The 115,117-nt window shown below is 41.9% G+C and overlaps 1 protein-coding gene across 2 annotated transcripts; it reads right to left on the reverse strand.

The window, feature by feature from the left end:
- Window positions 1–14,673: 14,673 nt before the first annotated feature.
- Window positions 14,674–68,976, reverse strand: LOC120055923 (extended synaptotagmin-2-like). Of its 2 annotated transcripts, none has more exons than XM_039003972.1 (23): window positions 68,825–68,976; window positions 68,117–68,549; window positions 51,114–51,155; window positions 49,947–50,081; window positions 49,457–49,533; window positions 49,292–49,364; window positions 48,334–48,423; window positions 42,200–42,255; window positions 32,985–33,105; window positions 32,561–32,737; window positions 32,254–32,339; window positions 32,055–32,103; window positions 31,866–31,955; window positions 31,003–31,098; window positions 27,792–27,866; window positions 27,589–27,675; window positions 23,719–23,868; window positions 19,593–19,969; window positions 17,659–17,754; window positions 16,374–16,505; window positions 16,156–16,261; window positions 15,959–16,008; window positions 14,674–15,755 (listed from the first exon to the last, which is right to left on the reverse strand). In XM_039003972.1, exons 2-23 carry the CDS (start codon window positions 68,540–68,542, stop codon window positions 15,707–15,709), a joined length of 2,640 nt encoding a protein of 879 aa, XP_038859900.1. In that variant the 5' UTR covers window positions 68,543–68,549; window positions 68,825–68,976; the 3' UTR covers window positions 14,674–15,706. The 2 variants fall into 2 exon arrangements, with proteins under 2 accessions (XP_038859900.1, XP_038859901.1); XM_039003973.1 differs by having other exon boundaries at window positions 68,725–68,839.
- Between the last annotated feature and the right edge of the window lie 46,141 nt (window positions 68,977–115,117).

Genomic DNA, 115,117 nt, shown 5'->3' on the forward strand with positions numbered 1-115,117 from the left:
ATTATCTGTATTGTCTACTTGTTGAATGTTTGTGAAGTTTCGATTGTGGTTATTTGTAATGTCTTGTTAATTGGTGTTGGACCCCAGGAAGATTAGCTAGCGTTATGGCGTTAGCTAATGGGGATCCATTAATTACAAAATTACACCACTGAACAACACCCTACCCTTCTCCATATTTGTCACTAGACATTTAGTTTGAGTCATTCATGTCCACCCCTTATTGTAAAGTGAATGAATAATAGTGGCCATCCTTTTCCCTAAGGTGTGCCCTTGTTAACAAACCATGTTCCTCCAACATTTTCTCTTGTGTTCAACATGGCCCTATTTTGGCTCTTAAGATGTACAGTAAGATGTTACTGTACAATATTTCAGAGACAGTCATACTCTACTGTATACCGTGTTACTATAGTTTCATCCTATTTTTGAGTCATTTTGAAATCACCAGCTGAATGGGTTTTAATCTGCTGAATGGTATTTTGAACCTGATCTGTCATTTGTGTCCTTCTGAGCCTTACTCTGTGGGTTTCATGGCCATTATGAATGCAGAGTCTGAAATAGGTTGTGGGTGGCACATGAGACAAATACGAACTGGACATGGGAATGGATTTTTCAATCAACTCCACCCTGTGTGCAAAGAGCACTGTCGTTACCCTGGATTTAGTGCTGCCAAGCAGCATAACAATTTCAATCTGTTATCTCTCTAACAAACAAGAGTCCAAGTCCACTTCCCAGTGGGCCCTGGTCAAAAGTAGTGCACTATATCATTGGGAATAGGGTGCCATTTGGGACACAAGCCATATCCCACGCTACAATCTGCATGTTCTGACCAGATACCTGATGTTACTGAAGGACAGAGCTCAGGGATGTATTCATTACGGCACCGGTACACCGTAGCAAAACGGTTTGCAACAGAAAACTAAAACGAGACATGTTCAGAGGTTACTTTATGAAAAGTCTTACCTTCGTGTCATGCCTGTTGGAAAGATTCCAATGATGGCTGCAGCCATGCTTTTTGAATGACAGTAGCCTACATTCAACTTGGTCACACAACACATTGCTCTCAGTAACAGTTAGTTAGACATTCTTCAGTTCTTAACTTGATGGAAATTGAGTCAGTCACCCCAAATAACTTTTAGACTTCAACAAGCCTCAAAAAGCCAGTCAGTCAGTCATCTCCCAGTAGGTTTATAGTTTGGTTGAGGGTCAGTATCTCTCTGCTCTGTAAGACAGCGGCCTGACTAGAAACACTTACTAAACACGAAAACGAAATCAAATATTGCAATCACTAGCCCGCCCGGCACTCGGAAAAGGTCATCTCACACATGCCTGTGCGCCGGTTTCCATAGCAACAGGTATTAACATCTTTAATTCATGCTGATTGTTCAGTTGCATTGGGGCATGACTGACGATCGAGGCTGACATCACCTGGCTGCAGTGTATACAGGGAAACTACATGGACAGGAGGATATAGCCTGACATGACCCCGTCACAACATGTCAACAGCCTCTCCTCATGAAATACCGAAGCTGCAGAACAATCTGAGCAATATGAAAATGCCCTTACCTATTGCAATAGACCTGCTAGAGTAGTGGTGTATAGCAAGAGCAGTGAACATTGAATACAGGCTTTGGCTGAGACTTCAGAGAATTGAGTGAAGCTTTGCGTATCGTGTCCGTGCTTCAGTCTCGTGGATCAATGCTGGAGCTTTGAGTCAGGCAGTCAGTCTCAGGAAGTGAGAGGAGGGGATGAGAGTAACATGGTGTTACAGGGGGCAGTTAGTCATGCAGCACAAACACAGAGAGATTACTATCAATTTAAGGAGCTTTGTGTGAGCACACCTGATTGAAACTGTTATTTCCAGGGTAGTTCTGGCGCCGTCCACAAACAATGAAGCAAATATTGGGACTGCAATTCCAAACCACTATCTGTGCTCTCCTCTAAATTGACACTTTGAAAGTTACACACTGTCAACTTTATTGTTTTTCACCTCCCAGTTTAATCCTGTAAATTAACAGACAAGTTCAATCTCTATAGGCTGTTTGTTCCCAGTCACTATGGACACAGTGGGGATGATAACACTGCCTCCTCTTTCTCCCTGCTGTCGTTGGGGAATTGATCCAAGTATGCTTTCAACTTGAGCAACCAACCCAGGAAAAAACGAATTACTTAAAAAAGCAACACGACAACTTAAGTGCAATGTGGCTCTTTAGTTCGCCACTAGGCCTCTTCATCTGATTGTGAATCAGCAGCCGCACATATGTGACACTACAGCCAATGAAGAAATGCTTTTGATCAACTGACACAGGAAGTAAAAGTGACTCAGATAGTCGAGGCCAGGCATCCAAAAATAAACACAAGAGCTTGTAAATAACCCGTCGTTCTTTCCTCTCTGATCCCATAGCTAGCTGCCTTCAAATTGAGTCGTCTGTCTGGCCTCAGAGGAAGTGAACACAACACAGTGAGATAACATTGTGTGTAGCAGCACAGCAAGAACAAGGTGACTGTGTTCTTACAGCAAGGTCGTGTTCACTTGGCATGAAACTGAAGAAAACAGGGCAGAAACAGAGGGATACTATCTGAAGCCTACACTGAAGTTCATGTGAACTAAAAGATGGCACACAGGTGACACAGGTGATTGGGGTTGCAGTCAGTGAATGAAGCTTCACCAGCTGTTAGTGACAGCAGTCACTCAACCACATGATACAAAATCTGACACAGGCAACGTGGGCTCTAGTATATAGTCATACTAGGGCTCAGTTGCAGCAAAAACAAGAGCGTAACAGATTTTACTGTTGTCAAATGATACTAGCTAGCAGCTACAGGGGAATCAAAGCTAATGCCCTATCCATATCCATATCCTTCTCTACCTGAATGATGGAGTTATCGCAAATGCAATTAGAAAAAGTTATGAGGCTACAACATCACATTGAACAGCAAACAACTGAAAACTGAAGTAAACGGAACTCATCATCACACAGAGGCCTTAGATTACCTTTTCCACATCACTATCAAATATGCTAACAGAATAATAATTAGATACTGTTTGAAATGAAAAATATGGTTTCCATGGGATGAGTATTTTATTACATAGCGTTTAATATAGGTAAAGCATTTAATATACATAAAGCATTTAATATAAATAACAATTAATCTATACCCATATATAATACTAAAAGGAGGAAGTTTTTTACAATGTGATTGATTTTCATCTCTCTTCTTAAAATGCTTATCTTTATAATAATAGATATAGCTACAAACAAATAGGTTTTGGAAGGTTTAGAAAGTAATAATGTTTTGGTTTTCCTCCCAATGAGCAGCATAGCTACCATTTTCCTGGTCACCTTAGCAGGCAGGTTGCCGCCGCCACTTATCAAGGTTACATAATAAAGTGGCCCGCTCTCTTCGAGGTAAAATTTGTTTCGTACTGGAAATACGGTTCTCTCTTGTCAATAGCTAAGCATGCATGAACTAAGCATGCATGAACATGAAGATGGTATATTCTGAATCATAGGTGGATGGAGAACAATCCACACCTAATAAAATATTTCAATCTTCAATAACTCTTACACAAAGCGTGACATGACATTGAAAATTATATATTCTGAGTCGGGGGAGGATGGAGAAAAATCCACGGCTTTTCATTTTTTTTTTTTTTTTTTTTTACTTCAACAACAAAAACGTGTATTTTTCTCCGTCCTCCCCTGATTCAGAATATATCATTTTCATAGTCACAGCACACTTCGTGTAAGAGCTATTGAAGATTGAAAGCCGGAAGAAATAAAATGTATATTGAAATTTCAATTAACAAAAAAAAAGTGTTTTTTCTTCATTCTCCCCTGATTCAGAATATACATTTTCATAGTCATGCGCACTTTGTGTAAAAGCTGTTGACGATTGTAATCCAAAATCTTTTACAAATAAATAATAAAGTGTGGATTGTTCTCCATCCACCCCTGATTCAGAATATAGCATCTTCAAAGTCATGGAATGCTTGATTCAATAGCTATTGACAAGAGAAAACCGAATTTCCACCTTATATAAAATATAAAGCGAATTTTACCTCGGTCCCGCACCCAACATTGAAAAAGGTTTTTCCCTGACCCTCACCATCTTAGTGATAGAACGACATCAAACAGCAAACGCATCCAGATGGCCTACAGTGATTCCCTGCGATTTCTTCCTGCAAAAAAGGTTAAACTGTATCCTAAATAATGGCATTTATTCCAATAAGAAAACTGTTAGGCTACCCAGTGGCTATTAAAATAGTAATCATTTAAGAGTAGTAAACACTTTAGGTGTGCTGGCCTGCACATGTTAAAAACGTATGTGTAAACAACAGGTGTAAACAATAATATAGGCCTAACATTATAGCCTATATTTCTTGCACATTTTTCTTGTCATTAGGCTATATTACACCGAATTGCCCCCCATTATAGATATAGCCGTTATATCTTCCTACAAACAAGAGCTGCAGTCGTAGGCTATTCAGTGCCTTTCCAGACTGCCTAATAAAATATTGACAGAGACCCAAAATAACCATATGTGCGTCTCCTCGCAGCTGTGGGAACATTATGATCCTTCATAATCACAGATAAATAGATGTAGGCTACTCACCGAATTTCCTGTCTGCAGAGGCTAGAAAATAAGTTTGGGAAACAAGTAGGACGAGAAAAATGTAAATTGAATCCATGCTTCACATGCAGGATAGAGAGAGAGATGGAGATTGGAAGGTAGGGGAGGCTGCAGGACGTTTCAGGCAGTAGCTCCTTGGGTCTCGGCTCCTGCAGTCAACCTCACTACGATGATCAGCACTAAGAACACAACAGAAACCGCTTTGGCCCCTCCTAGCTGACGTCAAGGAGAAGCGCACGTGCAGAGAGCGCAGCCAGCGCAACATTGAGCGCACACAATAATACACACTGAGTATACTAAACATTAAGAACACCGCTCTTTCCATGACATACAGTGCATTCGGAAAGTATTCAGACCTCTTGACTTTTCCTACATTTTGTTACGTTACAGCCTTATTCTAAAATGTATGAAATTAATGTTTCCACATCAATCTACACACAATACCTCATAATGAAGAAGCAAAAACAGGTTTTTAGATGTTTTGCAAATTTATAAAAAATATTTACATAAGTATTCAGACCCTTTGCTATGAGACTCAACATTGAGCTCAGGTGCATCCTGTTTCCATTGATCATCCTTGAGATGTTTCTACAACTTGATTGGGGTCCACCTGTGGAAGAAGTTTGGAAGCACGAAGACGCTTCCTAGAGCTGGCCACCCGGCCAAACTGAGCAATCGGGGAGAAGGGTTTTGGTCAGAGAGGTGACCAAGAACCCAATGGTCACTCTGGCAGAGCTCCAGAGTTCCTCTGTGGAGATGGGAGAACCTTCCAGAAGGACAACCATCTATGCAGCACTCCACCAAACAGGCCTTTATGGTAGAGTGGCCAGACGGAAACCCCTCAGTAAAAGGCACATGACAGCCCGATTGGAGTTTGGCAAAAGGCACCTAAAGGACTCAGACCATGAGAAACAAGATTCTTGGGTCTGATGAAACCACAATTGAACTCTTTGGCCTGAATGCCTGGAGGAAACCTGGTATGGTGGTAGCAGCCTCATGCTGTTGGGATGTGTAGCGTCATACCCAAGAAGACTCGAGGCTGTAATCGCTGCCAAAGGTGCGTCAACAAAGTACTGATAAAGGATCTGGATACTTACGTAAATATGATATTTCAGTTTTTTATTTTTAATACATTTGCTAAAACTTCTAAATCCAGTTTTTGCTTTGTCATTATGGGATTTGTATGTAGATTGATGAGGGGGAAACACTATTTAATCAATTTTATAAAATGGCTTTAACTTAACAAAATGTGGAAAAAGTCAAGGGGTCTGAAAACTATAATTCCTTATTGATGTCACTTGTTAAATCCACTTCAATCCGTGTAAATGAAGGGGAGGAGACAGGTTAAAGGAGGATTTTTAAGCCTTGAAAAGCAATGAACAGCAGAACGAATGTGCCAAATGAAATGCCAATATATGCCTTCTGTTATCATTTAGGAAGTAATAACAGTAGGCCTACTGCATGTATACTATGAGGACATTTAAAGAAAATCCCAACTGACAGCATTTGTTCCAGGAAATCCCGGACATTAGATCTACCTTTCTAGCATGAATCACTCTCTCATTCCATCTCTCTCTCTTTCATTCCATCTCTCTCTCTCATTCCATCTCTCATTCCATCTCTCTCTCTCTCATTCCATCTCTCTCTCTCATTCCATCTCTCTCTCTCTCTCATTCCATCTCTCTCTCTCATTCCATCTCTCTCTCTCTCTCTCTCTCATTCCATCTCTCTCATATTCCATCTCTCTCATATTCCATCGCTCTCTCTCGCTCTCTCCACATCATTCTGTGGCACAGGTTCTCTCTCTCATGCAATAATACATAATCATATCTGTTATTGCAGCATCCTGCTTTGGTGTTATCATCTTCAGATGGAGAACCTTTAATATGTAGAAGACCTAATGTACAGACTTTGAAGAAACAGCTGAGAAAGGTGGCAATTGAGAACGGTAAGGTGGTTTGAATTGACTGACATCTCTCTCTCTCTGAAACTAATGACCAGATAAATAAAAGTAAACCAAGGTAATACAAATGGTAAAACAATCTCAGATCAGGTGAGTCAATCATCATGATCACACTGACACATACACCATTTACAAACAAGTTGCCCATTATTTTATCTCCCAAGAAGAAGAAGAGACCTCAGTGACATTAAAAGAGGGGCCTCAAAGGAGTATAGGGGGTTTAAAGGGCATGTGAAGGGGCAGATTGGCCATCTGGCAATTCTGGCAAATGCCAGACGGGTTGAACCATCTTTTAGTTGGGTGGGCTGGTCGAAATTATAGATACAGTTGAAGTCGGAAGTTTACATACACTTAGGTTTGAGTCATTAAAACTCGCTTTTTTTTTTAGTTAATATTTTTGCTGTATATCGTATGAAATAGTAGGCTATTACCACTTAAATCAGGGAAGGGGGGATTCGAGGAACACATGACAGGTACTAACTTGCCATAGCCTAAAAAGTCCTTAGATTGGCTTTTAGTACACATAAGCCAATAGCTATCTATTATACATTTATACAGTGCTTTTTTAAATACAAGTCATCATGTATTAAAATGAAACACTGAGGTTCCTTAATATTTTGGCTCTATATGTAGCCCAACATTTAAACATTTAGCTAAGTGGGCGAGGGGGGGACGACACACGCACATGTGACAGGCACTAATTTGTAATATAAGTAGTTAGGCTGTTATAAGGTATTATAAGCCAATGCTAATATAAGGCATTTATTCAGTGATTTTCTTATTTGTCTAATATATGTGTTTATTCATTCATAACTAGGATGTTGCTGGGCTCAGCACAGACAGTGTGGTCTCAGTGATGCTAGGCTTAGGTATCGAGAAATCAAATCAAATCTAATTTTATTTGTCACTTGCGCCAAATACAACAGGTGCAGTCTTAAAAACAATTGGGGGCCTTCCTCTGACACCGCCTAGTATATAGGTCCTGGATGGCAGGAAGCTTGGCCCCAGTGATGTACTGGGCCGTACGCACTACCCTCTGTAGTGCCTTACGGTCAGATGCCGAGCAGTTGCTATACCAGGCAGTGATGCAACCGGTCAGGATGCTCTCGATGGTGCAGCTGTAGAACCTTTTCAGGATCATGGGACCCATGCCAAATCTTTTCAGTCTCCTGAGGGGGAAAAGGTGTTGTTGTGCCCTCTTCACGACTGTTTTGGTGTGTTTGGACCATGATAGTGTGTTGGTGATGTGGACACCAAGGAACTTGAAACTCTCGACCCACTCCACTTCAGCCCCGTCGATGTTAATGGGAGCCTGTTCGGCCCTCCTTTTCCTATAGTCCATGATCAGCTCCTTTGTCTTGCTCACAATGAGGGAGAGGTTGTTGTCCTGGCACTCTGACCTCCTCCCTATAGGCTGTCTCATTGTTGTCGGTGATCAGGCCTACCACCGTTGTGTCGTCAGCGAACTTAATGATGGTGTTGGAGTCATGCTTGGCCACGCAGTCGTGGGTGAACAGGGAGTACAGGAGAGGACTAAGCATGCACCCCTGAGGGGCCCCTGTGTTGAGGATCAGCGCGGCAGATGTGTTGTTGCCTACCCTTAACACCTGGGGGCGGCCCATCAGGAAGTCCAGGATCCAGTTGCAGACGGAAGTGTTAAGTCCCAGGGTTCTTAGCTTAGTGATGAGCTTTGTGGGTTCTGTGGTGTTGAACGCTGAGCTGTAGTCAATGAACAGCATTCTCACATTGGTGTTCGTTTTGTCCAGGTGGGAAAGGGCAATGTGGAGTGCGATTGAGATTGCGTCATCTGTGGATCTGTTGGGGCGGTATGCGAATTCAAATGAAATCAAACTTTATTTGTCACATGCGCCGAATACAACAAGTGTAGACCTTACCGTGAAATGTTTACTTACAAGCCCTTAACCAACAGCGCAGTTCAAGAACAGTTATGAAAATATTTACTAAATAAACTCAAGTAAAAAATAATAAAAAGTAACAATAACATTGGAGTGGGTCTAGGGTTTCCAGCATGATGCTGTTGATGTGAGCCATGACCAGCCTTTCAACGCCTTTCATGGCTACTGATGTGAGTGCTACTGGGCGGTAATCATTTAGGCAAGTTACCTTCACTTTTTTGTGCATAGGGACAATGTCTGTTTGAAACATGTAGGTATTACAGACTCGGTCAGGGAGAGGTTGAAAATGTCAGTGAAAACACTTGCCAGGTGGTCCGCACATGCTTTGAGTACACATTCTGATAACCCGGGGGGAGGGAGAGTGGGGGGAGAGGCCCGAAACAGAACAATATAGGTAAACTTTTCAAATGTCGACAAAACAAAATACGATAGACAAGGTGGGATCTTTTTGTGGTGGTAAAATTAATTATGCCAGAAATGTCAGTGGAAATGCTTTAATGAGCACATATGGATATAATAACCATCAATTGGAAGTAAACTTGGAGTCACGCGATGACATGTTGTGTGGTCCTCCCACGATGACTAGTCAGGAAAAGCATATAGTTTATTAGTCTCCAGATTAAATAAATGATGATGAACTTCATAGGGTGGTGAAAGTGCAAGGTGATGAGCTTAACATCAACGTGAAATGTTTTTAGTCATTTTTACGAATGAATAAAAAAATAAAAGCTGTAATATCTTGAGTCAATACGTTTTCAAGCTTAAATAAGTTTGGGAGTAAAAAGTGCTTAATAAATCACATAAGTTACATGGACTCACTGTGTGCAATTACAGTGTTTAACATGATTTTTAATGACTACCTCATCTCTGTACCACACACATACAGTTTGTATGGTCTCTCAGTCACGCAGCGAATTCTACACATAGATTCAACCACAAAGACCAGGGAGGTTTTCCAATGCCTCATAAAGAAGGGCACTTATTGGTAGATGGGTAAAAAAAAAAATCGACAGGGATCATCCTTTTGAGCATGGTTAAGTGGTCAATTACGCTTTGGATGGTGTATAAATACACCCAGTCACTACAAAGATACAGGTGTCCTTCCTAACTTAATGGCCGGAGAGGAAGGAAACCTCTCAGGGATTTCACCTTGACGCCAATGGTGACTTTAAACAGTTACAGAGTTTAATGATTGTGATAGGAGAACTGAGGACAACATTGTAGTTACTCCACAATACTAACCTAATTGACAGGGTGAAAAGGAAGCCTCTGCAGAATAACAATATTACAAAACATGCAACCTGTTTGCAACAAGGCACTAAAGTAATACTGCAAGAAATGTGGCAAAGCAATTACATTTTTGTCTTCAATAGAAAGTGTTATGTTTGGGGCAAATCCAATACAACACATTACTGAATACCCTCTCCATATTTTAAAGCATAGTGGTGGCTACATCATGTTATGGGTATGCTTGTAATAATTAAGGACTGGAGAGTTTATCAGGATAAATAGAAATGGAGCTAAGCACAGGCAAAATCCTAGAGGAAAACCTGGTACAGAATTCACCTTTCAGCAGGACAATAACCTAAAACACAAGGCCAAATCTACATTGGAGTTGAGTGGTTGAGTTAGTTTTGCCATAAATCTACTTCAAAATCTATGGCTAGACCTGAAAATGGTTGTCTAGCAATGATCAACAACCAATTTGACAGAGCTTGAAGAATTTTGAAAAGAATAAATGGGCAAATGTTGCAAAATCCAGGTGTGGAAAGCTCTTAGAGACTTACACAGAAATTCTCACATCTGTAATCATTGCCAAAGGTGCTAAGTACTGATTCAGGGGTGTGAATATTTACGCGAATTAGATATTTCTGTATTTCATTTGATACATTTGCACACAAAAAAAGTAAGCATGTTTTCACTGTCATTATAGGGTATTGTGTGTAGATGGGTGTGAAGACAAGTGAATGTGTTATTTCTGTATTTAATTTTCAATAAATGTGCTTTTTTTTTTAGCATGCTTTCACTTTGTCATTACGGGGTATTGTGTGTAGATGGGTAAAAAATGAATAATAATACATTTTGAATTCAGGCTGTAACACAACAAAATGTGGAATACTGTAAATCAAGGGGTATGAATACTTTGAAGGCACTGTAATGCAATTTTTTGTGAGAAACCCATCAGTAGAGTTGAAAATGCGATGGAAACCCATTTCACTTGTAATTTATATTTCGGTACATGGGAATTTAACAGCAAAAATGTATTCTATCTGCAACAAGTCAATATGATGGAAATATCTCTGGTGGGAAAATGCTCATTGTTTTTATGCGGATTTTTAAATATTTGCATGAAAATCCATCGCCAATTGGATGGAAACATAGCTATATACACACCGATGTACTGCCAGTTTCTTAATAGTTAGGCTCTATATTATGTATATACACTGAGTGTACAAAATATTAGGAACTCTTTCCATGACAGACTGACCATGTGAATCCAAGTGAAAGCTATGATCCCCTATTGATGTCAGTTATTAAATCCAAATCAATCAGTGTAGCTCAGTCACGTGTAGCCCAGTTGGTAGAGCATGGTGCTAGTGCCAGGGTTGTAGTAGCAGTGCCAGTATTAAAATGTATGCACTCACTACTGTAAGTCGCTCGGGATAGGAGTGTCTGCTACATGACTAAAATGTAAATGTAGATGAAGGGGAGAAGGATTTTTAAGCCTTGAAAGAATTGAGATATGGATTGTGTGCCATTCAGAGGATGATTGGGCAAGATAAAATACTTACAGTTGAAGTCATTAAAACTTGTTTTTCAACCACTCCGCAAATTTCTTGTTAACAAATTATAGTTTTGCCAAGTCGGTTAGAACATCTACTTTGTGCATGACAAGTAATCTTTCCAACAACTGTTTACAGACAGATTATTTCACTTATAATTCACTGTATCACAATTCCAGTGGGTCAGACGTTTACATACACTAAGTTGACTGTGCCTTTAAACAGCTTGGAAAATTCCAGAAAATTATGTCATGGCTTTAGAAGCTTCTGATAGGCTAATTGACATCATTTGAGTCAATTGGAGGTGTACCTGCGGATGTATTTCGAGGCCTACCTTCAAACTCAGTGCATCTTTGCTTGACATCATGGGAAAATCAAAAGAAATCAGTCAAGACTTCAGAAAAAAGTTGTAGACCTCCACAAGTCTGGTTTATCCATGGGAGCTATTTCCAAACCGCCTGAAGGTACCACGTTCATCTGTACAAACAATAGCACGCAAGTATAAACACCATGGGACCACGCAGCCGTCATACCGCTCAGGAAGGAGACGCGTTCTGTCTCCTAGAGATGAACCTACTTTGGTGCAAAAAGTGCAAATCAATCCCAGAACAGCAGCAAAGGGCCTTGTGAAGATGCTGGAGGAAACAGGTACAAAAGTATCTATATCCACAGTAAAACGAGTCCTATATCGACATAACCTGAAAGGCCGCTCAGTAAGGAAGAAGCCACTGCTCCAAAAACACCATAAAAAAGCCAGACTACAGCTTGCAACTGCACATGGGGACAAAGATCATACTTTTTGGAGAAATGTCCTCTGGTCTGATGACACATAAATATAATTTTTTGGCAATAATGATCGTCGTTATGTTTGGAGGAAAAAGGGGGAGGCTTGCAAGCCGAAGAACACCATCCCAACCGTGAAGCACGGGGGTGGCAGCATCATGTTATGGGGGTGCTTTGCTGCAGGAGGGACTGGTGCACTACACAAAATAGATGGCATCATGAGGAAGGAAAATTGTGGATATATTGAAGCAACATCTCAAGACATCAGTCAGGAAGTTGAAGCTTGGTCGCAAATGGGTCTTCCAAATGGACAATGACCCCAAGCATACTTCCAAAGTTGTGGCAAAATGGCTTAAGGACAACAAAGTCAAGGTATTGGAGTGGCCATCACAAAGCCCTGACCTCTATCCTATAGAAAATTTGTGGGCAGAACTGAAAAAGTATGGTGCAAACAAGGAGGCCTACAAACCTGACTCAGTTACACCAGCTCTGTCAGCAGGAATGGGCCAAAATTCACCCAACTTATTGTGGGAAGCTTGTGGAAGGCCACCCGAAACATTTGACCCAAGTTAAACAATTTAAAAGCAATGCTACCAAATACTAATTGAGTGGATGTAAACTTCTAAACCACCGGGAATGTGATGAAAGAAATAAAAGCTGAAATAAATAATTCGCTCTACTATTATTCTGTCATTTCACATTAAAATAAAGTTGTGATCCTAGCTGACCTAAGACAGGGAGTTTTTACTTGGATTAAATGTCAGGAATTGTGAAAACTGAGTTTAAATGTATTTGGATAAGGTGTATGTAAACTTCCGACATCAACTGTAAGTGCCTTTGAGCAAGGTATGATAGCAGGTGCCTGGCGCACGGGTTTGTGTCAAAAAATGCAGCACTGCTGGGTTTTCAAGCACAACAGTTTCCCGTATGTATCAATAACTGTCCACCACCCAAAGGACATCAAACCAGCTTGACATGACTGTGGGAAGCATTGGAGTCAACAACGGCCAGAATCCCTACCGAACGCTTAACACCTTAACAGTCCATGCCCCGACGAATTGAGGCTGTGCTGAGGGCAAAAGCGAAGGGGTGGGGGGGCGGGGGGAGTGCAACTCAATATTAGGAAGGTGCTCTTAATGTTAGATAGGGCCCTGTGTTTTGGTTCATCATGTCACATGACCTGGATTTTTTATTTTTACCCTTTTTCTCCCCAATTTCGTTGTATCCAATTGGCAACTGCCTTACGGACACTGCTTCTTGACACAATGCCCGCTTAACCCGGAAGCCAGCCGCACCAAAGTGACGGAGGAAACACCATACACCTGGCGACCGTGTCAGCGTGCATTGCGACCGGCCCGTCACAGGAGTCGCTAGTGCGCGATGGGACAAAAACATCCCTGACGGCAAAACCCTCCCCTAACCCGGAAGACGCTGGGCCAATTGTTCGCCGCCACATGGGTCTCCCGGTCACGACCGGCTGCGACAGAGCCTGGTGGCACAGTTAGCTCTGCAATGCAGTGCCTTAGACCACTGCACCACTTGGGAGGCCATGACCTGGATTTTAACCTTTATTTAAAGCGTATTAATAATTTCAGATGGTCCAGCACCATCTTCAGACAATTGCTTTAATTTATGTTTTAATTATCAATAATTATTAATTAATTATCAATAATTATCATTATTCTGGAAAAGGCTTAAAATAAAGGTTAAAATCCAAGTAATGTTGCATGTTCTGCCAAAACACAGGGCCCTAGGTATTATGAGTCAATGGTCATCTATTAGACATTTATTCAGCAATTGTCTTCGCCTGACAAATGTGTTTTTATTCATCCACAACTAGGATGTTGCTGGGCTCAGCACAGGCAGTGTGGCCGCCTGGTCTTCTGGTCCCAGTGATGCTAGCCTTAGCAGCAGCAGAGTCAAGTGCAATAGAGCTAGGAGAAATAAAAACAGAGAGCGACACGCTGACACAGGGATGTAGGATGGTGTGGCTAAAATGCCTGGGCTGAATTTACTTCCCAGTCCACCCCTGTGTGTGTGTGCGCGCGCGTCTCTCACTCACCAGATCTAAACCCAAGTGTACACTTATGGGTGATTCTGAGTGTTCTCCACCACCATCAACAACACACCAAATTATGGAATTCTCCCATGGAAGAATGGTGTCGCATCCCTCCAAGGTGCATTGAAGCTGTTCTGGGTCGTGGTGCCCAACGCCTGATTAAGACACTTTATGTTGGCGTTTTCTTTATTTTGGCAGTTACCTGTAGGTACGCATACAACTACTTTGAATTAAGGACAGCGGTTGCAGAAATATGAGAACACATCAGAACTGATACATTAGGCAACAAGCCACTATGTTACAGCTTAAACATGGTACAATCTAAAATGCTTTCCATTATGATGCATCATTACTATGGTAACCAGATCAATAAAGTCATAACTGTGTGTTTACATGTGTTACAGATATCCAGGTACAGGTGACATAATCAATAACCAATAAAGGTGAATACCCATAACGTAAACCAAAACATCATCATGTGTTTTTTGCAAGCGATTGCAGTAAAGAGAAATATTGAATAAGATGTGCATGCTGAAATGTGTTCGTAGAACAAAAACATTAAGACTGGTGCATTTATTGACAACAACCATGATACATATATTTCATCTGTCGTGATTTCAGAGTTGGGAAATCAATTATCATGAGCCACAATTATTTGAAGAAGGCTGGAATATGACTGTGAGGTTAACTAAGCCAAGTTCTGTTATTATTACTGTTAACCCTATGCTGATGCTTTGAAAGGTTTTAAACATGCATTAACGAATAGTGTGCAAACATATTTGGTTTAGTTAAAACCCCACAGACAACTTTTTCCTTTTATTGTCTCTTTGGTGGTGAAGTACTATACATGGTGTACTATTTCCCTTAGAGGATAGACGGCCGTAGTTCAACTTAGCTCTGATATAGTTTGCATGTAGTTTGTTGAATTATAAAATAAAATTGTCATTGTGACCAAGCAAAACCCTCCACTACTAACATTATAATAAACCTTCGCTTTAGTCATTGTCATTGTACATATTTACATATTCATATGTTGTACATTCCCCACATAAAACAAGGCAGCAAAACCTGATGTAACAGCCGTAGCAAGAAAATATATATTTTGTTACAGGTCCTCAATCGTTTTATTTTAAAATATGGATTTTAAAAATGTAGAATTTGTTTGAACACATACTCCCTTTCTTACTATTGCACAAGATCATTTCGAAGTGGGGAGAGATAATGATGCAACTGATGTGAATAAATGAACATCAAAATATATATATTTTTTTACAATTGCAGGTCATGTAAATAAACCATAATTTAAAAAAGGGAAAACCCCCCAAAAGTTGTCCATGGGTTTAAAAGCAATTGTATGAAAAAGGGGCCGTATATGCCAAGCGTCTCTGAGTAGGAGTGCTGATCTAGGATAATTTCACACCTAACTATGTAATTGTTATCCAAAAAGCTAAACTTATCCTAAAACAGCACTACTCTATAGACTATGCTTGACACATACAGTAGTGCCCTGGTGGCAATGCCACGTTGGTGAAGACTTGGTTAGGTCCTCCTCTACCTCTCACAGTGTAGTCTATAGCTGCTGGAGAGTTTTTTTCAGACCATCCTCACTCAACTCATACCTAGTAGCAACGACAGGAGACACATTGTAAAAAACAAAATACAAATCTGGAATAACAAACACTCAGTCTTATTCTATGCTCGATTCCTTGATATTTAGATCTTATGATGAAAGTTCTTATAAAATTCTTCTAAGTCCCCAAATGTGTGTGTAAACAAGTGAACACGACTGGACTAAAAAAAAGGAATAAAGTATTTCACTGACCATTGTGTCCATCCCTTGACGATATCCTCGTGAGTCAAATCCACCAGCACCTGTCAAGATGACACGATATGAAGGAGGAAAAGTGAGCTTAGGACAGGTAATAATGTGCATTCACATTTACTGTATGTCATCTAATAACAGAAGGGGCATGCATGGATAGACACAGTTCTGCAGTAGGAGGAGAGGTCCAGTCTCACCTTCCCCAGCAGCCCTTTGTGTTTGGAGAAGATATTTCCCCCGTTCTTTACCGCCACATCCAAAGTCCTCTTGTGCAACTCCACGACCGACACACTGAACTCAAATCTGACAACACATGCACACAAACAATTCAACTATACAATGACTACCAGTAGACTACCAGTAAATCCACTGATGTTTGATGGTAAGAGGAACAAAGAGGAATGTTGAAACTTACATCTCATCGTAAAAAGGGTTCAGGTCCTTCTTGTGCGTGTGGGTTTTCCTCCTCCCAGACCTTCGCTTGTCAGGTAGAAGATAGAGCCGCACATACGGATCCGACCCATGATCTGTGAACGCAATCAGGTTTCTGTGGAGAGTGGGAGAGAGAAAGACAGAGAGTGGAGGTAGAGAGATAGATAAAAAAAAAAGAACACACTGTACCACATAATTTGGGGTAGCCCTTTACACTCGTACACAAGTTGAAAATGACAGATTTGGGCACTGATAAGCGCCTAAATTGGAACGCAGTGGCTGTACAGTAACATACTATAAATGATATCTGAGCTCAGGCTCTGCACTTCACAGCACTGCATGGCGTGAAATCCTGGGTTGTTCTTAACAGAATGAGCCTGTTTATCTATTGTCAAGAAAATTCAACGCGGCACACCTGAATGCACTTATGTCTCCTTTCTATGCACACAAAATAATTACAATATTTTTCTCTGAATTGCCTTGTGAAAGTCAAACACTGAAAGATCGTATTTTATAACTTAGCTAGTCATGTTGGCAATAGAACAAGCTTTCAAATCATGCCCACCTGACCCATATTGCAATTTATAATGGTCAATTTTTTGATTGTGTAAACAACAGTAATTGTGGGTTGGAGGGGATGCAGGGTTGTGTTCCAAACAAAAACAACTACAAGTGTCCTTGCTCTAGTTCCTCAATGGCAAAGCTAGGACAGCTAAAAAATAGCACCTTATAGTTGATGACTCTTCTTTGAGTCATAAAAGTGCATTGAAATTACTTAGGGAGGCTAGATATTCAGATTTCGTTATCAACACATGAGGTGAAAAGTACAATAAATGTAACATGCACATTACACGGTTGATTTTATGTTTGGATTCAGTTTTGTGTCAGGTGAACTGTTGGGTCCTCAACTTTGGTCTAATAATTTTCTCATCATCTCCAAACCGTTCCCTTTCAATTGCTACCATGCTTACGCTTTTCATATTGTCTGTAAAAAACATTTAAATTTAGCCCTATCCATACAGGCCAATTCCCACGAGTGTAACGGGTTAAAATAAAATGATTAAAAAATGATTATATTATTGCGCATCAAGTCTTTGGTCAAAGAAAAAGGCTTGTACATTGAATAAAAATGATGGATTAAGCTGATAACAGAATATGATACATTCTCCAATAGTTAGTGTATAGAATAACATGTGGAAGCTACAGTATGGATGCATCCTAAATGGCCTTTGGGACACGGGGCCTAAGTCTCCCGCCATGTCTCTTACCGGCAGGCATGCAAAACCACAATGAGCTTGTTCCTCTGAGGGCTGTGTCTGACAGTCAATTGCACCTCACCCAGGGGCAAATGACCAGCTGAGCCACTGTAGAGAGACACACACATTAGTCACATTGTTCTGTAACAAAACAATCATTCACATTAGGTCTGTAATATAATCTGCAGGTTAGTCAATGTCTTTGTATTTCTTTGTATTGTGTCACTTGTATTTTGTATTTTATTAGGGATCCCTATTAGCTGCTGCTACTCTCCCTGGGGTCCAAACACATTAAGACACTTACATTGCACATACAACTAAAGATAAAACAGTACATCATATAACACTGTCACACCACCACATACCCACAACACAAAATGTATAATACCACCATACAACAATATACGTGTGTGTAAAGTCCGTGTGCTAGCGCCCATGTGCGTATGCATGCATCTGTACCTGTGTGTGTGTGTCTCTTCACAGTCCCCACTGTTCCATAAGGTGTATTTTTATTCGTTTTTGTTTATCTGATTCTACTGCTTGCCTCAGTTACCTGATGTGGAATAGAGCTCCATGTAGTACTGTGCACCTCCTCTAGTCTGTTCTGGACTTGTGGATTGTGAAGAGACCTCTGGTGGCATGTCTTGTGGTGTTTGCCACAAGTCTCTTTTTGGGCACCTGACCACACTACTGAACAGCAGTCCAGGTGCAACAAAACTAGCTCCTGTAGGACCTGCCTTGTTGATAGTGTTGTTAAGACAGAGTAGTGCTTTATTATGGACAGACTTCTTCCCATCTTAGCTATTGTTGTATCAACATGTTTTGACCATAACAGTTTACAATCCAGGGTTACTCCAACTAAACCTCAACTTGCTCAATTTCCACATTATTCATTACAAGATTTTGTTGAGGTTTAGGGTTTATTGAGTGATTTGTCCCAAATACAATGCATTAGTTATCCAAATATGTAGGACTAACTTATTCCTTGCCACCCATTCTGAAACTAACTGCAGCTCTTTGTTAAGTGCTGCAGTCATTTCAGTGGGTCAAAGCCAGTGGCATATCATTAAGTAAAGATTGAAAAAAGTAAGGGGCCTAGGCAGCTGCCCTGGGGAATTCCTGATTCTACCTGGATTATGTTGGAGTGGCTTCCATTAAAGAACACCCTCTGTGTTCTGTTAGACAGGTAACTCTTTATCCACAATATAGCAGGGTGTGTAAAGCCATAACAAATTAGTTTTTCCAGCAGCAGACTATGATCGATAATGTCAAAAGTCACACTGAAATCTAACAAAACAGCCCCCACAATATTTTTATCATCAATTTCTCTCAGCCAATCAGTCATTTGTGTAAGTGCTGTGCTTGTTGAATGTCCTTCCCTATAAGCGTGCTGAAAGTCTGTTGTCAATTTGTTTACTGTAAAATGGTGTATATCAAATCAAATGCATTTGTCATGTGCTTCGTAAACAACAGGTATAGACTAACAGTGAATTGCTTACTTACGGGCCCTTGCCAACAATGCGGAGAGAATTAAAAAAAAATATTATAACACAAGGAATAAATACAATGAGTAATGATAACTTGACTATATACACGGGGTACCAGTACCGAGTCGATGTGCAGGGGTACGAGGTAATTGAGGTAATACAGCTGTACATATAGGTAGGGGTAAAGTGACTAGGTGTGACAGATTAGACAAAAAACAGTATCAGCAGCGTACTGTATATGATGAGTCAAAAGAGAGTCAATGCAGATGACCAAATAGCTACCCGGACTAACTATTTAGCAGTCTTATGGATTGGGGGTCGAAGCTGTTCAGGGTGCTGTTGGCTCCAGACTTGGTGCATCGGTACTGCTTGCCATGCGGTAGCAGAGAGAACAGTCTATGACTTGTACGTGCATGTATCAATGTGTTTGTGTGTGCGCTTGCGTTCATACGTGCTTACTTCTGCAACTCGCTCAGCCTCTGCTGGAGCTCCTGTGTGGCGTACAGGTTGGAGATGTCCGAGGCGATACTGACGGTTGACCCAAAGTGGGCCAGGTGTTTGTGAGAGCCAGAGATGGCCAGGTTGGAGGTGCTCCTGCCTGCGTCGGCCAGGCCAATGCCTCCCGGGCCCCCTGAGTAGGGCTCGCCATCCCCCCCTCTCCTGTGGAGCTCCTGGGTCGAGGCGGCCACAGAGCGTGAGAGGTCTGAGATAGGGACAGGTTTGGGGGGTTCGGAGACGGGCGGGTTCTTCATGGGGATGGGGTTACTAGTGCTGGTCTTACGAACCTGCACCGAGGACGTCTGGTCGGACCCTGTCAACTTCTCCTGACACAGAACCTGCACAAGCGGGATAAAGAGGTTGGAGAGGATACAACATTATTATATGAGACAGAGCACAAGAATACTTGAAGAATGTGCTTGAAGAATCTTAAGCAACATTTTTAGAATTGTATTCAGGTTAACAACCATTTTTATTTTAATATCAAATGTATTTCTGGGTAACAATTAAAGTACCTTACTGTAATAGATTTCCATAAAAATGCACATTTTGGACACAGAGGGGAAAAAGGTTGTACATATTTTCAAGACCTGCTCCATTTAATTGATTTATTACATTTAACATTACATTTTATGGAATTTCGTTTAGGCTTGGCCTATTTAGTAGGACATTTTACAGCATAAAGCTAAATTTGTCAGCATAAAGCTCACTCATTTAAGTGACTCACTCATTCGAGGCTTTGGTTCAAAATAAATAAGTCCCGACACATTCTTTCTGATTATTAAATCGCTTTAAAAGAGCCTTCTAATAACCTAATCAGAGAGAGCTTTGTATGCGTCTCTGTGTGTGGAGTAAAGGTGGTCCAGAGTCCCCCCCCCCCCTCTGGTTGCACATTTGACATGCTGATAAAAATTTGGTGAAACTGATTTAAGTTTCCCAGTTTCCCTGCATTAAAGTCCTCGGCTACTAGGAGCGCCGGCCCTCTGAGTGAGCGTTTTCTTGTTTGCTTATGGCGGAATACAGTTCATTCAATGCTGTCTTAGTTCCAGCATCAGTCTGTGGTCGTATGTAAACAGCTACGAAAAATACAGATGAAAACTCTCTAGGTAGATAGTGTGTTCTACAGCTTATCATGAGATACTCTACCTCAGGCGAGCAATAGATCGAGACTTCCTTAGATATCGTGCACCAGCTGTTATCTACAAAAATACATAGACCGCCGCCCCTTGTCTTACCAGACGCCGCTGTTCTATCCTGCCGGTACAGCGTATAACCAGCCAGCTGTATGTTGATAGTGTCGTTGTTCAGCCACGACTCCGTGAAGCATAAGATATTACAGTTTTGAATGTCCCGTTGGTAGTTTAATCTTCCGCGTAGGTCATCTATTTCATTCTCCAAAGATTGCACGTTTGCTAGCAGAATGGAAGGAAGTGGGGGTTTATTCGATCGCCTACAAATTCTCAGAAGGCAGCCCGCCCGCTGGCCCCTTTTCCTCTGCCACCTCTTCACGCAAATCACAGGGATCTGGGCCTGTTCCTGGGAAAGCAGTATATCATTCACGTCAAGCTCGTTAAAGGGAAAAAAGGATTCTGCCAGTCCGTGGTGAGTAATCGCTGTCCTGATGTCCAGAAGTTATTTTCGGTCAGAAGAGACGGTAGCCGCAACATTATGTACAAAATAAGTTTAAAAAATAAAAGTTACAAACAACGCAAATAAGCGAACAGAAAACACAATCGGTTGGGGACACGTAAAACGTCAGCCTTCTTCTCCGGCGGCATTGTTATTTTTTAATGAAAGCCTATAGCCGACATAAAACAAAATATTTACATTCAATACTGTTTAGATTCTTTAAGTTTCAATTAAACTATTTTATTAACAACTCCCTGAATCAAATACAAGCTCAACTCCGGGACCACCTGCCATCTGATTTTTTTGCCTGATGCAGGGCTCTAGTGCGAGAGGAAAGAGACACTCCTGCAAATCAAAAATGTGTTTATCTGTTCAGCTTTTTGGTCTCTGAATCTACCAATATTCTCAACTCAAGTCGTTTCATCTAACATGTCCAATCAGGAATGCATGATAAATATATTTTGACTAGCGGCACCCCATCCTTATGGACGGTAAATCATTGGAAATGTATAATTTGATTTAATGCAATTCCCCTCTTAGGATCTTAGCTTAGGATCTTTAGTGTATTATAATATAGAACATGGAGGGTAGGAAAAGCGAGGGTTACGTGCTTTACAGTATGCGTGTCAAACAGGTCCTGTTAGATTACAATCTTTTTCTAACCATTTGGAACAGTGTAAAAAACACAAATACAATAATAATTTACAAACAAATTATAATCAACCCCAGATAGCCTGTTCTAAAGAAAAAAGGTTTTAAAGTCCTTAGTCCAGTAAAGATTGGGGGCACAGGGCGGTACCATTCTGCTCATCTGATGAAGGTGCACATGGATCAGATTCAAACTGTGAAGACCGAGATCGAGCCATTGAAGGCAAACCAGCCGAAAGAAAGATAACATAAATTGTTTGAAATCTCGACGTTTTACTTCATATAGACTTAAATCAAGAACTTCTTACCGTGCTTCAATAGCCTGGCTAAAATCCGACTATACCAACTTTGAGGGAATAAATGTATGAACGCTTCCTCATATGCCATTAAAACCAGTATTTCTCTTCTGTTCTCTTGGTACAGTGTGACAAATAACAAATATAGCTTTATGCTACAAAATAGACTTGTAAATAGGCTATTTAACTTTGCCGTTGGTTTCTGAAGTGTTCAACTCATCCACTCAACCAGGCAAACAAAAACAGTATTACCGTTTTTCACACTTTACATTAGTGCGACACAGGATAAATACCGGTAATCAATTAGCCGCATTGGCCTTGATGGCCTTTACAAGTTCATCTTTGCTTGTAGGATTGGCAGAGCTACAGATAATTGTTTTCAGTTGTTACCAAACAAGTTTGATCGGGTTCAAATCAGTAGACCAACTTGTAGAGTTATTCGAGTCATTGAAGGCAGACCAGCAGAAAGAGAAACCTTCTCCGAGGGCAGAGATACGGGGTGACGGCTGATGCATTGGTCCATAGTCAGGTCGGATTGGCGGAGTCAGGGGAAAAAATGGCGCGTTGAAGAGGACGAGGGACGAGATGGAGTCCCAATCCATGCTATTGTCAAATCTAATTTTCCTGTAGTTTTTTGTCACACTGTACAGTAGCCTAATAAACATCTGCATTTTGAAACAGTCTTTTTTACAAATCGAATTAGATCATATATTTATACTACTGTAGAAGCTGTGTTTTTAGTTTTAGAATACAGCACTTGGCTTACAGTGATGGACATTGGTCAGTTCACACCTTGATGAGCCATTAAATTGGACAAATCCGAAAGTGGCGGATGTTGGTGATAATGGTTGTTGTTCTTCAGGAAGAAAATACATTCTTTAAAATAAAAATAAACTGAAAATAATATTAAATAAAGGCCAGGATATAATATCAACAAGAGAATGGCAAATTGAATGAGTCACATTTGAATTGAAATGACCCGATTGAATTAAAACGACCAAACATCCACCTTTAAACATCCAAATATTTCATACAATATTCTGCCCATATTTCTACGTTTGAAGGACTTGTATTAACGGATGTTTTAGGTGCAGTAGGCTATAGGCCTTCATAGGCGACTAAGATGCATTTTATTTTTTATATCATCTCAAACTGCAGCGGTCAAATGATGTGAGCAAAGAAGCAAACACTGATTGCATTAACAGATGTGTGCTTATAATTAAATATAGAGTTACATTTTAATCATCAAGTGAATTCATAATTGCATGCCATGATGATCTTTCCTCAGCTTCAAATGCCCGTCAATAAATGGAGTAGATGTGCTCAAAGCTGCCCTCTGGTGGTTCGAACGAGCATTAACGGCAAGCACAGTAACACACTGTACCACGCTATACCGCAGTATTACACAACTTTTAATTGAGGAACCACTGTACATAGTGAATAGGGTGCTATTTGGGACACAACCAAATGTGCATGACTATACGAGCCCTATTCAAACCCTCATGGACCCTTACCCTCAGTGCCATCTTCATCTTGATGGTGGAGCTAGTCCCAGAGCTCTTGAGATCGAAGCGCTGGTGCAGCATCATGTCCTCAGCCTCTAGGAGACGGGCTAGGGGCAGGCTCAGAGTCCCCAGGGAACAATCATGTTTCTCATCCTTTACCTGAAGGGGGAAAGGGGGCACGTGTTTTTTTTTATATGAAAGCGGAAGTTTACCACGTGTCAAGTTACTGTAAATTCTAGTGCACTTACAAATAGGCAGTGCACAGGTACTACAGTAGCTGGAATTTACAGACCCGAAATTCCCTCTCATGCTCCGTGCACCCCGAATTTCACAGATATGCTGAGTTTTGTAAACGAGCAGACAAAATCAGCTAAATCCCACACCATAATCACACTAAATCATCTGTAAGGCCATACTGTAGCCATAGTGTGCGTCACAAATACTCCCCATTTAGTGCAGTACTTTTGACAAGATCCCTATTGGCATAGAGTGCACTAAATATGGAATAAGGTGCAATTTGGGACACCCCCCCCAAAAATAAAAAAATACTAAATAATAATAATTGGCTCAGTCTCACACTAGAATCACACCGTAATACCACCTTTGCCAAAATCAACTGTAAGGCCACACCCGTCTTCCCAGTAGCCTACTTGGTGTGTGAACTGTTGACTGTTCATGCTTTTGCAGATAGCTGTTGACACATCAACCAGGATTAAGGAGCAGGGCAATTTGTGACTTGTTTTAGTAAGTGGCTGTATTGGAGGGGAAGTGGTTTCACCTCTCCTAGGCAATCATCAATTAGTACAGGGAGGTATGCTCTCCACCGCTGCTAGACAATTAGTGTTAGTACTTCAGTCTCCCCCTGGTTTCTCAGCGGCAGCTGTCAGACTGTCGCCGAAACAAAGTCTGTTCTGCCGAGTTCTTCGAAGAAGGAAAGAGGAAGGCTCCACACCACTCTCTCACTTGAATATTTTACCTAGTTATTTTCTGATGATCTCATTTAGCTCTTTTGTAGCTTTGGCAACTATGTGTGTTTTCTATACCTGTTCGCTCCTCTCCCTGTAGGCTTTACAGATGCTCCCCACCCCTTGGCTGCAACCCTTCTAATTTAGTGTACCTTGCGCGCACAACCCAAGTGGAATTCCGGGTCTCTGGCAGCATTTGGAACTGCCAATCTGCGGTCAAGAACGCAGAGTTCATCTCAGCCTCTGCTGCCCTTCAGTCCCTTGACTTTTTGGGCTTGACGGAGACATGGATCACCCCAGAGAACAATGTTACTCCTTTCATCATCTGACTACGGTGGTGGCACAGGGCTACTCATTTCTCCTAAGTGGAGATTTTCTCTTTTCTCCCTCTCACCTGTCCATCTCCTCATTTGAATTCCATGCCATCACTGTCACTTCTCCACTCAAGCTTAACATTGTCATCTATCACCCACCAGGTGCCCTTGGAAAGTTCCTCAATGAGCTTGACACTTTAAGCTAATTTCCTGACGATGGCTCACTGCTCTTCGTACTTGGCGACTTCAACCTCCCGACAGCTGCCTTCTATTAATTTCTTTCCAACTCTTTCTCCTCCTTGCCTCTTTTGACCTCACCCTTTCAACTCACAAGGCAGGCAACACGCTTGACTTCATCTTTACTAGAGGCTGCTCGCCTACTAACCTCACTGCAACATCCCCTCCAGGTCTCTTATCACTACTTTGTTTCCTTTTGTCTCCAACCCTAACTACTAAGCCCCTACCCATGCTCATGTGCCATCACAATCTTTGCTCTCTCTCCTATCATTTCTCCCTCATCCTAAATCCTTTTTCCTCCTGTCTCCTGATTTTGCCTCGTCGACCCTATTCTACTCCCTTTCCCCATCCTGGTTCGCATTCCTTCCGGCTGGCTCGGCCCTCCCTTCTTGCTGCGTGGCATTGTGAGCTTACAGAACAGGGCTGCGGGCAACGATTCTTCTGGAGGTCCTATCATCTTTTTACTCCTTCCTCTCTACCTTCTCTTCCTCTGTCTCCACTACTAAAGCCACTTTCTATCACTCTAAATGTCAAGCTTCTGCCTCGAACACTAAACTATTCCACCTTCTCCTCCTCCATCCCATCCCCCTCCTTAATTCTCCATCCCCTTCCCTCTGTCTTTGTGGACGACTTTGTCAACCACTTTAAAAAGGAAGGTTGACGACATCCGCTACTCATTCACTCAGCCTATTGAGTCCACTGGTCTCACTCACACAGAACTACCCTTGACCTCTTTCTCCCCAGATGAAATCCTGCGACTAGTGAGGTCTGGCTGCCCGACAACCTGCCCTCTCGACCTTATCCCCTCCTCCAGGCCATCTCTGGAGACCTTTTCCCATTCCTCACTTCACTCTTCAACTCATCCCTGACCACTGGCTGCGTCCCCTCTGACTTCAAAATGGCCTGAGTCGCTCCCCTCCTTAAGAAACCAACACGACTCATCTGACATCAAAAACTATAGACCTGTATCCCTTGTTTTCTTTCCAAAACAATTGAGCGTGCTGTCTCTGAACAATCTTCTTGACCCTAACTAGTCAGGCTTCAAAATGGGTCACTCAACAGAGAATAGCTCTTCTGTGACACGGAGGCTCTCCGCACTGCCAAAGCTGACTCTCTTTCCTCTGTTCTCATCCCCCTAGAGCTATCTGCTGCCTTCAACACCGTGAACCATCAGATCCTCCTTTCCACCCTCAGGGCTGAGCGTCTCAGTCTCTGTACACTCTTGGATTGCATCCACCCTGGCAGGCCGCTTCTATCAAGTGACATGAAGTTTATCTGTGTCTGCACCACGTACTCTCACTCCTGGTGTCCTCCAGGGCTCGGTTCTAGGCCCTCTTCTCTCTATACACCAAGTCACTCGGCTCAGTCATATCCTCACATGGTCTCTCCTATCATTGCTATGCAGCTGACACTCAACTACTTGGCACCTTCTGACACCCAGGTGGCAACACGCATCTCTGCGTGCCTGGCAGATATCTCAACTTGGATGTCAGGTCACCACCTCAAGCTCAACAAGATGGCCCTGCTCTTCCTCCCGGGGAAGGCCTGCCCGCTCAAAGACCTCTCCATCACGGTTGACAACTCCACAGTATCCCCCTCCCAGAGTGCAAATAACCTTGGCTTGACCCTGGACAGCACTCAGTTGTTCTCTGCAAACATCAAAGCAGTGACCCGCTCCTGCAGGTTCATGCTCTACAACATCCGTAGAGTATGACCCTACTTCACACAGGAAGCGGCGCAGGTCCTAATCCAGGCACTTGTCATCTTGTCTGGACTACTGAAACTCGCTTTTCTCATGTCACCCCGCTCTTCCGTACACTCTACTGGCTTCCAGTTGAAGATGCATCCACTACAAGACCATGATGCTTACCTATGGAACCCGCAAGAGGAACTGCCCCTCTCTACCTTTAGGCTATGCTCAAACCCTACACCCCAATCCGAGCACACATTCTGCCACCTCAGGTCTCTTGGCCCTCCCACCATATGGGAGGGCACCTTCCTCTCAGCCCAGTCCAAGCTCTTCTCTGTCCTGGCACCCCAATGGTGGAACCAGCTTCCCCCTGAAGCTAGGACAGCAGAGTCCCTATCCATCTTCCGAAAACCTCAAACCCTATCTTCAAAGTGTCTTAAATAATCCTCCTCTTCAACTCGACCCCCCCTCCCCCCACACACACAAAAAAAAAACTGAACCTGCACTCTCTATGCTTGTGATATTTTCCCACCTAGCCATCTTAAGATGAATGCACAAACTAAGTCGCTCTGGATAAGAGTGTCGGATAAATGACAAATGTTAAACGTTTAGCCATACCTCTATGGCAAACAATGAGGTCACTCAGTAGGAAACGCATGCCTACAACCCGTACCTCAATCTTCAGCTCTTGGCTTTTGGGGTTGTGGATGAGGAAAGGGAAGGCTTCCTCCCATACAGGCTCGTTGGTCTTATACCTCGTCTGGTTGGGGAAAAAGGACCATGTTAGAGGCAGTGAAAATGACCAGGAATATGCTATTCACATGGCATTGCAGTAGGTTGTCTATATAGAGTAGGAAACATGGCCTGTTGGCTTACCTTGCTGTCGTAAGTTTTGTGCCCGACTGTGAAATGGACAAAAGGATTCGGGATGCTGCCCACTTTTTTACCAGACTGAAATGGAAAGAACAGGTATAACAACACAGAATAACCTCTTGAACTGTGAGATGTTAACTTCATCGGTATTACTTTAAATCACCCTATCCTTGTCTAATTTAATTAATAGATTTAATATACACACGTTTTAATATTGGTTAAATTACGGAGCATCCCACATTTAGAATGGTTGCATTATAAATTGTTCTAAAATAAAGATTGTTAATATTTAAAGAAATGTGGCCTGGTCTAAGGTCCCATATTCATCCCTCATTGGCTAAATATAGAAGCATTCAAACTTGATCAGGAAGTAAGTAGTGTAGTTACATAATTGTTCTATAGAAAACCCCATAACAGCAGGAAATATAGTTGAAATTGGAAGAGAGAAAACACTTAAATAAAGATAATTAACACACCAAGAAAATCTCTCACACACAACACAGTTGTTACGTACATCATCAGAATACGGTACATGGAAGGCAGATTTAGTCCAAACAGTTTGGGGTTTGTTAATTAATAACACAAAACAAGGAACCCAAAACAACTTGCAAGGCATTTTGAATGCTCCAGCAGCAGTCCTGCAGGAATATATTGGTGGGAAACAACTTGTAAGCAATATTACTCACTGGGATATAAACAATCAATACAGTTTATGCTAATCTAATCAACTGAATTGCTTTCCACTTTTACAAATTGCTTATTACTTCATAATAATCAACAGATTGTTACTCAGGAAACTGATCAATACTAATCCATGTCCTAACAAATAACACACACAGCCTACAACATGGTACTGTATTTGGTTCCACTACGAAAGTGTTATTCTCTGGTCGCAGGGCCAACTGCAGTGTGTGTCTAGGCCCTGTTAGAATACCTTAAGAATGCATCTGTAAGTGAGTGGACAGATGAAAACATAGCTTCGACTCCATCGCTTTCACCAGTCTTACTGTGCTACGGGAATGGTGCTTTTTAAGATACTCAAACAGGGCCTCTAGTCCTCCTCACTGTCTGTCTGGCTGGCTCTGCATGCACTGTTGTTACATTACCTTGATGGCCTTACTGACTGAGGCCTCCATCAAACCGTCATGGTTGAATTCTAAAGGATTGCGCTTTTTCCCCCAGGCATGAGAGAATGAACACACTAGGTTAGTTATTAGGAGAGGACATGCAAGAGGAGGTTAAATCATGGAATGGAGCAACGATGAAGACCACACCAAAACCAAGACAACAGGTAGAGACAGACAGAGACAAGACAAACAACATGATCACAAGGTGAATATTAGTATTAGTATTGACAGTGACATAGCCAGGAGAATCATTATGGGAGATAAAGAGGAGCATACAATATGGAGGAAAAAGAAGGACGATTCCAACACTGACAAAGCAGTCCAGTGACAGGAGTGAGATGGTCTGGATATGGGGATATTTATGGTGTTTTGTATGTACACTGAACCAAAATATAAATACAACATAAAGTGTTAGTGTCATGTTTCATGAGCTGACAAACAAATGTGGTGCACAAATTGTTACACCCCTATATTGAGCATTTCTCCTTCTCTAAGATATTCCATCCACCTGACAGGTGTGGCATATCAAGAAGCTGATTAAACAGCATGATCATTACACAGCTGCCCATGTAAACTGTGGAGACGATCAAATGCTGCCCTCTAGTGAGAGTGTTTGTTGCTGAGGCAACAACTCACCAACAGGCTAGGAATGGCTGGGTGAGTTGGATGGAGGGAAAGCAATCCACAGAGAGGTCTCGCTAACAAGCCTCTTTCTTTTGTTTAGATATCTCATACAAGGCATGCCCATAATCATTACTTTGTTGGAATGGGCTAAACTTTGAACATTGAGATATTAAATAAATGATAGAGACGAAGCCTTGAATAGAAAGAATCTGTAAAAAGCCAGAAGGCTTTGGAATGTGTTTGATGGAGGAGAGGAGAGCAATGTGTTGATATAGGGAAGACAGATGGATATCTGTGGATTAGGAGGTGACGGGTGAGGTCAGTTCCCCTTTAAGGGAGTAATCAGGGTTAGTATCTGGTTACCTTCTTTCTCTTGGGCATAAACTAATGATTGGAGAGAGGGAGTGTCTTAAGTAGGATGTATATAAACTGTGAAGTCTGAAATCTTTAGCTGTCTGATTTCAGCTGTACAGAACATTTGGGAAGAATAAACTTGGTTAAAGGTTCTCTAGTGCCCGTGGGTTATTTACTCTGAAAAATAAGAACCTAACAACTGTCAAAATCTCTATCTTTTTATGCATAATGTAAAAATATACTTTTTTAATAAGAAATTAATTCATGCAGAAATCAGTCATATGATAATCAACATGCTTATTGGCCACAAGTAGTTACTTTGTTTCAATCGTCAGTACCAAAAAGATCCCACTGTGGCAAAATAAACCTAGGATGCAATCTGCCAGAGGACTCACATATAAGGTCCTATAGAGAGAGGCAGTATTCTCACTAAAGACTAGGCCCGGAGCTCTCCGCTCTTTTAAGTAGCCAGAACCCAAGTTCCCCTCGAACACACTCTTCAGAGGAGGAGGGAAACAGAGAGAAGAAAGCGAAGAAGAGGAGGAGTCTAAAAAGAGACATGTGAAGCAGGGTTTGCCTATGCTATGCATTTATGCAAATAGAGCGAAAACTAATGATGTTATTTCACAGGTGATATAGAAAGAAAACTTGAGGTACAATAATGTATCCCTTTGGCAGACTATTAGTATGAGTGACCAGGTGAGACTGAGGGAAGAGAGGTAGAGGATATTAACATTATCATGAGAGGAGAGAGGGGAAGGGAAGGAGATCAAGCAGGAGAGCAGTCATAGGAAGAGGAGGTAGGTGGGGTGAACTGGGTGGTTCATACCGTCTCATGACTGGCACAATAAAGTATCATGTTTTGTGGCCAGCAGAAAACTTGACATTGCCATCTCATAACTAACAGGTCAAATAAGTTGTGCGGAGATACAGTGAGGCAATGTAGTGTGTTTCCCCATCCGAGTCCTAATTATAACGGTCCCAATGCTTGATGTTTTTCTCTGCTACACATTAGCCCAAGCAGAACGGCTCAGCAATCTTAAGCATGCAGTAGCTCTTGTGCTTTTTCCTATTCTTCTAGTGACTTTACCACAGGTGGAGTGACTTACAGGGAGGCTCCTTGCTGAATCCAGGAAGACCACCAGCAGGGAAGACGACAGGTCGTCATTAGCCTGTCCTTTATCAACCTTGTTGCTGGTCAGCACCTGGGAGAGAGCGGGAGAGGACACGGACAAAGTAAATAGTCAGCACAGTAGTTACTGTAGTGTGAGGCAGCTTGATGTACTTGATGACAGAACACTAGTCCATTATATTAAGAGCAATCTGTACTGTTGGTCAAACATAGAATGATGTGTCTCATCAGCACTGATCTAATGGACTGCAGAAGCACAGTGTGTGTCCCAAATGGTACACGATTCCCTATTTGGTGCACTACTTTTGACTAAAGCCCTATAGGCCCTGGTCTGAAGTAATTCACTATATAGGGAACAGGGTACCATTTGGTGTTACAGGGATCTATGAATGGACATAATAATGTCTGGAACGGAGCAAATGGAAGGTACCAAACACTTGGACACCATGCGTTTGATGAATTTGAAGCCATTCCACCAATTCCGCTCCAGCTATTACCACGAGCCCATTCTCCCCAATTAGGGTGCCACCAACCTCCTGTGGAGTGGACTGATGGAACAGATGTTAAATAAGAACTACAGAGTTCAAACAGGGTGAGCACTCCCTCTTGGATTCCCCAATCTATCCCTTTAATCTACATGTTTAATCTACTCTCTCTCCAGTGGATGGAGGAATATGTAGACCTATTCATGTTAAGTGTCTTAAAGCTGAAGGCCTGAAAACTCATTTACATACAGACTGATCTATCTGTGTCCCAAATGGCACCCTACTCCCTATGGGTCCTGGTCAGAAGTATTGCACTATATAGGGAATGGGGTGCTAAGTAGATAAAAGGCGGTACCTGATCAAGCTTTTCACGAGTGGGAAGCAGAGACAGCCACTCCAGTTTTAAGTGCAGCTTTCCGGTATCCACTTCCTCCAAGACAAACCACTGGAACGGAACAGAAGGAATTCAGTGTGCTGGATGATCACATATATTTACAATTGAGTGTTTCTATTGAGAAAGGAGTCAAAACAAAAGACACATTGCCTCATCAACTTTCTGTTCCTTCTGAAGTTCAGTGATATCTATCAATAACCTGCAAGGGAAATATACACATGCTGTGAGTTCATTGGAGAGAGTGGTTGATACATGATAGCTTTATGTGCTACAGCAGAAATCATGCATGACGTTCAAGTGATTTTGATGGCTGTGGAAGGATCCTAAAGGATTAGGATCTATCACTTACCTTCCTAAGAAATCATCCTGGTCAGTGTCCTCATCAAACAGCTCTATCTCCAGGTTCTGTGGTCCTGAGTTTTCATACACCATAGCCTGAAGGTCACATTCACACAGGCGTGATTACAGTTAGACCTTCTCAGTTGCATACAGGACAACATATTGGTAATGTACTGGAATGTAGTTCATGTCAGACAACCCACCCACTCCATTCTCTCTCACACTGTCAGAGACCAAATAAATCTTTCCCAACATAACAATTATCTTAAGAAATCTTCCTGAACCACTTTGTGGATGTTTAAAAATGTTCTCTCTACCTCATAGACTTCGTTCCACTTGGGATTGATGGTCTTCTTGATCACCTTGCTCCGAAATAGCTGGTTGCCGATGTGAAGGACCCCGTACGGGTCTGACTTGCCCTTTATTATCCCTCCCAGGAACATATCCTTAGCTAACAGTTCCTGGGCCTCTAGGAAGTGAATCCTCAGGACGCCCTGGGAGGAGAGAGAGACCAACATCACTGAGTTCATACATATCTCATAGTGATTTCATGTATTACATTAACATTGGAATTCAATAATGCCATAAGGGATGGGTTGCATTTCAACATAGCAAAACAACAGTAGGAAATTTGTTGATTCGTTCATCAGGTTTGGCTTCATACAGTGGAATGTGTGTCTTGCTTTCAGACTCAGTGTAGTGTGTGTGATTAATAGGAATCGTCCGTCTGTCCCTCCCTACCTTAGGTATTGGGAAGCGAAGCTGAGAGAGCTCAGCCTCTCCCACCAGAGGAATGGTAATGCGGTTAGGCAGGACCAGGTAGCTGTAGATGATGTCCTGGATCAGGTTATCACACAGGCCACTAACGGGGGACAAAGAGACACAGGCTATAACACACACAGGCCAGGAGACACAGATAGAAAACATCTTCCATTTAGGCTGATTCTACCTCCATCCCGTTTCAAGCAACATGTTGAGTCTCAAATGGCACTCTATTCCCTATATAGTGCACTACTCAGTGTCTTGTAGCCCTGTAGCGCTGACACTTAACAGTGATCTGGTGACTTTCGAGACTGATAGCCAAGCAGAAGAGGTTACACAGCAGTGTACAAGCCATCACAGGGAAATGTCCTGTCAGCAGATTGGGGGGTGTTGGATGGTTTATGGGGTCTAGGCAAATACAATTCAATTCTGGCCTTCCATTGGCAGGTGGAGAGTAGGGGGAGGGGTCACTATGTCGGTATCCCTATAGTCCCTATAGTGCACTACTTTTGACCAGAGCCCTGTGGGGCTGGATCAAAATTAGTGCACTATATAGGAAAAAGGGTGCCATTGGGATTCAGTCCATGTGGGACAGCAGAAGCCAAGGGCACTGTCACTCTGAACTCTAGAGAGCAGCACAACCACAAGTTAATACATGTAGGCCTTGTTTTCAACTAGAGCCAAGACAAAGATTATTATAAAGGATGAATCCAAACCACATTCAATGTTCAGTTTCTCTAATGCCCACTAGATGGCAGCATTGTAGTGAATGGAGAATTCCCTCAGTGGGTGCGTGTTAGTCCCTCAGAGCTGGGTTGAATTGTTCCGCAGAGCCTCCCCCATCCCTTCCTCAAAACTCCTCTGAGGTTAAAATATTCTGTTACGTCTATAAAAGGTTGTTTTTGGTGAGAACGTGTGTATTAGAAATATGTAGAGGCCAGCCTTCACATTTCTGAGTTTATCTGCAGAAGGAATTCATTAATTTCTGGTGTTCAGCGGCTATACATTTTCAACAAAGCTAATTAGTATCAAATGTAAGTGACTATGCACTTTGTGCTCAGTCCTTTCTTTTTGTCTGTTTGTAGGAAAAGGTCAGCAAAACTACAATTCAACTTTTTACACTCCGAGCGTGTCTGTGTGTTGGGGGAGTGGGAGCACAACTTCCATTCCCAAAAAGTAAAACACACACTACACAAACACTCACGGGTGACCGGAGATGCCTGCTGTTTTAGAAGGAGATGCAAATCCCACCAGAGGAAACCTGAGCCCTGTACACAGAACCCCCTCTGTCTGTACACACCATACACACACACACACACACACACACACACACACACACACACAGGAAAAGCTCGGTGTAAGGCAGGGTTGGGCAGGTTTCAGGTTCAACACCCACACACTGGTGTTTCCTTCAAACCTGTAAAACAAGGAAGGCTACATTTCACAGGGCGGAGTCTCTCAAACCCACAATGTCTCATACCAAAACAAAATGACACACCAGACACTATACTCATTTATTTAGTTGTGGACCTTGATCAGAGCACAGCTTCTACATTACCTATCAAACCACCACAGCCATGTAAGCCTATACATGTCTCTTCATTGAATGAAGTTTTTTCAAATGGCCCCATTCAAATTTCTGGATGGCCCACTGCACTACAATGACAACCCTGTATGTGTGGTGTGTTGGTCACTTCTAACAGTATGTTCCAGGGAGAATAGCCTGGACAACTGTTTTTACGTTTGCCACTGGTCTTCGTTTTTATATGATACCAATTTTGTTTGGCATAAGTGAGCATTGGGGCGGCAGGTAGCCTAGTGATGAGAGCATCGAGCCAGTAACCGAAAGGTTGCAAGATCGAATCCCCGAGCTGACAACGTAAAAATATGTAGTTTTGCCCCTGAACAAGGCAGTTAACCCACTGTTCCTAGGCCGTCATTGAAAATAAGAATTTGTTCTTAACTGACTTGCCTAGTTAAATAAAAGGTTAAAAAAATTTAAAACTAAAAAATATCACTTGCAGATACATTTTATAGGTAGCCATTTACACTTGTACCTGTATACTGGTTGAAAATGGCATTGATACGCGCCTAAATTGGAACGCAGTGGCTGTACAGTAGCATTCTATGAATGATGTCAGAGTTCAGGGTCTCCGCTTCACAGTGCTGTATGGGTTTGACTGACAGCAGTTCTGAACTTGAGCACCGCACGGGTCAAGAAGTTGTTTTGAAAGATGGCAATTGTAATAAATACAGCTTTGATGTCATACAAGCCAAACACACGTGAATTAAAATCTGCATTTCACATTTCCATATCATAAAACTCATGTCATGTACAGTATTAATGTTTATGATCACTATGTTTAATGTACAGTTACAAGATGACATGGCGTCAAACCCTGGGTTGTTCTGAACAGAATGAGCCTGTTTGTCTGTTGTGAAGAGAATTCACCGCGGCACACCTGAATGCACTCATTTATAACTTAGCTAGTCATGTGGGCAATAGAACAAGCTTTCAAATCATGCCCACCTGACCCATATTGCAATTTATAAATGGGTCGTTTTAAGATTACAGCTACTAAATTTTCCAGGAATTTTCTTATCATGTTACTGAATGTATCCAGAGTATTTTCAGATTTCGTTATCAACAAATATGGTGAAAAGTACAGTAAATGGAAAATGCAATTAAATCAACAATATAATGTTTGGATTCAGTCTTGTGTCAGGTGAACTGTTGTGACCTCAACGTTGGTCTAATTATTTTCCCATAATCTCCAAACTGTTCCTTTTCAATTGCTACCATGCTTACGCTGTTCATATTTCTACTGTTGGAAACATTTCAATTTAGCCATATCCATACAGGTCAATTCCCACGAGTGTGGGTTAAAACACCACCAAATGAGAACACTATTGAACAGAACTAGAGTTATGAAATGTTGAAACAAGCTAGCTCTGGGGTATCGTAGTGGATGTACAGTACACTCCCCCCCCATATGCATTTGGACAGAGAATCTAAAATTGTATACAGTATTTGGCTCTACAGTCGTGGCCAAAAGTTTTGAGAATGACACAAATATTAATTTTCACAAAGTCTGCTGCTTTTATTGACAATGAAATGAAGTTGATGCAAAGAGTCAATATTTGCAGTGTTGACCTTCCTTTTTCAAGACCTCTGCAATCCGCCCTGGCATGCTGTCAATTAACTTCTGGGCCACATTCTGACTGATGGCAGCCCATTCTTGCATAATCAATGCTTGGAGTTCGTCAGAATTTGTGGGTTTTTGTTTGTCCACCCGCCTCGAGGATTGACCACAAGTTCTCAATGGGATTAAGGTCTGGGGAGTTTCCTGGCCATGGACCCAAAATATTGATGTTTTGTTCCCCGAGCCACTTTGTTACCACTTTTGCCTTATGGCACGGTGCTCCATCATGCTGGAAAAGGCATTGTTCGTCACCAAACTGTTCCTGGATAGTTGGGAGAAGTTGCTCTCGGAGGATGTGTTGGTACCATTCTTTATTCATGGCTGTGTTCTTAGGTAAAATTGTGAGTGAGCCCACTCCCTTGGCTGAGAAGCAACTCCACACATGAATTGTCTCAGGACGCTTTACTGTTGGCATGACACAGGACTGATGGTAGCGCTCACCTTGTCTTCTCCGGACAAGCTTTTTTCCGGATGTCCCAAACAATCGGAAAGGGGATCCATCAGAGAAAATGACTTTACCCCAGTCCTCAGCAGTCCAATCCCTGTACCTTTTGCAGAATATCAGTCTGTCCCTGATATTTTTCCTGGAGAGAAGTGACTTCATTGATGCCCTTCTTGCACCAGGCCAACCTCCAAAAGTCTTTGCCTCAATGTGCGTGCAGATGCACTCAAACCTGCCTGCTGCCATTCTTGAGCAAGCTCTGTACTGGTGGTGCCCCAATCCCGCAGCTGAATCAACTTTAGGAGACGATCCTGGCGCTTGCTGGACTTTCTTGGGCGCCCTGAAGCCTTCTTCACAACAATTGAACCGCTCTCCTTGAAGTTCTTGATGATCCGATAAATGGTTGATTTAGGTGCAATCTTACTGGCAGCAATATCCTTGCCTGTGAAGCCCTTTTTGTGCAAAGCAATGATGACGGCACGCGTTTCCTTGCAGGTAACTGTGGTTGACAGAGGAAGAACAATGATTCCAAGCACCACCCTCCTTTTGAAGCTTCCAGTCTGTTATTCAAACTCAATCAGCATGACAGAGTGATCTCCAGCCTTGTCCTCATCAACACTCACACCTGTGTTAACTACCCGCTATTCAAAGCGCTCTGAACAAATTAAGGGAATCGTTCACAAACATTGGCACATTCTAAAATCCGATGATAGTCTCGGTAATGTGTTTTCGGACCTTCCCTTGGTCGTATTCTTGCAGGGCAGAAGTCTCAGAGACCAATTGGTACACTCTGATTTACCACCCCAAGATATTCCTGAACAACGTCTATTTGCGCCCCTACTGGATGGAAATTACAAGTGTAATGGCTGTGCTCAATGCAATGGCACTTATAAATGTAGATCCTTCAAACACCCACAAACAGGGAAATCGATCCCAATCAAAGGTGTTATTACGTGCTCCACTAAGGCAGTTATTTATCTGATAACTTGTCCTTGTGGTAAAAATTATGTGGGTAAAACAAAGCGCGAATTATAAGTACGTATCTCAGAGCATCGTAGCACCATTAGGTGCAAAAACTTGACTTACCCAGTTGCGGCCCACTTTTTGGAGGCAGGCCACTCGATTTCGTCTCTACATTATATTGGCATCGAACATGTCACCCTCCCTAGGAGAGGGGGTGACCATGATAATTTATTGTTAAAACGAGAGGCTGCCTGGATCTTTAACTTAAAGACCCTTGCCCCCTCCGCCTCAACGTAGACTTTGATCTGAAGCTATTCTTGTGATTATTGTGACTTTGCCATTGTAATTGTTTGTAAGCTTGTGTAGTCTAAAATGAATCTATGATCATATGCTATCCATTTGTTTTTTGTATGCTGTTCTTTGTATGCCATTTTAATATTTGAGAATTAACCAATGATATTAGGCCACTCTTGGCCATGATTACAGACACCTGTGTGTCTTTTGACACTATATAAAACGAGTCATCCCGCAGTGTTTGTGATTATACCCTGATGAAGACAGCTTGGCTGTCGAAACGTTGGATATTACATTTTTGCATCTGAGCTCCTGTGCGGCTCTCCTTTATTTTCAAGTTTACTACTCCGCTAGCCAGCACCTCGCCTAAATAAGTGTGCTTTTAAAGTTTATTTTTCTTCTAGAACAAGAGAATCACTGACATGATGTCAGCTGGTCCTTTTGTGGCAGGGCTGAAATGCAGTGGAAATGTTTTTGGGGGATTCAGTTAATTTGCATGGCAAAGAGGGACTTTGCACTTAATTTCAATTCATCTGATCACTCTTCATAACATTCTGGAGTATATGCAAATTGCCATCATACAAGCTGAGGCAGCAGACTTTTGAAAATAATTTGTGTCAAACTTTTGGCCACGACTGTCTACTCCAGCATTTTAGATAGAATGTTTCATTTTAGGTGACAGTACAGGTTTCATTTGAGGGTAATGAGTATGTTCATACATATCGGTTTTACCGTTTAGAAATTAAAGCACTTTATGCATGCATCTAGTCCCACCATTTAAAAAACTCACAAGTATTTGGACAAAAGTGTAGTATTTGGTCCCATATCCCTTGCACACAATTAAACATGTTATCTTCACTGTCCAAATACATTTGGAGGGGAGTTTATGTGATAGCTACTTTTCCTCTAGTAGCACACCATCCACCACATGGCTGCCTTGCTTAGAGCTGCTAATGCATGACCTCATGGCGCTGTGACCTCAAAGTGGCGTACGACTACTTCTAACACACAGCAACAGGGGCTACATCCCAAATGGTACCCTATTCTCTACGGGTCCTGGTCAAAAGTAGTGCTCCACTGTATATAGGGAATAGGGTGTCATTTGGAACACACCCAGAGAGAGCCATGATGACCATTCCCCCTCCACATCTCCCACAGACTGCAGCTCGGTCTGAAAGAGTGGATCAGCCTGTGTTAGCCATTTATACCTACCATGGTTTATTACCACACACACACTTCCTCAAAATGGTGAGAGAGTGTTGACATTGCTACCTCACCAGCACCACCATCCCTCCCTCCCTCCCCTAAAAGCTTCCACCTGGCCATCTCTCCACAACAATTAGGCCTTCATGTTCATGTTCCCTCCTGTCTGTTTGTCTTGCCTTGTTTGTGTCCCAAATGCTACCCTATTCCAGGCCCCGGTTAAAAGTAGTGCAATATATAAGGATATAGGCTGTCATTTGAGACGCATCCCTGGTTGTCGTCACAGGAGGAACAGAGCTGTTTTCATGCCTGGCACAGGAGCCAGCCCAGTGCTGAATCTAAACAGCCTATTAAGCCGAATCAGCTTTTAGCCTTTCACTGGCACAACTACATGATACAGAAAGATATAGATACATTTCCCTCCTCCCTTCATCCCTGGTGAACACATTAAAAATGGTTGCCTCTAATCTATTAGCCTATTTGGACTGATAACAAGCTGTGTATCATATCCCTTCACTTATTCCACATTTTGTTGTGTTACAGCCGGACTTTTTTCTACCCATCTACACACAATACCCTATAATGACAAAGTGGAAACCTGTTTTTAGAATTTTGTGAAAGTTTATTGAAAATGAAATACAGAAATCTAATTTACATAAGTATTCACACCCCTGAGTCAATACATGTTAGAATCACCTTCGGCAGCGACTACAGAGGTGAGTCTTTCTAAGTAAGTATATAAGGCTGTGTGTCTAGACTTGAAAGTTCACGCAGCTTTTGTATTCTGATCATGGAATTCCGAACACGTCTACATTTACATTTATGTCCACATTGTGTTCGTTCCCACACTATATTCAAATGCCAGTATGCATTCCACAAAACGGTGGAATAGGCAAAATATGATAACAACCAAAAATTGTTTTTCTAAATATTAGCTAGCTGGCTAGCATTTGAGGCCAGCAAACAGGTGCCCACATACTAGGAATGTATTTACTCCAACGTTATAATGAAAAGGTGTCTCTCGGTCCAAAAACACATGTTTTCTGGAGACTTGTGGGAGGAGTGCTGTATGCGCGTTCGGTGGCCTGATTGTGTCCAAACTGAGGAGAAATCTGCACACAATGCATCCCTGACCACCTCCTGAAATGGTCAGCCAGATCTGAACACAATCAGACTACAAAGCGACTTTTGTGCATCTAGACCCGTCTTTTCAATGCGATCTTCGTATTCTGATAGCAGAAGTCACATGTATGTGTCAGGTGTAGACACAACCTAAGAGCTTTGCACACCTGGATTGTACAATATTTGTACAAAACTGTAACTAGGCTACTCAGGAACATTCAATGTTGTCTTGGTAAGCAACTCCAGTGTATTTAAAAAAAATGATGTAACCTTTATTTAACTAGGCAAGTCAGTTAAGAACATATTCATATTTACAATGGTGGCCTACCCCGGCCAAACCCGGACGACGCTGGGCCAATAGTGCGCCGACCTACGGGACTCCCAATCATAGCCGGATGTGATACAGCCTGGATTCGAACCAGGGACTGTAGTGATGCCTCTTGCACGGAGATGCAGTGCCTTAGACCACTGCGCCACTCGGGAGCAGTATTTTTGGCCTTGTGTTTTTTATTGTCCTACTGACAGGTAAATGTCTCCCACTGTCTGTTGGAAAGCAGACTGAACCAGGTTTCCCTCTAGAATTTAGCCTGTGCTTAGCTCTATTCTATTTCTTTTGATCCTAAAAAACTCCATAGTCCTTGGTGATGACAAGCATACCCAAAACATGATGCGGCAGGTAGCCTAGCGCTTAGAGCATTGGGACAGTAACCGAAAGGTTGCTTGTTAGAATCCTTGTGGCAGTAAGATGGGAAAATCTGCCGTTCTATCCTTGAGCAAGGCAGTTAAACCCTCCAAACAACTGCTCCCCGGGCATCGATGACGTGGACGTTGATTGAGGCAGCCCCCCACACCTCTCTGATTCAGAGGGGTTGGTTAAATGCGGAAGACAAATTTTGTGCAACTGACTAGATATGACCTTTCTCTTAACATGCTTAAAAATATGAAGAGTGGTACTCAGTGATGTGTTGTGTTTTCCGCAAACATAACTCTGTATTCAGGACATAAAGTTAATTTCTTTGCCACATTTTTGCAGTTTTACTTTAGCGCCTTGTTGCAAACAGGATGCATGTTTTGCAATAGTTTTATTCTCTTTAGGCTTCCTTCTTTTGACTCTGTCATTTAGTTTAGTAGTGTGGAGTAACTACAATGTTGTTGATCCATCCTCAGTTTTCTCCAATATCAGCCATTAAACTCTGTTTAAAGTCACCATTGGCCTCATGGTGAAATCTCTGAGCGGTTTCCAAAGTGTAATTAATAACTTCACCATGCTCAAAGGGATATTCAATGTCATCTTTTTTTATTTTAACCTAATCTACAAATAGGTGCCCTTCTTTGCGATGCATTGGAAAAACCTCCCTGGTCTTTGTAGTTTAATCTGTGTTTGAAATTCACTGCTCGACTGAGGGAACTTAGATGTATGTATGTGTGGGGTACAGAGATGAGGTAGTCATTCAAAAATCACGTATGCAACTTATGCGACTTGTTAGGCACATTTTTACTCCTGAAACGTATTTAGGCTTGCCATAACAAAAGGGTTGAATACTTATTGACTCAAGACATTTCAGCTTTTCATTTCCAGTGACACAACATTTTAAATTCAGACTAACAACAAAATGTGGAATAAGTCAAGGTGTGAATACTTTCTGAAGGCACTGTACGTAGTGACTTGTAGAGGTTGCCATTTGGGATGCGGGCCAAGGATACAATTAATATCAAATCAAATGTATTTATATAGCCCTTCTTACATCAGCTGATATCTCAAAGTGCTGTACAGAAACCCAGCCTAAAACCCCAAACAGCAAGCAATGCAGGTGTAGAAGCACGTCCTGTAAGTGTAGACCATGCCCTCTGAATAGACCAATACTAAGACTTGATTTCCCAAAGCACATTTATATTATAGGTCAGGCCAGTTCCACACCACAACAGTAATAAGAAGCAGGGTTTGCAGTCGTGCAGTTGTCACTTACTTCAAGCCTGGAATGTCCAGCATATTTGTGAGGCCTGTCCAGTTTATGTCCAGAAACTAAAAGGAAAAAGAAAACATGCCTTTGAGTAACAGAGAAAAAAAAACGAAGCAGAACTCCGAGGAACTCTAGGGCGTGATGAGCCCAAACAGAGTGGAACTACTACTGTGTGCACCACAAACACAGTCATTTCATTTAAACTCACCTCATTTAGGAAGTCAAGCAAAAAACAGCTCCTTGTCTTCTAAGCTTACGGAGAGCATTCTCACTAGGAGGGCATCAGCCTGCTCCATTGCACTGGTAAACAATACGACTAGCTATTTCTGTACACTAATGCAGAGAGGACATGCATATTGTGGGTAGGCTTTAGCTTTGTGTGTTTCCTGCCAACCCTAGTTAACTAAGCACTGAATAATAAGGCCACTGAAGCGCAAACAGCTTTACGTTTTAATCAAGTGTTCTCATCTAGCTAATATCCTCATTTAGCTATTCATTGCAATAAAATGAGTAGAAAATGACGACAGACACAATTAGTATAATATCAATAGTTCAAGTTGTTTTCTAAGAGTTTAACTAAGCATAAACACTTGCAAAAAGAAAATAATGACCAATTTGTATTTAAGATCAATGAGAGTTCTGTTTTAATAAGGAGTCTATAGAGAGAGTTGACAAACAGTGAATCTATCTCAGCGACTCAGATATTATCAGCAGAAGAGGAATTTCCAATGGCTAAAAAGCAGCAAATTGGAAGCTACTCAACAGCTAATAAAAGCTTGTCCATGAGGAGTACCGTTTCCTAGTAAAACACAGCAGCGCACTCATTCACAGCAGCATAAAAGAACTAGCCAAAAGACATTCATTTGAAATGGTTCTAACTGACATTTCCAGAGCAAGGCAATAATTGATACTTTACAATTAAAGATGTTATCCACTTTCATCATGTCATCTCTTTGAAGACAGCTCCAAATGACTGCTACAGTATCTGGTAAATGGTTATTACTTTGACCTGAACAGTGAACACGGACATTAACTTTAAAAGCGGTATCTAGAGCGTAAAGCAATGTCGAGGAAAATGAGCACTGTCGAAAAGATTGAAACACCGTATAGGGAGACAGATTGAATGCTTACAAGATTCTTACTACAGGGCAAACTATACCGTATCTACAGTAACTGTTTGTTCTGTACTGGTTTTATGGAAGTGAGGACCGTAGGCTGTACAGTATGTGGCAAGCATAGTCTGTGTGTCAAATGGCACCCCAGCCTGGTCTCAGAGAGCCAAACGTATTATATTTTACTAAAATCCGTGCCGAATCTCATCACGGACAACTTCAGCATTTCAGCTAAGTAGCACCTACTATATTTTTAGCTACTTAGCATGTTAGCTAACCCTTCCCCAAACCCTAACCTTAACCCTTCAACCTTACTCCTAACCCTAACCCCTAACCAAACGCAGCATATCATACTCAAGCAGTTGAACGTAGCATATCATACTAAAGTAGTCTAACGTAATACAGTATATCATACTAAACCGGTCAAATGCGACCAAGACGTAGGATACTATACGTCCTACAATTTGTATTATATTGTACGACCACTATTACAATGGTAGGCCTAACAAAAAGTAACATATCATACTAAATGGAGTAGCAAAGATTTTTTGCTATGAGACCGGATTGGGCACCCTATTCTCCATGCAGTACTTTGCACTACTTTTAACCAGGGCTTTTGACCAGGGAATAAAGTTCAATTTGGGACACATCCTTAGTGTGGATTGGATTCCAAACAAATACAAAGTTTTCAGGACAATGCCAGAATGTGTGCAGCAACGGTGCACTGTAGCATCACAATACTGCACGACTGCAAAACGACTTAGAACAACGACAAACATTTAGTAGGCTCAGGAATTAACGTAGGCCTAGACAGTGTTCCAGGGTCGTAGATGAAGGAATCAAACTTTCTGAGAATGATGTGTTGTGACAGTCTCTAGGGGAACATAGCCTTGTGACCTGGCTAGCTATGTTACTGGGTTAGTCTGACCGGTATGGTGAAATAGCCACGGGTGCATACCAAATTCCACCCTATTTCCTATATAGTGCATTACTTTTGTGCACTACATGGGTAATAGGGTGCCATTTGGGATGCAAGCCATGTCTTTCTCTGTTCCAGTACCCAAGCCAGAAGTTCTGCCCACTGAATCATAGAACACTGCCTGTATGCCACTCCTCAAAAGCAACAGAGAATGCTCTATGGAGGCTCCTCTCAGTTTATGAGTCATACATGCCATTAAGAAAACTCAGATGACAGCAAAGCAGTCAAGGCACATTACCTCTCCCATCAAATTCACTTTATTTTCAGACACTTACGGTTCAAGGGTTTCTAAAAACATTGACTGAAACAGTATTTGAAATAAGGAGAAGGGTAGGCCTAAATCAATTGTAGATACGAATCAAGCCTCTGCCCGAATCCTGGCATTATCATTTTCTCCAAGTAGTTTCCTACCACATTAGCACACTTCTTACCATAAAAGGACTGACATTAGTCTACCGGTTGTCATGGTTACCAAATAAAGTCACCCAAACATGGGGTGATATGGCATGTCTCATGTGCCAGTGGTCATCCACTAAGAGATTCATGTCATGTCTCATGTGCCAGTGGTCATCCACTAAGAGAGTCATGTCATGTCTCATGTGCCAGAAGTCATCCACTAAGAGAGTCATGTCTCATGTGCCAGAAGTCATCCACTAAGAGAGTCATGTCATGTCTCATGTGCCAGAAGTCATCCACTAAGAAAGCATGCTTGTGTCCCAAATGGCACCTTATTCCGTATATAGTGCACTACTGTAGACCAGAGCCCATATTAGTGCACTATAAGGAATAAGGTGCCATGTCTCTGAACTGTGGGTCTGCTACAGTGTGTGAAGGTCGAGGACCGGGAGCAAGGTGACTTTGTTCACATTTATACTGCTCATTTAACAATGTCTGCAAAGCTGAGAAACATGCTATTAAGCAGCTCAGAAAGTCAACATCTGGGTGATTTAAGACGAGGACTTGACTTGTAGCGTACATACAGTAAGCAGACATTAGTGCAAAGCATAAAGCTGTTACAGTGCAGCTTAAAACTCTGTCTAAATGTTTTGTCTACGGAACATTTCAGGCTAAATTCAAGCTTGTCAATCATTTATGTTTGGTCGATTGTCAAAAGAGACCAGAGGTGACATTTTAAAACAGGTAAAATGCCATCTATTCTCCCACATCCTAACAAGTAAAGTGCTGCAGGCACAAAGCTTTGACAGGATTCTGACCACAACACAGCAGCATTCTTTCCCATAACGAACAGCTCTAATGACCTAAAGGCCTACAAGGTAAACAACATGCTGTGCTCTTGTATGATCATGACAGTGTTCCTTCATTTTTCTTATTCAACCATAACGCCTTCCAGCAAAATTAGGAACTTCTGAATTCTGGCAACAGAATGCGCACATTTCTCACCTAACCCAATTCTCACCTGGATTTTAATATATTGTCAGGCAAGGAGTGGCACGTGATGCCTTACCCAAAATGCATAACAGAATACAGGACACAAGAAGGAACGTCTGTCAGTGATCAGGTGATGATGACGCTTTCAGCACTTGTCTAAGGCCTGGGCAGGGCGTTTATGATGATTTTCCTGTCTCTCCTGATGTTGACACAGATACGTTTCACAGCCTGCTCCACTGTTCTGACTGCAGTGGGGATATAAAGAAGATATACCTGCATCCCAAATTAAACCCTGTTCCCCAATCCCTACATAGGACTCTGATCATAAGTAGTGTACTATGGGCCCTGGTCAAAAGTAGTGCACTACATAGGGAATAGAGTGCCATTTGGATGCACCCATAAAGAGCAGCGACTGGTTGACTGGCAGGCAGGCTGCAGAGCAGTCCGAACCGCTGTCTGGCTTTTATCTAGCGAGGCAGGATGGCGGGCGGCATGCACCCACTTAGCCTTCACAAAGTGGATTGAACTTATTTAGGAAAACCGCCCTAATGTTGGAAACAAACATCATTATGTTGTAATCTATAGTGATATTTATTTATTTTCCAAGCAATAGGACACAATATTTCATATACAACAGGTTTTTAAAGGACCAAAGAGTTTGTCTGCTTCGTGTTATCATTTTTGCCATGAAAAAAAGTGATGCTGCTATCGTCATAGCCCTGCTAACTAAGTCATGACTCTAGACAGCAACCTATCAGTAAAATGCATTGATTATCCAAGGTTCATTTTTTTTTTTAAACAACAACAATAGGTGCTGTTTACAGATGAAGAGCACATGATAAGGATCTCAATGTAATGACATTGGGTTAAACAAATGCCCTCTGTTAGTCAGTAGAAAGAAAAAGTGGTTCCCTCTTTGGTTATGACCGCATGGCATGAGAATACTGCAACATCAAACAGTCCTGGTGAGGCCTTTTATCCTGGCTGGCTGCACTGCTCCACTCCGCTCTACATTCAAACACACAGTGGCTACACTACACAGCAACGGCACTCACATTTCCAATGCCTTCTTCAAGGGGCGGTAAATCCAATAGAAATGATAGACTGGTTAGAGGGGTAGACCTTTCACTCATTCTTTTAAAAGTCTCTATGACTGCACTACAGGTCAGAGGTGAACGTGTACAGGCACCATGGGCTCTATAGCAGTCTAGCCTGGTCCCAGATCTGTCAAAACAGAAGAGACAGATGTGGGACCAGGCTAAAGAGTCCAGCTCAAGAGAAATAGCAGAGCTCCAGAGGGTAAAATAAGGCTTAGACAGACGGCTGTTTGTCGCTCTTAAGGACTTCACTACAGCCCAGTCTTCATCCCAGGACTTAGACCAATGCCTCGGACCATATCAGGGGGAAAATAGCACTGGCAGATACTGTACTGGGGATCTGTGTCAGCCCTCTGGCCCATCTCTGTGGTCTGTGTTTGTAGGGCTAATGACAGCTCCTCGTCTCTGCTGCAATGTCTCTACTAACTCTATTTTATTAACGCTGTATCATTGCATCACAACTGATACTAAAAGTGGTTAGGATTACGTTTTACAATGAGCGTAGTTATAGACTGGCTAGGAAAATACATGTGTCATGCTATTGTAATCAGGACTGGACTGTAAAGGTTGGTTCTGTGTGACGATTGTCGAGCTTAACTGGCGAGAAATTATTCATCTCAGCCCTGGAACGATCTGCTCACAGCACTGGTCCAACACTAACTGGTTATAGTTGCTTTAGGGGTTAATATGTCTTAGGCCAAGAGGGGAGGGTTGTTGTATGAGATGGTATAGATTGGATGTCCAGCTGATTTACCATAGACCTTTAATGCGTAATAACAGGCGATAAGCAGCATAGTTCGTCTTAGAGGAAAATCAATATGAGGAGTAAGCAGAAATCCTACCCAATGAGAAAGACGCAGCCTCGACTGCATAACAGCACAGAGGAAACTTAAAATAAAGCTCATTTGCTCTCCCCACCCCGACACAGAGGCGATAAGACCCATATCTTACAGAAAAACACAGCAATGCCATTTCAGTCCCATAACGTCACACCACTAAAATTAGAATATGTATCGTCACAGAGACAAATGGCGAGTGACTACTGGTAATCAACATCACCTGAAACTGAGTCTGGTTAAAATAAGGCCAAGAGTATTATTGACTAGCTAGGAAATATATCCAAGCTATTGTACCTATTATCTCTTCAGTTGTGATGACTGAAGAAAATAAATCCAAAAGGAAGTAGTTCCAGTGCACTTCTTGTCCTTCTGATGGCATGTCTCATTCTCCTCAGGGATCCCCTATCAAACCCTCAATCTATAACAGATGCTGACACACATCAAGACCGCAGTCAAGGAGCAGGGGATGGACTAAGACTGCATCCCAAATGGCACCCTATTCCCTATATAGTGCACTACTTTGACCAGAGCCCATCAAACGTTGTGTACTATATAGGGAATTGGTATTCATTTGGAATGCAGTCTAGACTAGACTTGGGCTTTCTGAAACTGGAGCTCAACAAAATGTGCTTCACATCCAGTTGTCTGCAGACCACTCCCTCCTCAGAGGTTTAAAACCACTACAAGAGTTGTAGAATTAGTCAAAATGGCTGCCAATACTTACAGGCTTCTTCAGGAAAAAGACAGCTAGGGCTCCGATCAATGGCATGTCTCCGAGCAAGGGCTCCATGACGACCCTCAAGACACCTTGAAGCTGCAGAAAACAGGCCAAATCAGTGGCTTTTCAGAAGCAGAGCATGGGGTATCAGTCTTACAACATATGTAACAGTGGTATGATAAACATTCTTATTATCCACAGCTTCAATATCACCATATAGTTAATGGGCCTTGTTGTTAAAATATCACTTCCTTTTCAAGGAAAAGTCTGACCAGCTTTACACTGATTCCATTAGTATCCATCATGACTGAAATGACTCATCAGAAATGTTGACAATGTCTAGAGCTCCAAATGTGGTTGCAATTAAACAAAGTCATCCATTAACATGCAATGGAAATATTTGACCTTTATATTTAAATCAGTGATCACTAATTAAAGAGGACATTTTCGATAACCATACTCTATGTGGTCTTATTCTCACGTTCACAGATGATTACAGTGAAAAGCCAGCCACCTATTAGGAGCCAACAAAACCGTCTGAAATCTGAACTGATACCTAAACAGCCTATCAGAGTGGACGCATAGACCACCTGAGACTACAGTCTTTAATCTAGCCATAGACAACGGGTTTGCAATCTTTACTGTAGGCTACTCTGAATATAACTGGCTCACTCCGATCTCTGAACAGCAAATATGCTGGTGGTTTGTAAGGGCAACCTCTGCCAATATTGTATAATCCCCTTTTATCCTTATCTATATATGTGTCAACATATTGTGAGGAGAAAAAAAAAACTGCAGTTTACATAATGCATAGCCAAATATGGCGGTGGCTAATGGTTAGTCTAATGCACCAGACAGATCCTCTCCAAACTCAGGTCTGGTATATAAACTCTTCAATAGCGGGAGAAAGTCACAACATTTGTATGTAGTGTATGCATGTGTACGATATTAAAATCATGACTACCTGTATACTTTTTATACCAGCTCTGCAGTAGTATTTCTTGATGTCAACATCAATCTCTGTATTTCCAATAAAGCTGAAAAGATAAACAAAACCAATGTGTTATGATACACAATTACATGAAATCAGAAATCTCTTCAAATTGAACCACAGTGCATGTGACTATACCTAATGTCCAGGTCCATGATAATCTGTCGTTTGTCCACATTCTCAGTGTACACTTTGACCCCGTTCACCCTTAGTGGCTGCAGAAAGAAAGAGAGAGAGAGAGAGAGAGAGAGAGAGAGAGAGGGGAGATGATAGGATGACAAAGCAGGACCCACTGGTTGACAAGTGCCTCTGTGTGCTCAAACAAGGGAAAACTTCCCAACTGCGCTCGTCCAATCACACGTCAAGCAGGGTGATGTTCATAAATTCCCTGACAATGTTAACAAATTTGAAAATGTACATGCAGGAAACATAACTGGACATTGTTGATATATGGCTAATGACTGTAAACACCTATTAACTATATTATACAGACTAAACACCCATATAACAGGATATAGAACGCTTTCCATACTGCTTGCCATAATAGTGGGAACCTAACCAACAGTAACATTGACCACAGAACTCATCACTGGAAACATGCATGCCTCTTCAAATGCCTCAGTCTCACCTTGTCCCCCATGTCAATCTTGGTGAAGCAGAAGGAGCTGAGGTGAGCATTAGCCCCCTTCACAGCCGGCTCGATGGTCTCTCTGAACAGCTTGTCAACAAACTGACAGATGTACGGCCACATCTGTTTCACTGTCTGGGGAGGGACACAACGAGGAAGACTCGGGGTTAGACGGGTCATATTCTCAAAGCTCAATGTCTGTCCGACACACCACACAGGTAACGGCCCTGTTCTCTGTATGGTTTTATTTAATAGGACTAAATATTAAACTGTTCAATTGAAGATAAATACTTTAATCCTCAAAAGGAAAATTAGGAGCATTACTGCGTCATAGCTAACAGGTAGGAAATGGCCTCATATTTGCCTACCATTATCTCAACTGCCGCATTTTCTTTGTTTAGGTGTGGCCCTGCTACAGTTTATTGGCTCGTCTTTGTTTTAGTGATGCATGAGCTCCTTACCACATTTGAGTCTACCATAAAAACAATAGCTTCTAACACTGTGGCATAACCAATAGAGGTCAAGCAAACAAATGTTGCTCTTTTTATTATCTACTGTGTCTTAGAAACATGGACTAAATCCCTAGACGTCTGTTTTTTACAGTAACAACTCCCTCTCCAGTGAGTTCCGGAAATGAGAAGGGTCTCCAAGGAGGCTGGTACCAGAGCTGGGTTAGCAGAGCTCCAGATGCGGGACGATTTATATCAGGCTGCTGCCTGCCCGCCTCCCGGCCCTGCCTGCCTGCCTGCCCGCCTGCCTGCCCGCCTGCCAGCCCCCCTCCCAGCCCTGCCCGCCCCCCTCTCAGCCTTGCCTGCCTGCTCGCTTCCCAGCCCTAAGTGCTCGCCAGCCTGCTCGCCTGCCTGCCCACCTCCCAGTCCTGCCCGCCTGCAGCTGGAGAAGTGCTGCAGCTGGGGAAGTGTTGCAGCTGGGGAAGTTGGTATCAGACCTGGGTTCAAAAATTATTTAAATAATTTCAAATACTTTATCTGTTCTTGTTTGAGCTTGCCTGGGTTGAAAGACCAATAGGATAGTCCCAAAACTGCAAAACCCACCCATCTGGTAGGCAGGCTAGAGCAAACACTCAAAGTATTTGAAAGATCTCCAATAGAATTTGAATCCAGGTCTGGTCAGTATACTGTGGGACACTGCAGTGAAGATGTTCAGTACCTTGTTGAGCCATTCCACCCTCTCCACATCTGGATAATGAACCTGGAATGAAAGAGAATAACATTGATCAGTTCAGATTCCTGTCTGATCAGAGATACAGTGGGGTAGATGCAACATGTCATGTCTCATTCCTGGTTAGTCTAAAAAGTGTGTGAAATGATTACAGACTTTCAGTAAAGCAATAGACAGTAACCCAACTGACACGTTTGACAGAATACTGTAGTGTCTGTTGTATGATGCTGCTATTCTACTAATACACTAACACATACACACAGCACATCCCTTTTGTTAAGTAGTGTTTTATGCAGCTATCCAGGCCAAGCTCTATAGTCATGTCCCTGTACACTCCCTATATCTGTTCAAGACAAACCAGACACTGTTACAGTACACAGAACAGTCCAAACAATGATGGCTCCCTGACATCTGCAGTTCTATCAACAGTCCACACACACACAGAACAGATACAAAACAGCATTCACACTTCTTCTCCAAAACAATCCCTCAACATTTAATCCTCTTATTATAGAGCTTTGATATCTGTGGCTGTCTAGGAATGATGAGGAAGGAGAAGATGAAAATGATGACGATGTCGTTTAAAAGCACCACATGTAAAGCTAAGAGAGGAAGGAAGTGCTGATTCTGAGCATTCAGAGACAATGCTGCAGTATTGCTGTCTAAGGCTGACAGCGTGAGAACAGCAGCACCAAGCCACTTTCAGATTGCTGAGGCAGGGAGTCGACTATGACAGATATGCAGTTGGCCAGACAGAGCTTCTGCAGGCCGGCAGCATCCCAAATGGCACCCTATTTACTACATAGCGCACCACTTTTAAAGTAGTGCACTATATAGAGAATCGGGTGCCACTTGGAATGCACAACAGTCACACCTCATACACAACAGTCACGCCTCATACACAAGCTTGACTGTTCAGAGAGCAATCCTGGGCTCATATTGAAGCAGAGAGAGTAACTCAATTCTATAGGCACTGGGCAGGGTAATTGGGATGTCCTCGAATACAGATTAGATCAGTTCAATGATGAATGGAACTATGTCAAAGTCGTGGTGAAGTGTTAAAGTAATATTGCTCAATCAATGAAGTAAAGAAACTGGACAAGTATGGTTTCAATGGGTGTTGGGTGAAGATACCCCTAAAACACTGATCCTGGGTAAGTTAAATGGAAAACGCCAACTGGTGAAGGTTGGGATTGGGGGAGGAGAAGCTGACCCTAGATCTTTACTACATAGGGGAAACCTCACCCCGGAGCAGTTCCAATGCATAGGGATGTTATTTGACTGTAATACCATGAACTCAATCCCAAATAGCCAGGCATGAGTCTGCATAATATTTTACAATCAGATTTGTTTTCCTTGACAACTCTGATTCTGTGTCACAACCGAAGACAACCGAAGACAACCAATTCATTTCCCAGAAAAAGTTCCCCCTTCAATGACACATTACCAGGATGTTTCTCTCCTTTTTAGGGTCTGTAGTAGACAAACAAGAGTTTGACTAGTAGCATATTTCAGCCTGCCTTGAGAGTGAGAGATCCCACACAGTGGGAAATAAAAGCAAAAGTTTGTTGTAATTCCTCACAGGAGAAGTAATTTCCTAGTTTGACTGAACAGTCAGTCTGCTGGACAGTCTGGTTTCCAACCAACAGACTCAGAGTGCCCATTGAAGGGGGAACTCTTGTTTTTGGTGCCACGGAAAACACACAGAGGATCATGAATAAAATGGTTTGAAACTGACAAGTCACAATGCAATTGAAAATAATGTATACATTTCCGAAAATAAACATGGGTTATTTAGAAAGCTCCTTCAAGCCTTATTGTCATTTGTCTGTATGGCGATAGGCTTATAGTTCATGGAGTTATGGCTTATCTTAGTACAGTATGTAAATATAAACCAATGTAGAGGGCCTATCTCATGTGAGGTGGAGCATTGTGGTCATCTCACCTTATGACAGATCATGGGAGAGTCGTGAGGGAATACGCACCAAATGGCACCCTATTCCCTATATAATTTCAATGTCACATGCACAGTGAAAGGCCTTTCTTGCAGCTCTAAACTCAACAATGCATTAATCAATATCAACGTAGTACTAAAAATAACAGGGTAGAACAAAAACAAGATATAAAAATAAGAAGAACATGATCAAGTAAGCAAGCATACTATATACAGGGTCAGTTCCAGTACCATATTTACTATATGCAGGGATACTGGAGTGATAGAGGTAGATACACTACATCACCAAAAGTATATGGACACGCCTTCAAATTAGTGGATTTGGCTATTTCAGCCACACCCATTATTGACAGCCTTACTGAAGAGCTCAGTGACTTTCAACGTGGCAACATCATAGGATGCCACCTTTTCAACAAGTCAGTTCGTCAAATTTATGCCCTGCTAGAGCTGCCCCAATCAACTGTAAGTGCTGTTATTGTGAAGTGGAAACGTCTAGGAGAAACAACGGCTCAGCTGCGAAGTGGTAGGCGAGACAAGCTCACAGAACGGGACCGCCGTTTGCTGAAGCACGTAGCGCGTAAAAATCATCTGTTCTCGGTTGCAACACTCACTACCAAGTTCCAAACTGCCTCGGGAAGTAACGTCAGCACAAGAACTGTTCATCGGGAGCGTCATGAAAAGGGTTTCCATGGCCGAGCAGCCACACACAAGCCTAAGACCACCATGCGCAATGTCGACTGGAGTGGTTTAAAGCTTGCCGCCATTGGACGCTGGAGAGGTGGAAACACGTTCTCTGGAGTGATGAATCAAGCTACACCATCTGGCAGTCTGACATTTTGGTGGATGCCAGGAGATCGCTACCTGCCCCAATGCACAGTGTAAACTGTAAAGTTTGGTGGAGGAGGAATAATGGTCTGGGGCTGTTTTTCATGGTTCGGGCTAGGCCCATTAGTTCCAGTGAAGGGAAATATTAACGCTACAGCATACAATGACATTCTAGATGATTCTGTGCTTCCAACTTTGTGGCAACAGTATGGGGAAGGCCCTTTCCTGTTTCAGCATGACAATGCCCCCGTGCACAAAGCGAGGTACCTATAGAAATGGTTTGTCAAGATCGGTGTAGAAGAACTTGACTGGCCTGCACAGAGCCTTGACCGCAACACCATCAAACGTCGACAGCGAGCCTGGCCTAATCACCCAACATCAGCGCCCGACCTTACTAATGCACATGGCTGATTGGAAGCAAGTCCCCACAGCAATGTTCCAACATCTAGTGGAAATCCTTCCTAGAAGAGTGGAGGCTGATATAGCAGTAAAGCGGGGACCAACTCCATATTCTTGCCCATGATTTTGGAATGAGATGTTTGACGAGCAGGTGTCCACATACTTTTGGTCATGTAGTGTATGTACAGAATATAAGATAAACAGAGTAGCAGCAGCGTATATGATGATTGTATGCGAGTGGGTGTGTAGAGTCAGTATGAATGTATGTGAGCAAACTATGGAGTGAGTATGTGTGTTGTGTTTGTATGTGTGTTGGAGTATTAGTGTGTAGGGCCCTGTCAGTGCGCATAGAGACAGTGCAAAAATAAGAATAATATACAAAAGTAAACTCAGTCCTTATAGCCATTATATTAGATATACAGAACGAAAACATAAAACACAACATGAACATTTTTTACTGAGTTACAGTTCATATAAGGAAATCAGTCAATTGAAATAAATAAATTAGGCCCTAGTCTATGGAATTCACATGACTGGGCAGGGGCGCAGCCATAGGCCCACCCACTTGGGAGCCAGGCCCAGCCAACAAGAACTTTATTTTTCCCCGCAAAAGTGCTTAATTACAGACAGAAATACTCAGCTTCAACAGCTGTCTGGGTAGCTGGTCCCAGATGATCCCGCAGGTGAAGAAGCCAGATGTGGAGGTCCTGGGCTGGCATGGTCCGCGGTTGTGAGGCTGGTTGGATGTACTGCCAAATTCACTAAAACTATGTTGGAGGCAGCTTATGGTAAAAAAATGTACATTAAATTCTCTGGCAACTGTTCTGGCGGTCATTCCTGCAGTCAGCATGCTAATTGCATGCTCCCTCAAAAGTTGAGACATCTGTGAAGCTCAGCCACAGTGATGTACTGGGCTTTCCGCATTACCCTCTGTAGTGCCATGCGAACAAGGGCGGTGCTATTGCCATACAAAGCAGTGATGCAGCCAGTCCTGGTACAGCTGTAGAACATTGAGGATATGAGGGCCCATGCCAAACCTTTTCAAACACCTTCAAGTCAGCTGTTCTGAGCATGCTCTGAGAACACGCCCTGGAATACCATTTAAGACTTTACTCACGTCGGCCTCGGAGAGCAAGATCACCCAATCTTTTGGGTCGGTGGTGGCCCTCACACCTAGCACAAGATTTTGATTGTCAACGTGTGCATAAAATGCATTAAGTTTGTCTGGTGTAGAGGTATCGTTGGGCAGATGAAGGCTGGGTCTTCCATTATAATCCGTAATGGACTGTAGCCCCTGCCACATGTGGCGGGCAGCAGAGCCTGGGTAGTATGATTCCACCTAATTCCTATATTGTCATTTTGCTCATTTGATGACTCTGCAGAGGTCGTAGCGGGACTTCTTGCAATTATTCCTGCCCTCAGCCATAGCCTCAGGGCTGTCTGGGATAGGTAATGTTCCTGCCCTCAGCCATAGCCTCAGGGCTGTCTGGGATAGGCAATGTTCCTGCCCTCAGCCATAGCCTCAGGGCTGTCTGGGATAGGCAATGTTCCTGCCCTCAGCCATAGCCTCAGGGCTGTCTGGGATAGGCAATGTCCCTGCCCTCAGCCATAGCCTCAGGGCTGTCTGGGATAGGCAATGTTCCTGCCCTCAGCCATAGCCTCAGGGTTGTCTGCAATAGGGCTACCGCACACAGGGCTATATTTTAGTTTAGCGCAAACCTCAGTGTTAATCCAGGGTTTTTGATTAGGGAAGCACAAAACCTCAACTGTGGGGACAATGTTGCCGATGTATTTCCTTATGAAGCCGGTGACAGAGGTGGATAGCTAGCTTTTCAATGTTATCGGTGGAGTCCCGAATACATATTCCAATCAACGCTGGCAAAGCAGTCCTGTAGCATAATCTCTGATTCTGGAGATAATTTCTCAATGGAGCGAGTCACGGGTAATTCCTGTTTGAGTTTCTGCTGGTAAACAGGAAGCAGGAGTATGGAGTCATGATCCGACTTAACGAATGATGGACGAGGGAGGGCCTTGTATGTGGGTAGAATAACAGTGGTGTAGGACTTTATCGCCCCTAGTGGCGAGGAGACGGTTTGATGGAAGTTGGGCATCGAGTGTAAATGGCGCAGAATTTTTAATTTTTTTAAATTGTCGGCAACCAGAAAAGCAGCCTGTGGATGTAAGTTGTCCTGCTCGGTTATAGCCTCGTACAGTTCGTTAAGTGCCAGCTTGTTATTTATCTTGTCCTGAGGTGGAATGTATACAACAATCACGATAACAGCTGAAAACTCCCTCGGGGGGTAAAAAGTTTGGCATTTGACCATCAGGTATTCCAAGATAGTGATCAATGAGTTGATACTTCCACCGCACTCGAGTCAGCACACCAGTTGTTGTTGATGAGACAGCTGGACAGCCATGGGGGGGTATCTTGTCCGTGAGCAATGTCTCAAAAAAGCTGAGAATATTGCAGTTGAGAGTCCCGTTGGTAGCAAACCCACGATCGGAGGTCATCTATCTTATTATCAAGTGACTGTATATTGGCCAGTAGAATGGAGAAGAGGTGGCTGGTTCTCCCTTCACCTTAATCTCGCCAGCATACCCCCTCTCTTGCCACTAACGCAGGCGTTTTATCTTGGGTAGCCTGAAAATTGGGCCGGAATTACAGAAAGAACCCAGGGATGAGTCGAAGTTGAAGCCGGAATTAAGGTAAGTAACTACAGATCTGATGTTCAAAAGATCTTGTCGGTTGTAAGGAATGATAGTGGATACATTTATAGAACATAAAGTACAAATAAATGACAAAAGAATGACCAAATAGAGCTTGCAAAACGACAGCCATCCAGTACAGTACATCTTCTTACAGTGCTTAGAGCTCTGGTCAAAAGTAGTGCACTATATAAGGAATAGTGTGCCACTTGGTACACAGCCCTTTGGAGTAATTCTGGACTTCTGGAATCACAGAACCGCTGTTTAGGAACCCATACAAAGGGCAGCTGGGCTAGGGTTCATTGTCTCGTTCACACACACTAAAGTGCTATCAGTGGACACATACCGTCACAGGAACAATTTACGAGATTTGTGTTCTGTGGGATTATACAAAACCATTCATTCTATGAAGAGGGAAACACTATAATAACAAAAATAATAACAAAAATGATTTATTATTACAGTAAAAAATAAAGGTCCTAGTGCCATGAAACTATCTATCACACTCATATCTTCTGTTCTGTTTGCTTGTTTACTAGGTCAAAAGTCAGTAGCAGTAACTGTGTCTGAGGCATTACAGACCAGCAGGTCAAAAGTGACAGCTCCAACTTCCAACTCAACCAGAAGTTAAAGGTTTATCCCTTTCTGCTACCGTGGAAAGTAGTCCGTTCAGTAGTCAGAAAGCAATAAACTCAGCAAAAAAAGAAACGTCCTCTCACTGTCAACTGTGTTTATTTTCAGCAAACTTAACATTTGGAAATACTTGTATGAACATAAGATTCAACAACTGAGACATAAACTGAACAAGTTCCACAGACATGTGACTAACAGAAATCAAATAATGTGTCCCTGAACAAAGAAAGGGGTCAAAATCAAAATTAACAGTCGGTATCTGGTGTGGCCATCAGGTGCATTAAGTACTGCAGTGCATCTCCTCCTCCTAGACTGCACCAGATTTGCCAGTTCTTGCTGTGAGATGCTACCCCACTCTTCCACCAAAGCACCTGCAAGTTCCTGGACATTTCTGGGGGGAATGGCCCTAGCCCTCACCCTCCAATCTAACAGGTCCCAGACGTTCTCAATGGGATTGAGATCCGGGCTCTTCGCTGGCCATGGCAGAACACTGACATTCCTGTCTTGCAGGAAATCACGCACAGAACGAGCAGTATGGCTGGTGGCGTTGTCATGCTGGAGGGTCATGTCAGGAGGGAGGAGGATGTCTTCCCTGAAACACACAGGGTTGAGATTGCCTGCAATGATAACAAGCCATGTCCGATGATGCTGTGACACACCGCCTCAGACCATGACGGACCTTCCACCTCGATCCCGCTCCAGAGTACAGGCCTCGGTGTAACGCTCATTCCTTCGACGATAAACGCGAATCTGACCATTACGCCTGGTGAGACAAAACCACGACTCGTCAGTGAAGAGCACTTTTTGCCAGTCCTGTCTGGTCCAGCAACGGTGGGTTTGTGCCCATAAGTGACGTTGCTGCCGGTGATGTCTGGTGAGGACCTGCCTTACAACAGGCCTCCAAGCCCTCAGTCCAGCCTCTCTCAGCCTATTGCAGACAGTCTGAGCACTGATGGAGGGATTGTGGATTTCTGGTGTAACTCGGGCAGTTGTTGTTGCCAACCTGTACCTGTCCCACAGGTGTGATGTTCAGATGTACCGATCCTGTGCAGGTGTTGTTACACGTGGTCTGCCACTGCGAGGACGATGAGCTGTCCGTCTTGTCTCCCTGTAGCGCTGTCATAGGCGTCTCACAGTACGGACATTGCAATTTATTGCCCTGGCCAGATCTGCAGTCCTCATGCCTCCTTGCAGCATGCCTAATTCACGCAGATGAGCAGGGACCCTTGGCTTCTTTCTTTTGGTGTTTTTCAGAGTCAGTAGAAAGGCCTCTTTAGTGTCCTAAGTTTCCATAACAGTGACCTTAATTGCCTACCGTTCCACAGGTGCATGTTCATTAATTGTTTATGGTTCATTGAACAAGCATGGGAAACAGTGTTTAAACCCTTTACAATGAAGATCTGTGAAGTTATTTGGATTTTTACAAATTATCTTTGAAAGACAGGGTCCTGAAAAAGGGAAGTTTCTTTTTTGCTGAGTTTATATCAATGGTGGGAGGTAAATGTTGCAGGACAGGACATACTATATGACAAGACAGTTGTTCCCACATATATTTCAGCCTTTATGGTAGGGTGGAGCGGGACGTATAAATCACCACAGGAACCAGAGAGAGCCATTGTGGGGAGTATCAAATCCCAGACCTTCACAGGCCTTTGTGGCACATGAGCTACAGTATCTCCCATGCCATGAGCAGGTCTTCCACTAGGAAGCGGTGCACCTCTGCTTAATGTATATAGGGGAAACACTGCATGAGAGTAACTAGAGCAGGATCAGGCGCTATACTACATAGCCTAAAGTACTATACAGGCAACACAGGAAATATATTTTGTCTCAAGGTGGTGGTACACATGGTATAATAACGAGGAAAATCACCTTGTAAAAGCTCCTGCATTGTTGTGTGTGTTGTCCTTAGATCCCCCATAAATGTGTCAGTCATATTATCCAGTGAGTGAGCACTGTGATGATGACTGGACTGTCTTTCCCTCTCCAGGTCACTGAGACCCGTCACTCCTATAAGAGACTGTGTGTGGAGGTGGTTAGGGTCATATGCAACAGCAGTACATTACTTTGATCCCATGACTGTAGGTTTGAACGAGTCAAACAAAGCCTATTCTCCTCTCCCTGTAGTCAGAGGCAAAACTCAACAGCACAAGGCTGTGTTATAACACTCATCGCTCCCATGAGACGGTGTGAAGAAAGTCACATAAAACAGCACAGGATCCGCACATTTGAAATAATCAAGGCTCTCCGTTCAACAAACTTTTTTTTTTCTCAACTTTTCAGACTGACTGAAATCATGATGACACACCATTAGAAAGTGCAAAACAGAGAGAGAGAGAGAGAGAGACACTCTTCGAAGAGTATCATAAGACATCTCAGACATTGTTAGGTAATATATACTGTAACAATAGTATCATTCATTTATAGACTATATATATATATATATATATATATATATATATATATATACGATACTCTGTACATACAAGGTCAAATCTTAGTTTAACACTCCCTTATGATTTCTGCGACATGTTGCTCAGTGCTTGACTTGGGCAGGAGATCACCAGAGCTGAGTATCAACACCTCAAACACTACTGCTTGAGCTCCTGTTCCTCTTTATAGAATATTAGCTCAAAAGTATTGTGGAGCACCTGCTCCTAGATATAAACAATACCGGCACCCAAAATGACTACCGGCACCTATTACATCCAAGTCCTGATCTTGCTTGATCTTGCTCATGATTTAGGCTTATATTGGCTCAGAGGATTAGACTATGAAAAGAAAGGGGGATACCTAGTCAGTTGTACATCTGAATGAATTCAACTGAAATGTGTCTTCAGCATTTAACCCAACCCCTCTGAATCAGAGAGATGCGGGCATGACATCTGTATAAATAGCAAGCCACCTTAAATATAGGAAATAGGCCTAGTTATTGGTAAGTGTGCATTTCTGTAAAAAAGTTTTATTTTAAGTTTTAAAAAACTGTCCATCCACTATGAGACATTCCTGGCTCAACAGGCTGAGTTGCAGCCCACACTGTTTATCAAGCCTGATTCCAGGCATATTTGCTGAGAGGACAACACACACAACAATGCAGGAGCTTTTACAAGGTACAACTGGCTGTGTCGCAAATGGCACCCAATTCCCTTTGTCGTGAACAGGGCCTATAGGACTCTGGTCAAAAGTAGTGCACTATTTAGGGAATAGGGTACCATTTGAGATATAGCCCTAGTTTAGGAGGGCAAGGCCTGCTGCATTTTTTTTCCCGAATAAAGCTCAAACAATCTTATTGTGGATCACATCACAATCAATGCCACTCCTCCTGACAGAGTGCTTGCTGCTTACTTCTGATTTTCTCAATGTCAGACACAGGGTCAGGTTTCTGACAGTAACCAAGACAAGTTGTGTGTGGAATTGATTGTTCTATATAGGCTACTTAACCAAAGCTGCCTGTACTTGCCCTGACTTGTCCAGCTGTCAGAGTGAAATGTCAACCTGTCAGATCTACAATAAGAACCTATTACAAGGCATATAAATACCTGAATAAAGCAATTCTACATGTCATGTCTCAAAATCGATATCCATCTTACCTCTATATTGTATTATGTCCTCCTGATTTGACAAGAAAGATGACAAGTTCAACGGTCAGCCTGTCAGGTAGCCTTAATTCTCACAGCATCCAGCCTAGCTGACACAATGCTATTTTCCTGATTTTTGACCACTTTTTCCTCTTGCCTCAATTGATTTACATTACGGCAGTCGCCCTAATTTTGACCATCCTACAAGGGTAAAAACTCCTAGAAGTCTTGAACAGATTATGATGGAGACATAAGGTATGGACTATTGGTTTCTTAGACAACTATCTACACAATTAACATGCAATTTTACCCATTGCTCAAAACATGTGTTTGTTATTGCACACCCTACAGTGTGTCAGAATGATGGGATATCCCAACAGCATTCATGTCTGTCTTACGCTGATGATATATTACCGGAAGGAAGCTCGGTCTTCTAGAATTTAGCCGTATTCTCCTCCCTCCCTCCTAGCCTAATGGAAATCAGCCCATCCCCAGGACCTTCTGCGCTGCTCTGACACAGCAGGACCTAATAGGTATAGGGGCCAGTATGGACCTACATAGTCTCTCTATGAGGGCTGTTGAGCTACTGTCAAGCACAGTGATGTGGGGAAAGTGAACTGTTGTTTGAAGTTGGGAAACAAACATGTTGATTAGCAGCATTTATCTAGCTGGCTGATTAAGTGGGTACCCATACAAATAAGGTCATCCTTACACTACACTGCTTCGCCGACCAGGGGTGAAAGTGAGGTGTCCCGGCAAAATAAATAGTGGAGGTACGCCGTACCGGTAAAACATGAGCCTATCACAATAATGAAAACAAAATGTCACCGCTATGAATCATTACCGCATGTCAGAGGCATGAAACATTTGCGAATGGACTTAAACAGGTGGTATAGCCTGCGCTCCAAAATGCGATGTAGTTCGACGAGAACACTACCATTTTGCCAAGGCAGAGATGAGTGGCTGACACCGAGACGCGTGTATAGACAGCAGTGGACACATCACTTCTGGCCTAAAGACAAATCGCCAAAATGTCATTACACTTTTTGATGTTTGGTGTAAAATATGTCTACCCTTTCACCACTGTTCGGAGGCTGGTAATATGTTGTGAGTGGATGAACGTGCACGGGTAGCTTAGTACAGGAGCCCTTTGAAGTGATTGACAATCAGATGAAAACATCATGACTGGTTGTGTTTATGCCACAATAAAAGGCAACACATAAAAGTTAATGACAAATCTTTATGACTAGGTCCATTGAGATCCTATTGAATTAATAGAGATTCTATATGTAATTCTTTGATTAGGCCCATACCTTTTTTTGGGAAGGTACAGTACAGGGATGAAATGAAATCTACTTTCACCCCTGTTGACAACACAAACTAGGTCCAGTAGAGATACTTGTGTAGTTTAAAGAGACGAATCTAGATTCAAATCGCTCTAAGAGATGTCTCCCACACTGCCTCCGGAGGTAGACATCTATACCACCAACACCCCCAGAGTGATAGTGTAAAGACAACGGCTCTCCCACACCCTACAAGAATTACCTTAATACCAGTAGACACCATTTTTGCTCTGTAAGCCAAATTGAAAATGAAAGGCTTTTAAAATAATCCACACATTTGTGAATCATTGCATTAAACAAGTGTGCGACACTATATGCAATATGGTTTAGATGAGAAGCTCCTGTATAGTTTGAATTGTTATCCTTATTTTGTTTGGCTATATACCATGGTATTTACTAGGGCTGTGAAGATAGAAAAAATATTGTGATACTGCTAAGGCAAAAATTAAAACATGAAGGAAACCTAAATCTTTGGTCCTTTAAAAACCTACAGTATGTTAACTATTGTGTGCTATAGTTTGGAAAATACATAAATGTGACTCTGGAAGACAACAAATGGATGTTTGTTTCAAACATTATAACTGTTTTACTAAAGAAGTTAACTACGCTTCATGTTTTGTTGCCTTGCCACGATACTTATGAGTATCGCAATACTGATATTGTCACGGCCCTAGTATTTCCAGTATGCTAATAGCTGCACTCACACATGAAGCAGGAATGTGGCTTGGGCTACACCACATCCAAGGCTAGTGTAAACAGAAAAGTTGCAAATCTGAGGTTGAAGAGAGATAGTAAAATAGGTCTAGTGAGATCTAATGTAAATCCACCCTAAGAATGACAAGTGGGATCAACTATATCCCAACCAAGAACAATGATAATCAGTCACAATGTTCAGACAACTACCTCTCATCAGGTGAATGGACTTTTCCCTTCCCTGATCCCTCCGAAATACAGTAACAACTCTCCCTATGATCTTCAACTGAAGTCTGAGTAAGCAAAATTAAGATGGGCTGTGAGTGTAACAATACATCATACTGCTCGACACTCTCACTCTGAATTAAGGCCATTTATCTCATGTCACAAAAATAAAATGTATATTACGTCACAAAACTAGGGCTGTCTAACGCGTTAAACGCGTGACATTTTTATTGCGTTTATTTTTTTTGCCGCCGTTCATCGGGTCTCCATTTCTTCGTCCATTTAAGCGAACGTGTTTATCCGCATGGCCCTTTTAAGCGCAGAACACAACATGGAACCCAGTTAACAGTCACTGCGCATTTAGCTACATAACTGAAGACCATGATTTAAAGTTTTGCCCAATATTACTATGTGTGGGGGGTGTTCTGCCGCAGATTCATCCGCATGTCGCAGGCCGTTTTAAAATACTCACAAGCTGCTATTTTCTGGTTTGATAACGACATTCTTTAGCTAGCTAGTCATGTTACTTGCATCTTCATTATTTTAATTGTTTGACAGCCCTACACAAAACCCAACAGACTGCACCCAACAGTGTAACAGCCAAGTATGTAGACCTGTGACATGCAGGACTACACCCTCCACCAAAACACTATCTCAAGGAAGAAACTTCAGTCTGTCCACAACAAGCATTCAGGGTAGAAATAGAAAAGTGAAAATTGGAAAGACATCGATGGCCGTCAAGTAAACAGACCCAACAGCCTCGACCCCTGCAGCTGAAAGGGCATCACATCCAAACAGAATAATCGAAAGCCCTCACCCAAAGACCAAGGATTAGGTCCTAATTTGTTGTGAGCCTGTGTGAAGTCGTAAATCATGTAATGGAGGGATACTCTGGTATGCGTTCCAAATGGCACATTAACTCCCTATTTAGTGCACCACTTTTGACCAGGGCCCATAGTGCTCTGATCAAAAGTAGCGCACTACATAGGCAATAGGGTGCCATTTGGGACCTCCATCTCCAGTCATCATTACAACATGTCAACAGAGCTGGGCCTAAAATAATACCATTGGTTACTGGGCACCTGTCTCCTTAGTGGACTTGACCAGTCCTCAGTGATAAGCAGAAGTTTGCAATAGGTGAGCTGAGACTGGTGGTGACTGATGATCAATGTTCCCTCTAAACTGCATGCGTGCGGTAGCCCCAGGACTGCTGCGCAGAAGAAATATCGGCCCACGGAGATAACGACGAGATTGAACTTCACTCAATTTTCTGGATTTTTCCTTGTTAGTTAACACCAACGTTTCCCTTTACTGTGGCAATTGTGATCGAAACAACAAAATATTAATCACTTTTAATGCAACATACCGAAACAAAACTAAATATGCAAGAGATTTTGTTGTAGGCAGAACACAATGGAGTAGGATTCTATTGCATTGACAGGCAAGACTCAGCCCTTCCTCTTCACAGACCCGTATGGCATAAACAATTACTGTGTTAACAAACCTCCAAACGAGCTTCAATGCCATACAACACTCCTTCCGTGGCCTCCAACTGCTCTTAAACGCTAGTAAAACTAAATGCATGATTTTCAACCGTTCGCTGCCCGCACCCGCCCGCCCGACTTGCATCACTACTCTGGACTAGAGGTCGACCGATTAATCGGAATGGCCGATTAATTAGGGCCGATTTCAAGTTTTCATAACAATCTGAAATCGGTATTTTTGGGCGCCGATTTGCCTTTTTTTTTTTACACCTTTATTTAATCTTTATTTAACTAGGCAAGTCAGTTAAGAACACATTCTTCTTTTCAATGACGGCCTAGGAACGTTCTAACCCTGTCAGCTCGGGGGATCCAATCTTGCAACCTTACAGTTAACTAGTCCAATGCTCTAACACCTGATTACATTGCACTCCACGAGGAGCCTGCCTGTTACGCGAATGCAGTAAGCTAAGGTAAGTTGCTAGCTAGCATTAAACTTATCTTATAAAAACCAATCAATCAATGACTGTCATTGCTCCAATGTGTACTTAACCATAAACATCAATGCCTTTCTTAAAATCAATACATAAGTATATTTTTAAACCTGCATATTTAGCTAAAAGAAATCCAGGTTAGCAGGCAATATTATGTCACTTCTCTTGTGTTCACTTCTCTTGTGTTCATTGCACGCAGAGTCAGGGTATATGCAACAGTTTGGGCCGCCTGGCTCTTTGCGAACTAATTTGCCAGAATTTTACGTAATTATGACATAACATTGAAGGTTGTGCAATGTAACAGGAATATTTAGACTCATGGATGCCACCAGTTAGATAAAATACGGAACGGAATAAATGTTTTGTTTTCGAGGTGATAGTTTCCGGATTAGTCAAAGGTATATGGTTTAGAGAGAAATAGTCGACGCGTTATAATTCCTGTAATAACTTGCGGCTGAACTTGAAAGGGGTTCCTTCGTTATTTTACCGTTCATGTCTTCCATAGAGAATGTCTTGATCTACTTCAAATAAGGTCTGTGTTTCGCAGAGGAGCAGACTGACAGGGGACCATGCAGACAAGCTCTGCTTTCTGCACTACAACCTAAAACTTCTTAACTGGGAATATTGAAGACCCATGAAAGCTGGTGGTTCATTTTAACATATGTTCTCATGTTATTTGAGACTAAATTGATTTTATTTATGTATTATATTAAGTTAAAATAAAAGTGTTCATTGTTCATTCAGTATTGTTGCAATTGTCATTATTACAAAAATGTGTGTGTGTATGATATATATATATATATATATTCTTTTTTTTTTTTTTTTTTTTTTTTTATAAATAAATCGGCCGATTAATCGGTATCGGCTTTTTTTGTCCTCCAATAATCGGTATCGGCGTTGAAAAACCATAAATCGGTCGACCTCTACTCTGGACGGTTCTGACTTAGAATATGTGGACAACTACAAATACCTAGGTGTCTGGCTAGACTGTAAACTCTCCTTCCAGACTCATAATAAACATCTCCAATCCAAAATTAAATCTAGAATCGGCTTCCTATTTCGCAGCAAAGCCTCCTTCACTCACGCCGCCAAACATACCCTCGTAAAACTGACTATCCTACTGATCCTCGACTTCGGCGATGTCATTTACAAAATATCCTCCAACACTCTACTCAGCAAACTGGATGCAGTCTATCACAGTGCCATCCGTTTTGTCACCAAAGCCCCATATACCACCCACCACGGCGACCTGTATGCTCTCGTCGGCTGGCCCTCGCTACATATTTGTCGCCAGACCCACTGGCTCCAGGTCATCTATAAGTCTTTGCTAGGTAAAGCTCCACCTTATCTCAGCTCACTGGTCACGATAACAACACCCACCCTTTGCATGCGCTCCAGCAGGTATATCTTACTGGTCATTCCCAAAGCCAACATCTCCTTTGGCCACCTTTCCTTCCAGTTCTCTGCTGCCAATGACTGGAACGAATTGCAAAAATCGCTGAAGTTGGAGACTTATATTTCCCTCACTAACTTTAAACATCAGCTATCTGAGCAGCTAACCGATCGATGCAGCTGTAAATAGCCCATCTGTAAATAGCCCATCCAATCTACCTACCTCATCCCCATATTGTTTTTATTTACTTTTCTGCTCTAATGCACACCAGTATTTCTACTTGCACATCATCTGCACATCTATCACTCCAGTGTTAATTTGCTAAATTGTAATTACTTCGCTACTATAGCCTATTTATTGCCTTACCTTATCACACCATTTTCACACACTGTATATAGACTTTTTTTCTATTGTGTTATTGACTGTACGCTTGTTTATTCCATGTGTAACTCTGTGGTGTTGTTTGTGTCGCACTGCTTTGCTTTATCTTGGCCAGGTCGCAGTTGTAAATGAGAACTTGTTCTCAACTAGCCTACCTGGTTAAATAAAGGTGAAATAAATCAAATAAAACACTTAAAAAAGAGCTGCAGTAGGCCTATATGCAAATAGACCATTGTCATATATGGATCTGTGCCATTTACTCTGAAATGGACTGTGTTTACAGCTGTGGTCGTGAGTAGATGTGCTTGTTTTGAGATCAAAGCGAGAGCTGCATGTAGCCACGTGTGCACATTTAGTTAATATCCAGTTATAGATCATTTGTAGTCAGCAATAGGAGAGTAATTGCTTCCTACAAGAGCACAAAACGTGTACATTTCAAGACATCTTTGAAAAGCAAGTCAGGTAATCAGCTTTTTTTTGTCTTAAAGGGGCAGCGTTGTATTTTGAGAGTTTATTCAAGCCTAAATAGCCAGAGTGTAGCATAATTTGTCCGATTTTCTGTAATAATGGTATGGGAATAATAATAATGCATTTTATTTTGTAAAGTGGTTTCTTGCATCAAACACCACCATTTTCACAACTTTTAAATTTGCTCATTCCTGAACAAAATTATAGGGAACATTGCCGATGACTCCCCCCCAGAACCTTTCTATGACATTATCCTGTCAACACTAAAGATACTGTGCAACGGATTATTTAACTGACAGTTGAGCTGTGGGGAAAATAACATTCACAACCCTAATCATCTGTTACAACTAACCAGGAATAAGGTAGGCGTGTTAGAACCGTTCAAATGTTTAACTCAATAAAACTATGTCATTCTTACCCATGGTGGCAACTCAGAGGTCGCCAAACTTTGTTTGACAGTTTTTTCTTCATGCTCCAAGAATGCCAGGGAACGGGTCAGTCTGTTGTTTTTATGGCCTTGATGTCTTCTCCACCAGAAAAAGATGGTAAGCCCTATTAAAACCCAACTGAAACTGAAATCAAAATATCCCAACACATAAATTGGGAAAATAACGATGAAGGACTTGGCACATTTTATCAACATCTGAGTGGCATCTGTGACGGGAGACTGTGGCTCATCTTTCAGATCCACCGGGGCTAGTATTGGTGTCGTGGGGCTGACTGGAGAGATCGGTGTCGTTGGTAAACTCGGTCCATTTTCCCTGGCCGTTGTTGGTCCTGTGGAAGTTGTCTTTCCAGGCTCCTTTCCTTGAGCGCCACTCTTTTCCGCCGCCGCTCTTCTCATTTCCACTCTACGCAGAATAGAGAAAAGAGCATAAGCGACAGACAAACATTTCACACTCACATACAATGTAATACAAACACGCTGAGAAACGTTGCAATGTTACCACTGTCAAAATGTTGCAACAACAGCGGCTGAGGAAAGATTTCGATCGATTGAATCATAGTTCGGAGCAAAGGGCTCACCTGAGTTGGTCGACCTGTCAACCTGCTCAGGGGCTAATGAGCTGCAAAAAGTACACTTTCGTTATTTGTTTTCGGTTATATTACAGATATTTTTCCTCACCCGTTTCCCTATTCGACATCCGCAATGATTTAAATTAGGTGTACCAGTCCCGTACACTGCATGACGTCCTTCGAATGGTTTATTTTCCAACGTAACACCAGTAATAATCCCTTCACCAGATCCCGCTTCAGAATGTTTCGCCTCTACACGCACACAATACAGGATCATGGTCTGGTTCAGCCCAGCCCCTTTCTCATTTTTCTAACAGGAAATTATCATTGTCAAAATAGGTCAAACTCAGGGAGGGATTTTTGAAAAGGGATTTCCAAGCGCCATCTCGTGGATACGTGTACTTTAAACCATAAATATTGATCGAATAGTCTAATAATCAACAACAACAAAATAGTCTAATATCAGTGTTGTTTTTTTTACTGTTTATTGTACATGTCATCTATCACAGGGGTTCTCAAAGGGGGTCCGATGAGGTTTACTGCAGGAGGTTTGCGGTCAGATCTCAAAATATATATATATATATTTATTAATGAATATTACTAACAGATTAAACGATTTTTTGCCAAGGGATCCGTGTTGTAGTATAATACAATGTAATATTATGAATCTAAAATGTATGTTCTTAACCCTTGGCGAGATGGGCCTGGGAGGCTACCAGGGATATTGGTATCCACAGTACTCCACCAATTATATATATATATATATATATATATATATATACACACACATACGCATTCGGAAAGTATTCAGACCCCTTGACTTTTTCCACATCTTGTTATGTTACAGCCACATTTAAAATTCATTAAATTGTTTTTTCCCCCTCATCAATACCCCATAATGACAAAACAAAAACAGGGTTTTAGAAAGTTTAGCAAATGTATTACAAATAAAAAAACGGAAATATAACATTTACATAAGTAAAGCATTGTTGGCAGCGATTACAGCCACGCGTCTTCTTCGGTATGACGCTATAAGCTTGGCACACCTGTATTTGGGGAGATTCTCCCATTCTTCTCTGCAGATCCTCTCAAGTTCTGTCAGGTTGGATGGGGAGCGTTGCTGCACAGCTATTTTCAGGTCTTTCCAGAGATGTTCGATCGGATTCAAGTCTGGGCTCTGGCTGGGCCACTCAAGAACATTCACAGACTTGTCACGAAGCCAATCCTGTGTTGTCTTGGCTGTGTGCTTAGGGTTGTTGTCCAGTTGGAAGGTGAATCGTCACACCAGTTTGAGGTCCTGAGCGCTCTGGAGCAGGTTTTCATCAAGGATCTCTCTGTACTTTGCTCCGTTCATCTTTCCCTCGATCCTGACTAGTCTCGCAGTCCCTGCCGCTGAAAAACATCCCCACGATATGATGCTGCCACCATCATGCTACACCGTAGGGATGGTGCCAGGTTTTCTCCAAGTAAAATCTTGGTTTCATCAGAGCAAAGAATCTTGTTTCTCATGGTCTGAGAGTCTTTATGTGCCTTTTGGCAAACTCCAATGGGGCTGTCATGTGCCTTTTACTGAGGAGTGGCTTCTGTCTGGCCACTCTAACATAAAGGCCTGGTTGGTAGAGTGCTGCAGAGATAGTTGTCCTTATAGAAGGTTCTCCCATCTCCACAGAGGAACTTTAGAGCTCTGTCAGAGTGACCATCGTGTTCTTGGTCACCTCCCTGAGCAAGCCCTTCTCCCACGATTGCTCAGTTTGGCCGGGCAGCCAGCTCTAGGAAGAGTCTTGGTGGATCCAAACTTCTTCCATTTTTGAATGATGGAGGCCACTGTGTTCTTGGGGACCTTCAATGCTGCAGAAATATTTTGGTACCCTTCTTCAGATCTGTGCCTCGACACAATCCTGTCTCGGAGAGCTACAGACAAGTCATTCAACCTCATGGCTTGGTTTTTGCTCTGACATGCACTGTGAACTGTGGGACCTTATAGAGACAGGTGTGTGCCTTTCCAAATCATGTCCAATAAATTGAATTTACCACAGGTGGGCTCCAATCAAGGATGAGCAATGGAAACAGGATGCCCCTGAGCACAATTTAGAGTTTCATAGGAAAAGGTCTGAATACATAAATGCACTGTAATTGAAGATTTAAAACGTAAAAGTTTTCTCTCTGCCTCATGGAAACATTTGTAGAATTGCAGGATATTAGCTTTAAAGCTGCAACAACAACAAAAAAGATTTCTGCCCCATGACAAAATGTGTAGAATTGCAGGAAATTAGCTTGAAAACTGCAAAAATGTTCTCTCCGATGCCAAAAGGAAGGCATTCCCAGGGCCAGAAGTTTCAAGTTTCAAGTTTTATTGTCATGTGCACAAGTACAGAGAAATGGCTTTCTTAAAAGCTCTTTTCCTACAACGCAGTAATCAGAGACTTGGTTCGTCCGGCCATTCACTGCCGAAGTCATAGTAAAACTCCTTGTATGCTATTTTTTATCTAACTCAAATTGTGTTCTAATTATGAGGGGGTCCCTGATGTATGTTCTATCACAAAAGGGATAGATTAGAGAACTGTCCCACCATGCTCAAAACATAATGTACTAAGGTATTTTGTCCACTAGATGTCAATAAAGACTTGATAATATACTGTAGCCTACCTATAGCCTATAACTAGGCACTCTTGAATTTGCCAAATCCCAGTAGGAACGTGGCATGGATAATAGTAGTTGGAATAGATCATTCATTACCAAGGTATAAGCCTAATGGAATGATTAGAATGATATGAATCAATGATACAGGCTACAATATAGCAACCCTGGGAAACTATCGCTATCTATGTGGTTTTATAACAGGCCATTGCTTATGCCCTATATGATATTTTGAATGGGCTATCAGTTCTGAGAGGATGTTATTACAAAGAGCTGACAGGACTTGACATTCCCTGAAGTGTAGAGTATGACAGAAAACCGCTTTGAAACAAGATGTCAAACAATCTGATGGGCTACGAATGTTGAGATGACAAGTATATCTCCAGCTACATTAGCCAAAGCTGATAGAGTATTGCTCTAGTCTAGACGTACTCAATAGAGCCCTCTAGGTGACAATGCATCATATGACTGATGCAGTGTGGTATATACAAACACCACTGAAACAAAATATTGTCACTAGAGGGCTCTATTCAGTAGGTCTAGAGCTATACTTGATCAGCTTCCCTGTATCGTCAATGTAGCTGGAGATGTACACTTGTCATCTCAACTCAAACAAAGTATTTTATAAACTGGGCGGTTCGAGCCCTGAATGATGATTGGCTGTGGTATATGGCCAATATACCACAGCTAAGGGCTAAGAACAGCCCTATATTAGCTATATACCACACCCCCTTGTGCCTTATTGCTTAAGTATGCATCCCTGTATCCCTGCTGACATTCATATCATCTGATACCATCTGATACTCTGATGCATGAACACATTCAACAGAAGGGCATGGCATAGAAATATAATTAATTAATTCTAATGGTATGGCATTAACAGATGTGTTCAAGAAATGCCTGGAATGGATTTAACTCAGTGCAGTAGACTATGTAGACTTTGCAGTGGATGTACAAGGTCTTTCCCCATCCATCTTCGAGAAAGGTACACATGTTGGATGAAACATTAACATGTTCGCTCAGTCACCTAAAGAACGTTCAAAACAATAATGTGACAAAAGATGCAGCCCATGAGAGTAGCAGCCGAGCATAGCTGGAGAAGAGAAGTACGATTCCATCTGCCTGCCTGTACGTTTACTGGGGGTTCTTTCACAGAATTATAGGATTTCTATTGGTTCTTTCCTATTCATTGAGGGTTTCCTGGTAAAACGTCCTGTTCAGAGGAAAAATGACTGTGCTCATCACTGATCTCTCTGGGCAGTTCAAAGGGCCCTGCCTGGTTGAATTGGAGTTCAGAGAGGGTGCAGGGATTGTCTAGTAGTGTGTGTTTGTGTGTGTGTGTGTGTGTGGCGGGGGGGGGGGGGGGGGGGGTGGACTCTGTTTGGCAAAATTTCACGAGGATTGTTGCCAGAAATGGAATAGTAAATTTGCATTTAGACGGCAGAGTGTATGTGTGTGTATTTGTGTGTTACTACAGTAGATTGCCTGTGGGATGAAGGACCCATTCATTATGAAAGAAAATAACGATGTGATTCAATGCAATAGGACCACATTAGACCCTTCATGTCTGTTTATCATGCAGTCGATGACGAGTAAACAATTAGGCCTAGGTAGTTTGGTTTCTCACATTACAATTGATGAATGTGTTCTGTGCTAGTTCAAAGCACAATGCCCATGAGAACGTGATGCTGTGGATGGGTGTAGAAATAATCCTGAGCATCTCGCAAAAAGTTGCCAGTTCAATAAAAAAAATGACTTCCCTAATCGCTGAAATTACTGTGGAGCAATATCTTAATCATTAACATTGATGAGTAAAAGTGTTGAAAACCGTTGGAAAATGAATAATCTTCAACTACCGTAACAATGACAGCCACATAGAGATATGTATCTACGGCGCATTCAGAAAGTATTCAGACCCCTTGACTGTTTCCACATTTTTTTACATTACAGCCTTATTCTAAAATGGATTAAATAAATAAAAAATACTCATCAATCTACACACAATACCCCATAATGTTAGCAAATGTATAAAACCTTAAAAACAGAAATACCTTATTTACACAAGTATTCAGACCCTTTGCTATGAGACGAGAAATTGAGCTCATGTTTCCATTGATCATCCTTGAGATGTTTCTGCAACTTGATTGGAAACCACCTGGGTTAAATTCAATTGATTGGACATGATTTGGACAGGCACACACCTGTCTATATAAGGTCCCACAGTTCACAGTGCATGTCAGAGCAAAAAAACAAGCCATGAGATTGAAGGAATTGTCCGTAGAGCTCCGAGACAGGATCGTGTTGAGGCACAGATCTGGGGAAGGGTACCAAAAAATGTCTGCAGCATTGAAGGTCCCCAAGAACACCGTGGCCTCCATCATTTTTAAATGGAAGAGGTTTGGAACCACCAAGACTTCCTAGAGCTTGCCGCCCGGCCAAACTGAACAATCGTGGGAGAAGTGCCTTGGTCAAGGAGGTGACCAAGAACCCGCTGTTCACTCTGACAGAGCTTCAGAGTTCCTCTATGGCGATGGGAGAACCTTCCAGAAGGACAACCATCTCTGCAACCCTACACCAGTCAGGCGTTTATGGTAGAGTGGCCAGACGGAAGCCACTCCTTAGTAAAAGGCACATGACAGGCTCCGGAGTGGCGCAGCAGTGTAAGGCACTGTGGTAGAGGCGTTGCTACAGACCCTGGTTCAATCCCGGGCTGTATCACAACCGGCCGTGATCGGGAGTCCCTTAGGGCGGCGCACAATTGGCCCAGCGTCGTCCGGGTTTGGGAATGGTTTGGCCCTGGGTAGGCTGTCATTGTAAAATAATAATTTGTTCTTAACTGACTTGCCTAGTTAAATAAACAATAAATACAATTTAAATAAAAAACAGCCTGCTTGGAGTTTGCCAAAAGGTACCTAAAGGATTCTCAGACCATGAGAAACAAAATGCTCTGGCCTGATGAAACTAAGATTGAACTCTTTGGCCTGAATACCAAGCGTCACGTCTGGTGGAAACCTGGTGCCATCCCTACGGTGAAGCATGGTGGTGGCAGCATCATGCTATGGGGATGTTTTTCAGCTGCAGGGACTGGGAGAGTAGTCAGGATTGAGGGAAGGATGAACGGAGCAAAGTACAGAGAGATCCTTGATGAAAACCTGCTCCGGAACTCTCAGGACCTCAGACTGCGCCAAAGGTTCACCTTCCAACAGGACAACGACCCTAAGCACACTGCCAAGACAACACAGGATTGGCTTCGTGACAAGTCTGTGAATGTCCTTGAGTGGCCCATGAGTGGCCCAGCCAGAACCCGGACTTCAAACATCTCTGGAGAGACCTGAAAATAGCTGTGAGGTGAAGCTCCCCATCCAACCTGACAGAGAAGAATGGGAGAAGAATGGGAGAAACTCCCAAAATACAGGTGTGCTAAGCTTATAGCGCCATAGCCAAGAAGACTCGAGGCCAAAGGTGCTTCAAACAAAGTACAGAGTAAAGGGTTTGAATAGTTATGTAAATGTATTATTACTTCTTTTTTTTTTTACTGTTTTTGCTTTGTCATTATGGAGTGTTGTGTGTAGATTGATGAGGGGGAAAATAACAATTTAATCAATTTTGGAATAAGGCTGTAACCTAACAAACGTGGGAAAAGTCAAGGGGTCTGAATACTTTCCGAAGGCATTGAATTCTATGGAGACACCACATGACAGTGAAAGACATGCTAGACATTTCCATTCTAATCCCATATTAGAAGGCACATCACTTTTTTGCCAATATGGGAGAGATTTTCAAGCTGAATAAAGAAAGGAGACTTTTCTAAAGGACAGGATGCACATACCTTCCATCTGCTCATACATTTGATTGAACCTTGATAAGTGAACGAATGCATTACTCTGTTATACTTTATCATTCTATTTTTGATGACCAAATAGTTGTCTCTGTATGGAATATACACTGATCATCTACAGCCCTCAATCTCAACTCTGTACCCATGAAGCCAGTTCCACTGTGTTTTTTAATTGTTCCCCTCTAATCAAGGACTGATTGCGGTTAACTATCAGGTAGAACTGAAAACCAGCAGGCTCCGGACCTCACAGGGTAAAAATGTAAAACCCCCGATCTACCGTATGACTTTACTAATTGTATATATGTGTAACATAAGGAGGAATAGTACAACATAAATACATATTCCTGAACCTTGGTTATTCTACACAGACACATGACTAAAACAGGCTCATCTCCCTTCTATATTCATTTATCAGTATTTCCACCACCATTATGTATTCATCTCTATAAAAGCACACATGCCAGTGTAAAAATCAACATCAGAGAGCTAGTCTTGCATAATGCATGTACGATGATGGTTAGTGGGAACCCACTGGGCACACCATGTCATTTCAAGATGGGTAATTCTGTAATATTTGGTTGAGACGATCAATGAGATTCAAACAGCCACTCAAAAAGATGTGTTATCACTATGCTATCAACCATCTAAAAGAACAACAAAGGACTCCCAATAGAAAAACAATGTCTGATTTTTGGTTTTGTTGTCACCCAAGTCTATCACTGCGCTTTCAACCATTTAAAAGCACAGCAAATTTCAAATGGGAATACAATGTCAGATGAATGTGTTATCACTGTGCTTCATCTAATAGCAGAACCAAATAGCCTGGATCACAGTTGAAGTTACATTAAAATTACATGGTGAAAGTGATCTATGCCATTCGAGATTCTGCACAGATTATTACAGCAATTGTCAAGATCTCCACATACCTGAGACAACCTATGCATGCTATCTTGTTACAGTAACCTCAAAATGTACAGTGGTGGAAAAAGTAGTCATTTGAATGAAAATAAAGATACCTTAATATAAAATGACTCAAGTAAAAGTGAAAGTCAGCCAGTAGAATGCATTTAAGTACAATGGTGGAAAAATTACTCAATTGTCATACTTGAGTAAAAGTACAAATAAATGCTATACATTAAATTCCTTATATTAAGCTAACCAGACGGCACGATTTTCTTGTTTTTAAAATTACGGATAGCCAGGGGCACATTCATGACATAACACTCCAACACTCAGACATAATTTACAAATGCAGTATTTGTGTTTAATGAGTCCTCCAGATCAGAGGCAGTAGGGAAGACAACGCACTATGTTGATAGGTGGAAGAATTGAACCATATTGCTGTCCTGTCTGAGCATTTGAAATGTAATGAGTACTTTTGGGTGTCAGGGAAAATTTATGTAAGCATAAAGTACATTATTTTATTTCGGAATGTAGTGGAGTAAAAGTAAAAGTTGTCAAAAATATAAATAGTAAAGCAAAGTACAGATACCCCCCCAAAAATGATTTAAGTAGTACTTAAAAGTATTTTTATTTAGTTACTTTACACAACTGAAATTGTGGCCATAGATGTGTTACTCATTTTAAGGTTCAATGTTACATTAGTTTGTAAGATAGCCTTAACTTTAGGCTATTTACTGTAATACAAAATACATTTTGAATTGTGTTTGGTTGTCAACGCGACCAAATTTCAACATTTGAAGAGATATATCAACTGACTTAGTCTGGGTTTAATTCCAGTTTGTCTTCAAATTAATAATTCATATGTTGGATTCATGTCTCCATCTCAACCAAACATCTAAGTTAAATAATAGGACTAAATCAAATCAAACTTGAAATGCACTTTAAATAAAGTTGGATTTGATTTTGTCATATTCTTTAACTATCCAAGCAGAAGAAGATCTCCTTCAAATGTTGATATTTGGTTGCATTGACAACCAAGCCCAATTCAATATCACTAAATATCATTACATTTGACATCAACCAGAGCTTGAAACCCTTGGCTTATCGTATTGTCTATTTCAATGGGGGCTGCTGAGGGGAGGATGGCTTATAGTAATGTCTGGAATGGAGTGAATGGAGTGGTATCAAACACGTGTTTGATACCATTCCAGCCATTACACTAAATTCCAGCCATTATTATGAACTGTCTTCTCCTCAGCAGCCCCCACTGGTTTATTTTTAGTTTAATTCTGGGTTGAATTGAAACAATAGCTGTTGATGACTTTGCAAATGCTATTTAGGCCTAAATAGCATCATTGAGTGGAGATCTCTCAACAATCATTCTCAAGATAACACAATGGGAATAGTCAGTGACAAATATCATAGCTAACCAGGGCTTGGCTTGGTTAAACCCTGGATGGAAGACTAAAGGGTAGCTGTAGATAAATCAATTCTCTAGTAGGAGGTGCTGCCCAGCCTATTGTTTTTTTCTGAAAGTGGATATAATGTTGAAGATCTAATGTTGTTTTAAAGATACTAATTCAACATATTTTATACAAGGTTTTTCTATGTTGAAATTTGATTACCATGATGACAATTCTGTGGTTGAAATTTCAACCCTCAAAACAACAGTTGACAGTTGATAGATTACTTTTTTCAAGTCCAATGTATTTTCCATGTAGATTCCACGTCACAATACGTTGACAAATGACGTTGAAACAACGTTGATTCAACCAGTTTGTGCCCAGTGGAAAGCTTGTCAGGAATCCAGAGTGGCATGATGAGTATTCAGACCTCAAAAATAGGGCCCTGTGTTTTGGTTAATCATGTGACATGACCTGAATTTCAACCTTTATTTAAAGCCTTTTCATCAAACTGTCCCGTTTCAGCACCATCCTCAGACAATTGCTTTCATTTTTGATCTAATTCTAATTTCTGGAAAAGGCTTAAAATAAAGGTTTAAATCCAGGTCATGTGACATGATTAACCAAAACACAGGGCCCTACTCGTGGGGTCTCGTAATGGACAGTATGAGTCGTAAAAGTGAAATCTGTGATCTGGGAACCTATTCTTGATATACCTATTGATCATTGAAGAATATAACTTAAAATGTCCCATGTTTACGGCATCATAATGCCAAAATGTAAGGTTGATTTGTAACTAGTATAACTTAGAAATATGAAACTCTGACACTTTAAAACTATAATGTTGTCTTGGGCTGTCAGTCCTTGCATACATAACTCTATCTATACATTTGAGAGTTGTTACCTTTCTCCAGCCTCAATCCTCAGCTTTATACAGTAGCAAACCAAGTGGCGTGGCTGCCGTTTGGCTGAAAAACGAATGTCGTATTGTGCCTTTAAGGCTGGTTTCCACCCTGCTATCATCAGTGCCTCACTCCTGTAGAGCGCTGGCTGGAAAGGCTCAGCTCACTACGGAACCCTGGGAGATGATTGAGAGGAGGAGAGCACTCTCCGCTCTTTATCTGACATGAAATTCAGCAGAGGGATTTGGACCTACTACTGCACACCTAGAGGTCCAAATGACATAAATGCTTCTCTATCTCTCGCTCTCTTTCTCTCTCTCTGTCTCTCTCTCTCTTTTATTTATGCATCTGCTGGTCCATCCACCTGACAGGTGTGGCATATCATGAAGCTGATTAAACAGCATGATCATAACACAGGTGCACCTTGTGCTGGGGACAATAAAAGTCCACTCTAAATGTGTAGTTTTGTCAAACAACACAATGCCACAAATGTCTCAAGTTTTGACGGAGCGTGCAATTGGTATGTTGACTGCAGGAATGTCCACCAGAGCTGTTGCCAGAAAATGTAATGTTCATTCCTCTACCATAAGCCAACTCCAACGTCGTTATAAAGATTTGGGCAGTACGTCCAACCGGCCTCACAACCCCAGACCATGTGTATAGCATCTGTGGGGTGAACGGTTTGCTGATGTCAACATTGTGAACAGATTGCCCCATGGTGGCGGTGGGGTTGTCGTATGGGCAGGCATTTTATCAATGACAATTTGAATGCACAAAAATACCATGACTAGATCCTGAGGCCCATTTTTTTCAGGTATCTGTGACCAACAGATGCATATCTGTATTCCCAGTCGTGATTTCCTCATATGAACTATAACTCTGCAAAATCAATGAAATTGTTGCGTTTACATTTTTGCATATTCTATATATATATATATATTACAAGACCAAAAGTATGTGGACACTTGCTTGTAGAACATCTCATTCCAAAATCATTAGCATTAATATGGAGTTGGTCCCCCATTTGCTGCTATAACAGCTGCGGGGACTTGCTTCCATTCAGCCAAAAGAGCATTAGTGAGGTTGGGCACTGATGTTGGGGTTGAGGTCAGGGCTCTGTGCAGGCCAGTCAAGTTCTTCCACACCGATCTTGACAAACCATTTCTGTATGGACCTCGCTTTGTGCACATGGGCATTGTCATGCTGAAACAGGAAAGGGCCTTCCCCAAACTGAAAAGTTGGAAGCACTGAATCGTCTATAATGTCATTGGAGTTAAGATTTCCCTTCACTAGAACCAAGGGGCCTACCCCTAACCATGAAAGCAGCCCCAGACCATTATTCCTCCTCCACCAAACTTTACAGTTATGCACTATGCATTTTCCTGGCCTCCGCCAAACCCAAATTCCTACGTCGAATTGCCAGATGGTGAAGTGTGAATCATCATTCCAGAGAAACCATTTCCACTGCTCCAGAGTCCAAGGTCAGCGAGCTTTTCACCACTCCAGCCGACGCTTGGCATTGCGCATGGTGATCTTAGGCTTGCGTGCGGCTGCTCGGCCATGGAAACCCATTTCATGAAGCTCCCGACGAACAGTTATTGTGCTGACGTAGCTTCCAGAGGCAGTTTGGAATTCGGTAGTGAGTGTTGCAACCAAGCACAGACGATTTTTACGCGTTACCCGCCTCAGCACTCAGCGGTCCTGTTCTGTAAGCTTGTGTGGTCTATCACTTCGCGGTACGTTGTTGCTCCTAGATGTTTTAATTTCACAATAACAGCACTTACAGTTGACCGGGGCAGCTCTAGCAGGGCATACATTTGACGATCTGACTTGTTGGAAAGGTGGTATCCAATGACGGTGTCACGTTGGAAGTCACTGAGCTCTTCAGTAAGGCCATTCTACTGCCAATGTTTGTCTATGGAGATTGCATGGCTGTGTACACCTTTCAGCAACGGGTGTGGCTGAAATAGCCGGATCCACTCATTTGAATGTGTGTCCACATACATTTGGCCATGTAGCGTATATATAACCATTCAAAAGTTTGGGGTCACTTAGAAATGTCATTGTTTTTGAATTTTTTTGTCCAATAAATAACATTAAATAGATCAGAAATACGGTGTAGACATTGTTAAAGTTGTAAATGACTATTGTAGCTGGAAACGGCAGATTTTTTATGGAATATCTACATAGGCGTACAGAGGTCCATTATCAGCAACCATCACTCCTGTGTCCCAATGGCATATTGTGTTAGCTAATCCAAGTTTATAATTTTTAAAGGCAAATTTATCATTAGAAAACCCTTTTGCAAGTATGTTAGCGCTGTCGTTCTGATTAAAGAAAAAATAAAACTTGCCTTTTTTAAACTAGTTGAGTATCTGGAGCATCAGCATTTGTGGGTTCGATTATAGGCTCAAAATGGCCAGAAACAAAGAGCTTTCTTCTGAAACTCGTCAGTCTATTCTTGTTCTGAGAAATGAAGGCTATTCCATGCGAGAAATTGTCAAGAAACTGAAGATCTCGTACAATGCTGTGTACTACTCCCTTCACAGAACAGCGCAAACTGTCTCTAACCAGAATAGAAAGAGAAGTGGGAGGCCCCGGTGCACAACTGAGCAAGAAGACAAGTACATTAGAGTGTCTAGTTTGAGAAACAGACGCCTCACAAGTCCTCAACGGTAGTGTATATAATTTTAAGAATGATGGAGGCCACTGTGTTCTTGCAGACCTTCAATGCTGCAGAAATGTTTTGGTGCCCTTCCCAAGATCTGTGCCTTGACACAATCCTGTCTCGGGCGTTCTACAGACAATTCCTTCAACCTCATGGCTTGGTTTTTGCTCTGACATGCACTGTTAACTGTGGGACCTTATATAGACAGGCCTTTCCAAATTTACCACAGGTGGACTCCAATCAAGTTGTAGAAACATCTCAAGGATGATCAATGGAAACAGGATGCACCTGAGCTCAACTTCGAGTCTCATAGCAAAGGGTCTGATTAATTCTAAAAACCTGTTTTCACTTTGTCATTATGGGGTATTGTGTGAAGATTGACGAGTAAAACACTTAATTTAATCCATTTTAGAATAAGGCTGTAACATAAAAAAATGTGGGAAAAGTGAAGGGGTCTGAATACTTTCTAAATGCACTGTATGTATGTATGTGTATATATACAGTATAACTTATCAGTCAGAGAAGATGCTTATTACTAGTTCAGTGTACTAGAGGTAAATAAACCTTTAGGTAAATCGCCCTGTACTTGTTATCTACTAATCTATTTCTACTCAATCTAATTGGTTAATAACTTGCACTGTTAGATTATATTGAGGAAGAATTTACTGGTAGAAAGACATCTAATAATGTCCTTCATAGTCTTGACCTTGTTTTGTAGACAGTTCCTTTCTAGACAGTAGAGATCTGTCTATGAATTCATCCCAAATGGCTCCCTAATGCCTATATAGTGTACTATAGGCTTCTATCAAAAGTAGTATTAAATGTCAGGAATTGTGAAAAACTGAGATTAAATGTATTTGGCTAAGGTGTATGTAAACTTCCGACTTCAACTGTTGAAGTCGGAAGTTTACATGCACCTTAGCCAAATAGTAAAAATTCCCTGTCTTAGTTCAGTTAGGATCACCGCTTTATTTTAAGAATGTGAAATGTCAGAATAATAGTAGAGAGAATGATTTATTTCAGCTTTGATTTCTTTCATCGCATTCCCAGTGGGTCAGAAGTTTACGTACACTCAATTTTAAATTGTTTAACTAGGGTCAAACGTTTCGGGTAGCCTTCCACAAGCTCCCCACAATAAGTTCGGTGAATTTTGGCCCATTCCTCCTGACAGAGCTGGTGTAACAGAGTCAGGTTTGTAGGCATGCTTGCTCGCACATGCTTTTTCAGTTCTGCCCACACATTTTCTATAGGATTGAGGTCAGGACTTTGTGATGGCCACTTTGTTGTCCTTAAGCAATTTTGCCACAACTTTGGAAGTATCCTTGGGGTCATTGTCCATTTGGAAGACCCATTTGCGACCAGGCTTTAACTTCCTGACTGATGTCTTGAGACTTGAAACTTACGACATCTATTTTGTGAAGTGCACCAGTCCCTCCTGCAGCAAAGCACCCCCACAACATGATGCTGCCACCCCCGTGCTTCACGGTTGGGATGGTGTTCTTCGACTTGCAAGCCTCCCCCTTTTTCCTCCAAACATAACGATGGTCATTATGGCCAAACAGTTCTATTTTTGTTTCATCAGACCAGAGGACATTTCTCCAAAAAGTATGATCTTTGTCCCCATGTGCAGTTGCAAACCGTAGTCTGGCTTTTTTATGGCGGTTTTGGAGCAGTGGCTTCTTTCTTACTGATATAGGACACGTTTTACTGTGGATATAGATACTTTTGTACCCGTTTCTTCCAGCATCTTCACAAGGTCCTTTGCTGTTGTTCTGGGATTGATTTGCACTTTTCGCACCAAAATAGGTTCATCTCTAGGAGACAGAACGCGTCTCCTTCCTGAGCCGTATGACGGCTGCGTGGTCCCCCATGACTTGTGGAGGTCTAAAAAAAAAAATTCTGAGGTCTTGGCTGATTTCTTTTGATTTTCCCATGATGTCAAGCAAAGAGGCACTGAGTTTGAAGGTAGGCCTTGAAATACATCCACAGGTACAGGTACACCTCCAATTGACCCAAATGACGTCAATTAGCCTATCAGAAGCTTCTAAAGCCATGACATAATTTTCTGGAATTTTCCAAGCTGTTTAAAGGCACAGTCAACGTAGTGTATGTAAACTTCTGACCCACTGGAATTGTGATACAGTGAATTATAAGTGAAATAATCTGTCTGTAAACAATTATTGGGAAAATTACTTGTGTCATGCACAAAGTAGATGTCCTAACTGACTTGCCACAACTATAGTTTGTTAACATGAAATTTGTGGAGTGGTTGAAAAACAAGTTTTAATGACTCCAACATAAGTGTATGTAAACTTCCGACTTTAGCTGTATATATATATATATATATATATATAGCATCTACAGATGGACTATCCAAATAATATGATATAAAAAAACAGTCATAAAACAGTCTAATGCTGAAATAGTAAGCTGGATGACCCATTCCACTACTTGCTGGTGCTTTTCCCCCTGCTGCCATCTGTGAACAACAATATTACTCATAGCAGGCCCCCTGCTGCGTATGAGATTCAAATTTCTTGAGCTAAAGGGCCCTGAATCACAGAGTTCTCTATCACAGTAACCAGGAGCCTCTCTAACTGTTGAAGAGTCTGAGAAAGAAACGTCTATACAGTCTCTCAAAGTGCGATATCCAAACAAGTGTTTGGATCTAATTTGAACATAAACTGGAAGATGTCTCAGTTTTCATTTTGGTCCCAGTCCAAACTGTTTTGGCAAACAGTTTTTGACACTTTTGAAATTCTGTAATATGGCCATAGCTTAGCCCACAATAGTGACAAGTATACAGTGCCTTGAGAAATTATTCACAACCCTTGATTTTTTAAAACATTTTGTTAAGTTAAGAAGTGGAATTAAAATACTCTGTCATGTCAAAGTGGACGAACATCTCTAACATTTGTCAACACAAATTATGAAAAATAAAACAATAATATATTTTTGGAAAAGTATTCAACCGCCTGAGTCAATACATGTTAGAATCATCTTTGGCAGCTATTACAGATGTGAGTCTTTCTGGATAAGTCTCTAAGAGCTTTCAACACCTGGATTGTGCAACATTTTCCCATTATTATTTAAAAAATTCTTCAAGCTTTGTCAAATTGGTTGTTGGTCATAGCTGGACAACCATTTTCAGATCTTGCCATAGATTTTCAAGCAGATTTAAATCACTACTGTAACTCAACCACTCAACTCCAGTGTAGATTTGGCCTTGTGTTTTAGGTTATTGTCCTGCTGAAAGGTGAATTGATCTCCCAGTGTCTGATGGAAAGCAGACCAAACCAGATTTTCCTCTAGGATTTTGCCTGTGCTTACCTCCATTCCTTTTTTTTATCATGAAAAACTCCCCCAGTTCTTAATGATTACAAGCATACCCATAACATGATGCAGCCACCACTATGCTTGAAAATATGGAGAGTGATACTCAGTAATGTGTGGTAATGGATTTGCCCCAAACATAACATTTTGTATTCAAGACAAAAAGTTAATTGCTTTGACAAATGTTTTGCAGTATCACTTTAGTGCCTTGTTGGAAACAGGATGCATGTTTTGGAATATTTTTTATTCTGTACAGGTTTCCTTCTTTTCACTCTGTCAATTACAGTATGTTAGTATTGTGGAGTAAGTACAAGGTTGTTGATCCATCCTCAGTTTTCTCCTATCACAGTCATTAAACTCTGTAATTGTTTTAAAGTCACCACTGGCTTCATGGGGAAATCCCTGAGCGGTTTCCTTCCTCTCCGGCATCTGAGTTAGGAAGGACGTCTGTATCTTTGTAGTGACTGTGTATGACAAAAAATATATACACTTAATCAATTTTATTCAGGCTGTAACACAACAAAATGTTGAAAAGACAAGGGGTGTGAATATTTTCTGAAGGCACTGTAAGTACAATCTGTTTCTAACGTCAGAGCCATCAAGAGTTGCACCAGTTGGGCTTAAAATAAGTTGGTATTAAATTGATTCTTAGACTCTAGAATGTACACTTCCATAACATTGGCAACAATGTATTTGTGCAGTGAACAGTATACATGCAAAGGAAAGCACTCTCATTAGTTAATATCGTCTTTTCACAGCAAAGAATGGCCTAAAACGTAAAAGGACACACTCCATTTATTCATTAATACATGATAGAACAACATGTAAACAGTCACAGTGTAGCTCTTCCTAATATGTCACATCCCTCACTGTCATGCTACATGATGTTACAAGCACGCAATGTACATACATGTCCATGTTTCTGTCCACAGACATTTCTGGTAATGTTCATTGTGTCCTAAAGTAATTTCCCCAATGTTTTAGTGATTCAATGTGCTCAACCAGGTTGTTTTCAGATGCCATCTAAAAAAAAAGTGGAATTGCAGTCCAGCATTGTTGTTATGTGTATTGTGACTGTGACCCATGTGCATGTCCTTTTATATCACTGTTATACCCCTTAGTGGTTTGTTTATGTCAGAGTGGTGACCGATCATCATTAGGTTAATGGAACTTGCTTTTGTTCCGGAACTTGCTCATGTTCTGAGAAAAGCATGCTTCCGACAAAGGGGCAATGATGTCATGCTTTTGTAGTTTAGTCTTTTGTTGCTGTTTGTGAAACACATTACAATTTAATTGAAGTCCATTTTGACAGATTTTCTGGTTGAATGGAAAATGTCTTGTTATTCTATTACTAAAATATGACATTTTGGGAAACCAAAAATTCCCCCACAAAGCATGACATTGGCTGTGAAAAGATCCTTTATTTTTGGTCATCATGTCCAATGCAGAACCATTTTATATAATTTATGTTCAATTCATTTCCTGTTTGAACCACCCCACTGGGTACACACTAGTCGAATCAACGTTGTTTCAAAGTCATTAGTCACCCTAATGTGATGTGGAATCTATGTTGGAAACACATATTTGGATTTGCTAAAAGTCATCAATCAGTACTGGTTTCATCTAATTTCAACCAACGCTGTAAAGATTGAAATTGGGGTAAAACTTCAACTGAAATAAAATTACTTAACCTGACTAACAGGTTGTTGCATCAATCTAATGATCATCAGAACTATGTATACGTTGACGTTGCGTTGAAAATTCTACATCGAAACTAGTTACAAAATGTGCTAATAGACCAATAAGAAAGCGAGTTCCAAAGCTGTCTGCCAATAACAGCTAGTTTTCAGTTTTCCCTCCCTACTCAGACCACTCCCAGACAGTCTTAGCAAAATTCTTTCTTGAGAAATTGCTCTTTGCTAAGAAGCTATTTTTGTTTTATTTTGACAATTATAATTTAAAACAATCACATTAAGGTACTTACTGTAATTGTTACCCAGAAATAATTTGATATTGAGATAAAAATGACTGCATTGGACCTTTAAGTTTCATGCAGCTAGGTCTATGCAAGCTTACACGTTACATGGTGATATGGTGATATGCTATTCAACCCAGTCAATTGTGGAGAAAAACATCATTAGCAAATTCAGAGTGAATAAGTTATATGTGTAAAGTGTTTCTTTAGAATGAAGTACTCAATTAAAAGTAGGGCTGTGGGTTTCTATTAGTGTACTACTTAATGCTGCCTCCTGCAGAGCATTGGTTTCTCGTGGTGTGCAAACTATTTGAACATGACTTTCTCTTTGATGATACAATATATGGGCCATTTTACATAAGTGTTGCAAATAAGAGATTGAAAACCTGACGTGAATGACTTGCATGACGAAGGATAGTTTTCTCAATATAATTTTCTCAATATCAGCAGGAGTTTTTCTCAATATCAACTGAGCTACCCACAACCTATAACAATACCTGAGGAAAGGACATCAGTTACACATTAGCCTTAGTGGAGTTGCCAACAACCAGAAGTTCCAGTTTTCAGAGCAAATGGAAGAGAGGGAAGGTGAAGCGACTTCTGCTTTTGGACGTTAACAAGACAACACTCCATCTTAACTCCTCCTTCACATTTACTGGATTAGTTTAATAGTATAGAAGAGAACCTCCCCCGACAGCTTTTTAAAAATTCTTGTCAAGACCAGAATAACGGCGATCTAGTTTCAGGCGTTTCTTTTACGGCTGGCTACGTTAGGTTAGTTACACATTCATCTTGGGCTCGGCATCCAGAACCAAATCGACTAGATACAAATACAAGTTATTTTAGTCTATAAGGAACGAAGGGTTCTTCACCATGTACAGTGTACTGATTATATTCTAGTGAAGTTCCTTCCAGGGAAATTATGTTATTCTTCTCTATACAGAATAAAGAGTTGTTCAACATGCACAGTATATATTTGGTATATGGCTTTCTTGCACTTGTCTTTTCTTGCCAGCACTGACTTTGCTGATAGCTGCTTTATTGAGGACAGTTGTAATTACTATGACTGTTGTACCTAGTTAACTGTAAGTCGCTCTGGATAAGAGTGTCTGCTAAATGACTTAAATGCAAATGCAAACATATAATGTTCCCTTAGAACAAAATAAAGTTATTCTATATACTGATTCTATTCCATAGGTCAACAAGGTGTGAAGGTGCTTACAATATACTGGAAGCCGTGACCTGCTTGTGCAAGCTTACACATTTAATGATGATACGTTGTCACGGCCGTCGAATGAAGAGGACCAAAGCACAGCGTGGTCAGCGTACATATTCCTTTTTATTAGGATGACGCCAACAAAAAAAATAAACAATACAAAAACGACCGTGAAGCTTAAGGCTAAGGTGCCACAAACAAAGACAACTTCCCACAAAGAAAGGAGGGAAAAGGGCTACCTAAGTATGGTTCCCAATCAGAGACAACGATAGACAGCTGCCCTGATTGAGAACCATACCCGGCCAAAACATAGAAATGCAAATCATAGTAAAAAAAAACATAGAATGCCCACCCCAAATCACACCCTGACCAAACCAAATAGAGACATAAAAAGGATCTCTAAGGTCAGGGCGTGACATACGTTTAGTTGATTGGCCAGACTAATTGCTATTGTACACATATAGAAAAACATATTTCTGACTATAAAAATATTTCCTAGAGGAGATTGAGCAACTGAACTACCCACAACCCACGGCAATACTTGAGGGAAAGACATCACTTACACATAAAGAATAGACATGTTCACCGTGTCATGTCATTCCATTCCAGAGGTCATCGAGGGGTGAAGCAGCACTTAGCTCTGTGATCTGTCCCTCCCTGTGTTCTGCTACTGTATGTGTGCATTCCAAATGACACTATCTATTCCCTAAATAGTGCACTATATAGGGTGCCATTTGGAATGCAAACTATGTGGGTGATAGGGACTGTAGGGGCCAGTCCAATGGGACAATCAATGGCCATGGGCTGGTCACATAGACACATAGAGAATGTTTCTATTGGCCCTTCGCACTTTCAATGACATAGATCATGCACTGTACATTAATGCTCATTTGAAACTTATTCTGCTACAGTATATTTTTTCTCAGAAAGTCATGTTTCTGGTATGTCTTTAATTCACAGTTCATATGACTCAGGAACAGTAGAACTGTGGAGTTACAAGTTTCTATGTATTTGTATGAGTATAGCAATTAGGTGAGGGGACACATCCCCACCACTCCACCCCATATTTTAGGAAATTGTCAGTTATCCCACTTTTTATTCATAGCAAGCGCAATTAAGTCAATGTATTTCTGTGAAAATCGAATAGGCGTCCTCCCAGCAAAGCCTCTCAAGCAAGGTGGAAACAGAAGCAGATAAAATTGACCTGTGTATCGAATGGAATCTAAATCAAACGGCATACGATTCATTCTATATTGTTTTTCCAACAATCATGGTTAACTGTCAATCTCATATTACGCTTAATCAGTTTGAACAAAGTTGTTGACTCATTCTTTCCGGCTCTTCAGTTCTCACCGTTAGTATAGGATGTTTGATAACAGAGATTTGCCTGTCATCAAGCAGTATAGTTTGAAGGTTTCCGGCTGTAACGACTTTCCTCTTCTTCTGACGAGGAGAAAGAGATATCGGACCAATGTGCAGCGTGGTAAGTGTCCATTTTAATATATAAAACTGAACACTACAAAAATACAAAATAACAAAGTGAATGAACAAACGAAAATCGAAACAGTCCCGTATGGTGCAAACACAGACACAGGAAACAACCACCCACAAAACACAATAGACAACAGGCTACCTAAATATGGCTCCCAATCAGAGACAACGACTGACACCTGCCTCTGATTGAGAACCATACTAGACCAAACACAGAAATAGAACAACAGAACAAAACATAGAAAAAACAACATAGAATACCCACCCCAACTCACGCTCTGACCAAACTAAAATAAAGACATAAAAAAGGAACTAAGGTCAGAACGTGACAGTACCCCCCCCCCCCCCCCCCCAAAGGTGCGGACTCCGGCCGCAAAACCTGAACCTATAGGGGAGGGTCTGGGTGGGCATTTACCGCGGTGGCGGCTCTGGAGCGGGACGAGGACCCCACTCCACCATAGTCTCGGCCCACTTCTGTGATACCTTAGGAGCGGCGACCCTCGTCACCGACCCTGGATTTGAGACCCTAGTAAAGGGCACCACTGGACTGAGGGGCGCCTCTTGACTGAGGGGCGCCTCTTGACTGAGGGGCGCCTCTTGACTGAGGGGCAGCTCCGGACAGGAGGGCGACTCCGGCGGCTCCGGACAGGAGGGAGACTCCGGCGGCTCCGGACAGGAGGGAGACTCCGGCGGCTCCGGACAGGAGGGAGACTCCGGCGGCTCCGGACAGGAGGGAGACTCCGGCAGGTCCGGACAGGAGGGAGACTCCGGCGGCTCCGGACTGGAGGGAGACTCCGGCGGCTCCGGACTGGAGGGAGACTCCGGCGGATCCGGACTGGAGGGAGACTCCGGCGGATCCGGACTGGAGGGAGACTCCGGCGGATCCGGACTGGAGGGCGGCTCCGGCGGCTCAGGACTGGAGGGCGGCTCAGGCGGCTCAGGACTGGAGGGCGGCTCAGGACTGGAGTGCGGCTCATGCGGCTCAGGACGGACGGGCGGCTCAGGCGGCTCAAGACAGACGGGCGGCTCAGGCGGCTCAGGACAGACGGGCGGCTCAGGCGGCTCAGGACAGACGGGCGGCTCAGGCGGATCCGGACTGGAGGGCGGCTCCGGTGGCTCAGGACTGGAGGGCGGCTCAGGCGGCTCAGGACAGACGGGCGGCTCAGGCGGCTCAGGACAGACGGGCGGCTCAGGCGGCTCAGGACAGACGGGCGGCTCAGGCGGCTCAGGACAGACGGGCGGCTCAGGCGGCTCAGGACAGACGGGCGGCTCAGGCGGCTCAGGACAGACGGGCGGCTCAGGCGGCTCAGGACAGACGGGCGGCTCTGGCGGCTCAGGACAGACGGGCAGCTCTGGAGGGAGGCTCTGAAGCGTCCGGACTGGAGGGACACACAGGAGACTTGGTTCTTAGAACAGGCACAGTACTCACCAGGCTGGAGAGATCTACTGGAGGCCTGGTCCTTGGAGGAGGCACAGGATAGAACGGTCCGTGGAGGCGCACTGGAGGTCTCGAACTAAGGGCCTGAACAACCCGTCCTGGCTGGATGTTGATTTTAGCCCGGCACTTGCGGGGCACAGGCACAGGACGCACTGGGCTATGCAGACCCACGGGACCCACACAGTGCGTAGGGCTGGTGCCATATAACACGGACTGAGTAGACGCACTGGAGACCAGATGCGCTAAGCAGGCTTCATTGCACCTGGCTCGATGTCCACTCTAGCCCGGCCGATACGAGGAGCGGCAATGTAGCGCACCGGGCTATGCGTGCGCACTGGGGACATCGTGCGCTTCTCCACATAACACGGTGCCTGCCCGGACCACCTCTCTCCACGGAAAGCACGGGGAGTTGGCTCAGGTCTCCTACCTGACTTAGCCACACTCCCCGTGTGTCCCCCCCCAATACATTTTTGGGGCTGCCTCTCATCCCAGCCGCGCTGCCGTGCTGCCTCCTCATACCAACGCCGCTCAGCTTTCGCTGCCTCCAGCTCTGCCTTGGGGCGGCGATATTCCCCAGCCTGTGCCCAGGGTCCCTTTCCGTCCAGAATCTCCTCCCATGTCCATGAGTCCAGAACTCGCTGCTGCCCGATACCACGCTGCTTGGTCCTTTTTTGGTGGGTGGTTCTGTAACAACTTTCCTCTTCTTCTGACGAGGAGTAAGAGATATCGGACCAATGTGCAGCGTGGTAAGTGTCCATTTTAATATATAAAACTGAACACTACAAAAATACAAAATAACAAAGTGAATGAACAAACGAAAATCGAAACAGTCCCATATGGTGCAAACACAGACACAGGAAACAACCACCCACAAAACACAATAGACAACAGGCTACCTAAATATGGCTCCCAATCAGAGACAACGACTGACACCTGCCTCTGATTGAGAACCATACTAGGCCAAACACATAGAAATAGAACAACAGAACAAAACATAGAAAAAACAACATAGAATACCCACCCCAACTCACGCTCTGACCAGACTAAAATAAAGACATAAAAAAGGAACTAAGGTCAGAACGTGACACCGGCCCTTTATCGACAGAAGGTTGCCAAGATTGACCGATGTTACTGTTGAATCACACATTGAGATGTTCACTTACAGTATGTTTTCATGTTTTTTATTTTACACATACTGTAAAATAGGCTTTACTAAAGTTTTAAAGACCCATTAACAGAATCAAAGTAAGTTTTCTTTAGTTTCGTAAAGATTACTTTATTTTAGACGAACATCAAAGCTAATTTAATACCCCAGATTTTCTTGAACTATCCATTGGCCTCTGACCTCTCAGTTGTCTCAAAAACTGTGGCTGTGTCACAAATGGCAGATTATCCCCCCATAAGGTTCTGGTTAGAAGTAGTGCACTATATTGGGAATAGGGAGCCATTTGGGACGCACCCTATGTGAACAGAGAACGTGTTCCCTATTCATCACAAGCAGGCTTGATGGGACTCATCCTTTCTCCGGCTCAGCCACAGGGAAAAATGACTCAAAATAAATGAAAGGGAAGGGACAAACACACACACTGGTTGACCATTCACTCATCTGGAACCAACTTGGAGGCTGCTTAGAGAGCATCTTGCTCAAGTCAAGTCTAGGGCTTTCATTATGATAAGGGGACACAGAAAATATTTTAGATAATGGAGGAGAACAGTCTTCTTCCCTGGGGTTGAAGTAATTGAACTCAGCATTACATAAGAAATATTCTAGTAGGACATTGTATGTGTCCCAAATGGCACCCTATTTCCTACAAAGTGCACTACTTTTGAACAGAGCCCTAACAGTAGTGCACTATATAGGAAATAGGGTGCTATTTGGGATGCAGACATTCCCTCACAGCATACATTACTGGGGCTTATTAGGGTCTGCACTGTGTAGTCACGTGGGTGCATAGTTGGTTAGTACGTGTTTCTCCTCGCCCACACTACAGTATAGCTAATCATTGCATCCTGTGCTGTATGTCTTAGCACTATTTCTCTTATTATAAATGCAAGCCCTGGTGTTGTTTTGTCTTGGTGGGCAGGCATGCTGATCCAGCTGAACAACACATGTGAAACAATACCAAAAGGAGAGGAGCAATATTATTTCAAGATTTGAATGCCTCCATCCTCGAAGCAAAAGCTGAAGAACATGAACTCAGCAAAAAAAGAAAAGTCCTCTCACTGTCAACTGCGTTTATTTTCAGCAAACTTAGCATGTGGAAATATTTGTATGAATATAAAAAGATTCAACAACTGAGACATAAACTGAACAAGTTCCACAGACATGTGACTAACATAAATTGAATAAGGTGTCCCTGAACAAAGGGGGGGGGGTGGTCAAAATCTAAAGTAACGGTGAGTATCTGGTGTGGCCACCAGCTGCATTAAGTACTGCAGTGCATCTCCTCCTCATAGACTGCACCAGATTTGCCAGTTCTTGCATTGAGATGTTACCCCACTCTTCCACCAAGGCACCTGCAAGTTCCTGGACATTTCTGGGGGGAATGGCCCTAGCCCTCACCCTCCGATCCAACAGGTCCCAGACGTGTTCAATGGGATTGAGATCTGGGCTCTTTGCTGGCCATGGCAGATCACTGACATTCCTGTCTTGTAGGAAATCAAGCACAGAACAAGCATTGTCATGCTGGTGGGTCATGTCAAGATGAGCCTGCAGGAAGGGTACCACATGAGGGAGGAGGATGTCTTCCCTGTAACGCACAGCATTGAGATTGCCTGCAATGACAACAAGCTCAGTCCGATGATGCTGTGACACACCGCCGCAGACCATGACGGACCCTCCACCTCCAAATCAATCCCACTCCAGAGTACAGGCCTCGGTGTAACACTCATTCCTTTGACGATAAATGCGAATCTGACCATCACCCCTGGTGAGACAAAACCGTGACTCGTCAGTGAAGAGCACTTTTTGCCAGTCCTGTCTGGTCCAGCCCATAGGCTGGGTTTGTGCCCATAGGCGACGTTGTTGCCGGTGATGTCTGGTGAGGACCTGCCTTACAACAGGCCTACAAGCCCTCAGTCCAGCGTCTCTCAGCCTATTGCGGACAGTCTAGGCACTGCTGGAGGGATTGTGCGTTCCTGGTGTAACTCGGGCAGTTGTTGCCATCCTGTACCTGTCCCGCAGGTGTGATGTTCGGATGTACCGATCCTGTGCATGTGTTGTTACACATGGTCTGCCACTGCGAGGACGATCAGCTGTCCGTCTTGTCTCCCTGTAGCGCTGTCTTAGGCGTCTCACGGTACGGACATTGAAATGTATTGCCCTGGCCACATCTGCAGTCCTTATGCAGGGACCCTGGGCAGCTTTCTTTTGGTGTTTTTCAGAGTCAGTAGAAATGCCTCTTCAGTGTCCTAAGTTTTCATAACTGTGACCTTAATTGCCTACCGTCTATAAGCTGTTAGTGTCTTAACGACCGCTCCACAGGTGCATGTTCATTAATTGTTTATGGTTCATTGAACAGGCATGGGAAACAGTGTTTAAACCCTTTACAATGAAGATCTGTGAAGTTATTTGGAATTTTACGGATTCCTTTTGAAAGACAGGGTCCTGAAAAAGGGACGTTTATTTTTTTGCTGAGTTTCTGTACATCTGTAGAAGCTCACATGGTATCTCAACAGAATGAAACTGCTTGCCAATCATTACGTATATCCTTTTCATAAGGAGTTGTATTCTTATGTCCTCAAAATATTTGTGAACGATCACAGTAACATCAAAGATAAGTTACAGTATTTCAATTAAATATTAATTAAGTATTTTTAGCTTTAGCAAACAAATGATCACTAACGCCTTTGCAGATTGGTGTCTGAATTTTGTTGTCACAGTCCTTGGGGATAAAACTTGGCGCAAACATTAATGCTCTAACTCAATAACTTTAGGTCTAGACTCCAGACAAACACTACAAGTGTTAGGCTGCCACTGCAAGAAAAGAGCAGTTTCTGGGAATTTACAAACCTGAGCAAATCCACGCAATTTCGCGTGCATGAGGAGGAATTTCAATGCTTCTAGGGAGAAATGAAATAGATGTTATTGTTTTGTGATATTCAGACTGTGTCTAAATAGATGTTTTTGTGATATTCAGACTGTGTCTGAATAAGTGACTGTGTCTGAATCTGGTTTAAAACACACAGATGTGTTCTTCATGCTTTTTGCAGGTGTTCTTTGTGATGTTAGAGAGGATTACATGGAGTGAATAACCTACCTGGGGCGGCAGGTAGCCTAGCGGTTAGAGCGTTGGACTAGTAACCGAAAGGTTGCAAGATCAAATTCCCGAGCTGACAAAGTAAAAATCTGTTGTTCTGCCCCTGAACAAGGCAGTTAACCCACTGTTCCTAGGCTGTCATTGTAAATAAGAATTTGTTTTTAACTGACTTGCCTAGTTAAATTTAAAAAGCATCAACCTAAAGGGAACGTTGGTGGTTTTGTATTGAGGTTAATTAACAAGCATGTGGTTTTATTACTGATGTGTCATTAACAAAGTATCAACCAGCTGAGTCATCATCACACTGCGGTGTACTTTTATGTCTGAGCAATAAATCAGACATCCCTTCCTTTCTGGCTTTATTTAATTAAAATACTGTAAACTGTACTCTGGACAAAGTTCTAGGAACAGAATAACCTCTCTCTGTTGCAGTTTAAGTTTAATATTTACATACTATCCAGTTGCAAGTGTTTTGGAATAATGTAATCAACAGCTTTTGATTACACCAAAACTATGCTCCCATAATAACAAAGCCCATGAAAATGTGGGAAGTGTTCCATTGCATAGTCTGATATTGATACGATGAGAACCGGCTGTGCTGGCTGGTAGACTGTGTATTTGTTCATCTAGACATACCATCAAGTTTTGGATAGCAATGATATCCACTACCTATGTCCCAAAATGGCACCCTATTCCCTATAACATGCACTATGTTTGACCTATATATGGAATAGGGGGCCATTTAGGACTGAGACAGCGTTTATAACAGGATGATGGGGTGCCTCTTTCTCTGCTGCGTTGTGTGTGGGTGGTCAAGTAGAAAGACATTAGTTTGTGGTTTGTGGTAGGTTGCCAAGCAACATGGATTTGTCTATTGCCTTATGATGTTGGGAATAAATTGAGGTAGAGTTCCAAATGGCACCCTATTTGGCCACTAGGGATGCAGGTGAGATCTTTGGTGAACATAAAGGAGGTAAAGTTTCTTATTCCCTTGAAGTAATCATTTCTAGCGTCAACAAAGGGGTCTTCGTTTTTTTGTCATAGTATTCTGCCAACCTCGTCAACATTGTCAGAAGGGCATGATCTACTGTGCTGTGACCACCACAAAATAGCCTTATCCTACACAGTGAATGAATGAGAAAAACCCAGGGGGGTGGGGGTAGAAAGCTCTCACTAAAAGTCTTACGAATTGTGAAATCAAATCACTGTGTTTATACATTCCAGTTGATTAGCTTGTAGACCGAAACTAACAATAAGAAATGCTTCACAGAACATTTTCACAGAATATGGTTACTGTGATTGTAACATTCACACACAGAAGATAATGGATCTGTCAGCAGCATGTAAGATGTGCTGTAACTGTAATTGTTCTTTAGAAAGATAAATTCATAGTAATATCCCCAACAGTACAGGGGCTCTATCTTAATTTGATCACTCTGTTGTCGCAAATATTTTCTTGTACATCAAAGGCTTATAAGTTTGTAATTTCCACTTTCAAATTACTTGATTTGCCCTAGCGAAAAATGTATCAACCCCTAGAAAAATGTCCATTAATTATAATCCATGCAATAATGAGGGGTTCACAGCAAATTCACAGCAAAAACTCAAGCACAGACTTTTTTTCTAATTTGGCACACAGAAACTAGAGGCATTGAGTAACTTGATCAAAAACAATGGCACTGATTGGCACTGATTGGTGGTGCTGTTATAAGCAGTCTCACTGAAACCCGCATAACTGCCACCCAGTTTGACCTAGAGACTTGGAACTTTGTAGGTGTCGTTTTTTATGCTGAACACATTTGGCTCAAGGACCCATAAGGTCCGTCAGGACAGATTTTTTTTCTTGGACATTTTGGAAAACCTTTGAAAAATGTATTCTCAAGAACCATGAATCCAAATAACACCAATTGTAGGCCCATGGTACATATCTCAGTTTGAGAAAAGCTAAGAGATTGGTTAAGAGATGGCTGAACCATTGATTAATCAGGAAATCTGATTTTACATGTCCATTTAAATCCTCCACTCCATAATGGATTTTTGTGGGGTCATCAAAGACATTACCATGATGAACCATGTTAAGTTTTTCATTGATATCCAACAATTCACTTTTTTTGCTATGTAACGCTAATGCTTAAAATAATAATTACGAAAATATTCTCCTCATGGACTAAAAGTCAGATTCACTCAAAATGTGGTCTTTGCACTCGTCGCAATAATCCCTAAAGAGTTTGAGAAAATAATGTGGATGCCTTCAAAGATGGTCACACTATACGAGTAGATGCATATTAGCACATATGCTAATATGCTAAAATATTCTTGAAATGCTTCAACATCTTCTTTTCATTAACCGTAAGACCAAATGACACCAAATTGGAACGTAGGCCTGTGATACATGTATTAACTTAGTTTGAGAAAACCTAAGGCATTAGTCAAAAGATGGCTGAGTTATTGACAACTCAAAAATCAGATTTTACGTGTCCATTTAAACCACTGTAAATTCATTCCACAGTGGCCTACCAACTTGAAACTTGTCATCGCTATAATGGACATACCTAAGAGTAACCACACTGACTTTGGTATTGATATCTCAGAAAACAAGGAAACTATCAACAACTCATTCTTTGCATATGTAACCCTAATGCTCAACATCTGCATTCATCTATGCTCATGGACAATATGTCCGATTCACTCCAGATTTTGTATTTAGACTAATTTCGTCAGTCTTTAATGGTTTTGAGAATTCAAATATGGATGCACTGTACCTATTGATGCAAGTTAGCACATATACTAATACTAAAATTACTTTAAAAATCTTCTTCTCATGAACAGTAAGTCAGATTGACTACATATTTGGCATATAGACTCAATGAATTAGCCTCTAAGGCAGGTATTCCCAAATGCAATGCCGTCGGGGGTACGCCAAATAAAAAAATAAAAAAATTCCTTCACATTTTCAAACAGTCCATTTATATTTTCCAACGGGGCTATACATTTGGGTGAGGTTCTGTGAAAATGTAATTTAATCAAGCCACTGCCAGATTTCTAGATTGGTCTGCGCTCAGAGTATCCTGCCTTGGCAAATCGCGGTGTTAAGACACTGATGCCATTTGCAACCACATACCTATGTGACAGTGGATTCTCGGCCCTCACTAGCATGAAAACTAAATACAGGCACAGACTGTGTTAGGAAAATGATTTAAGACTGAGACTCTCTCCAATACAACCCAACATTGCAGAGTTATGTACGTATATCCTTTCAAGCATACCCTTCTCATTAACCTGTGGTGAGTTATTCACAATTTTCGATCAACAAATAAGGTTTTATATGTAAGATGGTTAAATAAGGAGCAAAATTATTGATTATTGTTATATTATTATTTGAGCCCTGGTCCTATAAGAACTCTTTGTCACCTCCCACGAGCCGGGTTGTGACAAAAACTCATAGTCAATCTTATGTTTAATAAATGTACCGTATAGTGTGTGTGTGGCAGGCTTACAATAATGGCAAAAAACAACATTTGAGAGTGGCCCTGGTGCTAGAGGGGGTACAGCTGGAGGTTGAATGTTTGAAGGGGTACGGGGCTATAAAAAGTTTGGGAACCACTGATCTAAGGAATTGAAAAGGATGAGTTTCTGCATTAAATGTCAGCCCCGCTACACCACTAGATGACACCATATCACACCAGGACTATACTTTGTCTCATGTACAGTAAATTAATGTTAGATTGAAGTTATGCAGACAAACAATGTGAAATATCATCAAAATAACGCTGAAAATATTTCACAAATCTTAACATAAACCATTAGTCAAATTGATGCCAGAATTGACTTTTATAATGATCACCTGCTGCATTCAAAGATAACCGACCTACAGCACTATACTAAACTTCACTTGTGCTACTGAGAGATAAACATGATAATGCTTTCACTGATTGCACATAAAGGAAGCTAGTTCCTCCATGACAGAGTGTTTGCTTTGTAACTGATTGTGTGTCCTTTCTGTCATCCTGTGAATTTCACAGCAATGTCAGAATGTCCCAGGCAGGTAACCGCAAGCATGTATAAGTAGTGTGCGATTACATGGTTGCTATTGTGCATCTTCCCAGTATTTAAAACATTCCCCAACCCCTACTGTATATGTTCCACCTCATGTAGCTGGTGAGACAAATGTTCAGTGAAAACCCCTTTTCCCTGGAGATACCAACAATTATAGTTCCGAATGAGGACCACAACTGTTCACTCCCTGAAGAGTTCACAATGTGCACAATTATCAAAAGCACACAAGGAACAAAATATTTGCCATTTTGAATTACAGTATAACCAATGAGAGGAATCATTTAGCAGTGAGCATGGTACATGTATGTAGAGACTGAATAATGTAAGAAGTGAGATATATATATTAATCTATGACTTAAGATGATGGACTAATGTTTGGAGGGGGTACTAAATAAAGACATTTCTGACTGAAATGTTGATAATAAATGTGTAGGCAAAATCATGTGTGTGGGAGTTATTTCAAAAAATATTGGGGGAAGTAAATCCCTGCACCAGACGTGAGAACAGCATGATAGCGTGCTTGTTAAACCTTCCCTTCTAATGTTTCTCTCCCTATCCTATGTGGGGGTAAAGGTCAAATAAAGAGGCGTGAGAGGAAGGAGCATCTACTCCCTCCACCTCAACCCCCTCCATCCCTCATTGGATTATGTGGATTAGAAAAACCGACATGTCGATCAGATACCCATGTGGTGTAGATCGGTGTGGATCTAAATCCATCATAGTGGAGGCAGATGGTCTGGCATGGACACTGCCATCTGGGAGCTGCATGCACTGCTGAAGTCAACACACACACACAGACAGACAGACACTCATAGCCAAAAATAAAACGTAACACCTGGAAAATAGAGTCACAATGGCATAACAAGCATTAGTCAAAATGCTTGTAATGTCCACATGTATGTCATTTCATGGAAGATACAGTAAAGTACAGCTTGTACACTGCCCAAACAATACCTAACACCTGCCAATGTTGGCCTCAATGTACCAAACACCTGTTAACTTTGGCCTCAAAGTCTTTGCTCTCCAACTGAGGTGCATGGATTGAGGAGCAATCGGAAGTGAAAAGGAAATTCAGCATCTATTGGAGGACAGTGGAAGTTGATAAAAGAGCTTATTTATTGTTAAGGTAATGACTTAACAATACGGCACAGGACGCACATCGTACCACCGGGCTCTCCTCAGCTTAACCAACAACACAATGATTGACAATGTAACCTCTTAGGGTGCTTGGACACTGTGAGCCCAACAGTTGAGCCCAAATTTATGAAAGAGATTCTTTATTGTTACATGTATTTAATGATATTGTCAATTATTGCGTTGTTGGTTAACCTAAGGAAAGTGCAGTGGTGCCATAGGTGAGCCTCAGCCTCCTGTGCCTGTTGATTAGCCTGCTGTGCTCTGGGCTGACCTTTTCCCGGGGCACGACTCAGACAGCAGGAGAGAACCAGGCCCAGACGTGGTCGATAGATACCAAGGAGAGTAGTGGGAAGCAGTGGCACACAGGACCCTGCATGGGAGAGAGGGCCCCATACTAGTGTTATGATGAGAGCGACAGGATGGAGGAGCCTCTGTCTGTGCAGACAGGATGCGAGTTATTTAGGGAGATGAGGGACTGAGAGTGGACACTCAGGCAGACAGACAGACAGACAGACAGACAGACAGACAGACAGACAGACAGACAGACAGACAGACAGACAGACAGACAGACAGACAGACAGACAGACAGACAGACAGACAGACAGACAGACAGACAGACAGACAGACAGACAGACAGACAGACAGACAGACAGACAGACAGACAGACAGACTGAAACGTAGCAGATACATGGTGTTCTATCTAGGCATTATCCCATAAACGAAAGGAGAGCTCCAACTCTCAATATGTACTAAACAAAAATATAAATGCAACGTGTTGTAAAGTGTTGGTCCCATGTTTCATAAGCTGAAATAAAAGATCCAAGAAATGTTCCATACACACAAAAAGTTTATTTCTCTTAATTTATGTGCACAAATGTGTTTACATCCCCGTTATTGAACATTTCTCCTTTGCCAAGATAATCCATCCACCTGACATGTGTGGCAAATCAAGAAGCTGATTAAACAGCATGATCATTACACAGGTGTACCTTGTGCTGGGGACGATAAAAGGCCACTCTAAAATGTGCAGTTTTGTCACACAACACAATGCCACTGACGTGTCAAGTTTTGAGGGAGCGTGCAATTGGCATGCTGACTGCAAGAATGTCCGCTAGAGCTGTTGCCAGATAATTTAATGTTATTTTCTCTACCATAAACTGCCTCCAACATCGTTTTAGAGAATTTGGCAGTGCATCCAACCGGCCTTACAATCGCAGACCACATGTAACCACGCCAGCCCAGGACCTCCACATCCGGCTTCTTCCCGAAGTACCATGTTGATGTTTTAGTCAGTTAGAGCAGAAGATCTTATATTGAAATAGATAACGCCAAAACTGAGAGTGGTTTAATTTGACCATAATGGTATCTGTCAAATAAAGCAGAATATATCCTGATACATCCTATACTTCTGATGTGCGTTATGTGTGTGGTTGAGGGTGTGAAAGGTAGACTCCTCTTATACTGCCTACATCCCAAATGGCTCTGGTCAAAAGTAGTGCACATATAAGGAACAGGGTGCCATTTGGAACGCAGACACTGTATATGATTGATCAAAGGACATCTATAGCCAGAGTAGTTTATGAATTAGTTTTTTATATATTTTTTTGCAGAAGCAGCAGCTTCTTTTCCTGAGGTCCAAAAACCCCCCCACAAAACATGACAAGTAACAAAACACCGATACACTGATAGACAAGGACAGTCACACACATTTTCAATACAACGATATGCAAACAATACAACAACAAAAATAATGTTTGTTAGAGTGGTTCTGTGTCTGTGTGTCTCCTCACAGTCCCCGCCGCTCCATGACATGCATGGACATTCGTTTTCTAAAGGTAATTTTGCTGTTTGCTTGAGTAATTGGCAATGGAAGGGAGTTCCATGCGATCATTGCTCTGTATAATACTTTGCATTGCCTTGAATTTGGTTTTGGTCTTGGGAACTGTGAAGCAGTGGTGGGTTTAGTTATAGGCAACATGGACAGCCGCCCAGGGTGGCATCTTGCCGAGGGCGGCACGGGGCGCCTGCACCAAAAAATCAGAATGGTGACATTTGCGCGATCGGTTTTCTATCACTCATTTGCACGTCATGTCAATGATATCATGTCACCGTGTGGGACTGTGGGTCAATTAACCTTGTCGGAGTGGGCGCCCTGATTCTAGTTTGTGCTGTTAAAAAAGCTGTTAAAAAAAGAGCGAACTTAAAAAGAAATTTAAAAGAAAACAGTTGAAGGTGTGACAAAAGTAACTACTGTTAAGTGTCAGCACATGGTGTTTACATTCATGGCCTATGCTTGTCTGTATTTTTCTCCATTTCAAAATATGTTAATTTCACATGTTGAAGATCTAGATCATGAATATTCAGCTTTTAACTGCCTGGGAAGGTCTCCCACTCAGAAGTACGAGATGGGGATGGGGGCGGGGGTAGGTTGACCTCAGGTGTCCCACTGAAAGCCCGAGGTAGTGGGGGCGGGGAAGCTATCAAATAGTGCACCTCTAACTTTGTACAGTACTAATGTAATTAGTCAAATCAGTCACACCACGAAATGCTACCAAATAAACCACAATTCATTCATAATACTGTGAGTATATAGTTTCACAGACCTATTGTTGCATTTTTTTCTGGTTTGTGCGATATCGTTAAGGATAATATAAAACCAGTCTGCACACCACCAAGGTGAATTGGTTTAGTCTTGACTCTTGGTTGACAGTGTTGGGGGATGGGTAATGTATTGATGCTCGAGTGCCAAATCAACACAAATTTGTTTCTATTTGTCTTTGTTACTTCTTTCTGATATTTCTGAGTCTAATTTTTGAATATATTTATATAGTTTTAAATGTTATGATTATTTATTTGTGTTGTTCCAAATGTCTGAAGGGGGGGGTTCCCCCTTTGGAGCCATACAAGCTAGAATGACCAGTGCTGTGAAGAGACCCCTGGTGGCATGTCTTGTGGCGTATGTATGGGTGTCTGAGCTGAATGTTATTTGATTATGTAGACAATCTGGAATTTTCATCACTGAAATATTTGTCATAAAAACTACAAGAGAAGCAGTTCATCTCTCGTCAACCCTCATCCAGGAAAGACTGGCATGTTGTTTATGTTGGTTCTGTATGTGCAGTTCAGGGCAAGACATGCTGCTCTGTTTGAGCCAACTGCAGCTTTGCTTGGTTTTTCTTTGCTGAACTTGACCATATTACCAGACGGTAATCAAGATGGGACAAGGCCAGGGACCTGAACAACTGATTTTTGTGTAAAAAACACAGACATACCCCTCCCCATCTTCACAACAATTTTGTCAATATGACTTGACTATGATAATTGACCATCCAATGTTATACCTAGGAGTTTAGCTTCATCAACTTGCTCAAAGGGCACAACTCCAGTTGAGGTTTAGGTCTTAGAGAATGTTTTGAACCAAATACAAAGCTTTTAGTTTTAGATGTATTTAAGACCAGTATATTTTTCATCACTCATTCTGATACTGACTATAACTCCTTATTTAGAGTACAGTGTGTTATATATACTTAATAATACTAAGAACACAATACTCAGTGAACATGGATCGTAGCTTGGATCAACTCAAGCTTCGACTGAATCAGGGCAATGTTAGACGCCCCACGTGTTATGTGTAAATGTTATGCAGCATCAAACATTTTTATTCCTCCAGTATTACTGGGTTACAATGTAATGTGTGCCAGTGGAAGACATATTGAGGTTAATACCACATGGCAGATATGTCCAGTGGGCCCATGCTGATGTGACAATAACATGATCTGCATCCCAAATGGCAAGGACCCATAGGGCTCTGGTCAAAAGTAGTGCACTATGTAGGGAATAGGGTGCCATTTGGGATGCAGACATGGTCTCTGTAGTGATAGAATGCAGATATCCACCACACTGTATCTAGAGTCACTTAAAACGTTTTTTAAAGGTTGCATCAGATGATACTGGAATAGACAACCTTTCTTGAACTACACTACTGGTCAGAAGTTTTAGAACACCTACTCATTCAAGTGTTTTTCTTTATTTTTACTATTTTCTACATTGTAGAATAATAGTGAAGACATCAAAACTATGAAATAACACATATGGAATCCTGTAGTAACCAAAAAAGTGTTAAACAAATCTAAATATATTTGAGATACTTCAAAGTAGCCACCCTTTGCCTTGATGACAGCTTTACACACTCTTGACATTCTCTCAACCAGCTTCATGAGGTAGTCACCTGGAATGCATTTCAATTAACAGGTGTGCCTTATTAAAAGTAGTTTTGTGGAATTTCTTTCCTTCTTAATGCATTTGAGCCAATCAGTTGTGTTGTGACAAGGTAGGGCGTGGTATACAGAATATAGCCCTATTTGGTAAAAGACCAAGTCCATATTATGGCAAGAACAGCTCAAATAAGCAAAGAGAAACGACAGTCAATCATTACTTTAAGACATGAAGGTCAGTCAATACGGAACATTTCAAGAACTTTTAAAGTTTCAAGTGCAGTTGCAAAAACCATCAAGTGCTATGATGAAACTGGCTCTCATGAGGACCGCCGCAGGAATGGAAGACCCAGAGTTACCTCTGCTGCAGAGGTTAAGTTCATTTGAGCTACCAGCCTCATAAATTGCAGCCCAAATAAATGCTTCACAGAGTTCAAGTAACAGACACATCTCAATATCAACTGTTCAGAGGAGACTGTGTGAATCAGGTCTTCATGGTCGATTTTATGCAAAGAAACCACTACTAAAGGACACCAATAATAAGAAGAGACTTGCTTGGGCCAAGAAACATGAGCGATGGACATTAGAATGCTGGAAATCTGTTCTTTGTTCTGATGAGTCCAAATTGGAGATTTTTGGTTCCAACCGCCATGTCTTTGTGAGACGCGGGTGGGTGAACGGATGATCTCTGCATGTACATTTCCCACCGTAAAGCATGGAGGAGGAGGTATTATGGTGTGGGTGTTCTTTGCTGGTGACACTGTCTGTGATTTACCTAGAATTCAAGGCACAACACGGCTACCACAGCATTCTGTAGCGATACGCCATCCCATCTGGTTTGGGCTTAGTGGAACTATCATTTGTTTTTCGTGATTTATTCAGAATTCAAGGCACAGCATGGCTACCACAGCATTCTGCAGTGATACGCCATCCCATCTGGTTTGGGCTTAGTGGGACTATCATTTGTTTTTCAACAGGACAATGACCCAACACCCCTCCAGTCTGTGTAAGGGCTATTTGACCAAGAAGGAGAGTGATGGAGTGCTGCATCAGATGACCTGGTCTCCACAATCCCCCGACCTCAACCAAATTGAGATGGTTTGGGATGAGTCGCACCGCAGAGTGAAGGAAAAGCAGCCAACAAGTGCTCAGCATGTGAGAACTCCTTCAAGACTGTTGGAAAAACATTCCAGGTGAAGCTGGTTAAGAGAATGCCAAGTGTGTGCAAAGATGTCATCAAGGCAAAGGGTGTCTATTCGAAGAATCTCAAACATAAAATATATGTTGATTTGTTCAACACTTTTTTGGTTACTACTGTACATTATTCCATATGTGTTATTTCATAGTTTTGATGTCTTCACTATTATTCTACAATGTAGAAAATAGTAAAAATGAACAAAAACCCTTGAATGAGTAGGTGTTCTAAAACCTTTGAGCGGTAGTGTATGTGTACAGAGAAATGCAAACATCAGCTTTTCCCGTGCATTGAAAAACAGATATTTACATGGATTTTTGTGGGAAAATCATTGACGTATCAACCAACATGGCCTTAATCCTATTTAGAAAGAGGAAAATGTCAGGACAGAATTAAGTGCCAATGCAAAAAGGCCTTGAAGCATTCTCAGCCCTTCATGTGAACTTAATACCACTCATCTGACAGGTCATCAAGAGATCTTCATTACAAAGGTCACAGTGGTAAGAGAAAGCGGCATGTGTTAGCATAATGCTAGCCTGGTCCCAGAACTGTTTGCATTCTTGCTATCTCCAATGCTGTCATTGTCAAGCCAAACATGGAATGGAAATTAGTGAAGGAGTTGGCACGATGGCACAAACAGACTGGCAATAAGGCTAGTCTAATGCCTATCTTGTCACTGTATTAAATCATTTATTTACAGTCAGCTGTGTTTTTGTTCTGATATTAAGGTGAATATTCAGATGACTTAAAAGAGCCAGAACCACTTTGGCTCAATTTGGTGAAGCAGAATGCAGCGCATTGACTTTGTTTCTTGTATCCAGGTTTAATGTGACAAAATATGCTGATGAGGTAGAGTTGAGCTTAATTAGAACAGACAAGAGGCCCGTGATGAACAAGAGGGGTTTGGACAGAAGATTGATGCTGGCTAGAGAGCTGTGGCCATTGACGGAGATAGTCATCTCTCTGCTCTCTGCCTGATAAACCAGAGTGACAGACGGCTCAAGGAGCAAACTGCGGAGACCCCTTCAGCCTGCCCCTGTCTGCCTGTGTCCGTACGTCTACCCTCTGACTTGTACACTGGTTGTGTCCCAAATGGCACCCTATTGCCATTATAGTGCAATACTTTTGGTCAGGGCCCATAGGGCTCTTGTCAAAAGTAGTGCACCAGGGAATAGGGTGTCATTTGGGACACACCCACTGTGTGTTCTGAGCAGGACACCACCGCCTTCCTGCACTGGCCACTGACTGTCTACCCTGAGTCTTCACTCTCATCAGCAGTCCCTTGTCAACAGTGATGCCTTTTCACAGTCATTTCAACGTTATCGCTCCACATTTTACTGACAGGTAGAGGACACAGTGTGTGCATCCAAAATGGCACCCTTTTCCCTACATAGTGCACTACTGTTGACCAGAGCCCTATTCAAAAGTAGTGTACTATAAATATTATGGGGATCCGTTTGGAACGCCGACATGGGGGAACAAAGTAGTTTTGTAGTGCTCATGAGCCAAAACGGGTCCCCAAAAGTTTTTGCACACTTGTGTACTACATCATACATTTCGTATGATATGTTACGAATTGAACCCAAAAAATATATAGCTATATATAATCCAGCTGTTAAATCCCAGATAGCCCCTTTAACTGTTGTACTGATGAAAGTCTGGTTCTAGGAATTAAACAGAGATACAAATAATGTTTGTTGATTCAGAGCCACTCCTCCAGAAGCCATTGTGAAAGGGTAATAAATAGATGTGTGAAGATAAAGTGCTTCTTGGGAATATACACAGAAAATGATGATGACCAGGCCATAGTAACTCCACATCCATCATTGGGGGAATTTCAATGACATTTTACATTTTTCTATGGTAGGTAGCTATCTGTTTCTACATAGGAAAGAGGCTGCCATTTGAAATGCAGACCACATCCCCTTGGTATCAGCAGTGTTAGTGAAAGAAGCGCTAGAGGCAGAGGGAGTTTGTTTTTTCCTCTTTGATGAGGACATCAAAGTCAGCACTGGCACTAACACAAAAAACCATTGCCCTTTAATTGAATGAAACCTAGTGCTGAGGGAAACTACCCCAACCCAACTCCAGGCTTGTGTGATGTATTACAGACATTTGCATGACTATGTCTCTGTCTATGCCGCTAGGTTCAGCTTGTCCTACAGTGATCATTAGCAAATCAAACATGAAACAGTAGGGGAGGGTGGTATGTTGAGACATTTTTTACATTCAGCATTACTACGTCAAGGGAAAGAATATATCTACTATACATATATCTCAGGATGTTGTGTATCCCTGGAAATAATCAGAAGTCATGTAAACATAGCAGTTTTGAACAGGGGCTTCATGCACACATTCATTTAGAGGGGGCACAAAGTACGTGAGGATGGGGGGGAGTCTTTGTCCGAGAATTTAGCCTATTGTCTGCAAAGGTTGTTACATTATAACTACTGTACATAGTACATATAAAGGTTCTCTACTGGGTTTCACTTTAAATTAAGTTCCTTGCTCCTAGGTAAGTACAGTATATGATAATTACTAGTATATCCTACATTGTTCTTACATTACACTTGATTTAGCATAGCCTTTGAGCCAGGTCATAACATAGAAAAAAGTAATACAAAATGACTAGTAGTTAATGATAGGGTGTGCCTTGTTACAATTGTTGTTACCAGGTCCTAGTCTATTTATCAACCCTGGTATTACATGTGGATTCAATGGCAGTATCACCTTGTCGTTACATGTCACACGGTCCGATTTTGGTTCAAGTTATTATCATTGTAATTCACAAGTGACTTTCAAACGTGTAATTACAAAACACTAGTTACATAGTGAGACAAGAAAATGTGTAATAACAGACAATGTACCCTGTAATTACATAGTAACATAGTAAGACTTATATAACTACTATGTTGTTACCACGGTTATTACTGTGTAGTTACATAGTGTAATGTAAAGCATTACCAAGAAACGAATTATGCTTCTCTGCATCTCTGCTAAAATCTGGGTAAAAGATTGAAATTAATGTGAGATTTTTCAGTACATTTAGTAATTGCTTGTGTTTCTAAAGTATACCAACCTTGCCAGCAGGCATGCCAGCTAAGATAGTTCGACTACCTTGATTGACAGCCTGAAAAGGCTTGGTAGCTAGTTATGAGGTTGAGAGATTGGGAACCTATCTAGCTGGCTAGCTAAAGCCAACTTCATACAATTGCTAGGTGACTAGAATTACAGAGATACAAGTTTTTCTTTATTCATTCATCAAGAAGGTATCAATAGGCTACATAGCTTTATAACATTAATTTACAAACATAACTCCTGCGAGTCCAGCCAATCACTGGCAGCTAAAATCAAATCAATCGCTGTGTGTATCCCTCTCTACAATCTCTCTCATCCTCCACTGCATGATACTGTCTGCACTCACACCGAGCCGGCACCTTGGAAGGAAACACTTACTAGGGAGAATAGGGTGGGGGGGTACACTTTGCCTGGTCCAGTCAGTGTGCCCCCTCCGCAAATTATTTTACATTATTTAATGAATGGAATGTGGGTTTGGTGTATTGTATATCTTAAATGTATGCCTTCATTCAGATATACACTGAGTATACCAAACATAAGGAACACTTCCCCCCCACACACAAGTGGGATCATAGCTTTCACCTGGATTCACCTGGTCACCTGGTCAGTCATGGAAATAACACTGTGTATGTCTCTGTCTGTCTGTCTGTCTGTCTGTCTGTCTGTCTGTCTGTCTGTCTGTCTGTCTGTCTGTCTGTCTGTCTGTCTGTCTGTCTGTCTGTCTGTCTGTCTGCCTGCCTGCCTGCCTGCCTGCCTGCCTGCCTGCCTGCCTGCCTGCCTGCCTGCCTGCCTGCCTGCCTGCCTGCCTGCCTGCCTGCCTGTCTGTCTGTCTGTCTGTCTGTCTTTCACCAATTTACCCATTGCAGCTTTATCACCAACGTATGCATACATTTCCCTGACGCATATCTACATTATGCATCAATATCCTGTATGTGGAGGTGGGAGAGAAGAGAGAGGTGGATGTGGGAGAAAGGAGGGAGAAGGAGAGAGCGAGAGATGAAATCGCAGGAATTTCAGCTTCCTGCAATTACAGGAAGTGACATAATTGGGGGTCATGGGGGTGGTTTTCGAAGGTTTAAAAAGGTTTAAAAATATTTGTTTACTTCCACTGGACACAAAGGTCTTGCTGTTTAAGAAACTCAGAGCCTTCATAGAATGAAATCTGTCACATTTTTTTAGATTGACTTGAAACTTAAAATTGTCTTTGTGTCTGTCTGTCTGCATGCCTGTGTCTGTCTGTTTCTCTGTAAATGGATATGTCTACCTGTCTGTCTCCGTCTGTCTCCATCTGTCTATCTGTCTGTCTCTCTGTCTGTCTGTCTGTCAGTCTGTCTGTCTGACATGAAAATAAAGCTCTTTGGCCACACCAGTGGTGGGCTTGGCATCAAAATGAGGATGCATGAGCATAAAATACCCCCATACCTACTGTAAAATGTGGTGGTGAATCTTTAATTTTATCGGGCTGTTTTGCTTACACTAGTCCTGTGGCCCTTGTCAACGGCATCATGAACTTTACCCAGTACCAGGACATTTTAGACAAAAACATGGATGCCTCTGCCAAGAGGCTGAAACTTGGCTGCAAGTGGATCTTCCAGCAAGAGAATAACCCCAAGCACTAATCAAAATCCACAAATAACATTTTGCAATGGCCATCTCAGTCTCCTGTGGTTTGATTTGAAGAGGGCAGTCCATAAGCGCAGACGAAGGATATCAAGGATCTGGAAGGATTCTGTATGGGGAAATGGTCTAAGATCCCTCCCAACGTGTTCTCCAACTAATACAACATTATAGAAAAAGGCTCAGTGCCATTACCTCGCAAGGTGAGGTATTGAAATGTATTGAAAACAAGTGTCAATCATTTTGAATTACTTGTTAAAGAAAATCTATTTCTCTGAGCAATTGTATTAGTATAATAGAATTTCCCAATTTCTTTGCATACAATATAGATCAGTATATACATTATTTTATACAGTAATTTTTGGAAATCTTTCTCAAAGACTTGACACATATCTTTTCGCATTGAATGCAATCTATTGAATTATGCGTCACATTTCATGATGCATATCATTTTGCATATCATACCAGACTGAAGCTTATCAGTTGATACCAGGCTGGTACACCCTACCTCTTCCTGCTCCTGAATAAATGAATTGTGGGGGTGCAATGGAAGCCAGTTAACTTGTATTGTATATGTTAGCTACATTTACATAAGTATATACCATCCAAAGGAACCACAGCCATATTAAATAAATGACACTGAAAAAAGACTATATGAGTCATATTCACAGAATGGTGTTGAGATATCAAATGTATTTTCAAAAATTCAACCATTGAACCCAGAACTAAATTAGACATTGTGTAGTTTGTCATGAACAATTATACTTCCAAATTGTCAGTATAGTTCTGTAAGACTTCAAGTTGTCAACTTTGTACTGTAAGGTGAACATTTCATCACTAAGGCAACAATCAAATCCAAAAGCAATAACATCAGGGACTCCTCACTGCTCTCCATAAACATTTCAGAATGACAATTTATTTGAGCTTGTTTACCTCATACATAAAAAGGAAACACAGGGGACAGCTCTTTAATAGCTCTGTGATTGGCTGGGTTAATATGTTCAATTCATTCACTGTGGGTTTTTGTAATGTGAGCCTGAACAAACAACCTACAGCACAGACCATAGGCTAGGCTTTATTCCCTCATGTAGAAAGAGATTGTCGACATCCCAAATGGCACCCTATTCGCTACAAAGTTCCCTGTAGTGCACTATTTAGGGAATAGGGTTCCATTTGGGACTCAGAAATTCTAATCTGCTCCTTGACTGAACCCCATAAACATGTTAACACATCCCTTCTCTATGATCTAATCAGGAGGATTATGTTGCTATAAATAAACATGCTATAAATCTGCCCATCAGGGCAATGAGCCACTCTTGTGTAGCAGAGTCTCATACTGAGTGGTTTGGGTGGAGATCATATTTTAGAATTTCTTCTAGTTACTGCTTCACAGGATTTCCGATCCAAATGACAACTATCTTGCTCATTGCTCATAGCCTGGCCCAATTTCTTGAGAAAATATATAAAGTCCAGCGAATAAGAACCAAATACACCCATTTCATGATACAATTATCAAACTTGGTACACTAATACTAGATACCTTAAGGAACATTTAAAGATGTTTGGGATGCCTGTCAACCAGGCAGCATTTTGATAAAATGGCTGCCATTTTGATTTCCTGTTAGAAGAAAATAGAGTAATATAAAAACATGAGCTGGCACACACCCAGAAAAATGTGTTTGTGTGGAGGTGCTGACTAACGGTGAATAAACTATAAACTATCAAAATAAATATATAAACTTGCAGTCATTTATTGGGTATTTACTATTTACCAACATTTCGGCATCACTGTGCCTTCTTCAGGGTAATGTCATGAATACTTATGACTTTGTAATGTAATCTACTCACTAAATCAACCCCACAGAAAATGTAGAAAATAATTATTATCATAAAGTCATCTTAAGACCTTCATGGGGGTCATATTGAGGTCATATTTGACCATTGCGGCTATGTAAAAAATGTGTGACCTTGTGTAAATAAGTATTTTTGGCTATAGTGCCATTGCAGACATTTTCTATTACCTCCCTGATGGCCATTTCCAATCCATGTAACATTTTACCTCTAGTGCAGATAAGCTTGAGTGATGGTATTTGTCACGTCCCTCATATGCTCACTCGTATTTGTTTGAAATCATTCCGGAGGAGCCTTGTGTGGTCTCTGCTGCTCAAAACAATCCATTAGTGTAGCCAGTAATGTGGGAGGTTCACTCAAGCTGTAAGGAGGAGGTTTCTTACCAGCTTTGAGAAAGAAGTCTAACGAAACAACTGTTAGATCTCCATCTAGGGCTCAAATCTATGCGTAGGAACGCCATTAGCCTGAAGCCTCTCATTCTTAGAAGTTTGGATACAGATATTTTGACAAGATAGTAATGAACAGATTCTCATTTTGAAGAGTGATTAAACCCACTCATTCACAATTCCCATAGCCCATCCTCTCATATGCCAAATGCTAGAATAAGGGTATAATTTGACAATCAGGATGTGTAGAGAAATAGAGTGAATCCAGTGTGAATCAGTGGTTCTTTCTTGGACAGCTTCTTCTCTTTCAATTAGTGCTGCTGCCTCCGCCCCAGAGCAGCTCTGTCAGCTCAGATCACCACAGCTCCCCGTCTCCGGATCAGCAACACGTTCAGCTAGCGTCCTCGCATCCTGGCTTGCGTCCCAATTGGCACCCTATTACCTGCATAGTGCACTACTTTTGACCAGAGCCTAGTGGCCCTGGTCAAAAGTAGTGCACTATGTAGGGAATAGGGTGATTTGGGACATATATGGTAAGTAACCCAGAGCTCTTAACAGAGTCTATGAACCAGCAGAAAGGACAAGGTTTAATCAGTAACAGCAAAACATAGGCTGTAACAAATATACCTGTAGTGGGGTCTCCTTGATTGTATTAGCTTTCCTCTAACTTTTTTTCTCTCTCCATTTGTGTTGTTTGTCATGCAACAAGCCCTTTAGGGATTCTTCTATCTACCTATTAATAGTCATTGGTATTAGCATTGGAAACGACCATGGTGGTGCCCTTCAAAATGAGTTCATGGGCAAGCCTCATCAATGACGAAATGAGTCATAGAAGGTGCTGTATTGTTTACTCATCATGATCTCATGACATACATGTACCCAGACATTAAACAAAGCATCATTCAATAGCATGTTGCTAATATATAAAAATGTTTGTTATGCAACCTTATAAAATGTCCCCCCGTGGTGGGAGGGTATAGCGGTGAGAACGCAGCTAATGGAAAGATATATTTGACCATAAAGGCAAACATTTTGTTCTCATAAGGACATACAGCCTTGTAGCCTAGTCCCAAATCTGTTTGTGCTCTTGCCAACTCCATGGCTGTCTATGTTAAACCAACAACAATGCGTATGGCACTTAGCCTGACAATGAGTGACAAGGAGTTGACATGAAAACACAGACAGACAGACATTCAGGCTAATCAATACAAGGATACATCACTAATGTTCATGAAAGCTATGGCATTTAATATACACATAGGTTGCGCCCTAAATTACACCCTATTCCTATTTTGTGCACTACTTTTGAACAGAGCTGGTCAAAACTGTTGCACTACGTAGGGAATAGTGTGCCATTTGGGAAGCATACCTGGCAATAGGATGTGGAATAAATAATTACGATTAAATAGCAAGTATTAGGCACTTAACATTTTGATTGACTACTGTACATCAATGACAAACATGCCCCCCAAAAAAACACACACAATCCTGGCAGTATTTTACATGGCAAATACATGACGTCATCTGAAATCTCTTAGGTGATCAGGGAATAACCTTAAAGTAGATATAACCTTTGGGAATCATTTTTTACTAAACACAAAATATTTCAATGTTGGAGCCAAGGTCTTGTTCTTATGTGACCTCAAGTCTAAACATTGTTACCTTCTCAGTGAAAACACTTCTGAGGAAAAAGCCAAGCTAATCAGCATTCATTTCCTGTCTTTCTTTCATATCTACACCAAGCACCTGAAATCACGGTCTGGGTCAGTTTGGTATGCCGGATGGATGTGTGTATAGCATCCCAGACTGGAGCATTTACGTTATCTACCACAGAACTCATACCTTGAGTTAACATTTACATGGACAACATAGCTGTATAACTTACATCAGAGAAGGCTTTGGTTGATTGCCTTGACGAATGAACACACACAAAAACAGCATACTGTAAAAGACAGAGGGAAATTACATTCACATGATGCAACACTTGATGCAACACTATACCACAATCATGTGGTATAACATTCATGGTCTTTGCAGAAAATAATTCTGAGTAATATCTCAGCAAACATGACATACCAGTACTTTGCAGTAGGTCAATACTCTTATGTACACAATGTCGTTCACCTCCTCTAAGCCCTACTCTTACGGTTCTTAGACAACTGATGCAGAAAACCTGTGTTTTTTCAACAATCTTATTTTATCATCCTTTTGATGGCAATCCAAAGCAACATGTAAAATGTACACATGTAGTATAACTAATACACATCCTTGCCCTGACAATCCTAGTTTCCTTGTAATCATGTTTTGGCAAAATTGCAATGGATTTACTAGAACCACAGTCAGCTCGGCTAATATATCATAAAACAATGGAGGAACTCAAACCTACTGTTGAGAGTTAGAATAGCAGAATACACCAGGTGCAATTTAGAAAATGTGGTTGTGCATCAGCAGTTTGTCTCTTACAGTCACTCAATTATCCCACGTCAGCTAAAGTTTTTTAGATTGGTAAACTATTCGAGCCAGCGATCTAAACTTGTAGTAATCATGGTTGAATTACCGACCATGGGGCCCCATTGATTTTGTTAGTCACTCTCACTCAGATATCCTATTAAAAACTGCAAACATGACTAAATGTGTAGAATTGAAGGATATTACCTTTGAACCTGAACAATTTTCTCTCTGCCCCATGGCAAAAGGAGTAGAATTGCATGAAATGAATGAAAAAAACTGCAACATTATCTCTGAGGTGAAGAGAACATTTTGCCGTTTTAAAGCTAATTTCTTGCAATTCTACACATTTTGCCA

The sequence above is a fragment of the Salvelinus namaycush genome, chromosome 11 (assembly GCF_016432855.1).
Source record: "Salvelinus namaycush isolate Seneca chromosome 11, SaNama_1.0, whole genome shotgun sequence".
Taxonomy (NCBI): Eukaryota; Metazoa; Chordata; class Actinopteri; order Salmoniformes; family Salmonidae; genus Salvelinus; species Salvelinus namaycush.

Bases quoted from the DNA above. Each gene is read 5' to 3' on its own strand.
- LOC120055923 (XM_039003972.1), bottom strand. From the start codon at position 68,542: ATGAGAAGAGCGGCGGCGGAAAAGAGTGGCGCTCAAGGAAAGGAGCCT. The intron at 23,869-27,588 runs GTACGGGTTGTA...TTCCCCCTTCAG, and splicing joins GCCAAGAGCTGAAGATTGAG to GTAAAGGATGAGAAACATGA. The intron at 16,009-16,155 runs GTGAGACTGGAC...TCATCTTGACAG, and splicing joins ACAAAGGGCTGCTGGGGAAG to GTGCTGGTGGATTTGACTCA.